The 144,179-nt window shown below is 39.0% G+C and overlaps 3 protein-coding genes across 3 annotated transcripts; 2 read left to right on the top strand and 1 right to left on the bottom strand.

Moving 5' to 3' along the window:
- Positions 1-29,418: 29,418 nt before the first annotated feature.
- On the top strand, positions 29,419-93,336 carry PPP3R1 (protein phosphatase 3 regulatory subunit B, alpha). The gene is made up of 6 exons (XM_086326293.1): positions 29,419-29,948; positions 67,438-67,477; positions 83,721-83,897; positions 84,960-85,019; positions 86,365-86,549; positions 91,199-93,336. Exons 1-6 carry the CDS (start codon positions 29,946-29,948, stop codon positions 91,244-91,246), a joined length of 513 nt encoding a protein of 170 aa, XP_086182419.1. The 5' UTR covers positions 29,419-29,945; the 3' UTR covers positions 91,247-93,336.
- Positions 93,337-98,416: 5,080 nt separating this feature from the next.
- Positions 98,417-107,870, bottom strand: PNO1 (partner of NOB1 homolog). Its single transcript, XM_086326291.1, has 7 exons — positions 107,542-107,870; positions 107,168-107,317; positions 104,919-105,002; positions 104,671-104,731; positions 104,314-104,431; positions 99,847-99,917; positions 98,417-98,956 (listed from the first exon to the last, which is right to left on the bottom strand). Exons 1-7 carry the CDS (start codon positions 107,746-107,748, stop codon positions 98,889-98,891), a joined length of 759 nt encoding a protein of 252 aa, XP_086182417.1. The 5' UTR covers positions 107,749-107,870; the 3' UTR covers positions 98,417-98,888.
- A 325-nt stretch (positions 107,871-108,195) lies between these two features.
- Positions 108,196-137,346, top strand: DNAAF10 (dynein axonemal assembly factor 10). Its single transcript, XM_086326290.1, has 8 exons — positions 108,196-108,452; positions 121,814-121,914; positions 124,282-124,412; positions 126,912-127,013; positions 129,150-129,265; positions 129,971-130,105; positions 133,262-133,359; positions 136,404-137,346. Exons 1-8 carry the CDS (start codon positions 108,270-108,272, stop codon positions 136,609-136,611), a joined length of 1,074 nt encoding a protein of 357 aa, XP_086182416.1. The 5' UTR covers positions 108,196-108,269; the 3' UTR covers positions 136,612-137,346.
- Positions 137,347-144,179: the final 6,833 nt, after the last annotated feature.

Consider the following 144,179-nt stretch of genomic DNA (forward strand, 5'->3'; position numbering starts at 1 on the left):
AAAATTCCAGAGGGCAGTCCACTGAACAGACTTCCAATGGGTGGCTATCAGGGCAGTCCTCTCCTCTTTCCTTCATTTATATAAATCCTTACGGAAAACTGACAAGTGAAATGTTTCTCATAAACCATCAGAGAAGAGTTCAATGTTTTTCACAGATGAGCTACTGATCCTCTATGTGTCTTCATCGAAGCTGGCATCCTGAGACTAAAGATCAGGCAAGCCAAGGAGGCTATCCCTGAGAAGGCAGAATCTAGCAAATATGGGTCAGAGAAGTACCTAAATCAGAAACTGGGTTAGTTCAACTGGGTTAGCTTCAGTGAATCTGAGGAAATCAGTCTGTAGAGCTGAGAAGAGTTTCACCAGAAGGAAAGTCACAGGAATGAGAAGTCAAGGTTAGTCTAGGCAAATCCATATGGCCGAGGTTGCAGGAACGGACTCTGGGAGAACTGGAGCTCTGCCCCCACTGAACATCTGCTGCTGAAAGACCCGCCTCCACACAGGTGCCTAATTCGTGTCCACTTCTTGTCTCTGCAAGGGGTTTGCAGTCTTGGCTTTTTGCTTTGGCCAAGGTGGTCCTTGGCAGTTCCGCATTGTCTAGAACCTGGGAATCTTTTTGGAGCTCATTTATCTCAGGAGGGAAATTGCCTGAGCAGACTTGAAGGCAGGGGTGGGAGCCACCTGCTGAAGACACCAGGGAGCATTTGGCAGGGTGGGTGGGGAAAGGAGATAGAACAGAGGGAGGGGGCTGGGAGCTCTCCCACTCTCTCCCTCCCGTCTGCATCTGGTGCCCCAGGAGTTGCTCTTGAGCAATGCCTCTCCAATGAGTTGGCGTGAACTTGTACTTGTTCCTCCCTGAGGGAATAAGGGAAGACAGGCTGAAAGCCGCTAAAATGCTTGGAGAACATCCAAAGGGAAGCTTTTCACAATTGCAACATATTAATGAAAACAGCTTGGGTCTGGCTAAATAGTGACTCTTGGAACAAAACAAACAGATGGGAGTTGACGACAATTGTTCTGAAAGAGAAACAGTCCAGCCCTTGTGCATAGAGCCTGATGCTTCTTGAGAGTCTTCAGGGAATTCACTGCACTGTGGCTTTCTCCAGCTTATACTAATATCCATTTATTCTCAGGAGTACCAACAACCACTGCATCAAGGGAACTCCTATGGGCATAAACACATTCTCCAATGTATGCTATCTCCAGGAACAAAGATTCTTTGCTGTTTCTTTTTTTCAGATTATTTGCTTTGCATTCTGGGGGTTGGCCTCTCATAGGTCGTCGGAATGATCTCAGATGCGTGTTAAAATGTAGATTCCTGAGCTCTACCTTTTCACACCTGCCAAATTAGGTGGACTCTCTGGGAGGAGATCCAGAGTATCTGCATGGTGTTTACCAAGAAGGAGGGGGTTGGGGCAGGATGGAGTGGGAGGTTGAGGTTAGCAGATGTAAGCTTTTGTATATAGAATGGATAAACAACAAGGTCCTACCACATAGTACAGAGGATTATATTCAGTATCCTATGATAAACCATAGTGGAAAAGAATATTTTAAAAAGAATGCATATATATATATATATATATATATATTATAAATGAATCACCTTGCTGTATAGCAAAGTGTACAGAAATTAAACAACATTGTAAGTCAACTATACTTCAGCTTTAAAAAAGCACCTTTGTGATCCTTATCTGAAAGTTTAGAAACCATTGCCCTAAGGTCTTTTGATGGTAGTCCTTCTCTTTAATGTACAATTCTTCTTTCAACAAACATTCATGTGCCAGCTACTCTGTAGGACAGAAAATGAAAAGAGTACTACAATAGATGTTCGAGTTGCTCATTGCCAGGTAATTACAATTAAAAATGCTATGCTAGAAAGTGATATAAAACACACAAGGAGAGAGGAAGAGCCTGCAAGAGTTGGAAGGCAGCTTCATAGATGGTATTTGAGCTGCATCTTGACCAATGAGAAGAAGCCCTTCAGGAGGATGAGAGAAAGCACATTTGAGGCATAGAGAAGGTATGACAGGGTATGGGCAGGTGAAGGCATATGATCCACTCTGTAAGAAGGGATTCTGGGCGGCTGGAACACAGGGGATAGTGGAGGAGGAGAGAGACCTAGACCTGACCACGAGGAGCTTTGCATAGACGCTGAGCAGCTTTGGCTTTCCTCTAAAGAAAATGGGAGCCGGGGGGATATTTGAAGCATAAAGTAACAGGATGGTATGTGTGGTATAGAGTGAGCTCCCTGTTTGGTGCAGGGAGAGGAGTAGAGAAGCATCCACATTGGGAGAGATGAGGAGGCCAAACTGAGACAATAGCATGTGGGGGCAGAGAGGTCTCTGAAGGAGGAGTTAAGGGTCGGTGAGAATACAGAGAGAGCTTAGACCACACGGTGGAGAGGCAGAGGGGCTGTAGCTCTACCTCTAAGGAAATGAGGGCCATATAGATTCGGCAGAAGAGATGTGAAAATGGCCAGCTGGAGTCTAGAACCTCATCCAAGGGAAGGCAGTTTCAATGCCCACATAACTCTTTCAGCCAACCTAACACTGGAGCTTGTGAGCAAATTGTCATGTCTGGGTCGTTTGGTGACAGTCTGCTGTGCTATGGAATAAGTTTAAAGGTATCTGTTAAGTCAAACAACAAGGTTCTACCATATAGCACAGGAAACTACATTCAATATCCTGAGCTAAAGCCTAATGGAAAAGAATGTATGTATATGTATGACTGAATCACTTTGCTGTACAGCAGAAATTAACACAGCATGGTAAATCAACTTACTCAATAAAAAGATATCTGGTAAGTGGTAAAATCACTCCATAATATTTAGTTTGATTTCATTTCTGTCTTTAAAAACTAAGGGCAGGTAGGTAGATTGGGAGAGAGAGAGAGAAACAAGGAGAAAGAGAGAGGTCAGAATTGGAGGAAATACATAGTAAAGACAAGTTACTATTAATAAGGATGAGCAGTGGGGTTGGGAGAGGGAGCAGAAGAACCCTTGACAATTTATTCTGAATTCTTGCACATTTTCAATTTGTTCTTAACCATGAGGTCTGTGGATGTAGGTTTTTGTCGCCTTTTTACAGCAACTTTTAGAAAGATGCTTACACATCTTCTTGGCTGCCACTAGGTGGCACTAGTGGCAGGACAGATTGGATGGCCTTGACGCTTCTTGAGCTCATCCATGACACCCGTTTGTGGATCCAACTTCTAATTTCAAAGAGTGAAACAAATTAAGGCACCAACTACTAGAGCTCAGGGCTGCAAGCCCTTAGGCTTCCTTTTTATTCCTTCTTTAGGTGTGAGAAGAGGATTTCCTATCTAATTGGTATCAAAATATTTTCAAATAAAAGAATGTTCTTTCCATATCAATCTAAGTGTACACAGTTTTGTTCACATACATTCATTTCCAGATCACCACTTTGCAATGATACCCCCAAGTCAAATCTTAATCAGCTGCATAAAAATAGTCGAACTCTTCTCTGTGATGCAACTGCATCACCTGAGGTTCCCTCATTCCAGACCCAGGCCTCTCTTTCCATCCACTTACCCTTAATTCTCGTGGACAGTCACATCTTCCATCGCCTCAGTTGATGTGGGCAGGAGACAGAAACGTTACACTTATCTTCTTTCTCCATCCCTCGATAATGCAGCATGTGCCATTTCATTTCTGGGAGATTTCCCTCTTTTCAGCAGGACTTCTTTCCTATCCTGAGTGGTCTGAACTAGCTAATGTGTTGTCCTTTGTTCTAAAGCAACGAAAAGTGAAAGTGTTAGTCGCTCAATCATGTCTGATTCCTTGCGACCCCCATCAGGCTCCTCTGTCCATGGAATTCTCCAGGCAAGAATACTGGAGTGGGTAGCCATTTCCTTCTCCAAGGCTTTTTCCTGACCCAGGGATGGAACTTGGATCACCTGCATTGCAGGCAGATTCTCTACCATCTGAGCTACCAGGGAAATATTGCATTCCAAAACCACCAGTCCTGCTAGATGGCATAGTCTAGCAGGACACAATGAAAATACTCATGTGCTCTCTTTGGGATACCAATGAGGCCAGCCTGGCACACAGAAACAACTCAGTCCCAAAGGGTGCAATGACAAGAGGTGTCTGCAGTGGCTCTGGCATGGCTAAGGCATGCTCCCCGTTGTAATCCCCACAGGATCTGGCATGATTCCTCATTGCCTTACCCCTAACCTCACCCCATCCCTCGAGCAGAGGCACCATGCTGAGTTTATCTCTGGATAAAACCCAAAAAGAAGGTCACCAAGGTTACAGAGTTGTACTTGACACTCCCTGTGTGGCTGTTTGAGCCACAGATAAATACCAGAAGGGAGAGTCAGGAACATTCCATGCAAAGGACACTGGATATTAAATGAATATTAGCCACGATCCAAATAATGGGCTTCCCAGATGGCACAGTGGTAAAGAATCCACCTACAGTGCAGGTTCTATCCCTGGGATGGGAAGATCCCCTGGAGGAGGAAATGGCAACCCACTCCAGTATTCTTGCCTGGAAAATCCCATGGACAGAGGAGCCAAGAGGGCCACAGTCCATCAGGTTGTAAACAGTCAGTCACAGCTGAGTATACACACATGCATGGTTTTCTTCTACTTTTCTTTTGAACTCTTGCTGTTTGCCAAACCTCATGCAAAGAAACGCAATGCCAAAGAACGTTCAAACTACCACACAACTGCATTCATCTCACACACTAGCAAAGTAAACTCAAAATACTCCAAGCCAAGTTTCAACAGTATGTGAACTGTGAACTTCCAGATGTTGAAGATGGATTTAGAAAAGGCAGAGGAACCAGAGATCAAATCGCCAACATGCGTTGGATCATTGAAAAAGCAAGAGAGTTCCAGAATAACATCTACTTCTGCGTTATTGACTACATCACAGCTTTTGACTGGGTAGATCACAACAAACTGTGGAAAATTCTTAAAGAGATGGGAATACCAGACCACCTGACCCACCTTCTGAAAAATCTGTATGCAGGTCAGGAAGCAACAGTTAGAACTGGACATGAAACAACAGAGTGGTTCCAAATCAGGACAGGAGTACATCAAGCCTGTATATTGTCATCCTGCATATTTAACTTATATGCAGAGTACATCATGTGAAATGCTGGGCCAGATGAAGCACAAGCTGAAATCACAATTGCTGGCAGAAATATCGATAATCTCAGATACGCAGATGACACCACCCTTATGGCAGAAAGTGAAGAAGAACTAAAGAGCCTGTTGATCAAAGTGAAAGAGGAGAGTGAAAAATTTGGCTTAAAACTCAACATTCAGAAAACTAAGATCATGGCATCTGGTCCCATCACTTCATGGCAAATAGACAGGGAAACAATGGAAACAGAGATAGACTTTGTTTTCTCGGGCTCCAAAATCACTGCAGATGGTGACTACGGCGATGAAATTAAAAGATGCTTGCTCCTTGGAAGAAAAGTTATGACCAACCTAGACAGCATATTAAAAAGCAGAGACATTACTTTGTGAATAAAGGTCTATCTAGTCAGAGCTATGGTTTTTCCAGTAGTCATGTATGGATGTGAGAGTTGGACGTGAGTGCAGAAGAATTGATGCTTTTGAACTGTGGTGTTGGAGAAGACTCTTGAGAGTCTCTTGGACTGCAGGGAGATCCAACCAGTCAATCCTAAAGGAAATCAGTCCTGAATATCCATTGGAAGGACTGATGCTGAAGCTGAAACTCCAAAACTTTGGCCACCTGATGTGAAGAACTGACTCATTTGAAAAGACCCTGATCCTGGGAAAGATTGAAGACGGGAGAAAAAGGGGATGACAGAGGATGAGATGGTTGGCTGGCATCACCGACTCTATGGACATGAGTTTGAGTAGGCTCCGCGAGTTGGTGATGGATAGGGAATGGACAGGGTGATGTCCTGGTGGTGATGGACAGGGATGGACAGGGATGCAGCCTGGCGTGCTGCAATCCATGAGGTTGCAAAGAGTCAGACACGATTGAGCGACTGAACTGAACAGAACTGATGCTAGGTATTTCATATATCTCGTCTCATTTGATTTCCTCAACCATCCTGTAAGTTAGCATTATTGCTCCATTTTACAGATACAGAAAGTTTCAAGTGACAAGCTCGGGTTTATCTATTTTTGAAGCTTGTCTTCTTAATCTTTATCCTGTTCTGAAGCTAGTGAAGGGCTCTTGTTGTTTAAAGATCTGTTTACACCACATTTGACAGACTACTGAGAACCCTTAGTCTTCCTCCTCCCAACCCTGTCCTCTCCAAGAGGGGAGGAAAGGTCAAGGCAGAAAGTGAATGTAAACATCCACATGCTTTGTAATGATATACACTTTTTATACTTTGTATACACTTTTTCATTACACATTTTTTAAAGATAAAGACTATGCTCTTCAGTTACTTCTTGTCTTTCCTTGGACCCTCCCAATATGCTCCACCCGCAACAATCTTTTTTTAAATACTGTGGTGCTTCAGGGACTGACTGGCCTCTTGTTCACATCTGGAGTCAGGAAGGTTAGGGATGGGATACAACCCAAGGCTTGTGATTTTCTGTAGGTCAAGATTATTTTTACCCTCTTTTTCCTCTGACCATGAATCCTTGAAAATGAAGTGTCATTTGGTTTCCAAACTGAAATATTTCATCCAATTTTTTAAAGATGAGCCTAATTTTATTACTTTAACAGAAACTTATCAAATGTGACTGGTTGAAAGAAGTAAACAAGAATAAATCTACCATTACCACCACAGTCTCTTCCTAGGAACTTAGAGATGGAGCTTGTTTTCATGATATAATTAGTCAGGGACTTCTGTGGCTTAATTTAAAAGCCTGGAGTGTAATCACCTTTCTGTCTTTTTTTTTTTTTTGAAAACAGTTTTCTTTGCTACCCCTGGATGAACCTGGCTCTGCTTTTCCAAATTCAATGATGTCAGGTCATCAGGGAGCAAATTTGAGATGGTACAATTCCCATCAGCTATTAGCTGGAGAGCGCTTTCCATCCCCAAGGTCTAAGCTCAGTTCTAAAGGGCATGTTTTCTTTTCAGCAAATGTGGTTATCCCTATTAACAGTAATGGGTGTTATATGTGAATGTGCAGAAGACTCTGTACCCCTAAGTTTTTCCCAAACGTGAATTTCATGAGGCCAAATTAAACACAGTTTGGCTCTTTGGCTCCGTCCTCCTCTGTGTTCAGATAAATGTTGATACTCAAATAAGACTCTCAGTGATGAAATGCCAACACATGTGGCTTCTGCATCTGTCATCTAGAGGATGTGCCTTTAAAAATGGATTCCTTTCTTTGTTTAATTCTTGGCCTGGTAAACCACTGTAACCCTGCGAGGGAGGCGAAGCGAGGAGATATTTCTAAACAGTCTTTTTCTGCCCCGACATCAAACAACTTGTGCCAGCACCTATTCTGAAATGTTTGCACCCTAGGCTACCTCCATTGATTCAATCAGTATCAGATACTCTGACATCATGAAGTGAAAAATTGGCATTCAAAACCAATACAATATTGTAAAGTTAAAAAACAAAATTAAATTAAATTAAAAAAAAAATCAACTGAAATACGAACAACAAACTGTTCAAGAGGAGACAGCCAGTTCTGGAGGACTGACTCCACTCTCTTAGAACTGTGCACCAATACCAAATAAGCCTAAATAAGAGGCAGCCTTGTTTGTGTAGTAGTTAATAAGCCCCAGAGGGGAAAGGGACAGCTCAATGAAACAACCTTGCCTACTTTTTTTCTTAGGTTCTTTACTCTGTTTCACCTAACTCATGATTTAGAAAGGTCTCTAAAATGTGGTGGTTATAAGAACATCAATGGGCCAAGGCTCTTAAAATATATGTTAACAACTTTGATCTTGTGGCCTATAAAGCTATGTATGGAAGCAATGGCATTTCACATGTATTTAAACTCAGTAATTTCTGCATGAGAAGGCCTTTACTGACATTTGTAAGCTCTTCGCCAGAAAAAGAGTGGGAAATAATAGGATTAATAGTGAGCATAAGACTTCTATTTCTTCTGAAATTATTTTGAAGGATGTAAACAACTCACCCCCTTCTTTGCTGGTGTTAACCTACAAAACACAAAAAGTCAACTTGTGGTTATTTTTTCATGACTCTTGGCCCCAATTCCTGGATCAGGAGATAATACAAAGCCGTTCAACTGGTTTTGCCTTGTTTGAGAAACTAAAATTAAAATCTCAGGAGTTATTTATTTTAACCCACAAATAGGAAAGAAAGTGGTCTGTCAGAAAAAGTCATAAAGACAATTTTCCAAATGTGTGGACCTTTTTAACTTTGTACCAATCTAAAAAAAAAAAATGAGTTTTTTTTAGAAAATATTTTTACTGTGTGTGTGTTTTATTTTTTTTTAAATGGGTCTCTCTAGTTGCAACTGGACCCTTTAGGTTTTAATTCTCATCTTTCAGCTACTGGCATGTCATAATCTAGTCTAGGGAATGACTGCCTAAATTACTACATCCATAAATATTCTAGTGGAAAACATTTGCAAGGCTTATTTTCAGAAGTACACTGAAGTACCTTGACATGGAATCCTAGCTCATAATACCAAACTCAATTCTATTTTTCTGTATAGTCAACAATTTCTAGGTGTTATTTTAAACATAGCAACTCTAAAAGTATGACAGAAAAGAGTTAAACAGATGCTACATAAACCAATCTCGCAGTTAATTATGGGGAAAAAAAAGATACCTAGTGATGGTGACTTCCAGTTTTCAATACCAACCAATACTGATGACCAAGCCACCTCTGGTATTTACTCTTGGCTAAGATAAGTGATATTTTTGAAAACAAAATTTGGACAAATGTATGTTTTTCTGACTCGTGACACATTCCATCTCTTTCTGTTTTTTTAAAGTCATAAATCAGACTCTAGTTGTCAGAGTTTTAGCTTTTGAAGAAGAAATAGAATGAGGTGTTTATTGATCAAAGCTAACTGAGTCGAAGCCATAATGGCTAATTTTGGATCCTTCTTAGAACTCTTCTAATCACAAATTGCTTGGTTAAACCACTAAATGTGCTTTGTTAACTGAAAGTCTGAATAAGCAGTTGTGTATATATTGTGTTATCAATTATAAAACCTTCTATTCTAGTCGAGCTTCCCTGGTGGCTCAGAGGATAAAGAATTTGCCTGCAGTGCAGGAGACCCAGGTTCAATCCCTGGGTTGGGAAGATTTCCTGGAGTAACCCACTCCAGTATTCTTGCCTAGAGAATCCCATGGACAAAGGAGCCCAGCAGGTTACAGTCTATAGGGTCGCAGAAGAGTCAGACGTGACTGAGTGACTTGACTTCACTTCTATACTAGTCACTGGTTGGTCACTGAGAGGGGTATCTGTATTTCAGTCAATAAACCTTTACTGAGTTCCCTATAAACACTCACAGAAGAAGAGATTATAAAATAATCTGCGAACTACCTTACAAATTACAATGTTGAGACAAAATAAAAGTAAAAACACAATAAACATGTAAATCCCTTATCTGCTTAAGGAGAAAAATCTTTTATCTTCCTTGTTCCTTTTGATCTTTATTTTTTTTAATTAAATTCCATTTTAAAACCATCTATAGGAATAATTTGAAATTTACTAAGTAAATTTAGATCTCAGACTTGGAAGTGTTAGTACAATCAAAACATGATTTGTGATTGCAGGTCCTGGAAATAGCTAACATCTTTGAGAGTCTCAGGAGGACACCCAAACCACTCTCCCTCAACTCTATCAACCTAAATAGAAGCAGAAATGTTTGCATATGTGACGAATGAGTCTCTTCTTAAGTTGTAGACACATAAGGCTCTGATTCCAACCTCCTGGGTTCCCTTTTCTGGCTGGGTAACCTTCCACATATCCCCAGGGTAAGTTGCTTGGTCTCATGGAATCTTCGTCTCCCTGCCTGTTAAAGGGGGAGGAAGGATGATAATGCTTTTACCACAGGGTGTTGGTAAAAATTAATTACTATTTATAATATACTCCATTAACGTCCTCAGGTAATTCATAACACAGAATTTATATGGCACTTGATCACTGCTTAAAGTTTTTAAAACTGTCCTTGGTTTTTCAACTCAAGCAAAAAATGTAACAAATCTTTATACTTCAAACAGTAGGATTAAGTGTAGGAACATTTGGCTTCCCTAGGAACAATTATTTTCCTGAGGTGAAAAATATTAGCATGCTACAAAAGCTTATTTCCTCTGCTTCAGACTATGAATAGAGTAGCTTTCATTTGTAGTTGATAAAAGCCGAAGGAAGAAGGTTTGTGTTTTTTTTTTTTTTTTTAAATAAAACCCACTTTAATAGCTGCCATCTTCGGGGATATTTTCAACTCCTCACTATTGAAAGGGAATTGGTTCATCTATTTCACAGTGATTTAATTTTAGCACTTAAAGGAAACCCAAGGGGTCATTTCCTGGTTGCTGTCTCCTGCCTGCAATAATGGTATTGAACACTTACCCTGCACCTGCCTGGGGCTTCCCTATAGCTCAGATGGTGAAGAATCCACCTGCAATGCAGGAGACCCCAGTTCAATCCCTGGGTGGGGAAGATCCTCTGGAGAAAAAAATGGGAACCCACTTCAGTATTCTTCTCCGGAGAATTCTATGGACAGAGGAGACTGGCAGGGTACAGTCCATGGGGTCGCAAAGAGTTGGACACAACTGAGAGACTAACACTACCCCTGCAAATCCACATTCTCATATCACAGATGAGGAAACTGAGGCTTGGTAAACTTAAATAACAAAGCAGAGATTGAAATTCATACCTCTGGACAGTCCATGCTCTTTCCACAACCCCAAACAGCTGCCTCCATGAGGTTACACCTAAAGCTCCATCCCCCAACCCATTCTGCACTACGTGCCTTTCCTCTCTTTTTCTCACCTCTCTCCAAACTTAAAAATTGAACTAAGATATTCTAACAGAACTTCAGTTCCATTCCTAGAGGGCTCAAGAGCATCCTCAAATCATTTGGTAAAAGTTATTTTGAAAGACAGGTAGTTTAAACTCACTTTTAAAAGACACCTTTATAAAGTTTTATGGAAGGGGGGAAAAGCTACCTTTATCTCTTCTTGAGAATTTACTTAGTTCACTCAGTAATTTTCTTATGCCAAATCAAAATGCATGTTATATTATCAAAGCTTTTAAACTTTCTACTGAAGCATAATATACATTTAGAAGTGAAGTACATTTAATTTCTGAAATGTTTAAAATCCATCCCATCTTCACCTTGTGAAGACAAGATGCCGTTTCACATCTCCGAGAAATGTACATAAGTAACAATGAACTCTAATAATGTATAAATTAGCTCATATTCCTAAGAGTGCTTTGAAAGGTTAAGCTCATTATTTAAATTATGGCATTACTGGTAAAGGATTATAATTATGATGATCATTTAAATGATAATATATTTTCTGATGCTTTTAGACAGCAGGTAAGACAAGATAAAGATAACAAAAAAAATTACAGATACCCTACACACTATCACTATCTTTAATGACTAACAATAAATACAGTGTATGAATATGTATGAAATCTACCTCCACAAAAATTGCCAATTATTGGAATGATAGGGCCGTAAAGTCCAGAAGTACCTAAGAATTTGAATAGCAATTGAACGAAGTCAATTTGAAGTAGATATTTATCTATATCCTTTCATTTTGATTCATATTCCTATTTAACATTCACTGATAATTAAATGGATGGAGATCCCTTATCAAACTCACATCAATCACTGTTCTAAGCTGGTAAATATCAGACTCCCGATTATGGAGGCTCAATGATGCTCCTGGGCTGGGAACATACATTCATTGAAATATTACCAATAAACAGAGGTCTTCTATAGGAGTTGATTGCACTCCTCTTATCTCTAGACAATGAATCAACTCAGCCCTGCCTTTAACTTAAATAGGAGGACATAGACACCAGATATCCTGCCCTATGCCAAGCTCAAATTAAACAAAAACAAAATAGCCATTCCCTCTACACCTTGAAAGATTGGCTTGGACTTGCTCCCATTCTCAGTGTCTGCTGTGGCAGGTGCAACAGCTGAGCAGCCCCCTGGGTACCAGTCTCAGCTGTACAGGTCCCTTCTGGTCCTGGGGCTCTGGCACGATTAGTAGAAACCCCCAGGAGATCCCCTGAAGGCCTGAATTCAGCTTTTGTCTGCCTGGTGAAAAAAACATAATTCTTCTCCAACAATTCCCCTAAGATTTCCCCCAGGGAGTAACATATGACACTGAATCGACTCAATTTGAAGGACAAGTTAGCTAGATGAGAAAGAAAACAATGTTCCATAAATTTAGTGGCTGAAACCTCAGAGTTTAACCTACTATCAGAAGTTGATTAATTATACTTATAGCACTAAATTCTGGCTACAGTATTTCAGGGAAAAAAAAATCATATTTTTAAAAAGTTTTAAATGTAAATGCAGGTATTTAAAAGAAAATAAATATTTTTATTTAAGAGCTTTGCTGAGAGTAGCTTATTTATAAAATGAATAGTCCACTATAATGACATTTAAATCATTTGATTTTCTAACTTCTCTTTAGAGTTGAAATTTTTACAGTTTCAGTTCTCCCCCAAATTTATTGAGATAGAAATAAATTTAAAGGTCTTCATTTTATAGACATTATATGGTCCCAGAACTTACAAAATAAAACAAATAACCAATTTAAAAAAGAAGTTGTAGGGTGAGGGGTAGAGAGAAATTAGAATTGATCCATTGGTCTCATAATACATTCTCCTGCTAAATCAGACAGGAATTCTAGGTCAGCAGATAAAAAGCTATTCCAATTTCCCTCATAAATGCTGGCTGTCACCTTAACAAATCCCATGGTGAGAAAGTGCTTTCAGGTATCCAAAATCAATGATAAAGAACAAGGAGTCATTATCTACATAGAAACACTGTACTTTTGGTACAATTAACTCAAAAAATAAAATTCACAAAGTAACTAAAAACAGGTAAATAGAAAGTCTGTATGAATCCATTTCAGACACGAAGTCTCTTGACTAATTCAAAAAGTACTGGTCTTCTCTGTCCTTCCAACATTTACTCGATCTCTTTGACTTACCTAGTTACATAACTGATTCTGTGACTTGTAAACAAACAGCCGCATTGCTTGACAATTCTGGATCTGTGGGTTTGTACTGCTGTTTCCCTGTGGAGGTTGAGAGCTGCATAATGATTTATTCTTCCCCACCCCTGCCTTCTTTTCCTATTTTGCTCCCCCTCCCTTTTTTTTTTTTGTCAAAGTAGGTTAAAAAAAAAATCTATGTGAACTGTGTGAGAACAAACCCTGGTGCTATAAGATTGAGGCCACCAATTTAAATACCCTAGGCACAAGAAATGCAAAATGTGAGGGTCTCATACTCAGATGAGCTTCCCAGAAGGAGACTACTAATAGTCTTTTTCAGCATCTCCTGGTCTCCAAACCATGTGCATTTGTATAAGGCAGCTTTGACTCCCCTAGTTTCCCACGCATGAAGCTCTCAGAGCTTCAAAGAGAGCTCTGCATGCAAGAGATACATGGGGGTGTAGTTCAGGAGGAGAATGTGGGTGAATTACCATTCGAATCTGTTCTTTAATTCCTGTGCTATGTTCCGGTGGTGTGCCCCAGTTATAACACTGCCTGCCAGCAAAGTAGAAGCTTTCTATTTTGGTAATTAGACTTAATCAATTACCTGGAATTAAAACACACCTAATTCCACCATAAAGAAGTGAAGTTTTAGATTGGTTCTTAGGATGTGGATTCAGTTTATTTATGATAGTGTAGATTAAATATAGTTTATACTACGGTATGCGTGCCAGGCACACACTGGTACTTTGTGTCACTGATGGAATCTTCAGGAAACATTTTCATTGCATAATAATCTAATGCAGATAAAATAAATGCAGAATAATTGAGAATTTTGTTTTTAAAAAATCTAGAAATTTATGCAGGTTGAAGTGAAGGAAGACAACAGAGCCTTTAACTACCTTAAGTGAGTACATGAAATTTTAACTAATTCTCCTTTTGTGTGTGCTATTTTCAGGAGACACAAAATATTTATTTCTAAATATTTTCAAACTGTTTTCTCTCCCATTTATCACTTGCTCTTCTAGTAATATGGGCATTGTAAATTATTTCTATGCCAAAGATTCTCTTGGGACATTAGAGTCTAATCCACTAGTAGACTTTCTTCCTTAAAAAAGCTTCAGGAAGTATTTTATTAGTTGAATCAGGGCAGAGATAAACATCTTTTGAAACTGCAAAAGCCTTCTTTGAATGCTGTCTTTGGAGGTTTAGTCTTTTTCTATGAATGTACTTAGTGACCAATGGATATTTGATGAGTTCTTCATTAATTTATTTTTAATTTTTAATTTTATACCATTTTCTAAAGGTTACCTTCCAACAGTGCTCTCTTTATAAGAAATGTACCTCTACCCTTTTTAAAAATCATTTTGTCATGGTAACTTTTTTTTTCTATCAGTATATTTTCAAGCTTTAGTTTTTAAATATATTTTCACGTGTGTATCCTGAGTAAGAATGCCTGGATTCTCTCTGACTTTAATTCATGTGATCCTGGTTGGAATGAAAGTGGCAGGTCTCAGTTTTGCAGCCACTGAAATGAGATTCTGAGGAGAAATAGTTTCTGAGCCCAAGAAATGAAGAGGAGCCTCTTTGTTTCTCTCGGAGGCTGCAGTTGGAGCTTGCTGGGTTTTGTTCTGGCAGGTTCACAAGGTCTGTTGGGAACAATGGAAGCATAGGCCTTTAGAACTGAAAGGAAAGACGAACAGTCCTCATCTAGTCTAAACTCTTCATGTTAGAGATGTGAAAATGCATCCTAGATAGGGATTGTGATGTTGAGAGACACGTTTTCTACTTTTCTTTTTCTGAAGCCATTTTAAAAATCCAATTCATGTGAACAATAATTATACCCTGCTAAGGTGTTCATTGGAAGGACTGATACTGAGGCTGAAACTCCAATACTTTGGCCACCTCATGTGAAGAGTTGACTCATTGGAAAAGACCCTGATGCTGGGAGGGATTGGGGGCAGGAGGAGAAGGGGATGACGGAGGATGAGATGGCTGGGTGGCATCACCGACTCGATGGACATGAGTTTGGGTGAACTACGGGAGTTGGTGATGGACAGGGAGGCCTGGCCTGCTGCGATTCATGGGGTCGCAAAGAGTCGGACACGAATGAGCGACTGAACTGAACTGAACTGAAAGCACATGGACCCCAAAATTTCTTGTGATTACTCCATCCACATGGTGGAGGAATTGGAGGGAAGGGGAATTTTGCTTTCGTGAAAAAATTAAGTAAATACCGAGCAAAATGGAGGTCAAAACTTAAGGACCTGGATCTTATGGACACCAACTTCCATATTAATCTGATCTAATAAATAGTGAATCACTGTCTTATTTACCTCACATAATCACAAACTCCGAGGATGAAATATAAAAAAATAAATCAGTACTATGGAGGACCGAAGCAAGTAAACCATGGCTGGGTCTAAAATGAAAACAAGATAGTTTAAAAATTCACTTTCTTTCTTCATATGTCTGCTTCCTGTGTATCTTAGAAACACATTTATTCACTTTATAAACAAGGTTGTAATTTTTTAAGCTTATATATGATTATCTAATAAGTAGAAACACTAATTGAGAAGACAAAGGAGGATTCTATCTCTGCCATTTCTACACAATAGCCTGAAGCATTCCAAATAAAAAAAAGTTATGAATGTTTCCAAATGTCTCCATGATTTGACTATTTTTACAAAGTCAGAGAAATTCAGTCATTGTCTTTTCCTTCATCTCAACTTCTGGGCTTGCTCTCTGACAGACTGGTGGCTCAAGTCATTGGTAGCTTTAGTATGGCCTCTGGGATCATTTTTTATGAATTGGGAATTGACTTTGTTTAAATATGGTTCTTAGGCCTATGGTTGGGGCCCTGGAACCAATGTTATCAGAGTTCTCCAAAGCCTAGTGTGTTACATGAATATAAAGAGTCGGTGAGGCAGACTTTACGGTTGCTGGAGTTGGGGGAAGAATGGGGGAAGAGACAGGGAGTTTGGGAGGGACATATACATATTGCTATATCCAAAATGGATAACCAACAAGGTCCTAATGCATAGCACAAGGAACTCTGCTCAATATTATATGGCAGCCTGGATGGGAGGGGAGTTTGGTGGAGGATGGAAACATGTTATATGTATGACCAGGTCCCTTTGCTGCCCACTTGAAACTACTGCATTGTTAACAGCTACATGTGAAAGTTGCTCTATTGTGTCTGACTCTTGGCGACCCCATGGACCACAGCCCACTGCAGCCCATTGTAGTCCACCATGCTCCTCTGTCTGTGGAATTCTCCAGGCTAGAATGCTGGAGTGGGTTGCCGTTCTCTTCTCCAGGAGATCTTCCCCACCCAAGGATCAAATCTGTCTCCCACTTTGCAAGCAGATTCTTTACTGCCTGAGCCATCAGGGAAGCCCGTTAACAAGCTTTACCCCAAAATACAATAAAAAGTTAAAAGAAAAGAGTTGGTGAGGGAAGTAGTTACAAAACAGCATGATTCTATTTTATATTTAATTTTTACAGTAGTATAGTTGATTTACAATGTGATATTTTCTACTGTACAGCAAAGCACATTTTATATATATATAGATATAGATATACGTATCTCACCACTAATTTTAGATTCTTTTCCCATATAGGTCATTACAGAGTACTGAGTAGAGTTCCCTGTGCTATATAGTAGGTCCTTATTAGTTACCTATATTATATAAAGTAGTGTGTGTGCATATATATATGTCAATCCTAATCTCCCAATTTAGCATGCCCTTTCCCCCCTGGTAACCATAAGTTGGTGGCTCAAATGGTAAAGAAGCTGCCTGCAATGCAGGAAACCCAGGTTCAATCCCTGTGTTGGGAAGATCCCTTGAAGAAGGGAAATTTGTTTTCTACATCTTTAACTCTATTTCTGTTTTGTAAATAAGTTCATTTGCACCATTTTTTTTAGATTCCACATACAAGCAATATCATATATGTTTTTCTCGAATTTCACTAGTATGACAGCTTCTAGGTCCATCAATGTTGCTGCAAACAGCATTATTTCATTCTTTTTCATGGCTGAGTAATATTCCATTCTTTTTCTTTCTCTCTCCCTCCCCCTCCCCCCACTCCATGTATGTGTGTATATAGGCTTCCCTGTTAGCTCAGTGGTAAAGAATCCACTACCAATGCAGGAGACACAGGTTTAGTTCCCATGTTGGGAAGAGTCCCTGTAAAATAGAGTTTCAACCCACTCCAGTATTCTTGCTGGAAAATGCCATGGTCAGAGGAAGCTGGTGGGCTACAGACCATGGGGTCACAAAGAGCTGGACACAACTGAGTGACTAACATACATGCACATAAATATGTATACGTGTGTATATATATATATATATATACATATATATATGTCACATCTTCTTTATTCATTGGTTGATGGATATTTAGGTTATCTCCATGTCTTGACTATTGTAAACAGTCCTGCAATGAACACTGCAGTGCATGTATCCTTTTGGATTATGGTTTTCTCCAGATATATGTCCAGGAGTGGGCTTGCTGTATCATATGGTAGTTCTATTCTCGTTTTTTCAGGAACCTCCATACTGTTTTCCATAGTGATTGTACCAATTTACATTTCCACCAACATTGGAGGGTTTTCTTTTCTTGACGACACCCTTTCTAGCATTTAGATCCTGTTTTAAAAAGAAAATCAAATATATAAAAATGATGCATGTGTGCATACACACACATACACAGTCACACAGGAATACACCATGGTTATACACCAAACAGCAGTATAACACAGTGGTGAAAAGCTTGAGTTTGGACTCACACAGATCTGAGTTCTACTTCCAGGCCCAGCACTTAATCTTTACTCTTCTTAGATGCCTGAAACAATTTTCAGTCAACTAAAAAGATTTAAAAATATATGAGTTTCAAAGTGCTTAAATTTGAATCTTTATGAATTGTTCATACCCATCCCCATGCTCTTCCAGTAATAATTCAGATCCCTCCTTGCTTCTCCAACAGCCAATACTGGAGCACTCTGTTGGGGTTCAAAGTTCTTAAACTAGTGTTTATAGTGCCTAATCCTTCCACCCACCACTGTGTAAACATCCTGCAGCCCTTGCCTATTTACTCTAGCACAAGAACACGTGCATTTCAACCACTGGTTGATTTGGTTCTGCTGAGCCCACTCTCTTGATCTCAACCCCCTAAGTTCTTTCTCTTAAACACACATATTTGGAGTACCAGGATCACTTTGTCTTCATCCTTCAAAGACCAGTCTTTTTCTCAAAGCATCTTCTAAATGCAAACAATGAATGTCAACATCTCCAGTGTCCAGGATTAACGAGGTTTTCTTCCACACTGAAAATATCCATTACTAATCAGATCTTGAACATGCACATATTTAGCTAACTTAAAATGACTACTACTATACAAAAAGTTTTCATTTCATCCTTTATCCTGTATCATTAAGAAGAGTTTCCTGTATTGCTGCAGAACTTAAAAAAGGTACAAATGAGAGATATAGTCACAGTTTAAAAGGACCATAGGGTTCCAGACTGCTGTGTTAGAAGAAAGCCTTTCTTTCACAGTGTCAAGATTGGTAGTGAATAGCAGATTAAAATATATCCTGGTAGGTTGTGCTTTTACTTTGCAGTTTATTCAACTGCATGACAGACAGAAGGAGGTTCTGTTCAGTCATAGCCAAGTATTTACCCAGCATTTAGACATTGCAATCAATTACTTTCTGTAACCTGCTTTCTGCAAATACACCATCCTTTGGCTCTTGGGTGGATACATTCTAATTGCTAATTTTAGTGTTTTATAGAATCCTATAAAAGGAAACAAGGGGCCCTAGGGACTGAGTGTGCGTTAGGCCAGAGTGTAAAATGAGGATATCAAAGCTCAGAGCTTGAGATTAGTGTAGGAGCAAGAAAAGAGGGGTGGTGATAGGAAAGAGCACAGTTAGAATGTGGATTTCTGGGTGGACCTGAGTGCAATTGTTGTGCTGGACCAGAGGCTCTACTGTTTCCTCATTGTGTCACTCTTCACTGTTCCCCATTGCTCTTTGCAGAGTCCTTTTGTTTCTAGGCAAACTGTATGTCTAAGGCTACTGATGCTGACACTGGAAAAGGATACAAGTCCTATTAATTGTAAATGCTTTGATAGTGAATGAGAGTCTTCGCTTAGAAGTAATTAATAATTATAGTGGTGCCTCCGAACTAATATGAGCAGCTATTTAAGAAAAACAATGGAAAAAGCTAGTTGAGACTACTAAACACAATCATCATTGACAAAATTTGTGTCTAAGGTAGAATGGGCCCTGAAACTCTATTGCTTCTGGGCAATGGTGCCAGGGTCCAGCCCTGGCTGATCCAGGGAGTTCTAAGTGGGGACGGCGTCGGCAGGGATCAGGATACAATAGCTTCAATTAGATATTAATTAAAGATGTAAAGAGTAATAGAATGAGGATAGCTCAGTAGGAAAATTCACTGGAAAAAAGAGGCTGGGTAGCTTGGTTTACGCAGGAGACCAATAAAACTTCAAGACAAGAAGTTTGCACCACTTACGTAGGCCGCAGGCGTCCTTCCGTTCTCCCGAAGGAGAGGAGACACTGAGGCCTCCCTGGTTGGATCCTAGAAGCCCAGGCATAATTAGTAAGGATGGCGGGTTCCGCACTCCAGATGGAGACTCAGCCAGAATTTGAGAGAGACATGGGGAGACCAGTCTTTCGAGGAAGTGATCCCAACTCTTTATTTTCCATGGTCTACTTTTATACACCGAGATATTATGCAAAAGTCACGCGGGGTCAGTAGTCCTGACTTTTATCAAAGTCAGGTGCTTCATACAAATGTATACAGAGGTCTTAGGGGTGTTACATCATCTTCTGGCCAGGGGGCCTGCTGACAATTTATGACCCTCTCCTTGTGACGGCGGTCAGTCAACCAGGACACTTATTTTTCCAGGGGTGATTATTCTTAAAACAGACGCCACCCAAATAGTTACATTCCTATAGGGTGAGGGTGTAGTGGGTTTTAGTTAAGGAAAGAATTTACTTAGCCTAAGGTCTAACGTGATTAATATCAAGGGTTAATACTTATTTCTTCTATATATTCATTAATGTGTATAAGGGCAGGGGATATGGAGACTTAGCAACAAACATTGGCTCAACAAATGAAAAACCCTTCATCAATACAATTTCTAATCAGCCCATTATACTTATACTAATAGTTTTCTAACTTTTCTAAGAAACCTGTTTTTAGAAGGTTTAAAGCATCTCGTGCCTCTCACAGTTGGGAGGCTGTGAGCAATCACATGTGGCCGGACAAGCCTGTCAGGCAGTCTAGAGAACCTTCAGAGGAGTTTGTAGGTTAAAACACTCGTCACGCCCAGGAGTTTTTATTAACTGGAGCTCTAAGTTAACTCCTTCTCCGAAAGAGGTGGTGGGGGACAGCCCCCTGTAAAGTCAGAGGTGTAGGTGAGAGCACAAAGTAGTAAAGTAGGCAGGCTCTGGTCATGGGGGTAGATGCTCGAGGATTTCCAGGGGGACTCCTGAGGCTCGATCCACCTTTGCGTATGTCAAGCCTCCTTCCTCGTGACCTTTGCCACGGGCGGAGTGCCTCACGCTGGCCCCTAACACAAAGGTTGTCTGCTTGTATGCTAACATTTCTCTTCCCTTTGATTCGTCACGCAGAGTGGTTAGTATTTTGTGATGACCTGAAGATGCTCTTTAGAATCACAGAAAACACAGAATTCACTGGATGAAACTTATTTACCAAACACTTCAGCCTTACTCAAAAAGTACAACTTTTAATGAAAACACTTTCTTAGAAATACAATTGACTGCCCCAATCTGACAAAATGCATAAAATGCATCTACACTGCAATTTCCTGCTGTGACCTTGAGAACTTTAGCACTGGTACAATTTGCTAATTTTATAGAACAAGTTCTATTTACAGTATTATAAATATTATGTATCTCATACATGTTTATAAATTCTTTTCAAAGGAGGAAATTACTTTTTAAAAAGCATACTTTATTTTAGTGATACAATCCTGACTATGCAGGCATGGTTCATTTACTGAATAGTTTTTTAAATATTATTAATTTACAATATTATATTGTATGTTTTATTTGCACAAGTATATTTCTTTAAAATATGCCTTTTGGTTACTCTTACATATTCTGGAAGAACAGCAGTATAGAGAATATGCTAGTGAAAAATTCAAATTTGGTTCCAACCAGTTTGCCCTGCAAAAACAAATTTCTATGATAATTTTAATCATTACAAGAAAAACTGGTATAACTAGTCAATTCTTTTTTTTTTTTTAAAGATATTTCTAATTTAAAATATTGCACAAGGAACTCATTCCAACAGAAAAACAGAATGAGAATTAACTACCCAGAATGGATCTTGGGCTTATGACTGTATTTAGTTATGATGTTACTTATTTGTTGAAGCAAATTGTTTTCATGTATTCATAGAATTGTAAATGTAGAGGAACTGTGTTGCAGTTACCTGTATGTACAAATAAAAGGCTGGTTTAATCTTCTGCCATTTATCTTACTTAGGATACCATGGAAAGAAAGAAAAATGTGATATAAATTTTTGTAAAATGTTTTGAGTAGTGTGTGTACTTGATAGAGAAAAAACATAAAGTAATGTGTATCTCACATATACATTTTATAACCATATACACATACATTTTATAACCATATACATTGTATAGGCTACGTGTGCAACTGATACATAAGACAAAATAATACAGTTGACCCTAGATCATTGACATTTTCAGAAGATATCTTCAGTTTTCAGCCTCTGAAGATTTCAGTTTTTGGTTGTTATATAGTTCATTATGTGTCTTTGATGCAACACTTTCATATGCTACTTTCCTCTTCATTGAAGAATATGATTGAGAGATAAGTTAAGGTCAAATAAAATTTTGAATGAATTGAATTTGCTATCCAATAGAAAACAGAGTAAGTAGCTACTGTCAAATCAGCATTAATTAACCTATTCTCTGTAAGTAAAGAGTGGTTGGTAATTTACTAGATAGTCTACCTTCCAATCTAACCATTGAATATATACTTTATAATGTTTTGCATGAGCGAGATAGATTAACTATATGAAAAAAGTTCTTAATTAACTAGAAAATATTTATATATTAAAGGTGTTAACTTTTAAATTATCATTCATATATTATTTCCCTCCCATATTCAGAATGGGAAAATAATCTTTAAAAATGCCACAAACCTAGTCAAAACATGATAAGGGGATTATATCCTTCATATACAAAAAGTTTTTATAAATCACTAAAAATGACCAACTTCCCCAAGAAAAGTGAGCAATCAACAGGTAAGTCACAGGAATATATTCTCAGCAGTTGAGTTAAAAGATCAAAATTTAAGAAAAATGTTCAATATTACTAGTAAACCAAGAAATACAAATTATGATGAGGTGCCAGTTTTTTTTTTTAATCTACATTTAAAAGAAATACCAATACACAGCTTATACTGCTGTTGAGAAATGTGCATTGCTGGTGGGAAATCTACAAAATTTCTTGAGAGTAATCAGAGTCTCTGTCTCTCTCTCTCTCTCTATATATATATAATATAAAGCCTTTAAAATGTTTATACCCTTTGGTTCTGAAACTCCACTACTATTAATGTATCCTAAAACAAAAATCAGAAATGTGCACAAAGATTTTACAAAAGTGTTTAATATATAATGTAATAGGAAAAACTGAAAACAACCAAAATAAAAATTAAGTTATAGGAGATTCTTAGTTAAATAAATCATGGCATACATTAACATTACTGAACACATATACATTGAAAATCATATTCTTGAAGAATATGTACAGATGGGAGAAACATTTCCAAAATATTAAGTAGAAAATTATAAGACAGTAGGTCCCAATTATACACATATATATATATTTTAATATATAATTATATATTTTATATTATATATACATAGAAAAAAGATTGGATACACATCCAAATATAAACAATGATTATCTCTTGCTGACATAATTACAGATAATTTTCCTGTTCTGTAATTTTCTGTATGTAAAACATTTTCCATAACCTTGTTACTGATCCAGTGGTTTTCCTCCAAGGGCCCTTTAGAATTAAGCCCTTCCATTTATGTCATTAAACGATTGCCCAGCGTCCAGAGTCAGACAAAAGAGAGAACAAGGCTCCCTCAAAAGTGAGACATTCAGAGTAGTTCCCTCTAGTGGAAACAATGGCATGAAGGACCGGTTACAAATGTCTAATACTGAGCTTCAGTGTTCCCCACTCTGCACACACCCATCCAGAAAATGCCAGGCTAAGCTAAGCACCAGTTTATGGCTTACCATATCATGAGGGTATGGCTTTCTCTTAACGCCACTGTAATGGCATTGCATTGCCTCTTCACTCCCTAGAGAAGTCAGGGGGACCTCTGAGATCTGCCATCTTATAAACAATTAATTCCTAGTACCTGCAGTTATAATCTACAAAATAATGTTCCCTTTTCTTGGGGTTAGTCTGATCCTGGTGTGCATACCTTTTCATATATCAGATGGGTTAAGTCAATGAATGGATATTTTATGCCAAATCAATCTTTTTTTTTTTGCTACTTTACTCATTGCCTTTCCTTTGGAAGCCAAGGTCTATCTTGAAAATTCCCTGAGAAAACCCCTGATGATTGAAAGAAGTGGATTCAGTTTGCTGCACGCTCAAACTCCTGATTCAGCACTAAGGAATGTTATTTTTAGATGGAATATAAAACTGAAACCCTGATCCCTTATTTATTAAAGATCTCTTAGGAATCTTTGTGAGATGACAGGCTTAATACTTTATCTCTTACACATTCTCTTTGCATTTTAAAACTTCTGTATAGTATCCTGAGTGCTACGTGAAATCTATATTAATGCTGTGGGTAAAATACAGAAACCAGATTATAGTAAAAAATAAAACTCTTTAGTGAAAACAAAGTATATTAACTATTAGTTCTATGCAGTTGCTAAAAATATTTTTATAAATTTAAATATTTTAGTGTTTGTTGCAATATAGTTAGATATTGAAAAAGCTATATTAAACATTTTAATAAAGAATACATGCATTTTAGTAAAAGTACTGACAATAAACTGTTTTTTTCAGTCTCTCTAATATATTCACACACACAGGCTTTTTCTTCCCCTGAGATTCGTCCATTCTTGTTTGTTCCAATATACATTTTGTTTTTTTTTAGTGTCTATTACTTGTTTGTTCAAATGCCAAGGGCATCTAAACTAGTTTCAATTAACTTGTTGTATTTGAAATTTGCTTACCCTCATAACAAATAAACATGTTAGTGGTTGGTGATGCATGTTCTCAGGTAAAGGACTTGTTCAATACAGAGCTGTTCAATAGTACTTTTGTGTTGGTCAATATGGTAGCCACAAGGTAGGTACAGCTATCAACCACTTGAAATGTAGCTAATGAGACAGAAGAACTGAATTTTAATTTTACTCAATTTTAATTAATTTAAATGTAAACAGCCACAAGTGGCTGAAGGCTACCAAACGACACAGCACAAACTTAGGTTTAAACAACTATCCAAAATTTATAAATGGAAAACTCATAATTCATAGAAGTGGACTGTAGTCAGAGGTAGGATTAGAACTAGGGTCTCACTCGAGTGTTACACACGGTCTCCTGTGAAGCACACGTGGATAATGTGAGTGTGTAAGTATATATGTGAGTCAACAAGTATGACAAACAAGTCTTCTCTAGTGTTATATCTGTTTTTCATTTAAATCATGTTTTCTGATACGCTTAGTATAAATACTGTTTAGATAAATGCTGTAAGGTAAATACTCTTGTAAACTAGTAAAATGCAAATACTATAACAGCTTTTCCTTGGTTCTCATTTTTATATGCAAGAGACCAAAGAAATGAGAATTCTAACTCAGAAAGACTATTTTAAGACACACTCTAGGACATCTCAGTGCATATATATGAATGTAAACCAGCAGCCTGTGCTGCTCCATCTGACTTGGCCCTCCTTGACAACACTGCTGGGCCACTCCTTTCTCCTGAAACCCCGACCCTTGGCTTCCTGAGCATCTGCGCTGGATCTCCTGCCCTTCTGTCTAGCTCGTTTTTGTTCCCGTCATTACTTTCTCTTTTAGCCACTTATTCTGCCCTTGGTCTGGCCCAGTTGCTTCTATGCTGATTTCTGACCTTTCTCTCATGGTTTCAAGTGTTATACTTATGCAGATAATTACTCAATTACAATGTACTTAATTAATGATAATGTACTTACCATATAGAAAAATAATCAGTTTAGAAATATAATAAAGCTCATCATGTAAAAGGTGTTAATACATTGCCTTCAAAAACACTGTGAATTTTTCCTTCAACACATGGAATTAGATGTGGATTTTAGTGGTTCAGGAGTAAATCTCAGGAAGTTCCTTCACCCCCCTTTCCTTTTTGGTCCTGTATATAATACAAAAATAATTTATATAGCCAATTTACTGAATAAGTTTTAGAAACTTTCCTAATTAAAGAATATTTCTAACCTGCGTTTCATCTGAAAAGTAAATTACAGATTTTATTTTGAACAGACTCAATATTATTAATTCTCTTACATTAATTCGAAAAGTTGTATACAATTCCATAGTTTTAAAAATAGTTATGTGTAGAATTAAAAAAAAAAACATCCACCCAGTACTTGGTACACATTTTTCCCAAATTCATTAATTCATAAAGCTATATATTTTAAGAGCATTGATTTCTATCATTGTGTTTTTAATAGCAAATACAGAGTTTCAGCTACATTATAATACAAGCAGGCTTTTGTAGGAAGGCCATTGTTTACAGAATTCTTTGTAAAATTGTTTCTATGGAGAAATGAGTTTCCAAGATAGAACTTGGAATCCTTGGTTCCTACCTTTGCTGCTTAGCAAGAAGGGAACTAGCCACTTCCCTGCCAACTCAGGTGCTAAGGAAGAGGCTAGCTCCCTCAACCACACCATGGAGCAGGGGGCTACCTGGCATCCCTGCTTTCTTCTTGGTATAAAAGGAGATTCTAGGAAGGAAAGCGATTTTTTTCCCCATGCAACCTCGATGCTCACAGCAAAGAGAATTTTATATGAAACTGGATGGCAGAAAGGTACAAAGTATTCTTAAATCTTGGCTTCTTGAGCTGGGACATATATGGTTTTATTTAGGAAGGGAGGTAGATGTTTCCTTTGTGTTAACAGATGTGTACTAAAAAGCAACAGATGTTATTTACAAGTTGTTTTGATTCTTTTTCAATTGGCATTTTCTTCCCATGTATGAGTATAAAGTTAAGTGAGTATAAAAGTTAAACCATTTAACTTTATGTTGACCACATTGTCATTCAAAATAATCATGAATGACAGTGCCTATTTGGGGGTAATACTGCACAGGAATGTCTTAAACAACTATAGAAACGGTAATTCAGCTCTTCCACCACTCTTATATATGATATAAGGAAATGACCACAATCAGACCTTTTTTATCAGGGAGATTTCTGTATATCACAGTGACCTTGATAAAATTACCTGTGACATAGCTAACTTCAGAAAGATAATTACAGAGACACTGAAGTCTAAAGCTGTTGTGCAGTCAAATATGACTGCAAACATTACTTTTTTTCTTAAAACCCCCCAAAAATTTTCTTCTTAGCTTTATGATGATCTTGGGGTCCTTTCTTTTTCTTGTGACTAAATAAGGGGACACTTGAAGATTTCAATTTCTTTTTTTGAGATGATTCCTACATCTCTCTCCCTTTCTACCCTGCAGTTCCAGCTTCTGATATCTCACCAGCAACTCAGAACTAGCATTTTAAAATCCAAACTCATCTCTTTCCACTCAGCAATCAAACTTCTCCAGACATCTCTGTTTCTCTCAATGGTATCACTATTTTCTGTCATCAAACTACAACTATAATGGTCATCTTTTATTTCCCTTCTTCTTATTCCCTACATTGGTTAAATTGCATAGTTAGTCCATTTTTACTCCCTGTTTTTCCTATTGATCCCTTCCTTTTCTCCACTATTGATACTTCTCATGACCTCATACTAGCTGTTACCATTCCTGTAACTGGTATCTCTGTCTTAAGTGTCTCTCCCTCCGACTTACCTCCATAATACTCCCCAACAATCATCTTTTACATGCTAAATTTTCTAGTATATAATAATCCACTTATTAGATATGTCCTTTGCCTTGTGTGTTTTTGGCAGGACCACTAGGTACCTGTTCCCTTAGTAAAAAATTAGAGAAGACAGAGAAGACTGATTACCATACTTTCTATTTTGACCTCGGGAAAAACCTGGATGATAAAGGTGCATTTTGGATTTACCTCTCTTAATGAATTCAGAATAATCTGTTTCAGAGTCAGAGATGCTACCAGTTTGTATATTATGCAGTATATACAAAACTGGGAGAATATAAGTGGTGAATTCCCGTAAATTTGCAGCATGCCAATAAACAAGTGAACTGGCCTTGTGTTTCTTGCTTTTGTTAGTCACAAAGGCTAGCCAATCTTTCACAGCTCTGAACTCTTAAATTCCTGATATAAGTTCACAATAGATATTTGTTGAATGATTATAGTCTGCATTGGTACAAATCATGACAAAATTATGGGTCACTTTGAACCTACTTCATTCCATATAGCTTAAATTCCTTCTCAGTATTTAATCCTCACTCAAAATGATAATTTCATTTTCACTAAATGTATCCGAAGGACACACAAATGCAGTTACAGTGATGATCTCTAAGAGGTGGAGTTGAGGGGGAGGAATTTTTAAAATACTGTTCTTTTAAAAAGTGAGCTTGTCTTAATTTTATGATGAAAAACTAATTAAAAATAATATACCTAGCAAACATAAATGACAATATACCTTAGGAATTTCCTTCTGTTTTGGAAAACATATTAGAATCTAAATAGCAACATATCTAAGTCAAGACTTAACAGATTAAACGGTGGAAGAAACAGGGTCATTTCTTGGCCTTTCTTCCATACATTCGCTATGTGATACAGCTTGTCATCAAAGTTACTTTTCCTTATTTACCCTGAAACGGAAACAAAGTAGTTTTTAAAGAAGAGGCGGGGACGAAGGGTGAGTTGCACATCTCTAGGGCACATCACTGAGTTTCTATTACAAATGATGAATGTTTATCACACAGAAAAATGATTAGCGCGTAAGAAGAAAACCCACGTAAGGAGCTTTAGCAGACTGCCTTTAAAAATACTATAACTTTTAATAAAATTACTGAAAAGAATTTGTTCATTAGGAGTTTCTGACCACTCAGTAAACATCTCTCTCTCTCTCTCTCTCTCTCACACACACACACACACATACACACACGAGATTATCAAGAGCTGAAAAGGAGTAACTGGTTAAAACTGTTGCAAAATGCTTCCATCATTATCCTTAATCACACCTCTCCTGGCAGCTCTTTTTCTTTATCCCTGAACATAATTTTCCTCCTTAGGCTAAGCCTAAGGCTTTTACCACGTCCTTTTTAGGCTTTTACCACGTCCCACTGTCGTCCCAATTTTCTGAGAACAGTAATTACCACCAAAGTGAATACAGCCCTACGAAAAGGACAAGTGCGCAATCGGTCTTTCAACGTTTCACCAAAACACTGCCGCGTCAAAAAGGTAGCCTGGCGGGTTTAAGGAAAAGCTGGGTGCGAAGGGCTTCGCGGCAGCCTCTCTATCGTCTGTTCTGTTGACTCTGCAAGCCTCCTCCTGTCTTCCCAACCCGGCTCCTGACTGCCAACCTATATAGGAATGTGGGCCTGCGGGCGCTGCACCTGGGTGACAAGTGTCTAGATGCGACATGCATTCTGTAGGGCATCCAAGCCATCACACTGATGCAAAGATACCTGTCTTCAGGCGCAAACTGATTCCCTCTAGCCCCAGGGCTGGGGTTGGCCTCTTTTTGGTGAAGAGTCTGGGTGTTCCGACTCAGATAAGGCCGCTCATCTGTTTCTCCTCTCCTACGAGTTTTCACTCCCGGGCCCAAGGCTCCCTCTGCCCAGGCTCACGCACCCCTCGCACTTCCTCCCTCACAGGGAACCCTCGTATTTCCTCGTTTCCCTCTCTCGGCTCAGCCTCCCCCTCTTCAACCCTCCACCCCGCCCGCCTCCAGCCACATGACAGGAAGGGCTCCACCACGCGACGTCACTGACGTCCGCGCCCCCGCCCCCGCGCTCCCCCCGCCCTGCACGCAGCGGCGGCCGGCGCGCTCCGCGCTCCCCAACCAGAGCTCGACAGAGCGCCGCGCGGCCGCCGCCGAGCGGGTGCGCGGGTTCCCGGATGTGCGGCGCTCGCGGAAGCCCCGCCCCCGCCGCCGGCTCCGCGCGCGCCCCCGCCCTCCGCCCCGCGCGCCGCTGCGCTCCGCTGCGCTCCGCTTTCCCCTCCCTCTCCTGCCCTCCCCCTTTTTCGTGCCTTGAGGTTGCGGGTCAGTGCGAGCCACTGCAGTGAGTCCGTCACGGCTCTGGTGCGGGCGCGAGCACGAGTGCGAGGCTGCAGCCCCCGAGCCGCTTGGCCCCCTTCTCCCCCGCCTCCCTCCCTGCTCTGTCTCCACTTCTCGCCGAGTCTCCTCCCGCGCTCTCCGTCTCTGAATCTCGACCTTAATTTCTCTTCTCCCCGCCAGCTCCCGCGTGTCCAGTCACCCCGGCCGGCGCGCTCCCCGCGGCGCCGCTTGCCCTCCCCCAGCCTGCACCCCCCCTTCCCCCGCGGGCGTCCCGAGGGCCGCAGCCGCCCCAGCCGAGCGTAGCTGGGCCGCCGCCGCCGCCGCCACTGCCGCCGCCGCTGCTTCCTGCGGGAGACCGTCAGAGCGCCGACACTCTTCTCTGTGCGAGCGAGCCGCCGACCGCCAAGCAAAATGGTGAGCTCTCGGCTTCCCCACGCACCATCGCTCCCCGCCCGCCGCTTCCAGGGGCAGGGGCGGGGGCGAGCCCCGACTCCCCCGGGCGGCTTCCCCCGGTGGAAAATTCGAGAGACCCGAGAAAGCCCCAGCGGCCCGGGGGCGACGGGCGGCAGATTGACAGCCCGGCGGGGCCCCCGCGCCCGCCCCCGGGCCTCCGCGGGGCGCCCCTCCGCCCCCTCCCCCCCTTGCCCCTGGGATTCCGCCGGGGCCTCGACCCCCAGCCACCCCGGCCGTCCGCCCGGGACTGTCCCCAGATCGGCCCGCTTTCCCTCTCTCCGGCTCCACGTGGAGCCCCCCTCTCAGCTTCAGACTCACTCTCAAGTTCGGGGAGATTTCGGAATCCTACGGCAATCATAGGTGGAGAATGGCTCTTTATATAAGACCCACTTTCTCTCCAGGGCCGCGCTCTCTCCCACTCCCACTCTATTTTGAAGCAGCGAGTCTTGGCAGGAATCTTGCCACTTACTTCCCCCCTCTCCCGTTAGTGTTTATTTCACTGCCGTTTGCAACCTTACGAGGCTTTTTTTTTTTTTCCTTCTTCGCTGCTGGTTTTTTCTCTGCAGTGGCGAACCGGAAAGGTCCAAGGTGTAGATTCATGAGCCCAGTGTAGCTCGGACTGTGATAAACGGGGATACTTGTTTTTAGTGCTTACTGACTGCCAAGGGTTTTTCGTTTTCTTTGTTACCTTCGTAAGTCTCTCCGGTGGTTGTTTTTGAATCATGGCGATTTAAATTTGTCTTTCCTTACCCTCACATTAATCCCTAGGTAGAACTCACTGCTGTAGTGTTTCCGACCGACGCTAGGGGTGTGTCTCCCGCCTATGTCACTGTAGCCAAGAAATCACCGACGCCCTTTTAGCCTGTTACCCTACCGGTTCTCTAGCTCCGGCTAGCCCGTGGAGTTTTCTCTTTGTAATCAAGAATTGCATGCAGAGTAGAAAAAGTTTGCAGTGCTTTTTCATCTAGATCAGATATCCGAACAGGTGATTTGGTCGTTAGGCTATTTCTAAAAGTTTTTGAACAGTTGTCCGAAGATTATTCCGACTGATTGCTAGGCGTTGAGTAATGTCTTGCAGCTTTTAATTGTATTGTATTTCACCTTGTATGTAGAATTTAAGTATTTCAAAATAGCGTGGTGGGTGAGTGAAGAGAGAAATTCTGTGGACTGCGTGCAACTCGAGATCAGTTTAGTGTGATTGTGGGGGGAGAAAGTGACCGTAGTCAAGTAAGTCAGCTTTTATTTAAAAAAATAGAACAAATGATTAAATGCACCTACTGTGTGTGTGTTCAGTCGTGTCGGACTCTGCGACCTCATGGATTATAGCCCACCAGGCTCCTCTGTTCATGGGATTTTTCAGGGCAAGGATACTGGAGTGGGGTTGCCATTCCCTTTGCCAGGAGAATCTTCCCAATCTAGGGATCGAACCCTCGTCTTCTGCATTGGCAGGCGGATTTTTTTTTTTTTTTTTAAACCACTGAGCCATCTGGGAAGCCCCAAGTGCACCTATTAGTGTCCTTAAAATTCAGATTAGGAGCAGACTTAAGAAATGATTAGTGATTTTGATATGTGGAGGAGGTTTTTCCTTGCCAACTTGGGAGGCAGCTTCGAGACGATTTTGGCCTTCAAAAGTCAAAACTTAGGTTTTTCCAGAGTGCTACAAAAACAAGTTATATCAGAGCCATTCATAGTACAGTCTCTCTCTCTTTTTTTTTTTTTTTTGGCATAATCTTTTGGAGTTATGAATTGTGTTTTAGTGCTTTAATACAGCTTCCTTATAGACGTATTTTACCCGAGGGTCCAGATCTTGAAGATCTTTGTCCAGTGTTTTTTTAACCTGGATTTATAAAGGATACGTTTTGAGGAACAAAGACCTAGTCTTGTTTATGTAGTGTATAGGAGAATGATCTGACTTCCAAATAGTTCTTTTCCCCTCTGTGGTGCATCCTCTCCCCTCTCCCCACCCCCACCCCCTTTTTTTTTTCTTGAACTACAGTCAGAATTTGGGAAATCCTCTTTTAGCTTTTAAATGTATGTTCTTGAAAGTTAGTGTTTCTTTATCTTTCAAAAATATTTTCAACTTCCCATAGGATATTTTTTTCTTCCAGGTCATTATTTCCCTCTTCTTTCCAGTTTCCTTTTTAGTATTTATTTTCTGGTTCGCTCTTGGCTCTTTTTTCTGCCGTCCTCTCAATACCATTTCAGGGCATAATTTGTCATGACAGTGGCGCCTCGACTTTGAAGACTGTGTTGGTCCTCTGAGTATAGCGCTGGTTCGAACGTGTCAAGCCTGTACCTCAATTGTGCCTTATGGAGTATTGATTAACAAATAAATAGGAGTTGGGAATGATCTGGTTCATTTTCTTGTTAATTGATCATGTAATTCTGAAAACTTTCACTGTCTTTGGAAAATCTTTGTAATTCCTCCTGCGTATCATGGACATCCTTAGATTTTTGTTAATAGATTTTAATTTGTGAGTTAGTGATTAATTCAAGTAAGGGGAAAGCACAGAGGCTTAGAGATTGAAATGAACCGATCAAGGCTCTTTTGACAGGTATTAATTTTAGTTGCTACCTTAAAAGTAGCCAACTTCTTTTTTGCCTGTTGTATCTTTCCCTCTCTTCATTATCTTTGTTTGAGTCTTAAAATGTTGAGCAAGTGGGCTGAAAATTATGCATGTCTCCCATATAAAATAGTGAGTACTGAGCTCCCAAGAATTTTTCTTGAATCATTAATGATCAGTTTTCTGTGATTACATAAATGAATGTTTGTTTATTGAAATAACTGAATGCCATCACAATTTTTTCTTTAGGTAGGTATGTATAGTTTTAGATAGAGTACTTCAGTGTTACTGACATGCTGAGGTAGATAGAATAAGAATAAAATAATGAAGTAGAATGCTTGTTTGAGTGAGTGAAAGTTGCTCAGTCGCGTCCGACTCTGCTTGTTTAGATGGGTGTAATTGAAAACAGTCTCTGAATATGTTTTGAAGGAGTAAACTTTGTAAGGGCACTAGTTAACTTTTCATTTATCAGAGGTGGTTTTTACTATGTTCTTAGAGTAATTCAGAAATATGACCAGGTTTTTGGTTGGGATAGGTAATACAGATTTAGTTTTGGATACATATATGAACATACTGTATAAATAATTAGCTATTCTTTTCAATTTTGTTTCTTAGGGCAACCTTAAATTTCATAAGTGACCTTTTATATTTTTGTGTTTTCTAAACTTTTTATTAAAATTATCTCCACTATCTGTGATGAGAGCCCGAAGCATATTTATTGCTGTCTGCAATACCTGCAGTTGGGGTTGTACACAGGATATTTTAGTTTGGATTCTCTGACCAAGAAAGGCGACTTTAAAAAAAAAAAAAAAGGCAAGCAACCTGCCTTATGACCAGCAGAATTAAAATTGAAAACAATCATAAAGAGAAAATTTCTCCACTTACTGTGTCCCATAGTTGTTTAAAAAAATAAAAAGGTTCAGAGTACAAGGTAAAGAAGCTGACTAAGGGTCAGTCAGCAATAAGAGGGACAGATAAGTGTGGGAGGATCAGGCATCTGTCATAGGTAGTCAGGCAAGCAAAAAGTACAGAGCAGTGTAAGAAGTCAGCTTGGGCCAGGAGGATTAAGCGACTCAGACTGTGGGCTCAGAGTCTGGGCAGTCAGCAGGGATTCATCACATCAACAAATGCTTGTAGATTTCATCTGCTCTTCACTGGTTACTGTGCTAGGTTGTAGAGAATATTAAAATGATTAAGGCAGGTTTCCTTCTTTCGTTTAAATGGAGAATGGAAGACAACTGCCAATAGGTATGGGGAAAAAATTAGCATTCATTACCATATGAATAATGTACGCAAGGCTGGATACAAATAAAGGAAAGAGCAAGATCAGTTTCTGTGGGATTAGGGAACATTTTATGAAGGAGATGACAGTTGGGCTGGGTCTAAAAAGATTATTCGGGTTGCAGTAGGCAGAGATGGATGCAGCTGGGGAAAGACTTTAAATTCTGGAGTGAGGAAGAGACTGCATATATTTGGAGCACTGACACTCAAGATGTGATTCCTGTATTAGCTGTGTCAGCATCATCTGGAAAGTTGTTAGGTCCCACGCTGAACCAGCTGAATCGCGAACTCCGGGGTGGGGCCAAGCAGTCTAGATTTATATTGCCTTCTGGGTAATTCTGATCTATGCTAAATTTTGAGAGCCACCATTTAGAGAATGGTTCAGTGGTAAAGAATCTGCCTGCTAATGCAGGAGATAAGGGTTCAATCCCTGGGTTGAGAAGATCCCCTGGAGAAGGAATTGGCAACCCACTCCAGTATTCTTGCCTGGGAAATCTCATGGACAGAGGAGCCTGGTGGGCTATAGTCCATGGGGTCACAGAAGAGTTGAACATGACTTAACAACAATTTAGAGAGCAGTGTTGTTGTTCAGTCTCTCAGTTGTGTCTGACTCTTTGCCACCCCATGGACTTTAGCATGCCAGGCCTCTTTGTCCCTCACCATCTCCAGGAGTTCACCCAAGTTCATGCCCATTGAATCCATGATGCCATACAATCATCTCATCCTCTGTCATGCCCTGCTCCTGCCTTCAACCTTTCCCAGCATCAGGGTCTTATCCAGTGAGTCGGCTCTTGGCATCAAGTAGCCAAAGTATTGGAGCTTCAGCTTCAGCATCAGTCCTTCCAATGAAGGACTGGAGCCTGAAGTCAAGTGGGCCTTATGAAGCACTACTACCAATAATGCTAGTGGAAGTGATGGAATTCTAGCTGAGCTATTTAAAATATTAAAGATGATGGTGTTAAAAGTGCTGCACTCTATATCTCAGCAAATTTGGAAAACCCGCCAGTGGCCACAGGACTGGAAAAAGTCAGTTTTCATCCCAGTTCTAAAGAAGAGCAGTGCTAAAGAATGTTCAGACTACCAGACAATTGCGCTCACTTCCCATGCTGGTAAGGTTATGTTCAAAATCCTTCAAGTTAGGCCTCAGCAGTACTTGAATCAAGAACTTCCAGATGTGCAAGCTGGGTTTAGAAAAGGCAGAGGAATCAGAGAACAACTTGGAATGTATTTATTTGACTTTTAGCTGAGTATCTGTTAATATTCCTAACATTGACTATATAAACAGAAGGCATAATTGTAGTTTCGGGAACTTGATCAACTGGGTGAACAAGCCAAGACTAAACACGGGAAGAGGTGTAATCCAAACTATTGGGGATTGAGTGGAGAGATAAATGTCACTCAAAGAAAGCTTCCTAAAAGAGATGGTGCCTGAGCTGAGTCTTAAGAATGAACATTTAGCCAGTGGAAAAGGCACTCTAGGTAGAAAGCTTTACGGTTAAAGACACTGAGGTATGAATATCCAGGCCTGAAGTTCAGCATGGCTGGTAGGTAAGGGGTTGGTTAGGGTGGCATGGAGAGAGAGGGTGGTCAGGTAGCTGGAGGCAGGATTATAGAAAGGTTTGCTTAACACATGCAGGAGTTAAGTTTTTTTTTTTTTTTCTTAAAGCCTGTGGAAGCTATTGTTTTTAAGTAGGAGAATAACATTGTATCATTCGTGTTTTTAGAAAGATGAATCTGATGGTCTGGGGGTAAAATAGGAAAGATGAAAGTAGACATGGTGACCAGTTAAAAAGTTACTGCAGTCACGTGAGAAATAAGGACCTCAAAGAATGTAGTAACAGTGCAGATGGAGGGACGAGACCAGGTGTGAGACACGTTTAGAGGGTAGAAGGTATGACTTGGTGTCTTAGTTTCTGGGGAAGGACAGGGGTGAATCCTGCTGGGGCTTCTGGCTTGGGTGACTGGATAGATAATAGTGCCAGCCGCTGTGTGGTGTTTATCAAGCCTCTGTGTACTTGATTAAGATTTGTTTCTAAGGATATACTAGAATGCTATTGCATACTAAAGAAACTTCCAATTTGCTATAATGACCATTGTTTCATCTCTAGTCTTCTCTTATCGTTTGGTAAATAATGCTTAGAATGCTGTGTTGCAGGATTCTAAGTTCAGTAGAATAGAGTGCTGTGAAATATTAACAGTACCTGCTGCATAGATACCATGGCCTAGGAGATAGCAGAATGAACTTGACAGCCTGGAGGCAGAAAGAGGTAGCATATGTGTGAGCAGTGATTCTCAAAATAAGGATCCTGAACTAGCAGCGTGGACATCATCTGGGACCTTGTTAGAAATGTGCATTCTCTGTCTAGGAGAAACAGAAGGAGATTGGGAGGAATGATGATGATTTCTACTTTGGACACAGTGAATTTAAAGTAGTCATGGGTCACCTGGGTGGATATGGCTAACAGATAATTGGTTATATTGGGATGTAGAAGAGAATTGGGCTTTTATTAAAGATTTGAGTGTTGTTTGTATTTGTTTTAGGTAGCAGTTGAAGTCATGAAACTGAATGATAGCCTATAGATCTTTTTGTTTGTTTAGTCGCTAAGTTGCGTCTGACTCTTTATGACCCCATGAACTGCAGCCCGCCAGACTCCTCTGTCCATGGGATTTCCCGTGCAAGAATACTGGAGTGGATTCCCATTTTCTTCTCCAGGGGCTCTTCCCGACCCAGGGATTGAACCTGGATCTCCCACATTGGCAGGCAGATTTTTCACCGCTGAGCCACCAGGGCAGCCTAATCCTACAGAGAAAGCATATAATAAATGATGAGGGCAGACCCTAAAGAACCCCGCATTTAATAGCAGGTGAACCTGTGAATGTTGTCTGAGAATAAATAAGCCAGAGAGATAGCTGGAGAATGAGAGTATTGATGTCACATTTGAAGGAGTCAGCAGTGTGTAGATTTTGCAGAGATCAGGAAAGAGGAGAACTGAGAAGGGTCTTCTGGAGGGAGCCGGCAAGTTCTGGTGACTTTGGCAATAGTACTAGAGAAGAACAACATTTTGTACTGGTGGCAGGGAAAACGAGGATGCTGTGAGTTGAGGAATAAATGAGATTGAAAATAGACTTACTTAATGCTTGATTTATGGAGAAATGATGAAAGTTAGAAAATTTAGGTTTGAGGAAGAATTTATTTTTAGGATTAAGGGAATGAACCAGGAAAGAAGGAGCAGTTAAAGATTCAAAGGGAAAAGTTGGAATTCTTAATATTTTGAGGGCCCCAGGGAGGTAGGAGGGAATATAAGTCTCCTTAGACAGTAAGAGAGATTTTTCTCATCCATTAACATGGGAGAGAGGGAGCTAAAAATGAAAACTATTATAGAAGTTATAATCTTTAAGACAGTAAGTTCTGTTAAGCCCAGGTAATGAAAATAAGATTGCAAAGGAATGTAAACTGAGAATGCAGAGGCCTTGTCTTTGTCTTTTCATTGTTAATAGTCCAAATGCTTGATATATGATAGAGATTAAGTAGTGTTTGAAGAAGGAATATGTGGATGAATAAGTGGAATAAAGGAGTAAATCCTGATGACAGAGTTGAGGCAGTGAGTGTCAGTTCACTTTTTGAGCCATTAATGGAAAATGGACAAAGAAAGGTTACCTTGAGTGATTTAGAGTTGGGGTAATACTTGATAGTTCCTTCGAGTTAAAAGAAAGCCAGGAGAGGGAACTGTGAGAAAAAGGATGATTAATGGAATGAGAGCCAACCAGTCCACCCTAAAGGAGATCAGTCCTGGGTGTTCATTGGAAGGACTGATGTTGAAGCTGAAACTCCAGTACTTTGGCCACCTGATGTGAAGAGCTGACTCATTGGAAAAGACCCTGATGCTGGGAAAGATTGAGGGCAGGAGGAGAAGGGGACGACAGAGGATGAGATGGTTGGATGGCATCACTGACTCAATGGACATGAGTTTGGGTGAACTCCAGGAGCTGGTGATGGACAGGGAGGCCTGGCATGCTGCGGTTCATGGGGTTGCAAAGAGCTGGACACGACTGAGTGACTGAACTGAACTGAATGGAATGAGCCCAAAAAGTGGTAGGAAAAAAAGATGGATAAAAGGAAAAGAGGGACATGGAAAGAGAGGGAAAGAAAAGAAGATGAGGCGAGTATGTCATGACGACAGGTATGTTTTAATAATGGAGTTCAAACCAGGTGACCCCCAAATCATCTCACCAACTGGAGATAGTATGAGGCAAGATCTTCTGCTGAAGTTGAGACTGATGCTGAGGTGAATTGCGTGGATTGAGGATGAGGAGTAGGGACACAATTATAATTTCGATTTTGAAAGATTTGATAGGTGGTTAACAGGGTATTAGGTAAATATTAAATAATAGATGGATCCAAGATCTAGAAAGTTCATGTAGGAAACAGGGGCTTTATTGTCAGTTTTTGTGTTAGTAACTTCTAATCAAATTACCTGGTTCTAAGAGGAACTATTTTCTGATTTTAGATTTTGTGATAAGGGGAACATCTAGTTGTAGATTATAGTCTTAAGACATTTTTAAAGTTCTAAACACACTATTAATACATTTACTTAAAACATAAAACCATACTGAAAGTTATGAAGTGGAAAATAAATCTTTCCTGGTCATTCCTTCTTCTTGTGTTGATCATTGTTAAGTTTCTTGTATATTCTTAGAAGGTGTTTGTGTGTGTATGTCCCTTTCTTAAAGCTATGCCAGTGTGTGGATTTATTAATTTTTTTTTGTAATTTAGCTCTTATTAAGGTGAGACTTAAAGAGATTTTTAATGATGCCATGCTCTAGTTTACTCATTATAATCAGTTTTATTCCAAGGTTTTTAGTGATATTTGAGATGTAAACATTGAGCCAAAACAATTCAGCATACTTTAAGTTAGGTAGCAATTTCATAATGGTTGAGATTGGTACTTCAGCATGAACTATGACAGTATTCTTATAAAAATTACTCTTAGGGAAAATAATATTTCACTAGAACATTTTTTGTATTTATTTTTCCCACTTAGCATCTTATTAAGTGTTAACAACATCGATAGCCATTTTCTAAATTAAAAAGAGAAAATGATCTTCAAAGTGTAGTGGAGAAAGCTTTCATTTTATTTCAGGCTTGCCAAGTTAAATGTCTTTCTCTTTTACCCTTCCAAATAAACTGTTTATTTAGCAGTCCATCTTCACTCTCTCCCTTTCTGAGTTTTCTCCTTAGAGTCCCAAACCTCCTTTGTGGTCTTGGGTTGACAGTAATTATAGCTAATGTATGGGCTTCCCTGGTGACTCAGACGGTAAAGAATCCGCCTGCGGTGTGGGAGACCTGGGTTCAGTCCCTTGGTTGGGAAGATCCCCTGGAGGAGGGCATGGTAACCCACCCCAGTATTCTTGCCTGGAGAATCCACGCGAACTGAGGAGCCTGGTGGTCTGCAGTCCATGGGATGGCAAAGAGTTGGACATGACCCAGCGACTAAACACACAGCACAAAGTTAATGTATATATAGATCTGGTGCAGGAATAAAAATTTGAAATGCAATGTGACTAATGTTTCTGGATTTGTCTTTGGTTTTTATAGTCGTGTACTGTAAAAAATGTTTAAAACTTAAGACGATTTCTATAGGAAATCCTTTAAAATTTAGCACAGGTACAACAAGTCATAGGTTCTTACAGGTTACTTTCTCAGAGTTCTGTTCTGTTAGTTAAAGCTCTTTCTTACCAGTATTGACAGCAGGGTCATGTGGTAGCCCCACTGCCATCCTAGAAGCATTTCTGTAAAGAAGATAGCACTTTGACTTGTATTCCAGGAGCGTTATTAAGCTCATCTGTGCGCTGGCCAGGTCTCTTGACTTTTGTGAACAATTACAGAGAATTGTTTTTTAACTTGTGTGTTTTTACTTGTATTTTAGAATTAGGTATGCAGTTTTAAACCTAGGGATGAGAGTGTGAAGCACAACTACCTACAAAAAGAGTGCAACCTTTACCATTGGCATTATTAGAGCTGTCTGTTAGCACTTTTATGAACTTTTCCTTACTGTCTATAGTTTTCAGGGTGAGTTTTCGTTCATATCCTCCTGCGTGCAGCACCACATGCATCCTGTGTTACAGGCAGGCAGTATGCTGCAGCCTGTACTGTTATTTGCTTATAACACAATTTTTAATAAAAACTAGAATGTCAGGTAAAACCAATGCTAATAGGTAATAAGGGAAACCTGTGGTTTAATGTGTGTTTATGTTGCATCTATTTTCCTAACAAATAGAATTTCATGAATTATAAACTAGCTCTTAATAATCTTTCTCAAATAGTGAATTTATGAATGTACAGGTATACTTCAGGTCTGCCTTCAGTATCTAGCTGTCACTCTTGACCATCATTCTTTTGACTTACTTTATTTGCTCATTTTCTTGTTTTTTCAGTCTACTGCAGTCTAGATCTGTGATGTCCAGTTCAGTAGCTGCTAGCTACATGTGGCTATTTAAAAAATTTTTAATGAAATAAAATTGTAAATTCAGTTCTTTTGTCATAATGTCTCTAAGTGCCCAGTGGCTGCTTGTAGCTTGTGGTTACAGTATTGGTGCAGATATTGGTGCAGATTTTCATCATTGCATAAATGCCTATTCGATAGTGCTGGTCTAGAATGATTATGCATCTACATGTCACTGAAAATTACTATGTTGCCAGTAATCTTCTAATTATCTACATGAGATTGGGGGTTGAAAAGATTTGACTGTGGACTCTGGTTCTGCCATTTTCTAGCTAAGTTGTTAAGTTGCTCAGTCGTGTCCGACTCTTTGCGACCCCATGGACTGCAGCGTGCCAGGCTTCTGTGTCCTTCACCATCTCCTGGAGCTTGCTCAAACTGATGTCTGTTGAGTTGGTGATGCCATCCAACCATCTTGTCCTCTGTTGCCCTCTTCTGCCTCAGTCTTTCACAGCATCCGGGTCTTTTCTAGTGAGTTGGATCTTGATAGCAGGTGGCCAAAGTATTGCATCAGGTGGCCACATTCTAGTTGAGAATTCTAGTTGTTTGACGTTGAACAAATGCCATAAACTCTGTAGGCCTTGTTTAGTATGTGTGTAAAGTGGGAATAAACACCTGAGAGACAGGTGACCCTAGAGAGTCTGGAAATCACTGCCAGCCTAGGCTCCTACATACTATAGGAATTCAGTAAATACTTGTTGAGTGAGTAAATTGAGTGAGTTCATGAATTCTTTATTTATTCTCAGAGTTTCACCATCTTCTATGTACTGATGATTCATATTTTTGGCCCACATTATTCTCTTCTTCTCTAGTCCATAATTGCTTACTGGATGTATACTAAATGAGGATGTCTGTAAAACACCTTAAACTCAACGTAACTAAAACCCCATTCATTATATTATCTTCATATTTATGCTTCATTATTCCTTAATTTTTCTTAATGGAAACAGTATCTGTCCATTTGCTCCTTTCTGGAAACCTGGTATACCTTTTATTCAGCTGGTAAAGAATCTGCCTGCAATGCAGGGGACCCTGGTTCAATTCCTGGGTCTGGAAAATCCCCTGGAAAAGGGATAGGCTAGCCATTCCCATGTTCTTGGGCTTCCCTGGTGGCTCATATGGTAAAGAATCCATCTTTGGTACAGGAGGCCTGGGTTCGATCCCTAGGTTGAGAAGATCCCCACCCACTCCAGTATTGTGGCCTGGAGAATTCCATGTACAGAGGAGCCTTGCAGGTTGTACAGTCTGTGGGGTCGCAGAGAGTAGGACACGACTGAGCGACTTTCATTTTCACTTTTCACTGCTACCTAAGTCTTAAGCAGTCATCTGTTACGGTCTGTACTAAGAAAGCGTGACACAGGAACATCACCTGATGTGGTTTGGGGATGGGCAACTCAGTCACTCACTCGAGGGACTTCTGGGGCATTCCAGACTGGCTCACGTACTATCCATAAAAAGGAAAATGGACTGTTTTCCCAGCATGTTAATGCTTCCTGCCATCAGTAGTGGCCCCTGAATCTAAAATACAGTTAACATAGCTGAAAGCAGCATTGTGCTAAGCAAAGAGTTCTGTATACTCTGTCCATACACTGCATTCTTCCTCTGGACTGATACTTGCAGTTTATCTGTGTTGGAAGATTTTATTGCACATTTCCTTTCCCTCAGTTTTTTTTTTTTTTTTTTTTAGTTCTACCAATTTTTTGCTATCAACCTAACTCCCTCCACCCTCATGCACACGCTGCTCAGTCATGTAACCCCCATGGACCACCAGCCTGGCCGACTCCTCTGTCTGTGGACTTTGCCAGGCAGGAATACTGGAGTGGGGTTGCTGTTTTCTTCTCCATGCCCCAGTTTTTTGTGCATTGTTTTTTCTTTGTTTCTGTAACTTAGCTTCAGATACCTTTTACACTTTTTTCTATTACAGTTGACCCTTGAACAACATGGATTTGAACTTGGTATGTCTATTTACACGCAAATTTTTTTCAATAAATACAGTACTGCAAGAGCGGGGGTCGGTTGAATAGCATCTGCAGAGGGCTGAACTCCGGAACTTGAGCATATGCAGGTTTTGGTGTCTGGCAGGTTCTGGAAGCACTCCTGTACTTTGAGCCTACTTTTAGTGCCATGCTTGTTAGTTATTTAGCACATCTTTAACTGTGTTAATTTTTTTATTAGGATTCTTGTTGGTTTTGTTAGTAGTCTGGTTAGAGTTGCCCCGATTTTGAGTGTCTTGCTTCCAGCTGTTTTCCTTAAGCCATGTTATTTTTAAACTGTGATTGATTGTATCTTTGTTTTAAGGTGTAGTTTTTAGACCATGAAGATTTTTCAGGAACATAAGTATCATGTTATAGTAAATGTATCCTGTCATTTAGATCCCAAAATATCTTCTGAATCAACCTTATCCCTATGCTTCTGGCATCATTGCAGTTCCATTTATTTCTTACCTGGACTATTTCTGTAGCCTGTTTGATGCTTTCTTTGCTCTTTTTGCGTCTAGGTTCTTCATTCTGTCTTCCATACTACCACTGGAGTTTGTCTTCTGAAAAAGACATCTAGTGTTACTACCTTATTTAAAAGTCAGTGCCACGTCTTCCAGAATTCAACATTTAAACTCTTTTGCGTGGCACTTATGTTCTGATCCTTGTTTCTAGCCAGGCTTATGCTGTAACCAAGTCAAACTTCTTGGTTCTTAAATGCCTCATTTTTCACCTGTTGGTGCCTTTGTATATACATTTATTCCATCTGCGGTGTCCTTTCATTTGCTTTCTCTGGCAAACTTCAGGATCCTATTCCAGTTGCATTTCCCAACTCCTCAAGGTAATTAATGGCCGTTTGTAAGTAACTTTCATTATACTACATCCCATATTTCATTGTGTTTCATTGCCTCACTCTTAAGTGCTGTGAAATCTCTAGGGCGGGGGGGATGCATTTTTATTCATCTCTGTTTAGCCAGTTGCCTTTGTGGTATGCTCCTGGAATATAAATGCTAATGCTGGGTGGGCAGGTAGGTACTTGGGAAGCCAGCAGACGTGCAACTGAATGAGTTACATCTATCTTGGGCCATGGGGGGGGTCTTGGAAAGTCCTGTGAATAAACAGTTAGAAAACACAAGGGGTTAGGCACAGTTGGAAAGCTACCAAAGTGGAAACTGCTGTTGATTCTAAAAGTTACAGGATTATTTTATTCTTTAAGGTTCTTTTTACATATCTGAGTAAAGTGTCAGTTACATGTCATTTGTTAAACAGTAAGAATATTCTTTCACAAATAAATAACATTCAAAATTTATAAATAATGTTTAGTTTTGTTGACCTAAACTGATTTACCTTAACATTTTCTAGAACAACTGGTAAAGAGGAACTGCGACTCTTAGGTCTTTAATTTCTTAATTTAGCAAACATCTATCTTCACCTACTACATATGTTGAAATGTCAAGTATAGTGGTAGGTGCAGAGATGACAGGAAAAAAATATATAGCCCCAAAGACTTTACAGCATAAATTGACCCAGGCGTGTAGAGGGAAGATTTTAATACAGTGTAAGTACTTCAGTAGAGCCATTAGAAAGTGCTGGACTTCTCTAGTCGCTCTGCTTGCCCAGTTTAAACAACATATAGCAGCTCTTTGGACATTCTAAAAATTCATTTTAGTCACATTACTCATCTAATAGAGTTGTATCATGTCAAGTAATTATTTAAGTGCTGAAAGAATACTGTAATCATTTTGTTGTTGACTGTATTGCTTTTTTTTTGTACGTATAGTTGATTTACAGCGTTGTACCCCTCTGTGCTGTGTGGCACAGGGACTCAGTTATACTCACAGACATTCTTTACTTTGTCCATTATGGTTTATCAGTTATGTTGTTTTTAGTGTATTTTATTTGATACTATGAGACATACTGTGATGTGGTATGTCGGCTGTAGAATTGGAAGACCTATACTGGAGAAATATACATCTGTAAAGTGGCCTCAGGATTGCTTGATTTAGAGTTCTGGTGGGTATTGGGTAAGGAAGTCACCTAGGATGCTTGATACAGTGCAAAGTACTGTTCACAGCTTTAAAAATCAAACTTCTGAAAACTAGTATGTAACATTCTAGGGAGGTCTAGATTTCATAATTTAGTTCAGTCGCTCAGTCGTGTCCGACTCTTTGCGACCCCATGAACCACAGCACGCCAGGCCTCCCTGTCCATCACCACCAGCGCCCAGAGTCCACTCAAACCCGTGTGCATTGAGTCGGTGATGCCATCCAACCATCTCATCCTCTGTCGGCCCCTTCTCCTCCTGCCCTCAATCTTTGCCAGCATCAGGGTGTTTTCAAATGAGTCAGCTCTTCGCATCAGGTGGCCAAAGTACTGGAGTTTCAGCTTTAGCATCAGTCCTACCAATGAACACCCAGGACTGATCTCCTTTAAGATGGACTGGTTGGATCTCCTTACAGTCCAAGGGACTCTCAAGAGTCTTCTCCAACACCACAGTTCAAAAGCATCAATTCTTCTGCGCTCACATCCAACTCTCACATCCATACATGACCACTGGAAAAACCATAGCCTTGACTAGATGGACCTTTGTTGACAAAGTAATGTCTCTGCTTTTTAATATGCTGTTTAGGTTGCTCATAACTTTCCTTCCAAGGAGTAAGTGTCTTTTAATTTCATGGCTACAGTCACCATCTGCAGTGATTTTGGAGCCCAGAAAAATAAAGTCTGACACTGTTTCCACTGTTTCCCCATCTATTTGCCATGAAGTGATGAGACCAGATGTCATGATCTTAGTTTTCTGAATGTTGAGCTTTAAGCCGACTTTTTCACTCTCCTCTTTCACTTTCATCAAGAGGCTTTTTAGTTCCTCTTCACTTTCTGCCATAAGGGTGGTGTCATCTGCATATCTGAGGTTATTGATATTTCTCCTGGCAATCTTGATTCCAGCTTGTGCTTCCTCCAGCCCAGCATTTCTCATGATGTACTCTGCATAGAAGTTAAATAAGCAGGGTGACAATGTATAGCCTTGATGTACTCCTTTTCCTATTTGGAACCAGTCTGTTGTTCCATGTCCAGTTCTAACTGTTGCTTCCTGACCTGCATATAGGTTTCTCAAGAGGCAGGTCAGGTGGTCTGGTATTCCATCTCTTTCAGAATTTTCCACAGTTTATTGTGATCCACACAAAGGCTTTGGCATAATTAATAAAGCAGAAATAGATGTTTTTCTGGAACTCTCTTGCTTTTTCAATGATCCATGCAAAGAAATAGAGGAAAAAAACAGAATGGGAAATACTAGAGATCTCATCAAGAATATCAGAGATACCAAGGGAACATTTCATGCAAAGATGGGCTCAATAAAGGACAGAGATGGTAGGGACCCAACAGAAGCAGAAGATATTAAGAAGAGGTGACAAGAATACACAGAAGAACTATGCAAAAAAGATCTTCACGACGCAGATAATCACGATGGTGTGATCACTCACCTAGAGCCAGACATCCTGGAATGTGAAGTCAGGTGGGCCTTAGAAAGCATCACTACGAACAAAGCTAGTGGAGGTGATGGAATTCCAGTTGAGCTATCTCAAATCTTGGAAGATGATGCTGTGTAAGTGTTGCACTCAATATGCCAGCAAACTAGGAAATTAGCAGTTGCCACCGGACTGGAAAAGGTCAGTTTTCATTCCAATCCCAAAGAAAGGCAATGCCAAAGAATGCTCAAACTACCACACAGTTGCATTCATCTCACACACTAGTTAAAGTAATGCTCAAAAGTCTCCAAGCCAGGCTTCAGCAATATGTGAACTGTGAACTTCCAGATGTTCAAGCTGGTTTTAGAAAAGGCAGAGGAACCAGAGATTTCATAATTACTTCATCCTTATTTTTGTAATAGCTCTGTCCAGTTAATTTGCTTATGGACAAAGTAGAAAATGTATCAGAATGTTTTGAAATACAAGTAACAAGACCCTCCCAACTAATAAGGAATGTTTTATTTCACAGAATAAGAAGCCCAGAGTCAGAGTTACAGAGTAGTTCAACAGTCTTCATCAGTTTCACCAGAGACATAGGTCCAGTGTACTTTAAAGCTCTGCATGTCAGGAGAGGGCTGTCATAATTTTAGATACTGCTATCTGACTGAAGAAGAGCAGGTAACACTTCAAGTGTCTTTCTATTAGGGAGGAAAAACTTGCACGTTTCACAGCAGGGTTCTTTCTTAGGTCTCCTTGTGTTTTTCATGTTTCTTACATACCAGAAAAAGACCAGATTCCTTACTCAGGCAGCTGAGTTTTTACTAGCTGGCTAGATTACTTTACATGACCAGGGGATAGGCCTTATAGTCTTAAAAACAACCTCATCAATATTTTATTTGCTACTCTGAACAGAAGTCACAGATTTTTGATGGGAATTTTGGTAGTGAGAATTATACCTGGCTTCTGATAGTATACTGTATCTTTTCCCTCACCGATATATAACTGTCACCCAGTATTGTCAGCCTCTTAACATAAATATTTTCTGTACCTAGTTTTCCATAACCAAAACCATAGACCCCATATTTCTACCTAGAATTTATAACAAGTTCTTGTAACTAAACAATAAAAAAACAGCCTAACTAAAAAATGGGCAAAGGATCTGAATTGAAATTTTTCCAGAGAATATAAACAGATGTCCCATAAGCACATGAAAAGATGTGCAACATCATTAGTCATTCAGTTCAGTTCAGTTGCTCAGTCATGTCCGACTCTTTGCAACCCCATGAATCACAGCACGCCAGGCCTCCCTGTCCATCACCAACTCCCAGAGTTCACTCAGACTCACGTCCATCGAGTCAGTGATGCCATCCAGCCATTTCACCCTCTGTCGTCCCCTTCTCCTCCTGCCCTCAATCCCTCCTAGCATCAGAGTCTTTTCCAATGAGTCAACTCTTCGCATGAGGTGGCCAAAGTACTGGAGTTTCAGCTTTAGCATCATTCCTTCCAAAGAAATCCCAGGGCTGATCTCCTTCAGAATGGACTGGTTGGATCTCCTTGCAGTCCAAGGGACTCTCAAGAGTCTTCTCCAACACCACAGTTCAAAAGCATCAATTATTCAGCGCTCAGCTTTCTTCACAGTCAAACTCTCACATCCATACATGACCCCTGGAAAAACCATAGCCTTGACTAGACGGACCTTTGTTGGCAAAGTAATGTCTCTGCTTTTCAATATGCTGTCTAGGTTGGTCATAACTTTTCTTCCACGGAGTAAGCGTCTTTTAATTAGGGCAATGCAAATCAAAACCACAGAGAGATACCACTTAACACCCCACTAGCATGGCTATAATAAAAAAGACCAGGTGTGTGTTGAAGATGTGGAGAAATTGGAACCCTCATAACATTGCTGGTGGGGTTATAAATGTTGTACCTGCCCTAGAAAATAGTTCTTCAGAGTGTTTAACATAGGGTTACGTGTGTGTGTGTGTGTGCGCGCGCGCACACGCACATGAGTGTCAATGTGAGTAGCTCAGTTGTGTCTGACTCTTTGCGACTCCATGGACTGTAGCTTACCAGACTGTTCTGTGCATGGAAGTCTCCAAGCAAGAATACTGGAGTGGGTAGCCATTCCTTTCTCCGGAGAGCAACTGTAAGACTTGGTAATTCCATTCCTAAGTATATACTCATAAGACATTAAATGAAAAACATTTACTAAAGTTTGTAACAGCCTTATTTATAGTAACCCCCCAAATGGGAATAATCTGCATGTCCATTAACTGAAGAATGGATAAATAAATAAAATCTGGTATATACATACAACAAAGCATTATTTGTCAGTAAAAAGAAATTTTTTCTTAACCATGAATGAATCTAGAAAATATCTGCTAAGTGGAAAAAAAAAAAATTACAAAGGAATACTTATTCTATGATTCTACTGATACGTATTCTGGATACAGAATAGGCAAGTATGTAGAAACAGAAAGTTATACATTAGTGGTTGTTTATGGCTGGGGTGAAGCTGGGAGATGGGAGGACTACCAGTGGATATAGACTTTCTTTTTAGGGTGATGAAAATGCTCCAAAGTTAATTGTGGTAATGTCTACACTGCTGTCATTGTGCTAAAAACCACTGAATTAATTATATGCTTTAGTTGAATTATGTGATTTGTTAATTTTATCTCAATAAAGCTATTGTTAAAAAGAAATCCTTGGGACTTCCTCAGTTGCCCAGTGGTTAAGACTTTGTGCTCCCAACACAGAGGTCACAGGTTCAGTTCCTGGTCAGGAAACTGAGATCCTACATGCCACAAGGTGCGACCAAAAAAACCCCAAATGTCCAACCAGCCAAACAAAAAACCTTCACAAAACTTTAATAATCAAAACAATGTGATGATGGCATAAAGCCAGACACAGATCAGTGGAACATAATAATGAGCCCAGAAATAAACCTATGCATCTTTGGTGAGTTAATTTATGATAGAAAAGCCAAGAATATAAAACTGGGGAAAGGATAGACTCTTCAGTGGTGCTGGGAAAACTGAACACTGTTTTACACCATACACAAAAATTGACTCAGTTGTTTAAAGACTTGAACATAAGGCCTGAAACCATAACACTTCTAGAAGAAAACACAGGGAATAAGCTCCTTGACATGCATCTTGGCTTTGATTTTTTTGGATATGACACTGGAAGCAAAGGCAACAAAAATAAACAAGTTGGGACTGCTAAAAAGCTTCTGCATAGCAAAGGAAACCATCAGCAAAATGAAAAAGAGACGTACCAAACAGAAGAAAATATTTTCAAATTATGTATCTTGAGTTAATATCCAAAATATATAAAGAACTCATATAGCTCAATTGAATAAAAACAGTCTGACTGAAAATTCGACAGAGAATCTAAACAAACATTTCTCCAAAGGAGACATACAGATGGCCAGCAGGTACATGGAAAGATGTTCATCACTGATCATCAGGGAAACACATATCAAAGTGACGAGATACGGTTCTCACACCTGTTAGAATGACTAATATATGTGTATATGTATGTATATATATACACACATATATATAAACATAAACGAGACAACAGATGTTGACAGAGATACAGAGAAAAAGGAATCCTTGTGCACTGTTTGGAGGAATGTAAATTGGTATAGCCACTTTGGAAAAAAGTATGGCGGTTCCTTAAAAAATTAAAAATAAAACTAACTATATGATCCAGCAATCCCACTTTGGGTTATTTATTCAAAAGAAATGAAAAAAGCTTTCTCAGAAAGATACATACATCCCCATCCATTGCAGCATTTACAGTAGTTAAGTCATGCAGCAGCCTAAGTGTCCATGGATGGATGGATGGTTAAGAGAAATTGTGGTATATATATTTGCATATATGATGTAATATTAGCCATAAAAAAGAAGAATGTCTTGCCATTTGCAGCAGTATGGGCAGACTTTGAGGGCATTTTGCTAATTGAAATAAGTCAGAGCAAAACAAATTCCCTATGATCTCACTTACATGTAGAAGCCTAGAAACAGAAACAAAACCCCAAAGCCAAGCTTACACATAACAGATTAACAGTTAGTGTTTGTCAGAGGCAAGGGATGGTAGGTGGGGGAAATGGGTAAAGGTGTCAAAAGCTATAAACTTCCAGTTATAAAAGAAATTAGTCATGGAAATGTACAGCGTGGTGACTGTAGTTAATACTGTGTTGTGTATTTGAAAGTTGTTAGAGTAGCTCTTAGAAATTCCCATTATGGCATTTTTCACAGACCTAGAACAAAAAATTCACAGTTCTTATGGAAATTCAAAAGACCCTGAATAGTCAAAGCAGTCTTGAGAAAGAAGAATGGAACTGGAGTAATCAATTTTCCTGACTTCAGACTATACTAAAATGTCATCAAGACAGTATGGTAGTGGCACAAAAACAGAAATATAAACCAATGGAACAAGATAGAAAGCCCAGAGCTAAACCCATACACCCATGGGTACCTTCTGTTTGACAAAAGTGGCAAGAATATACAATGGGGAAAAGATAGTCTCTTCAGTAAGTGGTTCTGGGAAAACTGGACAGCTACATGTAAAAGAATGAAATCAGAACACTCCTTAACACCATACACAAAGATAAAATGGATTAAAGACCTAAATATAAGACCAGAAACTATAAAATTCTTGGAGGAAAACATAGGCAGAACACTGCATGACATGAATCACAGCAAGATCCTCTTTGACCCACCTCTTAGAGTAATGGAAATAATGACCAAAATAAACAAGTGGGACCTAATTAAGCTTTTGCACAGCAAAGGAAACTATAAACGAGGTGAAAAGACAATGCTCAGAATGGGAAAAAATAATAGCAAATAGAATGACTGTCGAAGGATTAATATCCAAAATTCACAAGCAGCTCATGCAACTCAATACCAGAAAAACAAACAACCGAATCAGAAAATGGACAGAAGACCTATACAAACATCTCTCCAAAGATACGGATGACTAATACACACATGGGAAGATGCTCAACATCACTCACTATTAGAGAAATGCAAATCACAACTACAATGAGATATCCCCTCACACACATCAAAAAATCCACAAGCAATAGATGCTGGGGAGGGTGTGTGGAGAAAAGAGAGCCCTTGTGCACTGTTGGTGGAAATGTAAATTGGTAACAGTCGCTATGGAAGACAGTGTGGAGAGAGATTCCTTAAAAAAGTAGGAGTAAATCTCATATGACCCAGCAATCCCACTACTAGGCATATACCCTGAAAGAAAGAAAAGTGAAAGTGAAGTTGCTCAGTTATGTCCGACTTTTTGCAACCCCATGGACTGTAGCCTACGAGGTTCCTCTGTCCATGGGATTTTCCAGGCAAGAGTACAGGAATAGGTTGCCATTTTCTTCTCCAGGGTATCTTCCCAACCAAGGTCTCCTCATTGCAGGCAGATGCTTTACCATCTGAGCTACCAAGGAAACCCTATACCCTGAAGGAAACCATAATTGAAAAAGACACATGTACTCCAGTTTTCATTGCAGCACTATTTACAGTAGCTAGGACATGGAAGCAACTTAGATATCCATTGAAAGATGAATGGACAAAGAAGCTGTGGTACATATATACAATGGAATATTTCTCAGTCATAAAAAGGAACAATTTGAGTCAGTTTTAATGAGGTAGAGGAACCTAGAGCCTATTTTACAGAGTGAAGTAAGTCAGAAAGAGCAAAATATATATTAACATATGTATATGGCATCTAGAAAGATGGTACTGATGAGCCTATTTGCTGGGGAGCAGTGGAGATGCAAACATAGAAAACAAAGTGGGACTTGGAGAGGTGAGGAAGGAGTGGAATGAATGGAGATAGTAGCATGGCAACATGCACCATATATAAAATAGATAGCCAGTGGGAATTTGCTACATGACTTAGCTCAAACCAGTGCTCTATGAAAACTTACAGGGAGGTGGGAGGGAGGTTGAAGAGGTAGGGGACATATGTATTCCTATGGTGATCCATGTGGATGTATGGCAGAAACCAACACAATATTGTAGAATAATTATCCTTCAATTAAAAATAAGTAAGTTCCCATTATAAGAAAAAGAATTGTTAACTATTTAAGGTGTTGAATGTTGACTTATTGTAATTATTTTGCAGTATATACAAATATTGAATCATTGTGTTATACATCTGAAACTAATCCAATGTTGTGTGTAAATTGTATCTGAATTTAAAAAAATACCTGAGGTAGTAGACTTGATCTGGCTGCTTTACAGATTATTACTTCTGATTTCTCCTGCAAAATCATTTCCTTCTATCTGACTGAACCTTCCTTTATTTCTTCTCATTGTTGTCATCTAACATTTTTCTGGATAAAACACTTTTCATTCAGAATTTAAGTACCTGTGTCCTATTGCCTCTCTAGGTTCCACTGTTGTGTTTTCTCCATTTTCACCCTTGCTTTAGCGTTCCTTGGCCTTCTCCATAATCACCATACATTCTGTCTACTAGAGCTATATCTTGTAGCCACTGTATCCTGTGGTCTCTTATCATAGTCCGTAACTCTTCCACCACTGGGACTTTATTTCCTCTGTTTAGAGATTATTTTCTCAATTATAATTATTGAACATGCTGTGACTTTAGAATTTTCTGTTTTGTTTTGGGATTGTGTATTTTTTAAAGTAAAATATAGTACCAAATTAGTACTGTTCCCTGCAAGAATTTGTTGGACGATTTGCATTTATTTTATGCTTTCCATTCCTTTACTCCTCCTCTCAGCTGTCTCCACCTATATCACACCCTCTCATTGTCCTGTTTCTGCGATTGTTGCCATTGTGTTAGATATAGGAGCAACATATTTTAAATTGCTTTGTTAGTATGAGTTGTTAGCGACAAGCCTCTTTGAACTTAAGTGTTCTAAGATGTGATGAAAATGGTTTCCTGGCTTCTTTCTCTTGTATAATGCAGAAAGGGTGTGGCTTTATGATATATTGGTAAGAATACTATAGAAATTATATTAGATTGGGTTCGAATTTGATCTCCACTACCACCAGCTGTGTGACCTTGTGCAAACTGGTTAACCTTGACACTTCATCTACCCAGAAGTTTGTTTGGAAGATAAATGAGATAAGGTACGTGAAGTTGCTAATGGAGTACACAGCACATAGTATTTCTTCTTATTTTTTTGTATTCCACAAAGTTAACTATTCTTTTTCCGTCCCTGTTTATATTCACAAAACTAACTTAAAGATTATGTTCTAGATCCATCAGTTTTTGCCTTAAAAAAAGTCCATTAGAACTTGACAAAGTAACAACATTTATTGTACTGCAGTCTTTTCTTTTCCCCATGGAAAGGCATTTTATTTTAAATATAGCAGTGTGTACATGTCAATCCCTATTGCGTGTTTAGTTTGAAATAAAGTAATTACTGAAATTTAGATGGGTACATTTAAAGTATCTGAAGGATTTTAGAACTTTTATATATATTGTCTTAATTTGAAGAAAAATCTTAATTTTATTGTTAGAATAAAAGCAGATGAAAATGCCACCCATTAAGATAATTTTAGTGAGAGTTTTTTAGGGGTAGTGTTCGTAATTACTCTTTGTGTAGCAGTCTGCATAACTTAAAACTTATTGATCAAATTAAAGTTATATCTTATTTTTAATAGTACAAGTTTTGAAGTCTGAACTTACCCCTGCCATGGAAATAATTGTTATTTGTCCCCTTTGTGACTCTTAACTCCCTCTTACTTGAAATTTTTCCTTGTACAATTTTTAGAACCGTATTAAAATATGATCCATAATAGAGTGAAAATACTATATATGTTCTGTTATGGTCTAAGAAAACATCATGGAATAATATAGATTATGATAAAGCCATGATGGAATATTAAATTATTTGAATAGGACCATATTCTACCGACTCTTTCCCTGTTTTTAATAATTTCTGTTCTTAGTGAATTTCTCATCTAATTATTTAAGTGTTAATATTTTGCTATTTTTTATTTTGTTTTCCTTTTTTAATGAACTCCCCTTTGAGTGGTGAAGGTTACTATCTGTATGCTGATAATGTCCAAGATCATATGTCTAGTTATGATCTTTCCTCTGAGTGCAGGTTCTGTACTTGGTGGATATATCTACCTTCATGTCCATAGCCCCCCTGCAGTTTCAAACTGTGTGTTTAGGGGACTTGAGAACCTGCAGTGTTTATGCTTTGATCATGCCTCGCATATTGTATTGCACACGGATGGGCGTTTTTCCCTCTCCTCGCTCATGGGTCTGTTAAAGGGTATAAATAGGAGGCTCTTTATGTGCGGAAAAATACTTCAGAATGTTAATAAAGCAATATAAACAGTTACAAATTCATATAGCAAAGTTATACTTAGATTCAGACAGCTCAGTGAAAAAGTAATCGAGTGTGTTATGAATTAGTCATAGTGTAAAATGAGATGAATAAGCTAGGCTGCTTTAAAATTAAGAACTTTTCTTCATGAAGTGTTACCATTAACCATTCTCCACTAAAAGGATCTTGGGCTCCTTGGAGAGCTGATTTCAGGACTGGGGCAGGCAAAGTGCAGTGTATGCTTGCAGCGTCTTGTGCCCGAAGGTAAGGAAGGCTCATAAAATGATGGGAATGTATTAAAAGAACACAGGATCTAGCCTACAGGGGAAGGTTCCCACAGGTCACATGTGGGACAATTTAAACATCGCGTTAGATATGATGACAGAAGATTATAACCCATTGAAATAAACCCATTAAGTCCATGCTGAAATATGTAAGTACATGTGGACATTGAGGAAAAAGAAATCTTTCCTACAGGAGGAAGCCAAGTAAGAAATGTTGAAGGATTGATGAAATTAGAAAAATACCATATGGCAATTGTGTCAGTTACCTATTACTTCAGAACAAATTACCCAACAGTATAGTAGCCTAAAATAACATATTATTTTACAGTTTCTCTGGATTTAGCTGTGTTTTCTACTTGATGGAAACTGCAAAGACTGACATGAAGGTGTTAGTCTGTGGGTTGTGGTCTCATCTGAATGCTTGATTGGGGAAGAATCTGACTTCCACAGTGTTGTTGGCAACATTTAGTTCTTTGTGGGCTGTTGACTAGAGGTCTCCTTGCTATGTGAGCTTCATTAAAGCGTGCAAAATGAGGTTATAGAAGGAGACTTGTTGGCAAGGTGGAAGTCACAGTCTTTTGTAACCTAATCACAAAAGTGGTATCCCCTTAATATTGTCATACTTGGTTGGTTAAAGGCAAGTCACGCAAGGCAAGGGGATTATATAAGTCACACAAGGCAAGGGAATATCAGGAGGTGGAAATCAGCTTGGAGGCTGGCTAACTCAGCAGCCATCATGATATAATTGACTCAGACTAGAATCATCAGTTGATGTTAAAATGAGTGGATGAAAAATTGAGGAGTAACTTGGATATTTACATAGACCAAAAAATATCTTCCCACAAGATGCTTATTAAGTGCAAAGGGAAAAATGTAACTTTATGAAGGAGAAATCTGTCAAAGTGATCAATCAAAGTGAAAGTCGCTCAGTCATGTCCGACTCTTTGCTACCCCATGGACTATACAGTCCATGGAATTCTCCAGGCCAGAATACTGGAGTGGGTGGCCTATCCCTTCTCTGGAGGATCTTCCTGACCCAGGAATCAAACTGGGGTTTCTTGCATTGCAGGCATTTCTTCATCAACTGAGCTATCAGGAAAGCCCCTAAGTGATCAGAGTTATCAGTAATGAGAAAAACCAACATTATCTTTTCCCCACTATCTGGCACGAACATGTTACCACCTCTTTGGTATTTTACTCAAATCAAATCATGAGGAAGCATTAGGTAAACTCTTTGAAGGAGAGTCTACAGAATAACTGGCGAGTATTCTTTATAAATATCAAAGTTACGAAATACATAAACAGACTGAAGAATTGTTCCAGTTAAAGTACTCTTAATTAAGAGCGACATGACTATTAACCACAATACATGATCCAAGATTTTTTTTTTCCCCATAAAGAATGCTATTGGGACACATTTATGTATTGTAGAATAATATAGACTATTATTGTGGAACCATAATAGAATATTAGAAAAAGTAGAACAGATGCATCGTCTACTGGCTTTGTTGCTATGTTAGATTTTCTTTTTCACTGGTGAATCTCTCTTCAAATGCTGCTTTTCTCAATTGGCAAAATTTAAATAAGATCTTTGGATCATCAGTTTTTTAGAGTGGTTCATGATAACTGGGAAATCTCCAAGACCCTTTCAGGGGGTCCACGAGCAAAAGCTGTTTTCATTATAACACAGAAATAATATTTGTTTTATTCACTCTGTTTACATTTGCACTGATGGTGCAAAAGCAGTGACTGGTAAAACTGCTGATACCTTAGCATGAATGAAAACAATGACACTGTACTGTATCAGTAAGTCATTATATTCACTGCCATGCAGTTGCAGTTTAAAAAAACACCAGTTTCTCTCAATATCATTGGTAAAGCAGTAAAAAGTATTAATTTTATTAAATCTAACCAAGAAGAAGCAAATGGCAGTTTTAGAACTGAAATACAATTGATACAGTAATGTAGTGGGTAAAATCAACAGAAGAGAACAGAGGAGTCAATAAACTGGCAGAGGAAAAGAAATTACCTAGTCTGGACAACAGAAAGAAAACATAATGATGAAAATAATCCACAGAGTTTCAGGAAACTGTGGGACTATAAAAAAGATTTAACACTTGTGTCATTGGATTCCTAGGAGAGGAAGAAAAAAGGCTCCCTCCTCAAGAACCGAAGAAAGAGAAAAATCTATTTCCTTACTAAAGGAAGGAAATAAAAACAGAAATCAGGGTAATTGAAAACAGAGGGACAGTAAAGGAAATCAGTGAAAGAAAGAGCTGGTTCTTCAAAAAGATTACTAAACAAACTTCTAGCCACACTGAGAGAAATTAAAGAAGAAGCAAAGTGTCAGTATCAGGAATAAAACATAATAGTATTATCATAGACCCCGAATATGTGAACAAGATAATAAATATTATGAACAGCTCTGCACACCTAAATTTGACAACTTTGACGTATGGACCAGTTTCTTGAAAAATGCAAACCACCACATTTCACCCAGTATGAAATAGATAGTTTAAATAGTCCTATTGTCTTGATACCAAAAAAAGAAGGTACAAAGAAGAAAACTATAGGTCAGTATTCCCATATCAGTGTAGGTACAAAAATCCTTAGCAAAATGTAAGCAAATAGAATTAAACATTAGATAAAAAAAATTTTTTTAATGTCATAACTGTGTATGGCTCATTGCATGGATGCAGCAGGCCTGCTTCACTATTTGAAAATCAACTAACATTAAATAGTGTCAGTCACTCAGTCGTGTCTGACTCTTTGTGACCCCGTGGACTGTAGCCAACCAGGCTCCTCTGTCCATGGATTCTCCAGTCAAGAATACTGGAGTGGGTTGTCATTTCCTTCTCCAGAGGATCTTCCTGACCCAGGGATCAAACCAGGGTCTCCTGCATTGCAGGCAGATTCTTTACCATCTATAGGGAAATCCCCCAGTTAGGTAGTATAGTAATATCAAATCTTGTTTAATAATGTAAATGTCTGTTATATTTATCCCATTCTAAATAACCATCCAGAGATTTATTCATTTGAGGTTGCTGTTCTTCAGTTGCTCGGTTGTGTCTGACTCTTTGCGACCCTGTGGAGTGCAGCATGCCAGGCTTCCCTGTCCTTCACCATCTCCTGGGGTTTGTGCAAACTCATGTCCATGAGTCTGTGATGCCGTCCAGTCATCTCATCCTGTCATCCCCTTCTCTTGCCTTCAGTCTTTCTCAGCATCAGGGTCTTTTCTAATGAATCGACTCTTTGCATCAGGTGGCCAAAGTATTGGAGCTTCAGCTTCAGCATCAGTCCTTCCAATGAATATTCAGGGTTGGTTTCCTTTAGGAGTGACTGGTTTGATCTCCTTGCTGTCCAAGGGACTCTCAAAGAGTCTTCTCCAGTACCACAGTTCGAAGGCATCAGTTCGTCAGGACTCAGCCTTTTTCATTGTCCAGCTCTCACATCTGTTCATGACTACTGGAAAAACCTTAGCTTTAACTATACAGACATTTGTAGGCAAAGTAATGTCTCTGCTTTTTAATATACTGTCTAGGTGTGTCATTGCTTTTCTTCCAGTGAGCAAACGTTTTTAATATCCTGGCTGCAGTCACCATCCACAGAGATTTTGAAGCCCAAGAAAATAGTCTGTCATGATTTCCATTGTTTTCCCATCTATTTGCCATGAATTGGGACTGGGACTGGATGCCATGATCTTCATTTTTTTCAGCCAGCTTTTTCATTCTCTTCTTCACTCCCTTTGAAAAGAAAAAAAATTTTTTAGTATTAATATAATCTACCATATTAACATTCTGAAGAACAAAAATCACATGATCATATCAGTTGATGAAGAAAATGCATTTGATAAAATTCGAGACCCATTCATAATTTTTTAAAAAGTATTTATTAATTTATTTGGCTGCCTCAGGTCTTAAACTTGAGACTCTTGGGATGTTTGTTGCATCATGCAGAATCTTTTGTTGCTGGCCATGGACTCTCCAGTTGTGTCACGTGGGCTCTCTAGTTGTGTCACACGGGCTCAGTAGTTGTGTTGTGTGGGCTCAGTTGCCCTGTGGCATGTGGGATCTTAGTTCCCCGACCAGGGATCAAACCCATGTCACCTGCATTTGCAAGGTGGTTTGTTAACCCACTAGGGAAGTCCCACTCATTCATAATTTGAAGGAAAAAAAAAAGAAGCAAAACTTCAGAAAAATATACTTTGGGGAAACAACTCAGTTGGATAAGGAACATTTATGAAGACCTACTTTATCCTTTTCAAAAAAAGGGAACATTTCATGCAAAGATGGGCTTGATAAAGGACAGAGATGGTATGGACCTAACAGAAGCAGAAGACATTAAGAGGAGGTGGCAAGAATACACAGAAGAACTGTACAAAAAAGATCTTCACAACCCAGATAATCACGATGGTGTGATCACTCACCTAGAGCCAGACATCCTGGAATGTGAAGTCAGGTGGGCCTTAGAAAGCATCACTACGAACAAAGCTAATGGAGGTGATGGAATTCCAGTTCAGGTATTTCAAATCCTAAAAGCTGATGCTGTGAAAGTGCTGCACTCAATATGCCAGCAAATTTGGAAAACTCAGCAGTGGCCACAGGACTGGAAAAGGTCAGTTTTCATTCCAATCTCAAAGAAAGGCAATGCCAAAGAATGCTCAAACTACTGCACAATTGCACTCATCTCACATGCTAGTAAAGTAATGCTCAAAATTCTCCAAGCAGAGGAACCAGAGATCAAATTGCCAACATCCGCTGGATCATGGAAAAAGCAAAGAGAGTTCCAGAAAAACATCTATTTCTGCTTTATTGATTATGCCAAAGCCTTTGACTGTGTGGATCACAATAAACTGTGGAAAATTCTGAAAGAGATGGGAATACCAGACCACCTGACCTGCCTCTTGAGAAACCTATATGCAGGTCAGGAAGCAACAGTTAGAACTGGACATGGAACAACAGACTGGTTCCAGATAGGAAAAGGAGTACGTCAAGGCTGTATATTGTCACCCTGCTTATTTAACTTCTATACAGAGTACATCATGAGAAACACTGGGCTGGAAGAAGCACAAGCTGGAGTCAAGATTGCTGGGAGAAATATCAGTAACCTCAGATGTGCAGATGACACCACCTTTATGGCAGAAAGTGAAGAACTAAAGAGCCTCTTGATGAAAGTGAAAGAGGAGAGTGAAAAAGTTGGCTTAAAGCTCAACATTCAGAAAACGAAGATCATGGCATCTGGTCCCATCATTTCATGGGAAATACATAGGGAAACAGTGGAAAGTGTCAGACTTTATTTTTTTGGGCTCCAAAATCACTGCAGATGGTGATTACAGCCGTGAAATTAAAAGATGCTTACTCCTTGGAAGGAAAGTTATAACCAACCTAGATAGCATATTCAAAAGCAGAGACATTACTTTGCCAACAAATGTTGTCTGGTCAAGGCTATGGTTTTTCCAGTAGTCATGTATGGATGTGAGAGATGGACTGTGAGGAAAGCTGAGCGCGGAAGAATTTATGCTTTTGAACTGTGGTGTTGGAGAAGACTCTTGCGAGTCCCTTGGACTGCAAGGAGGTCCAACCAGTCCATCCTAAAGGAGACCAGTCCTGGGTGTTCATTGGAAGGACTGATGCCGAGGCTGGAACTCCAATACTTTGGCCACCTGATGTGAAGAGTTGACTCATTGGAAAAGACCCTGATGCTGGGAGGGATTGGGGGCAGAAGGAGAAGGGGATGACAGAGGATGAGATGGCTGAATGGCATCACCAACTCGATGGATGTGAGTTTGGGTGAACTCCGGGAGTTGGTGATGGACAGGGAGGCCTGGTGTGCTGCGATTCAAGGGGTCGCAAAGAGTCGGACACGACTGAGTGACTGAACTGAACTGAATTTTATCCTTAATTCAATATTGGGAGAATCAAATTCTTAAAAGTTTAGTTATTAAAAAAAGTTTAGAGTTCTACTTTCCTTGATGCATACATTTCATACTGGCTATCTTTTAAGCATTTATATGTTCTTCAGATAAACAAGCATGTACTCTTAATACTGAAATAATATTTATAGTTCACAAGGAGAACCTGTAACCAAATAAGACAATGTTGTCATGACCTAAAGTCTACTAGATAAAGATGAATGTCTAAATATTCTGACAGCATGCCCTTTGAAAATATTCTAAACTTTATGTATCTATAAAATTTATTTTTGTTCTCTCACATCTTGACACTTTAAGATCAAAGTAACTCTAAACAAAATGAGATAAAAGAGATCCAAAAATATTTGCATTTCTTTGCCAGAAAATTTCTTTAGAAAATATTCTAGTGTTCTTACTGATTTTTATGTATACCAAAATTGTAATCATAATCATTTTTTTTTAATGCTGAGTAGCATAGATTTAAGGGGAAAGTTAGAATCCGTCCAAGTGTCTATATCTGTTGAAAAACAAATTTGTTAACTTCTCACAAATCAGTTTTTTTCTAGGATAAAGTCAGACCATTTTAATAACTTCTAAAATATGCTCCTCATTCTCAGAAGTATGACAGGTATTAAACCTTTTTTATAATCCCTCAGTTTATAATTCCCCAAGGACTCTGTGGATTTTTTTCAGTTTGTTTTCTTCCTGTTGTTCAGACTGGATAATTTCTTTTCCTCTGTCTACCAGTTTACTGATTCTTGTCTCTGTCTGCTCTATTCTGTTGAGTTTACTCACTGTATTACTGTATCAGTTATTGTTTTTCAGTTCTAAAGTTGCTATTTGGTGGTTCTTTGTATCTTTTATTTCTTTATTGAGGTTTTCTCTTTTATGTTTCATGTATCAGTTGCTTTCCTTGAAGGGACAGGCTCACTGTTCAACACACTGATGCTTAAAAGTCCACCTAAACCAAATTCCTTAAGCTATGTAGATTTTTATATGTACCTATAAAACTCTTCCTTCAATAAAGTTAGGATAATGTTAAACCTGGCAAGGGATATAAGAACATAGTAATTGTTGTCTTCACGGACTTTAAAATCTGAAAGTGAATCTGAAAGTGAAGTGAAAGTGAAAGTTGCTCAGTCGTTTCCGACTCTTTGTGACCCCGTGGACTGCAGCATGCTGGGCTTCCCTGTTCTTCACCAACTCCTGGAGCTTGCTCAAACTCATGCCCATTGACTTGGTGATGCCATCCAACCATCTTGTCCTCTGCTGCCCTTTTCTCCTTTTGCCGTCAATCTTTCCCAGCATCAGGGTTTTTTCCAAAGTCAGTTCTTCGCATCAGGTGGCCAAAGTATTGAAGTTTCAGCTTTAGTATCGGTCCTTCCAATGAATATTCAGGACTGATTTCCTTGAGGATTGACTGGTTTGATCTTTTGGCAGTCCATGGGACTCTCAAGAGTCTTCTCCAGCACCACAGTTCAAATATTGTTAAGGAGTTTTGTATCCATGGACATGAAATACTGGAGAATAGTTTTTTTGTTTTTTTTTTTTGTAATGTAGTTGTCTGCTTTTCCTGTCAAGGCAGTGCTGGCCCCATAAAATGAGTTAGGAACTATTTCTTCTGCTTTCTAAATGAATTTGTATGTTTTTGGACTTTGAACGTATGATAGAATTGACCAGTGAAGGCATCAGGTCTTTAGTTTTTTTGTTAAAGGTATTTTTTTTCCCCCTCAAATTCAATTTAATAACAATAGATCTGTTCAACTTACCTCTTTTTTTCTCTTGAATCAGTTTTGGTAGATTCAGTTTTTCAAGAAACTTGTCCATTTCAGCTGAGTTAAACATTTTATTTTCATATCTTTTTTTAATATACACTTATTTTTCTTTTAATGTGTATAGGATCTGTAGTGATTTGCTTGGGGTGTTATTTATTGACCTTTTCCAAAAAATAAAGTTTTGATTTTACTGATTTTTGTTTCTGTTTGTCTACTTCCTAGTTCATTAATTTCTGTTTTTAGTTTTCTCTTTCTCCCCTTGCCTTGGGTTTAATTTATTCTTTTTCTGGCTTTTAAAGGTGGGAACAAATTTTGCATTTTAGACTTCTCTTCTAGTAGTACTTTCCTCAAAAGACTACTTAACCTGTAGCCTTTAAATTCTGATCAGTTCAGCTTTCACTCTGTTCAAAATATTTTTATTTCTCTCATCATTTCTTCTGTGACTTTTGGGTTATTTAGAATTTTGTTGTTTATTTTCAGATATTTGAATGTTTCCAGATACCTTTGTTTAATTCCATTGTAATGAGAAAATATATTCTGTATGATTTCAGTCCTCTATTAAGACCTTTTTTTTTTTTTTTTTTTTGAGACTCAGAATAATGTCTATCTTCATGAATGTTCATGTGCACTAGAATAGAGTATTTTGTTGTTTTAGGACATCTTGGTTGATACTGTGTTATTCTGATCTTCCATAATTGTGTTTACTTTATCCTTTGGTCTGCTTGTGTTCTGTCAGTTACAGTGAGAGAAATGTTAAAATCTGCAAATATGATTGTCTGTTTCCTTTCGGTTCTCTGTGTTTCACACATTTAATTTTGAAGCTGTTATTAAGCATACAGTTGGCTCTTAAACATGTGTTTGAACTGTGTGAGTCTACTAATACAGGGATTTTTTTTTTTTTTTTTTCCAACAAATATTGTAGTACTCCATGATCAAAGTGAATCCATGGATTAGGGTATCTATGCAAGTCCTGGAACCAATCCCCTGTGATTACTGTGGGATCAGTACATAGGAAAAGGTTCTGGGACCCAGTTACAATGAGTTTTTCCCTACACAACTACAAAATTCTTGGATACCAGGTGTCCTACAATTCAACTCAATTCATCTAGAGATAGCATGAGATTCCACAGGTTAAGGGCTCAGACCTACAAGATTGCCTCCACTCCTCCCCCACCCTCCCGTTAGATGGGAATTCCAAGTCCAGGTTGTTCCTTGAGGTTCTGACCAACCAGTTATAGATTGGAGGTTCCAACAACCCCTGCCTTGAGTTTGGTTAGTTTACTAGTGCATCTCAGAACTCAAAACATTTTACTTACTAGACCACTGGCTAATTATAGAAGGCTGTAACTCAGGAACAGCCAGATGGAAGAGGGACATGGGAAGGCGTGTGGAGCTTCCATGCTGTTCCAGGTGCTTCCAAACCCAGAAGGGGTCTCCAGCCCCTATTTTTGTTATTTTTTCTGGAAGCTTCATTATATAGAAGCCTTATATAGAAGCATTATTTGGCATGATTGTTAAACCACTCACCAGTGGTGGTTGAGTTCAGTCTCCAGCCCAGATTAAATCATCAGCCGTTGGTGAGTGGGTTTTTTTTTAATGGGTAATTCTGGCTGTGCTGGGTCTTCACTGCTTTGTGCGAGTTTTCTCTAGTTAGGGCGAGCAGGGGCTACTCTTTGCTGTGGTGTGCCAGCTTCCCATCGGGGTGGTTTCTCTTATTTCAGAGCATGGGCTTTAGGATGTGCGGGCTTCAGTAGCTGTGGCGCATGGGCTCAGTTGCCCTGCAGCATATGGAATCTTCCCAGACCAGGGATTGAACCCATGTCCCCTGCGTTGGCAGGCAGATTCTTACCCACTGCACCACCAGGGAAGTCCCTGGTGAGTGGTTTAACCCCCAGCCCATTTCTATTCCCCAGAGGCTGGAGGGTGGGGCTGAAAGGTCCAGTCTCTAATCACATGATTGGTTCCCCTGGCCACCAGCCCCTGTCCTTGGTCCTTTCCCATAGTCATGTCATTAATATAGCAAAAGAAATCTCGATAGCTCTCCTCACTTAAAACATTCTAAGGAGTTCTTATGCTAGAAATGAATGAGGACCAAGGATATTTCTCATTACATATCACAGTATATTTAAGATTGTTACATCTTTCTAAATGAATTGACTTTTTTAAGGTTATGAAATAATTCTCTTTATCACTGGTTATATTTCTTGTTCTGAACTCTACATTGTCCATTATTGCTAGCCACTGTATCTTTCTTTTGATTATTGCTTTTATGGTATATCTCTTTCTTTCAACCTATCTGAAAAGTAGGCTTCTTGTATATAGTTGTATATTCTTTTAATTGGAGTTATTAGGCCATTTATATTAAACATAATATAATTCTCAGAATGCTTGAATTTAAATCTAATTTGTTAGTTACTATTTTTTTCTCATTTGATTTTTGATCCTTGCTTCCTGTTTATCTACCTTTTTTTGGATTGTTTTTATGATTCCATTTTATTTTTTTTTTATTATAAAGTATTGCTCTAGGGTTTACAATATGCATCTTCATCATGCTCTACCTTCAAATAATGTAATGTTTCCCTTGTAGTATAAGATCTTGACAAATATATTAATTTTTTACATTTTTCTTGGTTACACGTCTTATTTCTACACGTTATATACTCTATAGTACATTGTTATGTTTGTGTTAAATAGTGAAAGTTACATTTGAAAGACATTTAAAAATGAGGAAAATGTATATTTTTCTTAATTTTTGGGTATCTTGGAAAGACATTTTACCTTAGTATTAAATATTTAGGGAGGGTGGGATGATTTGGGAGAATGGCATTGAAACATGTATAATATCATATATGAAACAAGTCGCCAGTCCAGGTTTGATGCACGATACCGGATGCTTGGAGCTGGTGCACTGGGACGACCTAGAGGGATGGTATGAGGAGGGAGGAGGGAGGAGGGTTCAGGATGGGGAACACATGTATACCTGTGGCGGATTCATTTTGATATATGGCAAAACCAATACAATATTGTAAAGTTAAAAAATAAAATCTTAAAAAAATATTTGGAAGATACCTTTCTGGGTATAAAATTAGACAGGTTAAGGTTGAAGTAAGTTTAGGAGAGAGGTGAAGCATTCATTGTTGATGGAAAAGCCCTGAGAAACCCAGCCAGATTGATCCTTGGGTCTTGTGATTGCTTAGAAGGAAGTGATACAGGCAGAGAGGATGGATGGTACCATTTATAAAGAAGTGATAATACTGTGAAGGTCAGTGGGCTGGAGAAACAAGGACCTGGTTTCTAAGTCCTCCCTGAGACTACTACATAACCCTTTTGCCTTCACTTATGAAACAATTACATTTTAACATTTAAACAACATTTTAAAAAGTTACATCATTTTAAAAACACCTCACAGTGACAGTGTAAGGATCACTATACTTTTTTGGCACCCCACTCCAGTACTCTTGCCTGGAAAATCCCATGGATGGAGGGCCTGGTGGGCTGTAGTCCATGGGGTCGCTAAGAGTCGGACACGATTGAGCGACTTCACTTTGACTTTTCACTTTCATGCATTGGAGAAGGAAATGGCAACCCACTCCAGTGTTCTTGCCTGGAGAATCCCAGGGACGGTGGAGCCTCGTGGGCTGCCGTCTATGGGGTCGCACAGAGTCAGACATGACTGAAGCGACTTAGCAGCAGCAGCATACTTTTTTGAGATCCTCATAAGAAACATACTTAATTGTAAGGTAGAGTGGAATTTTTAAATATGTGAGACAGAGATAAGAATCATGGTAAGAATCTTAAGGTTAATTGAATAAAATGCAAAATAAATAGAACTCTTCTCTCTGCTCATTAATAATGTCATTTTTTTAATCAATGTTTGCTACTTCTGTCTCTGTTTTGATATATATTTGATGTTTAAATTGACCTAAAATTAGACTAACCAGTTAAATAAGCTTCTATAATTTTCAAGGAAAAGATTGTTGGCAAGATAAGAATTACAGATGCTAATTTACTGATAAACTTTGCTTAGACCTTATGTTTACTCAGAATACTTTCAGACCTTACGTTTACTCAGAATACTTTGAAGAGTTTAAAAGCTAGTTTGCAAGATTAAAATGATATTTCTCATTTCAGACTGTATTCAGTAACTTCTTGGAATACTTTGGTATATTCAAATATTTAAGTGTTAATCCTGTTGTACACTGCCTGCTAGACAGGGTCACAATTAGATAGCTGGAATATAGGATGCAAGGTATACTCAGTTTTATTGCTGAACTTTAAAAATTCAATTTGTATTACTTTTAAGTTCTGTTGACTTTTTCAAAAATTTTCTTAATCATTTTTACTTCACGTGAGCCTGTTACACTTGGAATTTTTACCGTTTTAGATTCAGAGCTACTCCAGGTGGCGCTAGTGATAAAGAACCCTGCCAGTGCAGGGGGCATAAGAGATGTGGGTTCGATACCTGGGTCAGGAAGATCCCCTGGAGTAGCAAATGGCAACCCACTCCAGTGTTCTTGCCTGGGGAATCCCATGGACAAGAGGACCCAGGAGGGCTACAGTCCACAGGGTCACAAAGAGTTGGACATGACTGAAGCAACTTAGCACTCGTGCACACACATACCTGGTTCTATTATTAATCAAATGGCCTGATTTTCACCAACTTACTTGACCTCTGTGTACCAAGTCATCAAGAATTGTTAAATGTAGGCCTTGGATCAGGTCTGTAGTTTTTCTTCAGCACTTTTTTCCTTAAATAAAATTTTAAGTTAGGAATCCAGGTAAATTGTATTAACTTAGAGTTTATCCATGAGATAAGACTTCTCCTGAAAAAAAAAAACTGGAGCTCAAGTGGCTGGCTGTCTTACACTGGACCTACCTTCCTATTATTTTTCCTATTTTAGTTGCATAGCATATAGAAAATTCAGTTTCAATGCAGGTATAAAAGGTAACAGATTTTTCTTAGCAACTTTGAAGTCTCAGTAAACTCTTCAATTAAAGAGAGATGGCAGAAGAAGCTTTATTCTGAACTCTACCCAAAAATGAGTTCATCCAGCAAGACAAGTTAGAGCATTGACAGTCTGTAAAAATTTGATATACAGTATGTTTAGGGTGTTAAAAATATGTAAAATAAATTTTAATCAAATGTTTTTATGTCTTAAGTGACAGAGCTACAGCTCAGGCCTGTTTGATGCAAGAGCCCTTTCATCATATTGTATAATTTTTTAAAATAAAAAAAATATTTATAGTCTAGCCACATTTGTTTATGGCTATTGCTCAATGTTTCATGACTCAAAATACTCAAGTTCAATCTTCTAAATACATTTGTGCCAATTTTGTGACTAACTATTATTATTTCTTTTCTCCAGGGAAATGAGGCAAGTTATCCTTTGGAAATGTGCTCACACTGTAAGTGAAATATTCTTATCAAGAATTTCTTTTATTTTCACATCTTTGTATATGTACGTATATAAATCGTAAACCTCTTTGTATTTGTATGGCAAAGTTGGTTCTTAGCCATTTTAAATGGTTAATGAATTTGACTTAGAGTCTTTCTGGGTTACCAGAATAGTGAAAGATATTTTTTTTATAGATCTCTTTACTATTAGTGTCTGCACTGTGTTGTAATTACAAATTGACCCTCAAATTTCAGTGGCTTAACCCAATAGAAGTTTTCAGATTAAAAAAGCTTCAAGTAAACAATTTATTTAGCCTGTGGCTATGTAAAATCAATGCTTATTGGAGGCACAACTCTGGTAGACTAAGCAGCTATTGCATAAGACCTTTCTGGGGAGAATGAGGAGTATAAGAAGTGTGAGTGGGCTGGTTATTTCTGACTATACTGGAGAATATAAAGAACATGGTGGTCTTACAAATTCTTGATTCAAGGATCAGAGGACCAGGGAGCTTAAATAAAAATCACAAGGTCTCTTGCGTGGAAGTACGATGATTAGGGAAGAAGGGAGATCATGGGAATTGGAATGGGGACCCTTGGTAAATTTAGATACAATCCTGAGGTTCCAGAATTCCCAAACTCTTCTGAACCTTCCTTGCCTTTTCTGCCATCCCTGTGTGATGAAGTTGGTCATACCTTGTTTGGAGTCAACTTACTTTGCAATGAGGTTTGTCTTATTAAAACTATTTTCCCATTGTTCATCATTTCTTCAGTCTCCTTTCTTTTCTCAAAACAGTTGTCAGTCCATGGGGTTGCAAAGACTTGGACACGACTGAGCGACTGACACTTCTTTTCACTTTTCCTTATCATCAGCACCTTTGCTTTCTTTTGCTTTCTGGTTAAATGCTCTTACATCACCTCTTTTCTTGACTGACTTCATTGTCTTTCAGATCTCAGCATAAATGTCCCCTCTTTGGAGATATTTTCTCTTTTTCTACTCTCTTCAGTCTCTCTAACAAGGATAGTACCCTGTTTATTTTCTTTATAGCAGTTACCATAAGCTTAAATTACTTGTTTATTAATACATTGTACTCCATTTTATTTTCTATTTTGTAACTTCTACAATTAAAAAAAATTTTTTGTGGTGACACTCTGACCAATTACCCATAATTTGGCCATCTCTACTGCTATTTACATTTTATTTCACTGTTTGCTCCCCAGCTTTCCCTTATGAAGTTCTTACATAACTTTGATCATACATAGCTGTATATTTCTCTCTTAAACATGAAGGTAAAATGTTGTATCCAGTGTATTGTTAGAATAGACCAAAACCACAACTAATCATGACTGTCTAGACCAGAGGTTGGTAAACTACTACTTACCAACAGTTCTGTTGATAAAGTTTTATTGGAACACTGCCATGCCCATTCGTTCACATATTGTCTATGGCTATTTTTGTCTGACCTGTGAAATGTGGTCAAGGTAGAGTAACTTAACAGACTAGTGCTCCAAGTGTTACCTCGATCTATAATTCTTGTCCATGCCATAGTTAATATGTCAGTTATATAGTTTCTTTAGAAATCTGCTCAAAATTGTACCTTGCCACTTCCTGTTCAGCTTGAGCCTATGGTGTAGTCATTCCTCCTGTTGCTAGTGGGCTAAGAATGGGTTATAGAAGCCTGCAATTAATTAGGATTCAGGCTGCAAATAGAGTTGGGGGTGGCTGTGGGGAGTACGACTCTGAAAGGTATGAGGGAGGTTAGTTTTTGTTTCTTGATCAGGGAGCAGAGGTTGTCCTAAGGGGACAGGACATCCCGGGTTCTAACCTTCTGCTCTCTCTGTAAATCTGGGACTGAGGGTCATTTACCTGATTGCGGAGAAAAACGTACCAGGGCAAAACGCAAGATGGTGTTCCCTTTAGTGTATCCAAGATGTTGAAAGCCAAGTTTTTTTTAAAATAGTATTTGAAATAGATTTCATACACTGTTAAAGTTGTTTCTTTCAGTTTTATCCTCAGAACTAAGTCTTCTTTCTTCTGACTTCATCTGTGCTCTGAGGAGGCTTGAACCTTGTCACTAAAGATCTGTACTTGTCAATGATTGTTCAACTAGATGAGTCTGTCTGAATTCTTCTGTCATCCAGTAAAAATGTAGTCTTCCTCGAACTTCCTAGTTGGTTCACTAGAATATAATATATTTTATACATGATTTGGATGAATTTGAATTTATCCACATTAAAACCACAACTTTTCCCCCACCCACACACTGTAGTAAGTCTTTTTTTGCTCATTTTCAAAACTTTATTAATGAGAGAGCTTAGTGTTATTTGTAAACAGCTCTTACCATGTATAGTGTTAACACCAATCCTTGAGACACTTGACTTTACACTCTTCCCTGTTCAGCTTGTGCCTTTTTTTCCCTTTTAAAACCTAGCTCAGGTCTGTGTTCTCTGGGAGACCTTCCGTAGTCCTCTCACGTCATCAGTAGTTACTGTCTCTTTTGCTCTTTTAGTATTTAAATTGTACTGCAAAAGGTAGTAAGATTCTAAATTATATACTGTAAAGTACTGTTTATAATCTTGTGTGTGACACAAGATAAGTACCCACAGAGTGCTTACAGTCTAGCAACTAGGAGAAAGAGAAATGCATTTTTTTCCCCAGTGGAAATAAACCATTATGAGCAATAAAAGCAAAGGCTCCAAGAGGGGAAATTACCATTGATTAAGAAAATTAAGAAAAGCTTCATGTAAAGGGTAATGTTTGAAATTGTTTTTTGAAATATGCATAAGATTTGAATGCTGATTAATTGTTATATCTGTCTGGTCATTTGCCTCTTTCAGTCTGTAAATTCCGTCCAGATCTTTGACATTTTATCTAACCCCATGCATTATTCTTTCTAGCACCCTACTTTTAATCAGTGACTTAATGCTAATGCGTTAAGAAATGCTTAAGAAAACTTGAGGCCATTTCAAAGTGTTAACCTCATTACCTCCTCACTCCATCACCCCGCTGCCTGCCACACACAGAAACTTTCCCATTCTCTTAGTCAGACTTAATAGCTCTTTGCTTTCAATGTCAAAGTTTGGGTTATCTCCCTTATTCAAGGTCAGCCTCTGCACTTGTGCTTTTGGTCTCATTCCCCTCACCTCTCGGACCTTATTTTTTTAGTTTTCTTTCCATTTTTACCTATGTCTGCAGCTTCATTTTTCATCAGTTTACATAGTCAGCTCCCCTTTGATCCTGTTCCTGCATGTATCTCCCAGTTTTTCTCCCTTCTCTGTCATATTTGAGCTTTGCAAGAGTATATACAGTGATATCCATTTCCTTATTTCTGTTAATTCCTTTGCTTGCTCAGATCTGGCTTTCATCTCCTACTTTTATTGAAACTGTTACTATTAAGGTCACCTTCATTTTATTGACACAGTGCCCCATTGCTAAATCCGATGGAGTAAAAAAAACCTGTAAAATCATTTGTGGTATTTGAGGAAATTTGAACACTGATTATTTACTGTCAGGGAAGTAATTAGTAATAATTACTGTTTTAGTTAGAAGAATATTTTAGAGATAGATGGTAAATACTGAACAGACATGGACATGGTACTACTATGTCTGGGATTTGCTCTAAAATACTTGAAGTGGATTATAAGTAAGATTTTTAATGTGTTAATGATTGAAACTGGGTGATGGGTATGTGGGATTCATTATGAGTCTCTCAATCTTTATATTTGTCTAAAGTTCCCTTTATATGTATTTTTTTAATAAGTGAAAAAAAGTGGAAAATAACTGAGTAATATCAAGGAGAAATTATTATTTAAGTATAGATAAGTATGGCCTGCAACACAACTAGCTTTAATAATAATAAGAGGTGGTTAAGCTCATTTTCACCACTGAAAGAATTGAGGTGTTAACAATAGAAGCGGAAGTGTGATGCCTGGCAAAGAGCAGATGCTGAATAAGTATCTGTTGACTGAATAAGCTAGTAGGAGCTCAGTGCTGGGTTGTATAGACAGCTAGTTGGATAATTTTAAAGGCTGTATCTTTTGAAAAACCCAGTAGTTAACCAGTCACTCCATTTGTTTTCATAAATAATGACAAATACTTACATGGCATTTAACACATACCAGGCACTGATCTAAGCACATCACATAAATTTACTTTGTAACCTTCACAATAGTCTCATGAAAGAAGTGTTGTTACTTTTCTCATTGTATAGATGAAAAAACAGAGACATCAGTAATTGACCTAAGATCACGCAGCAGCAGGTAAAGTAACAAAGCTGTGATTTATATCAAGCAGTCATGTTCCAGAGTTGTATCTTTAATCAATACTGTACAGCCTCTCTTATAGTAACTCTTACCAGATTAATGTTGTTTGTCTACATGAATGATTTTATGGAAAAATCGGACTTGTCTAAGATATATTTAGGTATTCTGATTTTGTGTGTCTCTTAATGTCTCTTAATTCAGTATTTGATTTTTGTTGAATTAAATTATTCTTGGCCATTGTGACTTTGTTCTTTCTGTTGGCTAACCTGTCTGGAGAAGGAAATGTATACTCTGTTGGGGTGATTTGGTCAAAGACCGTGGTTGTAACTTGGCATGATAACTTGGAAAAATGGCTGAGTACAAGATCCTAGATTAGATAGTTTAGCAGAGGGCTCGATTGGAGCACAGGTGGAAGTGAGTGGAAAGTCAGATTCAACTAATTTTTTTTTACTGTTGATAAAACCAGTATAACTCTGAATAATTTTAATAAAATTGGTAAATGTAAGGCCTGTTTTGTAGATTGAATGCAGTTGAAAGACTAAAAAAGTCTTTTATCTGAAGAGATTTCTCAGTTTTCTTTTGTTAGACGGTGACCCAAGAGGAGCTTGGCAGGCTCTGAAGGAACATTTCCCTTTGCATAATGAACTATCTGTAGAAACCTTGAAGACACCTTTAGCCACTAGGACACTGCTCTCGTTTTAAGTCAACAGTCTCATATTTAAGTGGTTTTGTTTCTGGTTTGAATATTTCTGCTCACAGTCAGATTGTCTCAGGGAGGTTTACATGTTCATATTCTTTACTTAGACTTGGATGTTTCTTTGTTTTGAAAACAAAACTTTTTCACAGAAAAAGTTAATCTAAAGTTAATTTGATTTCCTCTTTCACTTCTGCATTCCTTTATGTTTCCTTTCTTATATGGACTAGTCTAACTCACTATAATTTTTCAGTGTTGTGTATTCTATATCTTCTTTTTTTTTCTTTTTCTTTTTATTGTTTTTTTTGGTTTTTTATTTTTTATTTATTTATTTTTTTCTTATTTTATTTAGTGTTGTGTATTCTAAAGAGTAATATCTGGTTTACTCCCAAATCATTCATCAAGACTCCATCAGCCATGATTATCAGTTGCTTAGCGATCCTGAATTCTACTATATTTCACTTAGTCCACTGAGAATTGCTTACATTCTCTTTGTTTCAGTAAAGTTTTATTGCTGAGTAATAAAGTATAGTGCACGAACTTGAACACCTAGGCTTGAATTTGCTACCTTGTTTTGTAGTTACAGTACCTTAAAAAAAAAAGAAAATCCCTGGATGATCTGCTATATTCTAAATATTTCGGATTTTTATGTGAATAGTCTTAAGAAGAATGAAGTGCTACCTCTGTCTTCTTTATCTGTACTGTCAGATTTTGGCATCGTGGTAGCACTTGCACATTTTTAGTTTTTGCAGGGAAAGTCGATGGCATGTAGTAATTTGAGAGTCTACCACAAATTTGAATCGTTTTGTAGCTGGTATGTAGAAGACAGTTGCATCAGCTGGTGAGAAAACCTATCTAGGCATTTAGCAAAACTGTAAATTCTTGGATCTTTCTCAGAATATTAGAGCAAAAGATATGGAAAAATATGCAAGGAACTTGGGGAACAATACAGAATGTAATAGCATCTGCCTAAAAGACATCTCAAAAGATGTAGTAGATAAAACAGAAGCAAAAATAACCAGTGCATTAGTAGGAGAAAATTTTCTTCATCTGGAAAATCATATCTTCTGATTGGAAAAGCATTCTCATAGTTGGGAAGTTTAGATTAAAAGAGGTCTATATTTGGTGTTAACCTCTTTTGTAATTTTAGAAGTCCAAAAGCAAAAAAGAAAACCCTAGAAGCTGCTCGACAGGGAAAAGTTTGGCCTCAAAAAAATGAGAGTCTGCTGGCATTGGAATTCTTAGCAGCAGCAATAGGTATTAGAAAACAATAGGGCAGTTAATTCAAAGTTCTGAGTTCCTAAATCCAGAATTTGATATAAATCAAATGATTACTCAGGTGAGAGATCAAACTAAAGACATTTCCAGAAATTTAAGGACTTGGCAAAATTTACCTTTCATGAGTTCTTAAATATGCACCCAGAAAAGTGAAATAGAAGTTAGAGAAAAAAGGAAGAAACAAGATCCAAGAAACTAAATCTCTTAAGACACCAGTGAAAATCCCAGGATAACAGCTCTGCCAGGGGGCCTGGAAAGCAGGTGGTTCAAATTAGAGCAAGAAGCCAGAACTGTCTGTGGAAGACATCATCAAGAAAAAAGTAAAAGCCATTACATAAATTGTATGCTGGAATTTCTTAGTGTTAACATAAAAAGCAAGTCAATAAGAAAAAAAAAAGCAGAGACTGTGGTTGCAGTATGCAGTATTACATTTTTGGTAATAAACCAGATTGAGCTCTGGAGCAGCCACAAATAAGTCTTTTGACTGATTGGTCCTGAAAGTAAAAGAAGACTTTTGAATATGCTTGATTTTGTGAAAATACTGTATTTTGGCGGGAGTTGGTGGTGGGGAGTGATACAGTGCTAAAGAAAAGGACAGCTAGCATATTCAAGCACAACATATCATAGAAATAGATAAAAGGAAAGCTTGGAGAATGTGGTATAATGAATTAGGGTTGGATTTGATTTACAAAACAATGGAAATCATTGAGAGCCACATCTTTTGAATAAGGTATGTTACTGACATACACAGTATACTTAGGTTAAAAGAAAAAAGAATATGACTTTTAAAAAATTAATTATTTTTAATTGGAGGATAATTACCTTATAGTGTTGTGTTGGTTTCTGCCATACATCAACATGAAACAGCCATAGGTATATATATGTCTTCTTCCCTCTTGAACCTCCCTCCTAAGAGTACGACTTATAAGCCAAGTTATTGATAACTTAGAAAACTTGAAGATGTGTTATCTGACCTTATAATATATGCTTTTTCATTAACTTATTGCATATTTTTATTTGAACCACAGTGTAAATAAACAAAAGGAGGAAAAACAATAGCAATACAAACACCTTCAGCAGGAAAACCAGTTGGAGAACATCTTAGAAATATGTTTTTTGGTTTTTATCTACCTGCAGTGTGGAAATACTGTCATTATTCCCTTTTCTCCACACTTGGCCCAAGAGTTTGACAGGTTGAGTTGAGGAACAGCAATATTTAGTATCTCTTAGCCCAATATTCCGTGTTAACTCTTCTGGTGGAACTAACAAGGAAAAGAAATTATAAAGTATTTCAAGAAATCCCTTTATCCAGCTTTTACCATCAAGCTTTTCAGATTAAGCAGTTTTACTTAACTCTCTGGGTCTTTTTTTCTCATCTGGAGTTTTTCATTTCCAAGGTTTCTTCCAGCTTTTTGCATTACATGGCTTTTCTATGACAGATTTTCTTCTGAAACTCAGTAAGCTCTGAAAATTCTAAGAATGTTTTTTTGGATTAAGTGTGTAGCTTCTTTTGTGACATCTTTGGATAGTATTCATTTGCCTTGTGAATTTTGATGTGGTGGATCATTTTTGACTGTGTCCTTATGTAAAGTAGAAGTTAGTGTTACATAGTGTTCACATTTTGAAGGAGCGTTCTAGAAGAAAGAAAGGAAACAGTTTCCAGTATTAGTAATGAAAAGGCCGAAGTCACTTACAGTCCCTATACATGTTAAGAGAATAACAAGGCAACTTTATAAACAGTCTTATTCCAGTAAGTTCTACACCTTGGATGAAAAAGACAAATTCCTTGAAAAACAAATACAGGCAGACCTCTTTTTATTGTATTTCACTTTAGCATGCTTGCAGTATTGCATACGTTTTCATTATTATTGTTATATTTGTTATGGGGATTGTGATCAGTGATCTTTGATGTTTCTGTTATGACCTGCCAAAGGCTCAGATAATAGCACTTCTTAGCAATAAACTATTTGTAGGTTTTTTTTTTACATAATGCTATTGCATACTTAATAGAATACAGAATAGAGTAAACATATTGATAACTTTTATATATGCATTGCAAAACCAAAAAATCATGTGACTTGCTCTTTTTGCAATAGTCTAGAACCAAATCTGTGATATCTTGAAGATATACCTGTTCCTAAAACTGACCCAAAAGGGAATAGAAAATCTTAATAGCATTATATCTATTAATGAAATTGAATTTTTTCTCACAAGGAAATCTCCAGGGCCAAGATGGCTTTACTGGTAAATTCTACCAAACATTTAATGGGCGGGGGAAGGGGGGAGCGAAAGTCATAATCTAGAATCCTTCAGAAAATAGAAGCTAGCATTACACCAATAGCAATACCAAAGATGAAGCACAAGCTGGAATCAAGATTGCCAGGAGAAATATCAATAACCTCAGATATGCAGATGACACCACCCTTATGGCAGCAAGTGAAGAACTGAAGAGCCTCTTGATGAAAGTGAAAGTGGAGAGTGAAAAAGTTGGCTTAAAGTTCAACATTCAGAAAACTAAGATCATGGCATCCAGTCCCATCACTTCATGGCAGATAGATGGGAAAACAGTGGAAACAGTGACTGACTTTATTTTTGGGGGCTCCAGAATCACTTCAGATGGTGATTGTAGCCATGAAATTAAAAGACGCTTTACTCCTTGGAAGGAAAGTTATGACCAACCTAGATAGCATATTCAAAAGCAGAGACATTACTTTGCCAACAAAGGTCTGTCTGTTCAAGGATATGGTTTTTCCATTGGTCATGTGTGGATGTGAGAGTTGGACTATAAAGAAAGCTGAGCGCCACAGAATTGATGGCTTTGAACTGTGGTGTTGGAGAAGACTCTTGAGAGTCCCTTGGACTGCAAGGAGATCCAACCAGTCCATCCTAAAGGAGATCAGTCCTGGGTGTTCATTGGAAGGACTGATGCTAAAGCTGAAACTCCAGTACGTTGGCCACCTGATGCGAAGAGCTGCCTCATTTGAAAAAAGACCCTGATGTTGGGAAAGATTGAAGGCAAGAGAAGAAGAGGATGACAGAAGTTGAGATGCTTAGATGGCATCACCGACTCAATGGACATGAGTTTGGGTAAACTCTGGGAGTTGGTGATGGACAGGGAGGCCTGGCGTGCTGCGGTTCAAGGGGTCACAAAGAGTCAGACACCACTGAGCAACTGAACTGAACTGAATACCAAAGATGCTATAGAAAACTATAGACCTGTATTCACCATGAACATAGATGCAAAAATCCTTAAACATTTTTAAGTCACATAAATGTGTAAAAAGGACAGTAAAGCATGATCAAGTGGAGTTTATCCCAGGAGTATGATTTTAACTTAAGAAAATCAATGTGATTCACTATATTGACATAATAAGAGGAAAAAAATCTCAGTAGGTGTAGCAGAGTATTTGTTTGAAGAGTTCAGTACCCATTAATGGTAAATACTTTCGGTAAATTAAGAGCAGAAAGGAATTTTCTCAACCTGATAAAGGGCACCTACAAAAAAAAACCTACAGCTAACGTCATACTTATTTAATGATAAAAGATTGAATGCTTTCCATGTAAGATTGGGGGAAAAAAGCAGATTTTCACTCTAATTGTAGACAAACTTGTACTAGAAGTTCTAGCCAGTACATTAAGTCCAGAAGAAGAAATAAAATATGTAAGTGAAAGTCGCTCAGTCATTTTGGACTCTTTATGACCCTATGGGCTATACAGTGCATAGAATTCTCCAGGCCAGAATGCTGTAGTGGCTAGCCTTTCCTTTCTCCAGGGGATCTTTCCAACCCAAGGATCAAGCCTCGGTCTTATGCATTGCAGGCAGATTCTTTACCAGCAGAGCCACAAGGGAAACCCGAAATAAAATGTATTCAGATTGAAAAGGCAGGAGTAAAATTGTCTTTATTCTAGGATGACATGGTTGTGTTTGTAGTAAATCCTGTTACCAGAAATAAGAAGTGAGTTTAGCAAGATTGTAGGCTACAAGGACAGTATACAAAAACCAGTGGAATTTCTATATAATAGCAGTGAGCAATTGAAAAAAATGAAATTAATAAGAATACTATTTATAGTAGAATAAAAACATTGGGATATGCAAGTATAAATTTAATCAACTAGATGTTAAGATCTGTACATTGAACTATGAAACATCACTGAGAGGAAACTTACAAATACCTAAATAAATGGAAGGAGGTACCATATTCCTAGATTGGAAGACTTTGATACTCTCAAGGTATTGGTTTGACTCAGATTGATCTGTAGAGTTAAGACAATCTCAATCAAATTTTCAGCAGGGTTTTAATAAAAACTACCAAATAATTATTAATTCTATATAGAAAAATCACAGGTCTTAGAAGAGCCAGCACAGTTTTGGAAAGGGACAAGAAAGTGTGAGGACAGTGTCCCCTGATTTAGAGACTTACTATGAAACATAAAACTATGGTGTTGACATAAGATAGATAAGCAAATCTAGAGGGTATAAACCCCTGTATGTTTTTATTCACTTGATTTTTTAAAACATTTTTTAATTGGATATTTTACATGTAACATTTTGTGAATTTAAGGTACAATTTGTTGATTTGTATAGTTAATTGGTTTTTGACAAAAACATTGAAGATACCATTGTAAGGGGAGCCTTTTAAACAAATAGCTGGAATGAAAGTTTACCCTTAACTTATATACAGAAAACATTTAGTCATAAATTTAAACCATAAAAGCTACAACTATGGAACTTCCAGAAGAAAACATCAGCCAAAATCTTATTATAGGCAGAGATTTTTAGTTGATCTGCGAAATGTGAATCATTAAAGAAAAAAATGGGTCTCATCAAAATTGAAAGTTTTTACTCTTTAAAGGCAGTTTACAAGCGGCATATAAAGCTGCCTTTTTAAAAAGTAAAAGAAGATACTTGAAATACCTCTACCTGACAAAGGACTTGTACCATCAGTCTAAAAAGAGAATCACACAACTTTTAAAAGACAACCAGACAGTGAAGAATCCTCCTGCGATGCAGGAGACCCGGGTTCAGTCCCTGGGTTGGGAAGATCCCCTGGAAAAGGGAATGGCTACCCACTCCAGTATTCTTGCCTGGAGCATTCCATGGATGGAGGCCTGGGAGGCTCATGGGGTTGCAGAGTCAGACATGACTGAGCAACTAACATTTTCCCTTTCACATTTAAAGAGATAAAGGATTTGAAGTCACGTAACAAATGAAGATATATGAGTTGCTAATAATCACATGAAAAAAGATCCTCAAGATGATTAATCCTCAGAGAAACTGAGGTTAAAACTATAATCACATACTGCTGCCATCCACCAGAATGGCTCAGCTTAAAAAGACTCAAAATACTATGATCTGGCAAGGAGGTAGAGAGAGCCCTTGGAATTCTCAGGTAGTGCTGATGGGAGTGTCAAATGGCACACCCACTTTGGAAAACTTCTTAACAGTTTCTAAAAGTCAGACATGTGCTTACCCTATGATCCAGCAATTCCAGGAAAACATTTGTTTACACAAAGATTAAGTATATTCTTAGAAGCTTTATTCCTAATAGTTTCAGATAGGAAATAATAGGAATGTCTATTAAAGATGAACACTTAAACTGGGAAGTATTCATACAATGGAATATATATACTACTCTGCCGTAAAAAAGAAGAAACTACTGACATATGAACCAACCTGATTAATGTCAGAAACTTGATGAGAAAAAGAAGACGTCAAAAACTTAATGAGAAAAAGAAGAGTACATACGTCTGATTACATTTACATGAAATTCTAGACAGAATTTAGTTACAGAAAGCAAATCAGTGGTTGCCTGGAGTTGTGGTGGGGAGCTAAGTGGGGTGTGTTTGTGATTGATTGAAAGGGACCCAAGGAAACATTTGGAAGATAGACATGTGCTTTTCGTCTCGATTGCAGCACTACTTCCATAGGTGTATCAGTTCAGTTCAGTTCAGTCGCTCATTCGTGTCCGAATCTTTGCGACCCCATGAATTGCAGCATGCCAGACCTCCCTGTCCATCACCAACTCCCGGAGTTCACCCAGACTCACGTCCATCGAGTCGGTGATGCCATCCAGCCATCTCATCCTCTGTCGTCCCCTTCTTCTCCTGCCCTCAGTCCCTCCCAGCATCAGGGTCTTTTCCGGTGAGTCAACTCTTCACATGAGGTGGCCAGAGTATTAGAGTTTCAGCCTCAGCATCATTCCTTCCAATGAGCACCCAGGACTGGTCTCCTTTAGGATGGACTGGTTGGATCTCCTTGCAGTCCAAGGGACTCTCAAGAGTCTTCTCCAACACCACAGTTCAAAAGCATCAATTCTTCGGTGCTCAGCATTCTTCACAGTGCAAATCTCACATCCTTACATGACCACTGGAAAAACCATAGCCTTGACTAGACGGACCTTTGTTGGCAAAGTAATGTCACTGCTTTTGAATATGCTATCTAGGTTGGTCATAACTTTGCTTCCAAGGAGTAAGCGTCTTAATTTCATGGTTGGAATCACCATCTGCAGTGATTCCCAGAGTTGGTTTAAAATTTCTTTTTAGCATTTTATTTACAACTTGATAATCCTTTTGTTGGTGCTGATGTCTTGTTTTTGTATATTTGATAATTAATATTTTAAAGTCGGCTTCCCTCATAGCTCAGTCGGTAAAGAATCTGCCTGCAATGCAGGGAACCCAGGTTTGAAAGTATGTAATAATTTAATCTAGAAACATCAAAAGCACATATTTCATGTTGCTTTAGAAAATTGTGATATACCCCCTAAAATCTAAATATTTTAAAAGTGGTTGAAAGTTTTTCACTTGTAAGAAAAAGACACAGTACAAATGTCCATATTTCATAATACACCTTTTTGATTCTCTTTCAGTATTAATAGGGAGTTTTCTTTGTTTTGTTTCATTGTCAAACTGTTCTGTGCAGAACATAAATATTAGACTGTTAGTCTATAGAGAAGGTCATTATAAAATTAGGTGTGTATTTTGAAGCTGCTTCAGTTCAGTTCATTACAGTCGCTCAGTTGTATCCGACTCTTTGTGACCCGGTGGACTGCAGCACACCAGGCTTCCCTGTCCATCACCAATTCCCAGAGCTTACTCAAACTCATGTCCATTGAGTCAGTGATGCCATCTAACCATCTCATCCTCTGTTGTCCCCTTCTCTTCCCACCTTCAATCTTTCTCAGCATCAGGGTCTTTTCAAATAAGTCAGTACCTAGCATCAGGTAGCCAAAATATCGGAGTTGCACCTTCATCATCAGTCCTTCCAATGAATTTTCAGGACTGATTTCCTTTAGGATGGACTGGTTGAATCTCCTTGCAGTCCAAGGGACTCTGAAGAGTCTTTTCCAACACAACAGTTCGAAAACATCAATTCTTCAATGCTCAGCTTTCTTTATAGTCCATGGAGCTGCTTATGAAGGTTTTTATCTGTAATGTTCTCTTCTGCGCCCCCTGGTGGTTTTGATTTCTTATTTGGGATAACATTGGAAATACAGTCATTACTCTTATAGACTGAATTTTACAGAAGACTTTAAAACTTTTAAACTAGTCTTTATGTTGAAAACCTACCCAATAGCTTCTATTGACAATACTGTAAGGCTTTAATCATATGGTAGTCTTTTTTTGACAGTTAACAACCTAGTTAATAACGAGGGAACAAATTATTAAGCAATACCACAGAAATAAAATTTTACAAACAAGACCTACCTAAGATGGTGCTAAATTTAGATCAGAGTTTGAGGAGAAAATAGGATATTTGAATAGTCTCGAGTACTCCTCCCACTATTTTTCGATGCAAAGGGAAAAATAGTAGATTTATAGTGGAGAAATCTGACAGAAACCCCTCTGGCCACCCTTGACAATGATGAAGTCAGAAGGGCACATTATTTCTACTGTATTCTTGCCCCAAATGCATTCTAATCATGAAAAAAAAAAAACCCAGCAATTCATGCTGGAGGACATTTTACAAAATACTGGATCAAAAGTTTCAAAGTTATGAAAGACAAGATAAAAATTGAGTTGTCACAAATTGGAGGAGACTTAAGGAAAAATTACCAAGAAGTTGCAAAAATAATAGAAGTCTCAGTTATCACACACCCAGCTGCTTCTGATGTTAACATTTCACAGACTTGAAATGCAATTATTGTTATCAAAATCGAGAAATTAATCATTGTTACAACATTGTAAGCTCTATATTTTAGTGGGAAAAAAAGGGGACTTTGAAAAATTTTTTCTTTTCCAAGATTCTGTTCAGGATACCACGTCACATTTGGTTGTTTCTTTGAAAATAACTATTATTGTTCGAAGGATTTGATAGACTTGCTTTGTTTTTAAGTCATTAACAAACCAATAGGTAATAAATTATTTATAAAGTGGCTGTTAGAATTTTTTGAAGGACTAGTTTTTTGTTCATTACTATTATACAAATTTTGAGAATTGGCTAAAATTTGAGGAAAGTTTGTTTTTCTACCATTCTGCTTATTTCTTTTCCTTTACATTCTGAGAAACCTCAAAACCACCTAACAGTGAAGTAGCAGCTTAGTGTGTGCGCGCGCGCGCGCCTGTGTGTGTGTGTGTTTAGTAATAACAGTGCTTGAAGGCCTACATCTCTTTGCTACTGTTGGGAATCTCTTATATTCTTCTTTCTAAATGAGAAAAATATATATATATATAATAAATTGTTGGTATTTCTTTATCTGAGACAATGATGAATAGATAAGCAACCTTCTATGTATTAATATTATATATTCTTTAGTGTTATTATGTCCAATTAGAAATACTCATTTAAACTTAGAGTAGCATCATGAGATCTCTGAAAGCAACTTCTTAATTATTTTATGTGTTAATACTAATAAGATTCTTGAAATAACTTCTTTAAATAAGTAACCATCTAGATTGCACATTTATTCCTGAGTATATTCAAGGGTGCATTGATCTGGGTAAGGTCTCAATAATTTAATTTGGTTCCTTTCTGTGTTAACATTCCATAGTAGTAGCTGTATTTTAGAAACTCAGACTAAAAGATCTGTTTTTAATATCTTAATTTTTAGAGGCATACATATTTATGATTATAAGATTATCTGTTATAATACTTTGTATAGTATAGTTTAAATTAAATATGTAGGAACTTTGAACTACTAGAAAAGATAGTTCCTCCCAGAGGTATCCTTACAAAAAGTGGAAAAATAGCATGAGTCTCAACTTGGCAAAACATGAAAAACAGTATCTCTGAGTCACAAGATGAGTCAAAAGGGTGAGGTTTGTTTGCTTTTCCTTGTTCATCTGTTTTAAAGGGAGTGTGATTCCAAGTAGCTGAAAAAAATCTTCGATGAAAGATGGTGCCAAAAGTTGGAATTCTTTATATTTAGAAGTACATATCTGAAACATTCAGTGGTGTTGCCAGGATGGATTTGATCTGTGCCTAACTGTTAGGAGATTGGTAATAACTGTAAATGAAAAGTAACCTTTAAAAATATTTAACTTTTATTAATTTTTTTCTTAAAATTTAATTAAAAATTTAAAAGTGCTGGGTTTTATTTGTTCATACTTGCGAAGAATGATCTTTAGACGAATATTCAAGAAGCTGGCAGCATTGGAGGGAGACTTTGAATATTGAACTGTATTCAAACCTTGTTCAGATTTTGAACCATGAACTGTTAGAAATAAACTAAATTAAAATTTGAAAAGAGAAATGAAAATCAGAGTGCCTGGTGTACATAGCAGAGATTGATTTAGTCCACCTGATATGAACCACCTGACTTTCATGATCAGCTTAGCATTGTCAATCCTGTAATATCTTGGTACTCAGCATACAGTTGGTTGTATGTTATGGCGGGTGCAGACAAGCAAAGAGGTAACGAAAAAAATTTCATGATATATTTTCTTTGTTATAAGAAGTTAGTCCATAGTATGTTCAACTCTAAATTAAATTGAAAATTAAACTATTGGATAACTGCTGAATTTTTTCTTGTAGTTATCATACAATCATTTGGTAAATCGTGCTGCTCCTTTTTGTTTGTTTTTAGTTGATGCAGATGAAATTAAAAGGCTAGGAAAGAGATTTAAGAAGCTCGATTTGGACAATTCTGGTTCTTTGAGTGTGGAAGAGTTCATGTCTCTACCTGAGTTACAACAGAATCCCTTAGTACAGCGAGTAATAGATATATTCGACACAGATGGGAATGGAGAAGTAGACTTTAAAGGTAAGAAAGTACTTTTAGTTAAACTGCAAGTTAGATAATCTATGAATAGTCTTACATTTCTATGTACAAAAATGTCTGGAAAGTTGATTTTTTCTTGAATGTCCTTGAGTACTGGTTTTCTTATAATAGTAGATTGTTAAAACTTAAAAGTCTGTGATATATGAACTTTAATAAACTAATAAGACCTTGTACTTTTTGGGACATAAATGATCGAAGTGTTCTTTTAGGTAATCTAAAAAATGGGATTTAGTATTTCTTTTGTTGTTAGAAAATTTTAGAGAAACTTAAAATATTAGAAGCCACATTTTTAAAAAACTGTTTTTTAAAAGAATGAGACTTTAACAATAAGTCAGCAATAAAAAAAAAAGCTGAAGTCAGAAGGATATGCGTATTATCATAGAAGGGATTAATTTAGTTAATCTAGATTTTACAAAGACAGTAGTGCTTTTGCTAATGTCAGCCATTTGATTCTACACTTTAAATAAACCTTTCATTTCATCAGGAAGTCAACAGTTTTTGTTATTTTCATTTGAAGAAGTGAATTGTCCAAGTGAAGGGGGTCTAAACTGGTTGTGATTTAGTGTTCAGCAGCAGTGAAGAAAAATGACCATTTGTTACGAAACTTCAAACAGTTTATGTAAATGATTATGAATTTTGGAACGAGAAACCTCCCAATTTTTTCTGCTAAACGATTTAAATATTTTTAAGCCCTCTTATATAGTCATATTCTAAGAATATAGAGTTAAATAGCTTAAAGAATATGTTTTTTGAGTGTTATTCTCTGTAGCAACTAATTAATAATAATAATAATAAATAAATCAACTTGTTGAAGTTGATTTGATTTGAGAGAGTTCCAGGTTCAAATTATATGTAGAAACTTGTTTGTTGAAGGTTCAAATTTGTCTCTTTCAGTTGTAAATGCCACTAGTAATATTTTCTTTTGGAACAGGAAAATATTCTATTATGAGCATGTAGGGTTTGTGTCCATGAGCGTGTGTATATTGTTCTTCTTGGTAAAAAATTGAAACTTCTGATTTGTAAATGTTTTTTATTCTTATTCAGAGTTCATTGAGGGAGTCTCTCAGTTCAGTGTCAAAGGAGATAAGGAACAGAAGTTGAGGTGTAAGTATTTTTCTTCACTGAGTTCATTCTTCCTCTTAGACCATTACCCCATACTACATTATAACCTCCTTTTAAAATATTCTAAAAAGGAATCTTTTATTCTAGATCCTTAGTAGACGTAACAGAAATTTTACATTCTGGAGAAAATCCTTTTTGGACATTTGCAATTTGTATTTTTTAATGATGTGTCATTGTTGCTTATAAGTTAGGTGTACAATACACAAAATTGATTCACAGTTTTTAAGGATTATATTCCATTTGTGGTTAAGTAATATAAAATATTGGCATGAAAGTGAGAAGAAATGCTTTAATATGATTAGCTTCACTTCGTTTACACTTGTATTCAGAATTATTTAGCCAGAAGTTTACTATTTTGGTTTATGTAGGCTTGCCTCTCTTTCAGGGAACATCTGGTATCTTTTTAAAATATTCGGCTCTTAACTGGAGAGACATTATGTTCAATAACAGTCCTCTGAGGCACAAGCTATATGCTAACTTCCTTTGCAAATGAATTCTTGATATAAATGAGAATAGTATTAATAGTAGTAACAGTTGCTGTCTTTGACTGTGTATTATCTCACTCAGTACTGTAAAGCAGCAGTCCCCAACCTTTTCAGCACCAGGAACCAGTTTTGTCAAAGACAATTCTTCTATGGACTGGGGGTAGGGAGTGGTCTGGGATGATTCAGTTGCATTACATTTATTGGGCACTTTATTATTATTACATCAGCTCTACCTCAGATCATCAGGCATTAGATCCTGGAGGCTGGGGACCCCTGCTGTAAAGAACCTGGGAGGTTAGGACTGTTATTAGCCCCAATTTTATATGTGCAGAAACCGAAGCTTAGGAAAGAGTAAATGACTTAAACTCTAGGCTATATTAATTGTCCCAGGCAGTCTTAACTCCATAGACCATATACTTGCAACCACAACCACCTGCTGCTGCTGCTTAATCACTTCAGTCATGTCCGACTCTGTGTGACCCCATAGACGGCAGGCCACCAGGCTGCCCCGTCCCTGGGATTCTCCAGGCAAGAACACGAGTGGGTTGCCATTTCCTTCTCCAATGCGTGAAAGTGAAGTCGCTCAGTCGTGTCCGACTCTTATCAACCCCATGGAGTGCAGCCTACCAGGCTCCTCCGTCCATGGGATTTTCCAGGCAAGAGTACTGGAGTGGGGTGCCGTTGCCTTCTCCCAGTTTCACCTAAAAGCAACATCTCTATGTAGGAAGGAGCTGTCCTCATAGTAGAATTCTAAATGCTGGGCAACTTACTATCTTCTCTTTCTTTGACAGTGTTCGTGATTACCATGCAATTGCCATTGATTTTTCCTTACTCTTTTTTAGTTGCTTTCCGTATCTATGACATGGATAAAGACGGCTATATTTCCAATGGGGAACTCTTCCAGGTGCTAAAGATGATGGTGGGGAACAATCTGAAAGATACACAGTTACAGCAAATTGTAGACAAAACCATAATAAATGCAGATAAGGATGGGGATGGAAGAATATCCTTTGAAGAATTCTGTGCTGTAAGTACAAAAAAGCTAGTTCTTCATTAGTTACGTTTCATAAAAACATTTTTAATATCACTTAGTAGAGAATTCCTTATAGTTATATTTTGCCCTAGAAATTTGTTTGATTTTGCCCAATAGCCCCAGGTGTTCTTTGTTGTAACTGTTACTAATTACTAATTATTCTCAAGAACTAATACTCTCAGTGATTGTCTGATAAAATGCCACAACAATGGTATTAGTCACTTTTACTTATTATTGGTAGCCTCCCAAGTGAACAGCTAGGTTATTTGAAAATACTTCTGTAGGAAATAAGAGTTCATGAATTTCAGCTAGGAATTCAGAGGCTTGGTCACAAGTATGACAGAAATGGAGTCCCTATCTGTCAAACTCAACAGCGAGGCAGTGTAAAGAGGTGATTTGTTTTCCCCTCTCCTGTTTTTCTAAGCTACTATGGGTAGCTTTTGTGATCTGGGGCAAGGGCTCCACAGAGGCATAGCCTGCAGTTGTGAGAAGTCCTGGAGGACTTGCTGTTGGTGGGAACTGGGGCACTGGCTTAGCTTCCTGTTTATTGCTTCTCTTCTGTGGCTGCTGCCCCTAAAACAGAGATAGTAACTTTCTGATGTGTCATAAGCAGTTTTAACGGTAAATTGAAGATGCTGGACAATCCAAAGGAAATGCAAAGAAAATAAAACATTGTGAAAATTTTCAGTCATCACTGGATGCTTCTATAGAAGGTTTTCTTCCTCTTCGTTTTTTACTTAGAGGACACCAGCGAAAACAGATTAGCTTGTCATATGTTACATAAGGACTTAAGTAGCTACTTTGGCTTTTAAGTAGAAGTTCACATTATACTTCAAGGATCTTTTTTCATCTCAAGGGAATGAGATCTTTGCATTTTGTTTCAAAAAAGTAGGGTGGTGCTCTAGTTAAAGAACAGGCTAGTTCTCCTTGGAAGAGAGTTAGAGAGGCTGAACTCCTGGGATGGGAACCAGTGCCGGGGGTGCTGCTGCAGGTGCGTCCTCTCCCTCTGCCACGCCTCCTCCACTGTTGCCAGACGACTCCCGTGGGCAGGCATCGGAGTGTGCGTGACATGAGACTAGCCTGGTAATGGCATCATAGATAGCAGCCAGTTTTCAAAAGTAGGGAAAAAAGAAAAAAATTCCAAGACTTGAGGGAACAAAACAAAAATGAGGAACTTGGCTGGAGTGACGTGAAGGGATGTGTATAAGTGAAGACTATTTGCATTTAGTAAATATAAACTGTAACTTAAAATTACATGTAAATCACTTTACTAGTGGAAGGAAATACATCCCCTAGGTATAAAAATTATGCTTTGTACGCTGAAGGCTTAAGCTGAGCTTTGAGTTTATTTTTCAGCCTTTGTGATAAATTGCCCTTACTTGTATTTTTGTAGGGCATAGTTCAGGAATGAATGAAAATGTTTGTATATTAAGCCAACTTTTGGTAACATTTATCAGGCTCATATCTTGGGCTTTATTGAGTTCTCTTTATTCTGTTTTCTTAAGCTGTAACAGAGAGAAGAGAGAGTTATCTCAAAAGATCACACACTACGTATCTGTTCTAATATTTTCAGAACACTTAACTGTACGCAAATCTTATAAATGATCAGTGACAGGATTAATGTTGATGGATTGAACGCATGTATTTACTTTTGTATCCTTTGAAAACTTCACTGAAATTAAATGGGTTAAAAAGAAAAGGTTATAAACCCACAAGGACCAGAGAATAGCGGAGAGGATGGTCACTCAGTTTGGTAATTTATAAAGTTGAGTGGCTAGCAGACAGGAGTGAAAATTCTAAGCTGTCAACTAGGAAAGCGGAGAAGCAGCTTGGTTTATAATGTGGAACTCCTGAAAGGCTCAGAAAGTGGGGACATGACTGAAAGTGGGTGTGAAGCGGGGCTAACAGGAGAATGGCTTAAGTCTGTCTAAGAAGCACGTGGAACACAAGATCTCCTTCCTGACTCTCTTCAGTCTCTCCTGCATTGTAGTGGAGATTGGCAAGAGTGAAATAGGGCTCGGGGTGTGTGTGTGTGTGTGTGTGGCGGGGGGCAGGGGGTGGAATTAAGTGAAGAACAGCGTATTTGCATTTTGACACCTCCAGCCTTCTTCTCTTACTTGATTCCCTGGCAGCTACACTTGTACCCTCTAGGCAAGAGGTGGGAAAGCCCTGTTTGGGAAAGCTGACCTTTAGACATGGTGTTTACCCAGTTGTTCAAAGCGCAGCGCACAGTCAACAGCCCTGCCCTGTGCATGGAGGCTCTGGGGCGGCACTTTCCACATGAGGAGAGAGCCTAGGATCACCAGACATTCAAGGAAAACCTCTGATACAGATTACAGAGATGAACTCAAACCTGAAAAAGAAGCATGCTGAAGCAGGCTATGCAAGGGCAATAAACACTTTAAAAGTAGAACAGATATCTGTCATTATTACCCTCAGGGATATAATGTATTAGATCTTTGAAACAAAAATTAGACAATGTATAAAAGAGCTCTAGGAAATTTAAATGTTGGGATTCATCTTAGGAGGTCTAACATCCAAATGTTAGATCCCAGAAAGAAATTGGAGGGAAGGAAATCATCAAAAATGAATCAGAAAATTATCTCAGAATCAAAAGTAATGAGTTTCCTTGACTGAAAGGAAACTGGGTACCAAGTACCCAGCATAGTATATAAAAATAATCTGGGCCTTGGTACATTGTCATGAAATTTTAAAACAAAAAGATGGTTTACAGGCTTCCAAAGAGCTAAGGTAGAGGCATAGGGGAAGGGCTTCATACAGAGTCAAGAATCGTAATGGTGACAAATTTCTCACTTAGCAACTTGGAAAATAGAAGACAAAACAAGAATTCTCAGTAAACTCAAACTGGATGATAGAATCAGACGTTTTCAGGTTTGCAAGTCCTCCTCCCTTTTTGGGAAAGTACTAGAAAATGTGCTCCCACTATGAAAAGGTTATAAATCAAAAAAAGAAGTCAGTGTGAGATATAGGAAGCTCAGAGGGTCAGGCGGGAGAGAAAGCCATCTCTAGGAGGATCCATGGATGCCAAACCTGGATGGGAGTAAGTCCAAAAACTCTGGGAGTGATTTGAAAATAATAAAATCGATAGCTTGATACAATACATCTGAGTGCCTTTAGAGCAAAGTTTAGTGTTGAATTAATGATAAATGCATAGAACACCCAGTGAAGAAAAAGATCAGTTATTAACTGTAGCAAAGCAAATATGCAGGGAAGCAAAAGTAATCATAGTACACAGTTCTCTTCTGCTGTAAGTAGTATTTTATGTAGTCATAAATAAAAGGCTGAATTTCTGTCTAATAAAAAAAAATGCAGCTCTTTGAAGCATAGGAGAGGTGGGAAGTGTGTGGGGTAGGAGATGATGTAGGATAGGAGATGAAGGAAAGAGGTGTGTGTGTGTGGAAGTGAAAGCTGCATCTCCTGTGATGGGAAGTTGATGGATAATATCTAAAACTTGAAATCTAAGAAGAAGCAATGTAGGAATGTTATTTGGAGTCTTCTAGGCAAATACTGAACATCAGCTGAAAATTCTAAATGATTGCTGCTAAGTAAAAAATGAAATTTGAGGACAGGATAGCAAATGGCTGTTTTCATTGACAGGAGTTGTAGAACTAGCTGGCTGTTTAAGCTTTATTTTTCAAATAAAAATTAAAAAGTTCAAAAATAGTAGCAGATGCAACTACGTACAACATGGATGAATCTCACAAACATAATGTTGAGTGAAACAAGACAGACATGAAAGATTTCATTTGTAAAGTGTGTAAAAACAGATCAAACTAATCCGTGGTGTTAAGTCGTAGTGACTAGTTCTGTGTAGGTGTGGCTTGGGAGGAGGGAGGTAGTGGTGGGAGGGGGGTCGCAGAAGAGCCGTGGTGATGCCCTGGGTGCTGGTTACTTGGGTCATCACTCTGAAAATTGACCAAGCTGTTAACCTTTATGGTTTGCTTATTTTATGTAGGTTTTGCGTAATAAAAGTTATCCCCAAATAATGCTACAGGTAATCTCACTTCGACATTGCCATGTTTCACAGAGGTGTCTGTAACAACTCTACATGTAGTTGACCCCATGGAAGAGCAATGTGCAGAAAATTTTATTCATTACTTTTTGATACATTCTAGAATAGAGTGACAGTGAAGCCCGTATTTGATTTTTGATAGTTTTTATAGTAACACCTAGTTAACATTTGATACTAAATTACTGAAGTCTATGTCAAAATGCAAAGGAAAGAGTGGGCCAAATCCTACCGGTAGCCTATTTTTTATATTTTTGAGCTAAAAAAGTTTTTTTACACTTGAAAGTGTTGTTTAAAAAAAAAAAAAAAGGAAGAAGGAAATTTAATAGAAACTATACATGGCCTACAAAGCTTAAAATACTTCCTGCCTAGTCCTTTACGGAAAAATATGCCATCTCTTGTGTTAGAGCGCAAGAAAATGCTTGTTATCCTGGGAGCAAGAAGCCCTGAAAATTCTAACAAAAGGCAGTGCAAGTTTTAAAAAAAGAAGAGCAGCTTCTGGAAATGGCTAAAGTAGTGTGCTTTTTTAAACTGCAGTTTCGGTAGGGTGGTTAGACTGGTGCAACGGAGTCCCTCAAACCTGGTCAAGTGTGGTCTGTTCTGTCTGTTTCAGGTTGTAGGCGGCCTAGATATCCACAAAAAGATGGTGGTAGACGTGTGACTCTTGTGTAAAGAGTACCACCCAACACTTTTGCTTTCTTCTCCATCTCTGAAGATCTGCTCAAGACGTCCAGCAATGCTCTCTGTGTATTTAAATGGAAGTATTTTTCTCTGTGAAGCCACATTTTCCAACATGAGCCTCATGAAGCCCAACTAAGTGTTATTGAACTCTTATTCTCTCAATAACTCAGTGTAGCACTTTAAAGCTGAAGGACAGCAGCATGAAAAGAGCATATCAATGTGGCGAAGAAAGGGAAGGGGTTGGCTTTTTAATTTATTTTTCTTCATCTTTTATAACAAGAAAGTATCTATATATACATATGTAAATATTTATATATAGATATATGTAGCTTTCTATATGTGTAGTAGGTTGGCTTTAATTTAATATACTTGATTCAGAAACAAAAATGATAAAGAGTACAAAAGTGCCAAGCAGAACATTCAACATCCTTACTTTTATTTCACACAGTTTTATATATAGATCGAAGATTGTACAGTTTGAGCCGGGTGTTAGGCCAGCTGTTTTCCTTTGCCTGCTCTTTCTCCTTTGAGAGATTGACAAAGCATTTGTTAACATCTTATTATTTACCTTGATTACATTTTTGTAACAAAGGAGTTTGTAACTTAATTTATACCTATGATATATTTCCAGGGACTGTGTCTCATTGCTGAGCAGCTTTGATGACGTCTCTGCTTGAGGAGAAAGTAGAGTCGAGCGCTGCTGCCATGAGCTCATTCTTGTGTTCATGCAGTCACTGCACAGAGCTTACGCCTCCTGCTGTTACTTCATCACTAGGAGCCATTGCGTCCATTAGGTGTCCCTGAGTCAGTGTCAGTTCGTCGTGATTTTTATTCGTAAAGGACAGAAGCTATGTGAGGCAATCCTGATTTGATCTCAGACATGACTTAATGAAGAGTTCCGGAAATAATCATGTAATAGCTCAGGATATCCGTTTATGTTTCATTACATGGATGGTAAATTGTCATTAAACTTACCTTTAAACCATAAATTTTCCCTTCTCTGTTTCAGAAGACTTGCAGCTAATCTAAAAACCGGTGATGGTTAATGTGCATGTGTGTATCTATACACCCACATATACTTACATATGACTTACCTGGGAGAAACCTTATTAAACTGTTTGCCACAGAAGAGCAAAATTATATCCAAATTTATACCTCTTAAATTTCTTTACCACAAGGCATAGAGAGTGCATGATGGTGTTCTTCCTTTGCCCGAAGATGTCTCGGGTAACTTAATACTTTGTGTGATTTAAAAGTAGTGTACCACGCTCCGCCAATTGATGTTATTATCCCTTCCCTTTTCTGCAAAGGTACTATTGGCTGGAAGAAAACATTCTGGTTAGCTTTGTAGGACTGTAGTCTTTCCCTATAATAGATTTTGTAGAAAATTGGTTTTATACTCTGAGTGGGGAAGGGCAGGTTGAATCAAGGTTGAAAGCATCTTAATTTTGGGCACGCCCGCCTGCCACCGCTGTTCCTTCAACTGAGTGCTGCACGCCATGGGCTCTGTCTGTGAGAGAAATCCCGGTGCTTGGTGTCCTTGCATGACATGGAGTTTTGCATGTAGATCAATTTAAAATGTACCTCTTGTTTACATAATTTGCATAATTTTAAAACATAATGTTGCCAAACTTTGGAAATGTTAACGTTCAAACTGAAAATCTCCACCTGTAACTTTCTCCCTCTGGATGAGTGCGTGGCTCACAACCCCAGCCAGTGGCTTGATCTGTTCCAGTGTCAACCGCCATGTGCTCTGCTTCAAGAGGGGAGCTCGTCTTTTGTGAATTTTTTGTACATAAGTATTTGTTACAGATATTTTAGCAAATGCTTTCTATTTCTCTTGCTTGTGCATATCTTGGCTGGCGTTACAGAAAAAATAGTGCAAACATTATTTCCTTACTGGGGAATGAGGGTTTTTTCTTTTTTTTTTTTTAGTGTGTGTGGGTGGGTGGGGCGGGGGGATGGTTTATGTTGAATGTTTAGTTTTTCTTCTGCATGAAACATCATGTTGTGAGATCTTTAGGAAACTTCATACTGTATGAATAAGGAAATAAAATATTTGAAACTTGATTGAGTGTATCTGCAGTGGTCTTTAGGCTTCCCAGCCATTGTGTGTGTGCACGTGTGCTGTTATATCTGACTCTTCTGCTACCCCGTGGACTGTTTGGCCACCCAGCTTCTCTGTCCATGGAATTTTCCAGGCAGGAATACTGGAGTGGGTTGCCATTTCATCCTCCAGGGGGATCTTCCTCACCCAGGGATCAAACCTGCATCTCTTGCGTCTCCCGCATTGGCAGGTGGATTCTTCACCGCTAGCACCACTGGATAGTCTTTCTTCATTCTTTTAGATTGTTTAAAAACTGTGGTAGGTTGATGTTTGATCTTATGACTATAAACCATAAGTAAGTCTGCCTTGTCACTGGGTGAAAACACAGGTCAGTATGACCTGGAGAACCCAGTCTGTGACCCTGCCTCTCCTTCCAGCCTCCCTGCTTCCTCTGTAGGCCTTTGCACCCTCTTTCCTGACAAGGAATGCTTCTGAGGGGTTCGGCCATGTTGTGGTTCAACAGGAACTCTCCTGGCCACCATTTAAATACACTAATAACATCGGATTCTCCTTTTACCCCAGTCTTCTTCCATAACATTTAACCTCCTCTTATCTGATTCATTTTGTATTTATTTTTCCTGGTTATTCAAATAACATGAATGAAAGCTCCCTAAGGGCAGGCATCTCTGTCCCTTGTTCACTGATAGGCCTGGTTGTCTAGATTCTGCCTAGCTCTTAGTGTTTACTCAATAAATACTTAAAGTAGGAAACACCTTGTTTCTACAGGTTGTGATATTAAGTTTCTATTCAGTACTTTTGTTACTGTTCATAAGCATTAGTATTGGGACTTTTATTCATTCAACAATTTTGTAGGGTTCCTACGCCATGCCTGCACCATAATGAGGACTTGAGAGTCTTGCGACAGGTAAATGATGTACCTGGCCCAGATGAAATACAGGCTGTTTTATGTTTGGTGTTTTATACCCAGAACACCTATATTGTCAGGCATGCACTAGTTATGAGATACTAAACACTGGGTTCTCTGACTCTTCATGGGTTAGTTAAGCTTAAATCAATAGGTAACATTTCAGCTCTAGGTCTCCCTTTCTTTCCTTAGTTCTGATGGTTTTAAGAGTAGAAAAGATGACTTAAAGTCAAACAGCAGTCCACAGAATGGGAGAAAATACTTGTAAATCACATATCAGCTAAGAGATTGTTAGCTGGACTGTGCAAAGAGTCCTCAGAAACAAAGAACCTGATTAGAAGATGGGCAAATTACTTGGATACTTCTCCAGAGGAGGTAACATAAATAGCCAGTGCCAGAAGAAAAGATGTTTAGTATCACTAGTCATTATGAAAATACAAGTAAAAACAAGATGCTACTTCATTAGAATTTCCATTAGCAAAATAAAGGTAAGGATATGGAGTAGCTGGAATGCTTGTGCATTGCTGGTGTGGATATCAAATGGTGAAGTCACTGAGGAAAACGGTATAATGGTTCAAAAACATCAAACAATTAACCGTGTATGTTTAGTCACTCAGTCATGCCTGACCTTGTGACCCCATGGACTGTAGCTTGCCAGGTTCCTCTGTCCAGGCAAGAATACTGGAGTGGTTTGCCATTCTCTTCTCCAGGGGATCTTCTCAACCCAGGGATTGAACCTGGTATGACCTAGCAGTACAACTTCTAGATACTTACGCAAGAAGTTCTAGGGACCTGCAGAGGTATTTGTGCACCCACATTCATAGCAGCATTAGTCACAATAGCCAAAACTTGAAAGCAACCAAAACATCAATGATGGATTGATAAGAAAAATGTGGGATATTATTCACTTACAAAGGGAAGGAAATTTTGACACATACTATGTAACATGGATGAACTTTGAAGACATGCTAAGATAAAAGAGCCAGTTCCCAAAGAACAAATACTATATTCAATTTATGCAAGTTCCTGGAGTCATCAAATTCATGAAGACAGAAGGTACTAGGGTGGTTGCCAAGGGCTGGGAGGAGGTGAAAATAGCGAGTTGAGTGTTGAATGGGTACAGTGTTAGATGGGGAAGATAAATGTTCTGGAAATGAAAGGTGGTTGATGGTTGGAGGAGAATGAACTTAAATGTCACTGAGCTGTACAAATGGTTAAATGATGAATCATGTATAATTTACCACGGTTTAAAATTTAGGGTAGACAAGATGGTAGAAAAAGAATCTCGGTTTTTGTCCAGGACTTAGGAGGAAATGGTGTTCAAGCTCATCATATATGTCTTGAAACAATTCTTAGTCTTCAGAGATTGCCATATGCCCAAAAATCTCTCATTACATTAGCTCACATTTTAAGCTAAGGTCCATTGCCACTTCAACCTTTCACTAACCCTGTTGGTTTAGTCATTTAAGCTGTGTCCGAGTCTTGTGACCCCATGAACTGTTTCCCTTTCCATGGGATTTCCCAGGCAGAATACTAGAGTGGTTGCTATTTCCTTCTCCGGGGGATCTTCCTGACCCAGGGATCGAACCCACATCTGCATTGCAAGCAGATTATTTCCTGTTGAGCTACCAGGGAAGCCCTTGGGCATCATAAATCTGACAGCTAAGCGGATCAAAATAGTCAATCCTTGCTCTCCCAAACCTCCTCAAGATTATTGGTGTCCCTGAATAATAAGTTTCTTTCACCAAATTAAGTCACTGACATTTGTAGAATATAAGCATTTTACAAGTTATAGGATGGTTATGTTCATCATCACTGTATACTCAATATTACCTAACATTAAGCATGCTGTCCCATGGCTCTGTAATCAGGAGTTATGTCTCTTCCCCAGGGCTCAGTGAACATAGCTTTCTCATGTAAATAGGATGAGAACTGGAGTCCAAATCTTCTGGAACAATAGGAGGAAACACCAAGGTCTCTTCCCTTATCAGCCACTAAGAAAATACTCCTAGCCAGTGCAGCAGTAAATATGTTAATAAACTGTTACATGATGTTATCACAAGTTGTACTACATACTGAGCATTGAAAGATCAGAGGCTTTAGGGTGGGAGGCAGACACTAATAGCAGGATAGCATGATAGATGCCATAGAAATATGGATCAGCATGGCTAAGGTTTTCAGTATTAGTTTCCAGGCCTTAGAGAATTTCAAGAAATCAACTACCAGATCAACTGCCACTGTCGTGTAGTCAAATTGATTACATTTCTTTACTGTTCCATTCTAAGAATGGATAAGGTGGTGGTGGTGGTGCAGAGGTAAAAAATCCGCCTGCCAGTGCATGAGACGTGGATTGGGAAGAGGCCTCGGCAGAAAGTGAAGAACTAAAGAGCCTCTTGACGAAAGTGAAAGAGGAGGGTGAAAAAGTTGGCTTAAAGCTCAACATTCAGAAAACTAAGATCATGGCATCCGGTCCCATCACTTAATGGCAAATAGATGAAGAAATAGTGGAAACAGTGTCAGACTTTATTTTTCTGGGCTCCAAAATCACTGCAGATGGTGATTGCAGCCATGAAATTAAGACGCTTACTCCTTGGAAGGAAAGTTATGACCAAGCTAGACAGCATGTTAAAAAGCAGAGACATTACTTTGCCAACAAAGGTCCGCCTAGTCAAGGCTATGGTTTGTCCAGTGGTCATGTATGGATGTGAGAGTTGGACTATAAAGAAAGCTGAGTGCCGAAGAATCGATGCTTTTGAACTGTGGTGTTGGAGAAGACTCTTGGAAGTCCCTTGGACTGCAAGGAGATCCAACCAGTCCATCCTAAAGGAGATCAGTCCTTGGTGTTCATTGCAAGGACTGATGTTGAAGCTGAAACTCCAACACTTTGGCCACCTGATGCGAAGAGCTGACTCATTTGGGAAGACCCTGAGGCTGCAAAAGATTAAGGGCAGGAGGAGAAGGGGACAACAGAGGATGAGATGGTTGGATGGCATCACTGACTCGATGGACATGGGTTTGGGTGGACTCTGGGAGTTGGTGATGGACAGGGAGGCCTGGCGTGCCTGTGGTTCATGGGGTCGCCAAGAGTTGGACACAACTGAGCGACTGAACTGAACTGAATTTGGAGTAGGAAATAGCAACCTGCACCAGCATTCTTGCCTGGAAAATTCCATGGACAGAGGAATCTGGTGGGCTATAGTCCATGGGGTCACAGAGTCCAACACAACTTTGAGCACACACGCCTGTAACATTTTGTTTCTCTTTAAAGTCCCAAGAAGTACGAATTCCCTATTGAGTGGGGATGCTTGATCAGGGAGAGGCTCAACAGTATCCCAGATTTTAGCAACTGCCAGAGAAATACATTGCTCTCTTACTGATAATTCTAACTATGTAAGAAACTTTCAAGAGGAAATACAAATAATACCAAAAGATAACTTCAGTTTAGCAGAGCACCTGTGTTTTCCCAGTCAAAAGTATGCTTTTTAAAAAAAATTAAACATACAATGTTTATGGTTACCGAGCAATAGTTCATTTCAGTCCAAGCGCTCTGAAAACTGTGGACCCATACCTCAGAAAAGTACACCCTCAGTGGTCAGAGTTTTGTATCTGATTTCTTAGACAAGGCACAGGGAGTAGGCAAGTACCTGCTGAAGCCTGTGCAGACCAACAAAGTGCCAACAAATTCCAACTTTACGAAAAGATAGGAGTAAAATGGTATCATACACATACTCTCTCCATGCTGCTGTGCTGCCAAAGGATTAAAAAAAAATACTGCTGGGACATTTCCAGCCATTTCCCACTGGATTTCCACTGTAATACTAAGTATGTCTAATACCAATGCAGTGTACAGGCTAGTTCGGGACAGTGGCATATGTAACACATAGAACTCTTAATAGCAATACTTAATACTTGTTCTAGTTCTTACATGTACTTTCTAATTAAAGTTCAAAGTTTTGGTCAAGGGTTGTGGAGATAATATACAAAAGAATAGTATCATCACAGTCACAATTTAATGAAGTGAGTTCCTTTCATTAAAAAAATGCGTAATATGAATCAAAGAACATGTAGGCTTGTTAAAACAATCTATTACATTTGCAGAATATAATAGTTTTCTTAGGGGTAAAAATTCTTTTATTACATTTCACCTTACTACTTAGAAGAAATATACCCAATACTGGTAAGGTCTGACTGTTTTTATTGAACACTTATTTTTAAAAACTGCAAAAATAGGTGCAAAGATTAGTCTTTCTTATTTCACAGAGTATATTCGAACTGCTGTTTATGACCTGGGTCTAAAATATTCACACACCACTCACTATTAAGGGTCATAATTCAGACAGATTTTCTGAGATAATTCTTTTAATTACAATTGACAGAGAAGAAATGTTTATAAATTTAGAAAACAAATTTATAAATAAAAAACTCAGAAAATAAAGAACTGTTGCTTAAAATAAGAGGGTTCCCCCCAAATAAGAGGATTTGAACTATGCAAACCTGCTACATGTGATTTAAAATGGAAACAATGATAAATTATACTTAATGTGCTAGTAATAATAAATGGTTCCCATGACTGAAAAGTTCTTCATACAGTGTCCGGTGACCACGTGTAGAAGTAAAGTCTTTTTCTCTATAGAGGTCAAAGATTAAAAGTCAGAATCGGTCTGCCGCTCTGCTAGCCACAGCTCGAATATTGCCATAAACCTTTGATGGAGGATTTCCTGCAGGAGAAAATAAAAACACTTATCTTCACAAATATATGTATAGATGCTAGACAGACAATAGCCTGCAACACTGCCTAGGACTTTTTCCCACTGGATCCTCCTTAAATCAACAAAAGAGCCATAAAGAAAACCATATAATCTCCCAATACTTTAAAATCCTAAGTGCCAAAGACACCAGGTTGTCAAAGTATTTCGAAAAGCAGCTGGTCCAGTCAGACCTGGGCATGCGTACTAAGTCACTTCAGTTGTATCTGCCTCTGTGACTCCATGGACTGTAGCCCACCAGGCTCCTCTGTCCATGAGATTCTCCAGGCTAGGATACTGGAGTGGGCTACCATGCCCTCCTCCAGGGGATCCTCCAAACACAGGGACTGAACCTGCATCTCTCATATCTCTTGCACTGGAAGGCGGGTTCTTTACCACTAGCTCCACCTGGGAAGCCCCAGCCTTGGACACCACAGCGAATTCCATGTTTTCCCAACAAGCGCTATAGCCTGCATCTCTGACCACAGGTGACAGTACTTTATGGTCTGAAGATGGGACCAAGTGGGTAATTAAAACGGCTGATGCTAATCAGCAGCTCCCTTTTGGCTGAACCTAAAACACTGCCCCCTGCCCCCCACTCTGGAAGGAGTCCCAGTGCGTCTCCTCAGGGGGACACAGCCATGATGTAAGCAACATGATCCAATAAGCCCTTTCTCTTGGGCTCACAGATGGAATCCAAGCGAAAATATTCCAGCTTCCTCTCTGGGCCAACACTTGCCAACCCCAAGAGTTTCTGCCTGCTACCTTTATCAACTGGGCCCTAAAGTGATATGCAATGTGATCTGAGTTCCTAAATTCTCTATTCCTTTAGAGAAAACAGCAGAGGAAGAGACTGTGGTTACCCAGAATGAGGTTGCAAATGGCAGTTCTTGCCATCTTGATATTTTGAAAAGAACCAAGGATGTGAACTTTCCTGCAAGAGATACAGTGAGACAAGTTAGCCACAAAAAGCATTTACTTAACTAAGTCCCATGATCCAGAAATTCTGGAAAGATGACAGACGGATTCCTACATAAAGGTGGTGGTGATGGCCCAACACTGTAAATATACTACCATCCACTCTGAAAGGAAGGGTTTTTGGTAAGTGAATTAAAACCTAAGTTCTTCAAGATTCTTGGTGAATAATGGCTTCCCTCCATTCAGTACTCTGCATACGCTAGGGCTTTATATACATGTTCTTATCATTTAATCCTCACACAAGCTTTATTAGAAGTTATTCCCACATTACAGATGAGAAAGAAGTTTGGGAGAAATCAAAACACCGGGCCAAGATGACACACTGGCAGAACTGAGATTAGATGCAAATTAGATGCATTAACTATACTTAGTTAAAATAATTTGGATTTCAAATGCAAATATTTCTAAAAATGATCTAAATTTCTTCATCACTGAGGATTATCCAGACCCTTTTTACCGTGCATTCCTTGCTGAATGGCTCCAATTAGACTGATATTATAGCATTTTACTTTTTTGAGCTCACCTTCCAAAATATCAGTAAACTTAGGAAACTGAAGCCAAAATCTACAGGGGAAGAACCCTTTCCCAAAGCAGAACCCTCTTCACACCACAGGCTCAGACATTTCTGAAACGAGTAAAACTGAGGCTAAAAACAAGAGAACAAGTTAAAGTCAGTTCAAGATGATCCCCAGGTTTTCTTCCCCACTCTAGGCAACAGGCAACCATCCAACTACCCTTTCTTTTACTCCAGTAAAATTAAGGTGGTAAGCTGCTCACTGGAGAAGGTGAGAGACTTGGGGTCTCGACCAGGGGCACCAGGCACAGCAAAAGTAGGAAGACCATGACCAGAACGGAGGCAATGTCATGTGAATGTCCGCACAGAGAAAGACAACTGGCTTTCAGACGTTTGTCAGCAGAAGGACTGGAGAATACGTCTCAGGGGAAGCTGGCCTCAATGGGAAAGACTAAAGATACTGACGTCAGGGCTTCCCAAAGGAACAGCCTGGCAATCACCCAAGTGAAGCCCAACAGTCCACCAGTCTCCCCCACCCCCACCTGCAAGTGCCCCGAGCCCAGGGTTTCTAGTCTACTCTTTATGGTCCCACTTTTACACAGGACGCTCTCACTATAAGGGATCAGAACCCGAGGAAAGCATCTAATACAAAAGAGTAGGCGGCGTGACCAGCAGGCGAAGAAAGCGGTACAGAAACTTCTGCAGGGAGAAAAGCAAAACAAAACTAGTGAGATGAGAAAAGCAGTTTTCACTCACTCATGAATCAAGGACAGGGTATTAAGAAAACTGAATAAAGATTAGAAGATGAAGTTACTGGAAGCAGCTCTGAATGAAAATCATTTACAAGAGTGGAAGACATCTTGAAAACCAGGTCTCACCAATGTCCTTCCTATGCTAAGCCAGCTCCAGGACCATCTGTGCCACCAAAACAAAGCGGGACAAAGCTTCCAAGAACCGAGGGGCTCAAACACCGAAGGCCACAAAGGGCAATGGTGAAAGCCAGGACGGCAGCTGGGGGCCAGGGAGAAGGGGACAGTGCTTTGGGAACAGAAACCTCCAGCAGAGACTTATAAAATGTCTCATATGTCTGAGCCCACCAAGAGGAGACACAGGTATAGCTTTCTAGTCACTGCAACACTGACGAAGCAGAGAGACACATTCAGAATTATTTCTTCATGTGACAACAAAGGTGCAAAGGACAGATAAACACAGGATACTATCTGGTTCAGCTGTTAATACTCCAGCACCAATTTCACACTCAGACAATACTGAGCGTGAACTGAACAAAACCCACAGAGTACAGGGCAAGGCAAGCAAACTGGCCTGCTAAAAGGCTGGCAGGGTGGAGATGGAGGTGGGGATGAAAAAGCACAAGTCTTCCTCTTTCACAGGAGAAAATCAACAGTGAATCTGAGGGGAAAAAATGAAGCTGGTATATAGAGATATTTGGAAATAGAGATAAATAATGTTTAAAGCTTAGCTAGAAAATCTCAGTTTGAAGACTTGAAATTCCCTCCCTCAGAGGAGGTGGAAATGGAAGTAGACAGTGGCAGTTTAAGTATGTGTATATGTAACTTTGATAAAACTGTAAAAGTCAGGCACGAAAGATGAGGAAATAGAGAAGCAAAAGCACATACAGGGTGAGTAGTTTAGCTACTAAAACAACCAAAGCTTCAGGGCAGTAGTTGGAATGGGATGTATGTAGGTCTCCAGACATAGGCAGCATTCTTTCCCATTCGATATACTGAATGTATCTGGAACAAATGGATGTTAGTTTTATATCGTGTTCACATTCTACTCTGCCAGGTTTTCAGCAACTCATCAAAAAGAACATTTACGGGTGCATAGCAGTCCATCTTATGGCTATGTCATAATTAACATGAGTTGCTGCACACATGGATTTCCAACTAGCCTACCTACAGTAAAAAGTGCAGGACAGTGTATCTCTTTGCTGGTACTTGGCACTGGAAAAAACCTACTGCTAACCACCAACAAACTGGAGAAACTTGAAACCACATGCTATCTAAAAGAAGTCATGCACTCAAGACTACATACTGTGTATTTTTACCTATGTGAATTTTAAGAAAAGGCAAAACCCTAGTGACAGAAAGATGAGTGACTGCCTGGCAATCAGGAAGGGCCGCAAAGACGCACAGGGAACTTTTGGGGTGACACAGCTGAGTGTGGAGGGGTCACAGGACTAGAGAGACTATTTGCCAGGATCTCACTGAATTACATGCCTAAAACAGGTGACTTTAACTGAATGAAAATCATACTGTAATACAGCTATTTAAAAAATGAATTTGACAAGGAGATTTTAACCCAAGCCTTAGAAATAATACTTGGTGGTGGTTTAGTCTCTAAGTTGTGTCTTACTCTTGCGACCCCATGGACTAGCCTGCCAGGCTCCTGTCCATGGGATTCTCCGGGCGAGAATACTGGAGTGGGTTGCCATTTCCTTTTCCAGGGCATCTTCCCGGCCCAGGAAGCAAACCCAGGTCTCCTGCATTGCAGGCAAATTCTTTACCATCTAAGTTACGAGGGCAGCTTTTATAAATTATAAACTTAATATAATGTCCTAACAATAATTAGAATTACAGCAAATCAGTTACATTTTAAAACTTCTAAATTAAAAAACTATTAGGACTGTATATGATATTTCAAAGTATGGGAAATTTCTAGTTCAAGAGAGCTTTTCCCATGACTCTGGAGCCCCATCTCCAGGCTCAAGTCATGAAAGGTCAACGCTGTAACACACTTACCTTTAGGTAAACAGGGCCACCAATGCAGCGTTAACAGTTTTCCACTTAAGTATAAAAAACAGTCTAAAATTTAGATTTGAAAATAATAGTGAGCCCCTCAGCTCAGAGCAAAGATGAGATGACTTTAAATAAAATTATTTCTGGATTTAGTAGCAGGCAGATCCCTCCTCCTCAGTCAACTGCTTCGTTTCCCAACTTCTCGGCACTGTATAATCTCTGCGCCATCTGCCAGTAATCCCAAGCTGGTAACGGAGCGGCTTCACCCGCAGGCAGAGAAGGGTAATCCTAGCTTGACTTCCTGCACCCTTATTTTAAGCCCATATCATCTTATTGATGTTCATATATAACTGCTCTGTAGTTTTCCCAACAACGTGCAACACTCATCTTCCCTTTATGAAAGGCCTTTATATGTTCGTGCATGCACATGTGTATATATACGTTTGTTTTTATTTTTTTATTGAAGGATAATTGCTTTACAGAATTTTGTTGTTTTCTGTCAAACCTCAACATCAATCAGCCATAGGTATACATATATCCCCTCCTTTTTGAACCTCCCTCTCATCACCCTCCCCATCCCACCCCTCTAGGTTGATACAGAGCCCCTGTTAGAGTCTCCTGAGCCATACAGCAAATTGGCTATCTATTTTACATATGGTAATGTAAGTTTCTATGTTACTCTTTCCATACATCTCACCTTGTCCTCCCCTCTCCCATGTCCATAAGACTATTCTCTTTTTGAAGCAAAGACTCATGATGGCATTGAACACATGTACTTCTTGCTCTCCTCTACGGATTTAATACGCTCCCGTGATACTATTTAAATATTCCCCTGTCATGTAATTTAACAGTGATTCTCAACATTTCCTTCATTGCAAATTGAGAAAAAAGCTATAACATCTAAAGATTTTTCTCAACTAAATCTGCTCTCAGAGTAGGTAACTGTTCAGCCAAAAGCATATCCTCACAAGGATTTAGGGGTTAACGTCATGCATAAATACAATCTTAATCACTTCTTGAAACCAGCAAAAGACCAAATGTAAATTATGACAATAGTTTTCTCAAGATCACATACTTACACGTCAGCTAAAACTATCCGCGTCCGGGTCACGTTCTCAATGGTGAATTTGGTCTTTCCTCCTTTGCCAGCAATTCTGCCTATTGCCCTGGACAGGTGGTCTCCCTTTAAAGGTTTAACTAAATGAGAAAAGCAAGACCTCAGGAAGGAAGCCATTGCAGCATTACCCACTTCCACAGATGTTTAATCATTAGCCAAATTTCCCTCCTAAAAGACACAAAACATGCATTTTTTAAAAAGCTGCTAAGAATACAGCTCAACTGATGCTACCGGAAAGCTGAGAGTCATGCAGAATACAAAGTCAGCAGTACAAAAGTACCATCCAGGAGTTCATACAAAAAGACCACCATACACTCACCATCTGTAATTTCAAAAGACTCTAGAAAGAGGTCATCCAGTCTAATAAGGGCAAGTGCGTCCTACAATACAGAAATACATACTATGAGGTGCTTCCATTCAAGTACCTGTGTGAGTGCGTGAGTGTTACGCTAACTCATAAATTGTAAAACTAGAACACTCAAAACACAAAAAAATGCCCAAATCTATCAAAACATTCATGTGGAGTGTTTTCTGAGCCCCCATTTCAGCTATCATGAAATCACTCACCTCCACCTGAAACCCAAGAATGAAGGCTTTCACAAAATCAGCTGCTTTTGTCAGGGCGCTAACATCTTTAGTTTCTTTACAAGTCTGTTTAAAAAAAAAAAAAGGTGGGGTAAGAGGCACAAATTATAGCTGGAAATGAAAACGGCAACATTCTAGCAAACTACTAGGACTGACCTTACCCATTATTGCAATTTCCTTCACCATCACCCTTCCCAATATATTCTCTGTGACCCAGTTTTTGGTGAGCTAAGTACTGTGTTTAGTTTTCAAAACAAAACTTGGCTAGCTCCAGGGCTGGGCAGTTCCCCCCAAACACTGTCAAAAGACCGACTGCACTCCATGGCTGATCTGACTCTGGAGCTACTGGCGAGATCCCTCCACTCACTCCCACTCTGAAGGACCTCCGTCCTCAGTTCATTCCCATCCAAGCTGGTCCTCTTCAGTGCCATCTCCCTGGGAGTCCAGGTCTCACCTCCCAACTTCAACCACCATTCCTGTGCTGATGTTTCTTTCCCAAAGCAACAACTCTAGTACTAACTACCAAGAATGGCTTAAGCAATGATCCTGCCCTCAAAGATTTTATTCGATAATCACAGAAATAGGCGCTCTTCATGAAATGCCAACCCCTATAAATGACATGACACTGCAAAGGTGCTTGACACACTATAGCTCTGATCTTCATGTCAACCTAAATTTAAGCAAGATAAGTACTTTTACATTAGAGGAAACTCAAGTACCAAAATGAAAATGTAAAATCTGAACACGGATCTGATTCCAAAACCATGAGTTCTGCTCTCCCACACAGACTCACAGTTGAGCTGAGGAGACTGTGTGCGTATTTGACAACTTTGAAACCTTGCAGGGTTGTGTAAAAGCACATTTAAAACTATAGATTCCAGGCCCAATTCCATATGTGACCTCAGGCAAGTCTCATGAATGCTCTAAGCCTTAAGTTTTCTTATCTGTAAAATAAATTGGAACAGAAGAGCCTGAGAGGTCCCTACTAGCCCTGATGACTTTGCCCAAGATACTCCTTGGCCAGTTTCCTCACATCTATTAGATGGGGTATGTTATCTGCCTCACAGGGCTGTTCTCAAGACCAAAATGATGTAATGCCTGCCAAAGCACCACTATGTGGCACACACTGGCACAGAGCAGTATCAACAAATGTCAGAGGAGTCCAAACTGATGGTGCTGTAATACATAATCAAGAGATTCTGACAACTTCTTTATTAAGCCTTTTATCAATCAGCAAAACATAAGTTTAAGCCCTGAAGACTAGACTGAAAAAATGGACTGACAGTAAAGGAGAAAGAACTTGAGCTAGACTCTAAAAGATGATGAAACTGAAGTAGGAAGGAAAAGGAAGTAGGGAGAAAGCCTTCACAGAGCAAATCCATCCATTAAGGAGGGACAAGGAAAATGTTCAAAGCAATGGTAAGAGGACTTGAGAATGAGACTCCTAATTCAAAGGCAAATTCAAATACTTTTATCTTTCAGAGATACTGAAGATATCAAGATATCAATAAAAGCAGTGTGGTCTGGGAAAATTAATCTGGCTCTGGCAAAAAGGATGGAGAAGCGAAATGAGATTTAAAGAGAATAAAAAAAGCAAACTTATAAGCAGACAAGAAGTTCTGGCAGAAAACCAAAAAAACCTAAATGAAACTGAGAACAAAGAGAAATTCTGTCAAGTTCTGTATTTTAAACTCTGCCAACTATTTAAAACAGTGCCCCTCTGCTTTGCTCCATTATTCTAATCCCTCAACAGAAATAAGTCTTATAACAGCCCTGATAATGATAATTAATTTTGGTCACTGATTCTGATGCAAAATTGGAACCCACAGGAAAAAACCCCAAAGTCTATTAATTTTAATTGTCCACCTCCTAGACTGACATCATGCAATGAATAAACAAATATTTTTACATAATTTACACTTACTCTCAAAACTTGTTTTTTCCTAAAAAGTAACACTAAAATATAGTACCTGTACTGCAGCAAGTACTTCGGCTGCTCATTTACATACATCTGTTTACGATAACCTCTTTATTAACCCTTTAATCAATCAACACAGAACACTATTAAAAATGTGCTGAGACGCAGCTGGTATTTTAGTATAATTTCAGGTCAAACTGGAAGAAACTCATTCAACAAGGTAAGTCCCACTAAGAATTCCTAGAAAGTCTATTCTTTCTTCCTAGGACAGAAAAACCCCAGCATATTTTAAAGTGATTAATAGTCTCCTTACTCTGATTTCAACATTTCTCGATTTCAAGTTAAAGCGTATCTGAAGTCCCAAATGCTCCACAATAGGAGTAAATATCTTCAGCCAGTTCTCTTTTAGTGGCGTGTATCTGTTAGCTGGGACTGGAATTTTCCTGGTTTCTTCTTTCCCACTCTATGACAAAAGAAAACACAACTCAGCAGTTGTCTAAAGGAATGAGGGTGAAGTTGTAAAACAACTGATCCTCAAAAAGCGTCCTTTAATTGGACAGATTAAACACCAGGAGAGTCGCCGCTCTGAGCTTCACTCCAGAAAAAGCGTCAACATCACCCAGAGGCCACCGGCCCGACCCGTCTCTGGCCCCAGCCCCGTTCCTGTTCCTCGGTCCCAGCCAGTACCAGGAACCCGTCCCCGGAGAGGGGCGGGAAGACGGGCCTCTTAGCGGGTCGGGCTTCCTCGGTGTCCATGCAGGTCGCGTCGCCTCCCTCCTCCTGCGTGGACGGCTGCTCGGCCTGCCGTTTCTTCGCCCGCCGGCCACCTTTGCGGGTGACCTGACTGAAGCCGTCCTCGGCCAACGGGCTCTGTGCCTCCATCACACTTTCCATTCTCCAGAACCTCCAGCCCCAACTCAACTTCCAGCTCCAACACGTGCGAAGCTATACCACGCAGGGGCGCCTCGCAGGCCCCAACCTCCGCCAACCAGCCCCAGGGCTCCGCCCTCTTTCCTAAGACGTCCCAAGCAGGGGACCTAAAGCGGGAGTTTGTGCGTGTTTGTTGTGAGGGGGAAGGGCTGTCCTAAAATATGCCTGATTCTTAGGTTCGCCTTCTGCCCCCACCTCTCGCAGTCAGCACGCTTTATAACACATAATCTGTATCTGTACGAAAGGCAATAGGTAAATCCATAAAGAAGTTTGTGTTGTTGGGGAAGGAAACTCTTGTATGCCTGCACTAGAGCATCCGGCATTATCTGAGAAACCTAAAACTACTTGTTAGGGTTCTAGGGGCGCCTACGGCAAGCGGGAGGGACAAACTAGCCATAACGTTTGGACTCTGGTTTCCAGGTTAGTTTCGTCAGGGTTAGTCGGCTGTGTCCCGCTTGGCGGAGGCGAAATCTCTCGGCCGGACCATGTCGGCCTTCGAGAAGCCTCAGATCATCTCCCATATCCAGAAGAGCCTCAATTACACGGTGTTTGACTGTAAGTGGATGCCCTGCAGCGCCAAATTTGTGACCATGGGCAACTTCGCACGGGGCACCGGCGTCATTCAGCTGTACGAGATCCAGCAAGGGGACCTAAAGCTGCTGCGGGAGGTGGGTGCCGGCTCGAGACCTCCCAGTTCCAAGATCTGGGACTGCTGCTGGAGGGGAGTGCGGATCTTGGGGGCGGGAGTTGTGCGTTCCTTTTTGCCAGAGCCTTTGTCCAGCGTCCCCTCAAAGCGCTGCTGAAGCTGCGCGGGAATAGCGAGATTGACCGCAGATTGAGGAATAATTCGGACGTAAAACGCCTTGGTTCGAGACCTGAATTCTCATCGGGCTAATTCATTCGTGCTTTGCTGGTCCCTTCCTCCAGCCATCTCCACCCCTCTCCCAGTCCAGTGCGAGGTCCCTGGAGGTGACGTTATGACTTCACATTTAAATTCGAGGCGTTTCTGTGCAGTGCGCGTGTGTTTGTGGAGAGTCTTTTATTTTTTTATTTTTGAATTTTATTTTTAATATAAATTTATTTATTTTAATTGGAGGCTAATTACTTTACAGTATTGTATTGGTTTTGCCATACATCAACATGAATCCGCCACGGGTGTATACGTGTTCCCCATCCTGAACCCCTCTCGCACCTCCCTCCCCGTACCATCCCTCTGGGTCATCCCAGTGCACCAGCCCCAGCATCCTGTATCATGCATCGAACCTGGACTGGCGATTCGTTTCATATCTGATATTATACATGTTTCAGTGCCATTCTCCCAAATCATCCCACCCTCTCCCTCTCCCACAGAGTCCAAAAGACTGTTCTATACGTCTGTGTCTATTTTACTGTCTCGCATACAGGGTTATCGTTACCATCTTTCTAAATTCCATATATATGCGTTAGTATACTGTATTGGTGTTTTCTTTCTGGCTTACTTCACTCTGTATAATAGGCTCCAGTTTCATCCACCTCATCAGAACTGATTCAAATGTATTCTTTTTAATGGCTGAGTAATACTCCATTGTGTATATGTACCACAGCTTTCTTATCCATTCGTCTGCTGGTGGACATCTAGGTTACTTCCATGTCCTGTCTATTATAATCAGTGCTTCCTGCTGGTGGACATCTAGGTTACTTCCATGTCCTGTCTATTATAATCAGTGCTTCGATGAACATTGGGGTACACGTGTCTCTTTCAATTCTGGTTTTCCTTGGTGCATATGCCCAGCAGTGGGATTGCTGGGTCACTTTCACTTTTCACTTTCACGCATTGGAGAAGGAAATGGCAACCCACTCCAGTGTTCTTGCCTGGAGAATCCCAGGGACGGGGGAGCCTGGTGGGCTGCCGTCTATGGGGTCGCACAGAGTCGGACATGGCTGAAGCAACTTAGCAGCAGCAGCAAGGCAGTTCTATTTCCAGTTTTTTAAGGAGTCTCCACACTGTTCTCCATAGTGGCTGTACTAGTTCGCATTCCCACCAACAGTGTAAGAGGGTTCCCTTTTCTCCACACCCTCTCCAGCATTTATTGCTGGTAGACTTTTGGATCGCAGCCATTCTGACTGGCATGAAATGGTACCTCATTGTGGTTTTGATTTGCATTTCTCTGATACTGAGTGATGCTGAGCATCTTTTCATGTGTTTGTTAGCCATCTGTATGTCTTTTTTGGAGAAATGTCTGTTGAGTTCTTTGGCCCATTTTTTGATTGGGTCGTTTATTTTTCTGGAATTGAGCTGCAAGAGTTGCTTGTATATTTTTGAGACTAGTTCTTTGTCTGTGGAGAGTCTTTTAATAGGTACAAGATAGTAAAGTACTTGGTCATACAAGCAGAGCCAAAGCAGGCACTAGGATGCCTGCTATGTAATTGGAGGAGACAATCCAAAACAATTATTCTTTCAACAAGTGTCAATTGATTGCCTGGTATTCTCCGGCTAGTAAATGACAGACAATGTCCCTGATTATTATGGAGTTTTTTTCCTAGTGGGAGAGAGAATCAATTAAATAATCAAACTAACAATACATAAAACACAAACTGAGTTGAATTCTCTAATGTAAAGGCACATGGTTCTATGAGAGTAAAAACAAAACCAGAAAACCAGATTTGCATTGAGTAAAAGCTGCTGCTGCTGCTAAGTTGCTTCAGTCGTGTCCGACTCTGTGCGACCCCGTAGACAGCAGCCTATCAGGCTCCTCCGACCTTGGGATTCTCCAGGCAAGAATGCTGGAGTAGGTTGCCATTTCCTTCTCCAATTCGTGAAAGTGAAAAGTGAAAGTGAAGTCACTTAGTCGTGTCGGACTCTTAGCGACCCCATGGACTGCAGCCCACCAGGCTCCTCCGTCCATGGGAGTTTCCAGGCAAGAGTACTGGAGTGGGGTGCCATTGCCTTCTCCAGAGTAAAAGCTAACTAGGTCAAATTAGGAGTTGAGGTTTACAAGAGGAAACAGCTCAGCAATGAGCGAGAGAGATTATCTCCTTTTGGAACAAAACAGCAGAGAGGAGGCCTTGCAAATGCTGTAGATCATTTAAAAGATTTATGCCTGTTTTTGTAAGAAAAATGGGGCATCAGTGAAGGGCTTTAAGCAGCTTGTGGCAAGGTTAGGTTTACGAGTTTTGTAAAGATCACACTAATGGAAGACTTGGAGAATAATGACGTTAACGTTTTTATGTCTGTTTACCAGTTTTTAAATGCCTTTATTTGGTTGCCTAGAAAAAAAATCAGTTATATTCAGATGTTAGCATTGTCATAGACTACAGGGAAGTTTGTAACTCCAGGGACCAAGAACTATGGAGAGAATCTGCTTGGAGGAGTTAGGGCCTCAACTGATAGGCAAAGGATGCATACACTTTCTCTAGAAAAGCTTAGATTAGAAAGTATGTAAGGCCTCATCCCGTTTTAAATTCTATGAATGCTACTTTTCTTGTTCAGATTGTCTTTGCTAGCCAGGCACTCTGCTCCTAAACACGGCATGTTCTTTCCTACCTTTCCTTACGTTTTTCATCACTTAGCCCCCAGTCACCTGTTGCTATTCTAAGATCCAGTTCAGATTATTTGACTGTTGACATCTCATTCCTGATCCCCACATAAAGTAACTTTTCTTTATTGCTTTCCTGTGGTACATAAGTACCATTATTATCTGTGCTAGAAATATATCCTTCTGTCCCATGTATCTCTAATTAGATTGTAAACTCCCAGAGAGTAAGGACAGTTCTTTCTTTAGTGTGGTGTAAAAGGAGCAGCCACTCAATCAATGACTTGTTAAAAGAATGAGTGAATTTATGTCTGTAAAAGGATATAACTTGGAACATTTAAATATTGATTTATTAATCACTAATTGATTGAGGCCAGGAGTTTGAACACGTAGGAAACATTGAAACTGGAGAAAGAATATGGTGAACTATTGGGAATAAATGCTAGTCAAAACTCAACCAGAGTTGAGTTTTGTGACATATTTTTAATAGGGCTTTATGACTTGTGTACATTTCATGAATACACTTGTTCTATAAAGAGAAATCGTGTTCTTTGTCTCTTCTAGAGTTCTGGAAGATTCTAGCAGCATTTTTCTTGGAATAATTTTGCTTTTTAACTAAAGTAATGTGTGTTCATGATAGAATATACCAAAAATATAGATAGGGAAAAGAAGTAAATTGATGTCACCCACTTTTTATATTTTCACCTGTATCCTTTGAGTCTTCTCTTTTTCTACCATAAATTTTCCATTGAGAACCTGTCATTTCAAGGTACTATGATAAAGAAGGACCAGAAATACTTGAAAGATGAGTCCTTCCTCCTAAACAGCCTACTGCCTAAAGTGAGGGTAAAACAAATGCACAGATTTGAGAGCTTACATTGTGTTTGGCTGTGATGATGCCGTGGAAAAGAATATAGGCTAAGAACAGTCCCAGTGATTCTCAGCTCTTACTGTGCACCAGGAGCATCTGAATGTGCATCGTTACTGTTGTGTTGTGTGTTCTTGGGTGTACGTGTTGTAAAATATTCATGCCTTGGTTCCACCCCTGGAAACTGATGCACTTGGACTCTTTCTTGCCTCTAGACTAGTTTGAGTCCCAGACATTAGTATTTTTTAAACTTCCAACAGATGATTCTAATGAGTAGTAGGGTTGTCTGTCTTCATTGTTCAGTCACTAAGTTGTGTCTTATTCTTTTGCAAATCCATGAACTGCAGCCTGCCAGGCTCCTTCTGTCCATGGGGTTTCCCAGGCAAGAATACTGGAGTGGATTGCCATTTCCTCCTCCAGGGGGTCGTCCTCACCCAGGGATCAAACCCAAGCCTCCTGCATTGGCAGGCGGGTTCTTTACCATGGAGCCACATAGGTACCTTTGGAGCTTCCCAAATGCATTTTCCTTTCTTTTCCCTCTTTTTCCCTCTTCTAGAGCTAAGTTAGTTTCTAGCTATCATTGTGCTAGTTGAATTATTGGTTAAAAAATTAGGAAACATAAAATATTAGGAAACTTGATTTTATCCTTGTAGAACTACCTCAAGCCTTGTGCTCGAGTCCTTGGGTGCAGGATAAAAAGGAAGGAAGAAAATGGGTCTTTGTTGGTGCCTCCTTATTACTAATCAGATAGATAGGGAATGAAGGCAGGGTCTTCGTATACAATTGAGTAGTTTGTTAAACTGCACACAGGTATCTGGCCAAGGGTTCAAGTGAAGGCTGAAATCCATCTCTCTCCAGCTTTTCCCCTCCTGTGCGAAACTTCCATCAGCCTGTAGAGGGCGCCTTCCACAGTCCCACCCCCACACTACCCCCACACCACACCCCCACCCCCACCCCCACACCCCCACTGCCCCAACCACCACCACTTGGCCCAAAGGACTAGGGGTGGCCCTGAAAAGTGCCACATTTGGGGATGTTTACACTTTAAAAATTAGTAATAATCTAATAAAGTTCTGCTTTTTTAGCCCCTGTGCCACTGAATTTACTGCTTGTTAACATTTGGTTGACTAAACCTTTTAATGTTAATTAAGTAGTGCCAGGATGTGGAGGAGGAAATACTGACAAGCTGTACTAGACCCACCCACAGATAGAATAAAAATAGCTCTGCTGGAATTATCGATCATGGCTTCCTTAATCACCTTAACTTAGAGCAAAGAGAACCAACAACTGGGGGTCAAATATGTCTGTCATCCACGGTCATTTTCAGTATCATAGCAAAAGTTAATATATTCTAATTTACTTTGTGGAACACATTTTGCAAAATAGATCTCCATTTTTTTTTTAAACCAGTTTTCTAGCAGGAAAACTTAAGTGTCCTCTGAATTCTTTACATCTTTTCCAAAGGTAAAACATTTAACAGGGACAAGGAGGGGTCCCTTTTATGAACTATTAAAAAGAAAAATTAACTTTACTCCAATGTCCTTTCTTAATTTAGCTAATGTTATCATTTCCATGAATGTCTAAGGAAAAAGCAAACACTTCTGCTTTTTTAAGTCCACTTGCCAACCTAGCTCAGCCTTTCTGAGCAAAGCACAGCCCTCCCTGCTGTGCAGATAACAAGATGTTTACACATTTGAGTTTATTTTTCAATATGGTTCTGTATTTTGAGTTTAATTTGATTCTTTATCTTTAATTTGATTCTTTAAACATCATTTGCAACGGACCACTAGTTAAATCTTTTTGATAGAAGAATATATGGCTATCCTTTGATAAAAGGACACAAGAATAAAAAAATAACAGGAAGCATAAATATCATGTTTACATTTTATGAAGACATAAAATGAAGGTAAAAACCAAAGGACACAAATCTGAAAGTAGGTTTAAGTCAGGCCTTACTTACCTCACCAGTCTAGTTAAGGATTGGAGCATTTCTTTGGGACTTCTAAGAGCTCGGGTTTATAGAATGGGGGCTACATAGGAAATGTTTATTTAACTGATTTACATATAGTCCTGGAGACAGCCTAGTGTCGTAGAAAGAGCTTGGAATCTACCTGACTGTAGGATCCTTGGGCGAGTCTCCTCATCTTTTGAACCTGCTTGTCATCTGGAAAGGGGTGTCCCAAACACTTAATTTGCAGTGGCGTGTGTTAGAAAGAGAAGGGATGGACTAGCACAGAAGGACATCTAGAACAGTATCTGATACATTGGTGTTCCATATATGGATGCTGTTTTTATTATTGCATATAAAATGACACTGAAAACTATGGTCTGTCAGGTGAAAATAAGACAGGAGAAAAGGGAACATGACCTCCAGCAGTGGTTTCCCTCTATCCAGCACTGGGACTGAGAAGTTAATCCATGTTCATTTATACTTTCATTTAACAAATGTTGAGGAGAAGGCAGTGGCACCCCACTCCAGTACTCTTGCCTGGAAAATCCCATGGACGGAGGAGCGTGGAAGGCTGCAGTCCATGAGGTTGCTAAGAGTCGGGCAGGACAGAGCGACTTCACTTTCACTTTTCACTTTCATGCATTGGAGAAGGAAATGGCAGCCCACTCCAGTGTTCATGCCTGGAGAATCCCAGGGACAGGGGAGCCTGGTGGGCTGCCGTCTTTAGGGTCGCACAGAGTCGGACGAGACTGAAGCGACTTAGCAGCAGCAGAGCACCAATTAGGTGTTGAACAAGTTGTTGAGGGCCCCATTCCTGTGGTATTCATTCTAGGAAGGGAGGAAATAGATAATTGAGTGAATAAAAGAGTTTTGTTGATAAGTGAAATAAGATTAAACAGGGCAAGTGATTGGGATTTGGGGGTTTCACTTAAGATTAGAGGGGTGGGGAGGCTCTCTTAGAGGCATTGACATTTAAGCTGAAATCTAAGCTGAAATCGTTGGTAGAAATCATGATGACAGGAGGGAAGACCAGTCCAGGCAGTGGGAACAGCAAATGCAAATACCCTGAGGCAGCGTGACTGGTGAAGAACAAAAATGCAGCCGCGGGTGTGGCTGGAGTGTGAAAGGAGAGAAGCAGGAAATGAGGTCAGAGAGACCTGCAAGGTCAGCCTTCGAAGGGCTTTGTACATTTATATACCACAGGCCTTGGTGCTACTCCTGTGGGTCTGTGCCTCTAAATGTAGATACATTTTTATCTCATTCCATTCATTATTTGCAATAAACCCCTCTTTTAGAATTCATGTGATGATACACATTAAATTATCTAGTATAGGCCCCACCATGTACTAATATTAGAGTAGTTCTCAGGTTGTTTTCTCCTAAGGTAGGGATTCTCAGATGTGTTCAGGTGTCAGTACATCTGGCCATTGTGGTGTGGTTTTTAGAACAACATGAAATATTGTTATAATCAGTTCCACCTCTGCACAAGGATACATATTCTCAGTAGAAAAAAATACATATACTCTGAGTATATATATTATATATATTTTGATATTTGCATCACAAGAAGTAACCATACATAAAAATTTTAATCCTCATTTCCAGGTTTTCTTATTGGTGTTTATTAGCTGGTATTTCCTAACAGACAAACTAAAAAAATTATTGAAGAAAACTTAAACCTGAGAAAAAAATATCCATTAGCTCTGTGTGTGTGTGTGTGTATCTGTGTATCTGTGAATTTATGTTGGTACTGGAAGATCAGTGGTTGCAGTTTTCTGTCTTCTCTATTCCACAGGGTCTAAAGGCAAAAGTTAGGTAAAGCCATAACAGAGGAAAACTTTGGCTTCCCAATTTTTTATTAGTAGCAGTAAACACTTAGAACTGTGTGCTTCCTACAGGGACTGAAAAGTAGGGGTCAACTTTTTTCTCTTTCATGACCTAGGAGGAAGAGAGACTCCATCAGAGACTCCTGGGGAAAGCAGTAGAATTATGGGAAGCAGAATCTCTAGCTAGTGGAAGAGAAGACAATGGGTGACCAGTCTTCCCAAGGCTATTTGGGGAAGAATTTTCCCAGAGAGTTATATCAATATACGGTGCAAGCCCTCCTCTAGTTCTTAATACCCAAGTCCCTGGAAGCATATTCCTGTCCCTCAGGGCCCACCTGTTTCTTACCTGAGAGGCCTGTTCACATCCTCTGCCTTAGACTGAGGGAGTCATTAGCAGTGACCTGGAGCTGGGGGAGAGCCAGGCCCTGTGTGAGACAAGTGGGAGGAAAGAGAGGGGAGCTGTTTCTTCAGTTGGTCCAAGTTGGAAGTCTGAATTAGTTTAGCTATAGAAATTGTGTTCTAATAGTGTGACTAGGTGATTAGCTACAATGATTAATTAGTTAATTGAGTGATTAGCTATATCAGTATTAACATATTGTTTCAGGTATTTTATTTGGGGGAAGGGAACGGTGGGGAAAGTTATGACTAACCTATATAGCATATTCAAAAGCAGAGACATTACTTTGCCAACAACGGTCCGTCTATTCAAGGCTATGGTTTTTCCTGTGGTCATGTATGGATGTGAGAGTTGGACTGTGAAGAAAGCTGAGTGCCAAAGAATTGATGCTTTTGAACTGTAGTGTTGGAGAAGACTCTTGAGAGGTCCCTTGGACTGCAAGGAGATCCAACCAGTCCATTCTAAAGGAGATCAGTCCTGGGTGTTCTTCGGAAGGACTGATGCTAAAGCTGAAACTCCAGTACTTTGGCCACCTCATGCAAAGAGTTGACTCATTGGAAAAGACTCTGATGCTGCGAGGGATTGGGGGCAGGAGGAGAAGGGGATGACAGAGGATGAGATGATTGGATGGCATCACCGACCCAATGGACATGAGTTTGGGTGAACCCCGGGAGTTGGTGATGGACAGGGAGGCCTGGTGTGCTGCGATTCATGGGGTCGCAAAGAGTCAGACACGACTGAGCGACTGAACTGACTGACTGAACCTATGGTGGGGAGGATGTAAATGATTTGGAATTGGAAACTGCTTTATTAAATTGACGAAACTTTGATCCTCCATGGTGTCCCATTGTAAGATACGTTTTCCATAAAATTGGAAAAATAGCTGAAATAGATAAATATCAGTTTTCTGATGTCAAATGTAACTGATGCTATCTCAGATCACCAGTGTATTAAAAAGGAGAAAAAATTAACATTCTGTGTTCTATTCTCATCAATATAATCTTTTACCACCATGTTACTGTAGGTGTCTGATTAAACAAAATTTAATCAAAAGGTCCTGGACAGTTCCAAAGAGTCCCAGCTTTATTTTAGGCCAGGCTACCTAGTAACCGCTAGTTCATCCAGATCCCAAGCAGAAAGCTCAGCAGGCTGGGAGTTTCTAAAGCCCCGGAGCATGATGATTTCTTTTGAATCATGAAAGAGAAGTTCAGTTATAGTTTGTGTTAAGTGAATTTTTATTTTCTTCTTTGAAAATTGCTACATATATCCTATGTGGAAATACCCAACCAGACATTGAAAGTGGTAGGAAAATTGTTTTCACAAAATATATGAAACAGGCCAACCCTAGTGGTAGGGTTGAAGATTGGCCCAGCAACTCAAAGATTACAGGGAAAGTGCCCTAGAAACTGTGGAACTCTGTAGAGAGAAAAAAAATTCATCCAGATATATCTCTAAGTGAAAAAAATCAAGTCAATGGATAATATATTGATATTATGATGCTCTCTGTATTAAACCAAATCTATATGTAGCAAAGGGTCTAAGAGAATGGGGATTACTTCTGGGGAGTGTCAAAGGGAAACTTACTTTTCACCCTTCAGGTCTTTGGTTTTGTTTGCATCTTTATAGGGAACATGTACTATTTTTGTTAAGAATAAAAGAAAAAAAAAGGGAACTTCCCTGGCAGTCCCATGGTTAAGACTCCACCTTCCAATGCAGCGGGTGTGTGTTTGATCCCTGGTCTGGGAACTGGGATGCCACATGCTGCAGGGAATGGCCAAAAATTAAAAATGAATAAGTAAACATAACATTGTAAATCAGCTGCAGTAAAAATTCAAAAAAGAAACAAGTTAAAGATTGCAAGAGACTAAATAAGAGCAATAGTTTTGCCCTGTTGAGCTGACAGTAAATGGAAGGTGCTATTCTGCAGCTAGAGTGTGATGTGTGGATGTGTGTATATATGTGAGTGTACTCACTCAGTCGTGTTCAACTGTGTGTGACTCCATAGAACCTCACTTCCATGTCCTCTAGAGTTTCCAGGGGCCAAGGCAGCTAGACATGTAGACTCCACGATGGACTTCAGTGACATGCACAGGTGGAGTTTGCATGTGGCTGTTTTACTGATGTAACTGCAATTGACCTTTGTATAGCATGGATTTGAACTGCATGGGTCACTTATACCCAGGTATTTTTCAAGAGTTAATAGTACATTACTACATGGGCCATGGTTGGTTGAATCCACGGATGCAGAGGAATCTTGGATATAGAGAGCTGACCATAAGTTACATGTGGGTTAACTCCTGTGCTGTTCAAGGATCAACTGTTATATATAGACTTAGAACAATAGTCTTTTATTTTTATTTACATTTATTTATTTGGCCAAGTGGCTGTGGAATTTTAGTTCCCTAAGCAGGGATTGAACCCAGGCTTTTAGCAGTGAAAGCTCAAGAGTCCTAATCACTGGACTTCCATGGAATTCCCAACAGTCTTTTAAATTAAAGAAATATCAAAACATGGGCTAATCCATGCTAACAGCTGTGCCTTTGGTGCACACAGGTATCCACATCTGTTTGCACTAAAACGGTCTCAGAGAGAATCAGACATAACCATTCTCAGTTTATAGGATTCTGCAGGGAAAACTATACAAGACACATAAGTTTTTTTTTTCTTCCTGTTGTCACCTGGAAGAGTAATATCTTCATTGTATCCTTTTATTTGAGGCTCTTAAAGAAGAATACCACATTAAAAGCTGAAATCTCATATTTGCAAACCAGTGGAGATATTAGCGGTATCAGCATTTTAATGTCTTATTAGCGAGATGAGAAGAAAGGCAAAACTCATTCATTTGACATACAAGCATACCTCCTTTTATTGTGCTTCTCTGTATTGAATTCTCAGAGACTGAACCTTTTACAAATTGAAGGATTTTGGTAACCCTGTGCTGACCAAGTCTATCAGCACCGTTTTTCCACCAGCACTTGCTCGCTTTGTGTCTCTGTATCATGTTTTGGTAATTCTTGTAATATGTTTGTTTTGGTCATTTCTGGTCAGTGACCTTTGGTGATGATGTTGTAATTGTTTTGGGATGCCGTCAACCACACCCTGACAAGACTGCAAACTTAATTGGTAAATGTTGTATGTGTTCTGACTGCTTCACTTGCTGACTTTTCTCCAGCCCTCTTCCTCTCCTCAGGGCTCCCTATTGAAATTAGCCCTACAGTGGCCTCTAAGGAAGAGTCACAGGTCTCTCACTTTAAATAAAAAAACCAAGAATGTTTACATTTAGTGAGGAAGGCATGTTGAAAGCCTAGATGGGCCAAAAGTTAGGCATCTTGCATCAAATAGTAGCCAAGGTGTGAATGTTTTTGTTCTAGCCAAGGTGTGAATGTTCTAATCCAGAGCAAAGGCCCTAACTCTCTTCAGTTCTTTGAAGGCTGAGAGAGGCGAGGAAGCAGCAGAAGAAAAGTTGGAAGCTAGCAGAAGTTGGTTGGTTTGTATGGTTTAAGGAAAGAAGCCGTCTCTTTAACATAAAACTAAAGAAGTAGCAGGTGCTGATAGAAGATGCTGTAGCAGGTGCTGCAGAAGCTGCAGCAAGTTATGCAGACCTACTAAGATAATTCAGGAAGGAGGCTACACTGCGCAACAGATTTTTGGTGTAGATGAAACAGCCTTCTATTGGAAGAAGATGCCATTTAGGACTTGCATAGCGAGAGAGGAGAAGCCAATGCCTCAAGTCAAAGGACAGGCTGACTTTCTTGTTAGGGGCTAATACAGCTGGTGACTTTAATTTTAAACCAGTGCTCATTGACCATTCTGAAAATCCTAGTTCCTTTAAGAGTTATTCTAAGTATTCTGGCTGTGTTCTATACATGGGACAATACAGCTTTGATAACAGCACATCTGTTTTACAACAAACTGTTGAATATTTTAGGCCCACTGTTGAGAGCTACTACTCAGGAAAAAAAAGGCCTTTCAAAATATTGCTGCTCACTGACAATATACCTGCTCACCCAAGAGCTCTGATGAAGATATACCCATAAGATTCACATTGATTTCATGCTTGCTAGCACAGCATCCATTCTGCAGCCCATGGATCAAGGAGTAATGTCAACTTTCAAGTCTTGTTATTTAAGAAATACATTTCTTAAGGCTACAGCTACCAAAGAAAGTGATTCCTCTGATGGATCTGGCCAAAGTAAACTGAAAACTTTTTGGAAAGGATTCACCATTCTAGATGCCATTAAAAATGTTGGTGATTCATGGAAGGAGATCAAAATATCAACATGAATAGGAGTTTGGAAGAAGTTGATCCAGACCTCATGGATGACCTGAGGGGTTCAGGACTTCAGTGGAGGAAGTAACTGAAGTTGTGGTGGACACAGCAAGAAAACTAGAATTAGAAGTTGAGCCTGAAGATGTGATTGAATTGCTGCAGTCTCATTAGAAAACAATAATGGATAAGGAGTTTCTTTTCATGGATGATCAAAGGAGTTAGCAATTTTTTGGCAATAATACATTTTTTAATTAAAGTGTGTACATTGTCTTTTAGACATAATGATTTGCATACTTAATAGGCTACAGGACAGTATAAACATAACTTTTACATTCATTGAGAAACAGAAATTCATCTGACTCAGTTTATTGCAAATATTTGCTTTATTTTGGTCGTCTAGAACCAGACTTCCAAAATCTCCCAAGAGCTGCCTGTACTTTTCAGTTCAGTCCAGCTCTGTTACTCAGTCATGTCCGACTCTTTGCAACCCCATGGACTGCAGCTCACCAGGCTTCCCTGTCCATCAGCAACTTCTGGAGTTCGCTCAAACTCCTGTCCATCGAGTCAGTGATGCCATCCAACCATCTCATCCTCTGTTGTCCCCTTCTCCTCCTGACTTCAATCTTTCCCAGCATCAGGATCTTTTCCAGTGAGTCAGTTCTTCACATCAGGTAGCCAGAGTACTGGAGCTTCAGCTTCAGCATCAGTCCTTCCAATGAATATTCAAGACTAATTTCCTTTAGGATAGACTGGCTGGATCTCCTTGCAGTCCAAGGGACTCTCAAGAGTCTTCTCCAACACCGCAGTTCAATTTGGCATTCAGCTTTCTTTATAGTCTAGTTCTCACATCCATACATGACTACTGGAAAAACAATATCTTTGACTAGACGGACCTTTGTTGGCAAAGTAAAGTCTCTGCTTTTTAATATGCTGTCTAGGTTGGTCATAGCTTTTCTTCCAAGGAGCAAGCGTCTTTTAATTTCATGGCTGCATTACAGGCGGATTCTTTATCAGCTAAGCCACCAGGGAAGCCCGCCTGTACTTTTAGACTATACAAAAATTACTGAAGGAAAAGCATGATAATTTTTTATCAGAAAACATTTTAATTGCTTTTTAAAATTGTGTGCCTTATTTAATTCCCATAATAGAGCCATAAATAGGTGCTTATCTAAATAACGTATCCTCTCTCCCTCCCTTCTATTAAGATTGAAAAGGCCAAACCCATTAAATGTGGAACATTTGGCGCAGCATCTTTACAGCAGAGATATCTGGCCACTGGAGATTTTGCTGGAAACCTTCATATATGGTAAGATTATTTCATCAGTGTGAAGACATAAGCAGTTTCTTTGATAGTTGTGTTACGCTTCCACTGAAAGAATTCTAAGATGTTTTTTGTTAAATTTTAACTATTTATAAGAATATTGCAATTACCTTTTAATATATACTTTTAGATTTCATGTTTCAAATCTATTTCAAAATACTAACATTTTTCTTTAGCTTTTTCAAATAATATTAATATTTGTTTCCACACATGCTGTTTAGTGCTAGCATTTAACACCTATATTTGTAATAAAGGGCTATTCCCTCATATAATGAAGGATACATTATATAAGAATGCTCATGTATAACACTGAAAAATCAGATGTTGTTTACATTTTAAGAAGATATTTGGCATTACACAATAATATATTTTTGTATGTTTTAATTTGTTTAACATAGAACTCCCAGTTCATTAAACTCTTTTCTTTTTATGCTTTAACTTACATCTGAGCACAACTTTTTAGGAACACATCTCTTGAGTAAATCAAGACAAACCTGTTTTGAATAAGCAAAATCTCAGTAGTACCAAATGCTTTTAATTTTCATGTTTTACCTAGAGTTATTTCCTCATATTTAGAATTGAATGAATCAAAATTCCTCTGTAAAAACTTTTTAAGACTATCTCTTAATCATGTAAAGTATACAATAATGTTCTAGAGGACCTGTCTTCCCTACCTTGTGATCTTTTTTGATTCTAATTTAGAATCTGCTATTTTGTAACTGAGTTACTTTGGCATATTTATTTGTCTTAGAATCATAATATAGTATAGAATGAAGCTGTTTTAATTCCATTTGCTTTAATTTCTTAATAATTAGCAGGCTTCCCAGGTGGAGCAGTGGTAAAGAATCTGCTTGCCAGTGCAGGAGATGCAAGAGATGCAGGTTCGATCCCTGGGTCGAGAAGATCCCCTAGAGTAGGAAATGGCAACCCCCTCCAGTTTTCTTGCCTAGAAAATTCCACGGACAGAGGAGCCTGGCCGGCTACAGTCCACAGGGTTGCAAAGAGTCGAACACGACTGAGCGATTGAGCACACATGCAATTAAGTTGGTGTTTACTAGAATGCAGAATGCATTAATTTTTACCTGCTGTGTCATGTACTTACAAAGAACTTAGAGAGAGACCAGTGTGAGTGTTATTTTTTTAAATAGATACATTTCAGCACAAAAGTGTGCAACAAATATAACAGTTGACTATCTTCCTAACGGAGCTTCCTAGTATAGGTATTACTGCTTTATTTTCATTGGTAAGTCATAATTTCATGTTAAAAGCACTGATGTTTCAAAGTCTATGTAAAGAGTAAACCAGTTCTTTTAAACAGAAGCTCAGTCCTCTTTAGTCTCTTGACGCTTTCACAATTAACGCCACAGATAAACATCACCTCTGAACCAGGTGAATGTCTCAAATTTTATTTGCAAGATTTTACTGATAAATCTAGGCCTAGTAGTAAGTTGAGCTTACATGTCATGAAGAACTAAGTTCATTAAAGAGAAAAAGTATAAGTATTGTTGAAAACTGACTTGCTGAAAAGAAATGTGGGTAGAGGCTCCAATACAAAAGCAGAAGGAGGGGTGTGGAATGGAGAGAGACAAGAGAAAGGTGTATTAGCATAACCTATTTGAGCCACTCAGCAGCCATAGATTCAGACACATAAAAGTAGGTGCTTTCCAGTACTCCCTTCACTTAACTAACCTAGAATTAGAGACTTCAGCTAGTTTGCCTGTAATATTTATTGTGATCAGCATGACGACAAACTGAACAATGTAACTAGATGAAAATCAGTGTGGAACTCAGAAAGTAATAAGGAAGAAATGTATACAAAGCAAATGCTACTCATGTTTTATCTCTCAAAAGATCTCAAGATCAAACTACCAAGGCCCACTTTGGAAACATTCTAAATCACTTTGAATTTACTCTATTTAAAGCAGTATTATCAGCCTTGGTGTACTAGAGAGTCAACAGTTTTGGGGCCCCACCCCAGAGATACTTGTGCATTATGTCTGGGGAAGAGCCTGTGAATCTGTATTTTTTTAAGAAACATTCCTGGTGGATTCATGTGCACAGGTCCTGGATCAGTCGTCTTTGAGGATCATTGAGTAAAATGGGCTCAGGAGTTAGAATTCCAAGTTGAATGATGACAGCTCTCACAGAGGCCTTGAAAGAAGCCTTGAAAGAAGTGTGGAGGAAAATTTGGAAGTAAATGTATAAATTACCTTAATTGAAAATTACCTTAATTGAAAAACCCTTATTTGTTAATCAAAAATCTCAATATGGCCTGCATTCTTAGATTTGAGTAGTGAACTAAACATTTGGGGTGTGTGTAAGTAAGAAGCTGTGTTCTGTTCCAAATTCCAGGAATTTGGAAGCTCCAGAGGTCCCAGTGTATTCTGTAAAGGGCCATAAAGAAATTATAAATACTATAGATGGTGTTGGTGGACTTGGAATCGGGGAAGGGGCACCTGAAATTGTGACTGGTAGCCGAGATGGTAAGTCAGAATATTCTGTGTACATTATTATTATTTTTTTTTTAGTTAAGTCTCTGTGCAACAATATACGTGGAAGTCTTCCTCAATCTTTGACCCTCTAAATCTAACTCTATTTTTTTTGATGGGCAAGTTTGATTGTATATCCCTCAATTGTTTCAGGCTTTGGGGAGATTTTGAGATAGAGGCATAGCACTTACTATTTTAGTCTTGAGCTAGTTCAGCTATTAACAACCATAGTTTCCTCTGAACCTTGAGGATTTAAAAGTCTCTAGAAATTTTTGAGGTAGCTGACGATATACTGTGGGTGGCAGCTTTTCATTTTCTTTTTTTAAAAAGCAGAATTAGTACTTGTGAAAATTGTCATATTGACAGCTGGTTGAACACTGCAGTCTGTGGTCTTTCCGCTGAGCTTTGCAGGAAGCTTCCGGAGCTCCAACTCTGCTTTTCCCCCGCAGTGACTAACAAGCAACAGGCCTTTTGGGGTCCTGAGCTGTTGTGAATATAACAGAGTCAGAATTTTTGTTGCTGCAGAAGGGGGACCTAAGTGATTGGTATCTTTATTGGTTTGGCTAGGTTTTTTTAATGCTCAAGACCATGAAGAAATTGTTTTCACAGAAAAGTGGAATTTAATTTTCTAACAGTTTCTTAAGAGCAGCTGTGTTTTCGAAGTCAAATATTTTTTCCAATCATAGAAGCAGTATGGAATATAGAAGGAAAAGTTACAGTCTACCACACTAGCATAAATATCAGGTTGGTTTTCCTTTTCAGTCTAAGATACAATTTATTAATTAACACTGTTTTATCAGGGTTAATATGGTTTAGTTTTGTTCTTTTTTAGTCTGTTTGTTCTTTTGGCTTCACCAGGGCATGCGGACTAGAAATTGAACCTGTGCCTTTAGTAGTGGAAGTAAGGGAGTGCTAACTACCGGACCGCCAGGGAATTCCCAGTTTTTTTTTTTTTTTTTTTTTTTATATTTAATGTTTTGTCATATGATATTGCTGTTTTGGTGTGGTCTTCATAAGTATCTTTTTGATGCTTTATAATATTCCATCCTATGAATGTATCACAGTTCCTTAGCGATGCCCCTGTTAATGAGCATTCGATTTGCATTAAGGTTTTATTTGTTGTTTTGGGAGACTGACAATGAAATGAGTATCATCATGAATGTAACTCTTGGAATAATCATATTTTATCATTTAAGAAACTTGTCAAACTTCCCAAAGTACCTATTTACCATTATCAGCTATGGTAGATGAGGTAGATTGCCAGTCAACCCACCAGCATTGATTCCTTTCTCCCCCTAATTTTAGAGGTAAAAATGCTATCCTGTCCTGACTTGCATTAACGTCTCTCTGTATTTGTTTTTTTAGTTAATTTTGCTTTGCAGATTATCTATTTATATTCTTTGTTCATTTAACTATTACAAGCTTAATGTTACCAATTTTTATGAGTTCTGTCATGTATAACATGCATGCTCAGGCATGTCCGACTCTTTGTGATCCCCATGGATTGTGGCCCACCCAGACTCCTCAGTCCATGAGATTTTTCAGGCAAGCATGCTGGAGTGGGTTACCATTTCCTATTCCAGGGGATCTTCCCAACCCAGGTGTCTCCTGCACTGGCAGGCAGATTCTTTACCACTGAGCCACTAGGGAAGTGCATAGAGAAATTATAATAACTTACACATTTATAGGAAATTTATTTTTCCTTGAAGTAACCTTTATAATGACCAACTTTATCCTTGGCCATAAGTCTACTGAAATATCTCCCCTTTTCCTGCATTTATTATCCTTTTCAAGGATTTTTTTAACCCTTTTTCTGTTCTCACTTGGGTACTTGCCTTTTAACCGTTTTATTACATGTCTTTGTGTTTCTCAAAATCAGTGACACTAGTTAGTTTTCCCATAACTTGCATTAAAATGAGGGAGTTAAAATTAAATTGAGAAGAATTATTGGTTACTTTTATTAACTTCTTCCTTCTTTACTGTCATGGGGAAATTAAACTGAATTGTATATGAAATGGTATTCTAAAGCTTCATATAAGAAATCATAGGTGTAAAAATTAGTTTATTTATATGTATAAGAAAAATGCCAATGATATATGGGTACTAAGGAGAAAACATTAAAATGACACTTGCTTTATTCTAAATAAATAGTACATTTGTTTTAGGCTTAAATCAAGAAAGTAAGGCATGGTTTAAATTACATAACATTGTGTTTACCTTATCAGTCATACCTTGTTGATGACTTAAGAACAGTTGTTAGCTTTGTTGTGTATCTACTAGTTGGAAATCAAGTCAGACGGTATAACATGTGGGTTATATCTCTTATATTAAGTACAACTTGCCCAATAATAAGTCAGAAAAACGTGACTATTCTTCAGATACTGTAACATCTATAATATCTCCATGTACATAGGAAGCCATGTGAAGAGAATGCAGAAAGAAATGCCATCATTCACTATTGAATTTTGCCAACTCCTTTTTTTTTTCTGTCAGGAACCGTAAAGGTGTGGGACCCAAGGCAGAAAGATGATCCTGTTGCTAATATGGAACCCATGCAGGGGGAAAACAAGAGAGACTGTTGGACTGTGGCATTTGGTAAATTACCGAAGGACTCTTACACCTGAAATACCAGATTATAAAAAGTACAGTGCTTTAGGAAAGTCCTGATAGTCGGTTTAGAATCTCTTGTGTACATTATTCTGGCAGTTTATCGAGGCAAATAGACATGGTGATTGGGCCTGGGTTTGAATTCTCACTGTGCTACTTACTGGCTTTGTGACCTGGGGCAAGTTATCAGGCTTCTCTGATTTTTCACTTGCTTCATTTATAAAAAGGAAGTCATAATAGAATTTACTTAATAGTATTGTTATGAGGATTCAGAGTTAATACAGGTAAAATGCTTAGAACTGTGCTTAGATATCAAGTGTTCAAAAATATGGACTATTATTATTTATTTCTGTTTAAGTTGGTAATATTGACCTAGTTGAGAGCCAAATGCCGTTAGTGAAATTAAGTAGAGCCTTAGATGGTAACCTAACCAATCTTACATTATGCTCTACACAGTGTGTTTATTTTCTAAAAATAGTTACACTGTTACAAAATTATATCTTACAAATTTTATAACCATGTTCCTCTATCAATATACTTTTAAAACTAAATTACCACTGAAATTGGGAGATTTCTATGTGTATATATTATAATTAGTATTTGTGTGTGTATAAGTAATGATATAAACCAAAAACATGCACACTTGGGAAGAAATTTCAGAATTAATGTTTAGAATCATCATGTAAAATTTATGTAATAATTAAAAAATAATTAACTTTGGGTCCATTAAAGGCTTTTTAATCATTGTTCTAAGGGATGTAAGTACAGTTTTAAATATAGGACATTAAATTTAAAGAAAGGACATTTATCCGAAGCAGACTCTTATTTTAACTTAAAGAACCTGGTAACTTTAATAAAAAGCGCTGCAAGTATGAAAAGTGATACATTAATTGTATCACTCGTACAAGGTCAGAGGGATAAAAGGTCACAGAGGCATGGATCAATACAGAAGGAATCCCAAGGGAGGCAAAAGAACATATTGCCCTCAGTCCAAGGACATGTAGGATTTGAAACACTGAAACTGGGAGATTTCAAGCACTGGAAGAAGAGTATGTAGAAGGAATGGAGGTAGGAATAGCCTTAAAGATGGCACGTGGCCACAGCCAGAGGTGTGTAGATGGTCTGGAGGTAGCGGTAAACCTTTGAAGGCTTCTGCAAGGATGAGATAGGGTCAGAGCTTTAGCTTTACACTGTGGTCGTGTAGGCAGGAGGAGTGGCAGAGGAAATGTGAGTTCTGAAGCTCTTTGCAGTATTCCAGGAAATATGTAGGTTTAAGAAGCAGTGAGAATGGAACAGAGGAGTAAATTCAGAAATAATGTGGCAAAATAAATACAGTTTGGCAGTTTTTTGGGAGATGAGGAACAAGGGAAAGGATTATGTCCAAAGTGACTGAATTTTGAGGTTGACTATGAAGTGAATGATGTATATTGAAGAAGTTCCACAGAGTATATGATAGTTTTTAAAGGAAGACGATGCCATCAGTTTTAGACATCAGGAGTTTCAGCTGCTGTCATGTCATCTCGGTGAACCCTCCAGTGGAAATGCAGGGCTAGAGTTCATAAAAAAAGGGAATAATCCAAAAATTCCTGGATCTGAGCAAGGTGAATTCAACTGCAGGTTGTAGATTGACTTCAACTGTGAGCATCTGATAACACCAGAACAACATTTTGCAAAATAAATAAGTTTAGTTTCCATTTGCATTCCAAGAAAGCATTGGAAGTATAACTGTATTTATTCTACCAAACTCTGCTATGCTTAAATCGTTAGTCTTTGCAAACAGAGTATAGAAAGAATATTTGTTTTCAATTTAAAATCCAGTAAACACTTTCATATATCTCTTGAGCACAGAATCTCAATAAAGAGCTTTTTTGGTAAACAATATCAGATACTAAATTAATAATCTTGGTGTCCTGTAGGATTAGTAAAATGAGATTCTATCCAATGTGACTTCTTCACCTGATTTGGTACAAGTTACCTGTGTAGTTTTGTAAGATTATTGTTTTGTTTGTGTTTTATTGGAGTATAGTTGATTTACAATGTTATGTTTCAGATGTCCATAAGTTTTTTAAGCAGCCTTCAAATCAGCATTTAAAAAGATCTGAAATATCATGTCCTGATTTCCAGGCAATGCTTATAATCAAGAGGAACGTGTTGTGTGTGCTGGCTATGACAACGGAGACATCAAGCTGTTTGATCTCAGAAATATGTCCTTACGGTGGGAGACAAATATAAAAAATGGGGTAATGTGCATTTACATTCTTTGCAGTTTCTCTGAATATCTTTTCCATGTACCTCTGAACTACAAAAGGAAAGCACCCCTAATAACTCGTCTCAGTAAAACCCCTTTATGGATGGATGGTTCTTAACCTTTAGGGTCTGTGAAGTCCTTTGAGGATCTGATTAAAAATCAGGGACGCTCTCTTCAGAAGGAGAACACTCACCCAGGTGTGGTGTGACAGTGCCTAGTGGGTCACCGCCCCTGTAGCCCATCTCTAGACGCCTGTGGGCTATGCAGTGTGATGTTAAAGTGAGCTGGTACCAGGCCCTTTTCTGGTAATATCAGGAAGCCCGAGACTGTAATTGACTCCCAGGTACTTGTAGGTTTTTGGTTCCCGGGTTGTACATCTTCAGTGAAGAATGTGGTTCTTTCCTGTTTCCTCTAGTCAGCCTTGACTTAACTTTATAAAATCATTATGTAATAATGGTAAAATGTTAAATTATGGCTTTCCAAATGTACCTCAGTGCCTTTGATGATTTTGGGACCTTACTAACCGAGAAGAAAATTTTCTAGTTACAAGTATTTGGTATACAGATTCAAAAGATAAAATGATTTTTTTTAAGTGCTTTCACATGAGCCAGTAATGTTAAAGTTGTTTTACTTGGTTTGAAAGAAACTCTTGGATATAATCATTGGAGCATCACTCATAAATATTCTCTATTTTCAGGTGTGTAGCTTGGAGTTTGACAGAAAAGACATAAGTATGAATAAGTTAGTAGCTACATCTCTGGAAGGAAAGTTTCATGTTTTTGACATGAGAACACAGCATCCAACCAAAGGTTTTGCTTCTGTTTCAGAAAAGGTAAAGATGAGGGAAATAAATACCTTTCTATGAAGAGGAGTGTTCATATTAATAGCTTGCTTTAGACTAATAAATAGAATGAGTCACCAAGTTCCTTCCAGGTTTTTTGCATGAAGGGAGCTATTTTTAATATATTCTTGTAGGATCTTGATAAGTTATTCTGTGCAAAGAATACTTTCCTAAAGTTTGTCAGTTTCATATTTCTTGATTATATTAATAATAAAGGCCTTCGTTGGTAATGACTCTTATTTTGTAGTTTAAGAGCAATCACAAGAAAACTAGCTGGTTTAAGAAATTAGTCAACAATAAATGGGAAGGAAATCCAAGAAAGAGAGTATGTATGTATATGTGTGGCTGATTCACTTTGTACAGCAGAAACTAACACAACATTGTAAAGCAACTATCAGATTTTTTTTTTTTTAATTAAGAAGAAAAAGGATTTGGTTAACAAAACATAGTCTTGTGTTTCCTAATAAATATACTTGTGTTATTACCCAATTATATACTTTTGGGTATATGCGAGTATCCCAACCCAGGGATCAAACCCAGTCTCTTGCATTACAGGCAGATTGTTTACCATCTGAGCCACCATGGAAGCCCTATATATACCTTAACATAATACTAATTATATACTTTTCAAAAATGTACCCATATATATGCATGTGTGCTCAGTCATGTCCAACTCTTTGCGACCCTACAGACTGTAGCCCACCAGGCTCCTCCAGGGGATCTTCCCAACCCAGAGGTCAAACCCGCGTCTCCTGCATTACGGGTGGATTCTTTACCGCTGAGCCACCAGAGAAGCCTCATATGTATACTTTGCCTTGTTCCAAATAGTATTTGAGGGAACTTAGAGGGAAACATTTGGTATTACAACATTAGAAAAATTGTTGAAGAAAGCAGCACAAGTGGAAAGCACTGGTTTAAAAAAATGAAATTGCCATCTGGAGTAAGGGGTTGGCATAAAGTTCCTGCTGAAACATCCTGTCATTTGCCAGAGATGAGTTGGAAATGTGACTCTGAGCTTCCTCGAGTATAAAAGAAAAGAAAAATCAGTCTCAGATTTGTAGTTTCCATAATATTAAATTATGTAAGTTGCTCAGGAAATAAAAATTCACTGCCTTTCTCCTTTTCCCTCTATCATGGAGTCAGTAGTACTTCTTAGACCTTCATATTTTGTTTTAATATTATTGAACTAATTATTATTGCATACAAATTACTGTTACTGCTCAATGAACTGTAATCTTAAGGTAACTAGCTAGCCACTGTAATTTTGTTTTGCCTTTGTCATTCTAGGATATATTAAGTATCTATTGCAACATAAGTGAAGTAAAAGTCGCTCAGTCCTGTCCGACTCTTTGCGACCCTGTGGACTATACAGTCCATGGAATTCTCTAGGCCAGAATACTGGAGTGGTAGCCTTTCCCTTCTCCAGGGGATCTTCCCCACACAGGGATCGAACCCAGGTCTCCCTCATTGCAGGTGGTTTCTTTACCAGCTGAGCCACAAGGGAAGTCCATATGCAACATAAGGCACTTACTAAATTGTCCCCAGTACAGTCCTTAACACATTTCTCCTTAACTGGAAAGTACAATGTGTCTCCAAAAAAAATTTTTTTTGTTACATTTAGTTAATCCAGTAATTGCTAAATCTGTCAAATAAAAGACTGGTGTATTTTAGTCATTTCCCCTCTTACTTTTTGCTTTTTATCAGCTTCCAGGAGAAAAATAGAAGTTTAAGCTACAAAACAAATTAAGGTTTAACAGCTTGAACCTAGTCAACTTGAGGACTCTCACATACTTAAAGTGTGTATTTTGAGATATGTGTTTTTCTCTGCTGATGGTAATTCTCTTAAAAGGCTATTAAAATCATATGTCAAGACTGATCAACTGAAATGCACATGTCTTATGTGTGGCTTAAATCAAGTTAGCTGGTCTCACTACTGCTATGAAGCACAAGTCTTTTCTCCCTCCCCCATCCTCCTGTCTCCCCCTCCACCCTCCCTCTCTGAAGTTCCCCACAGTGAATATAGCACCATAAGGATTGATTTACAAGCTGTTAACATTCATCCAGTTGCTATTTCTATCTTTAATATCAGTGATAAAGGACCGGGCTTGTTATAACCATAAACACCGTCTGTAAGTCCTCCTGACCCTTGTTTTGAAGACTAGACAAGTCCAGTGGTGTAAATTACAGATAAGACTTGGAGCTTTACATTAAACTCTTGGTACTTTCCACTCAGTTTTGTTGTGAACATAAAACTGCTCTAAAAAAGTAAAGTTGTTAAAAAGAAGTTCAGTCCATCCTTTTTTCCCCTTAGAAAATATTTTTCTTTTTTTGTATTTTGAGGTTTTTTCCTCCATAGAGTGAGCTAAAGATATTTAAATGTATAAGATCTATTTGCATAATTTATATGATACTGTGAAGCTAAATGTTAAGACTTTTAATCTGATATATATTTAAGTCCAGTAGAACTCTGCTTTATAAAACAAGAAAAATGATTCTTTTCCTAATTTCTGATGGGTCCTTATAAATCTCTGTAGCCATTATAAAGAGAAGTGCCAGGGGACTTGGTACTTTCACTGCCCAGGGCCCAAGTTCAATCCCTGGTTGGGGAACTAAGATCCCACAAGCCATGTAGTATAGCCAAAAAATTTTTTTAATTTACAAATAAGAAAGTTTAAAAAGAGAGACATGCCAGAAAGTAATTACTTTTATAACAGTAATTGAAATGATCGAAGTTACTGAAATTGTCATTGATAGAGGTAAAAATTGTGTTTTTACAGGTTTCTCTTCTAGGACAGTCTTTTTTTCTAATTTATTTTATTGAAGTAGAGTTGACTTACAATGTTGTATAAACTTCTGCTCTACAGCACAGTGCCTCAGTTATATGCATATATCCATTCCTTTTCATGTTCTTTTCCAATATGGTTTGTCACAGGATATTGAATTTAGTTGCCTGTGCTAGAGTAGGACATACATTGTTGTTTATCCATTCTGTATATAAGAGTTTGCATCTGCTAATCCCAAACTACCAGTCCTTTCCAACCCCACCCCTCCTCTCCCTTGGCAACCGGAAGTCTGTTCTCTATGTAGGGTAGTCTTTCTTTATCCTAAAAACTTATACACCGCTTGTGTGCCTCTTGTTCTGTTCAGGCTCATAAATCTACTGTGTGGCAGGTCCGACACCTGCCACAGAACCGAGAGGTCTTCCTCACAGCAGGAGGCGCCGGCAGCCTGCACCTCTGGAAGTAGTAAGTCTCTCCCAGTGCACGGTGCTCCGTTTTAGGTTACTTGTGGGCGTAAAGTAGGATTCGATTAAACTCTCTGTTTTTCCTCCTTTGACTTAGTTAATTTTGATATGATTTTAAATGTCATGGTATTACATAAGAACTAATTTCTAAGCATTTTTTTTACTAATATACTTATTTATATTTTATAAATATCAATATAAACCTTTAACACAACAAATATTTTTTTAGTGGTATGTTCCATACATTAGAGTAGCTCATGAACACTTCATTTCATAAATTTGAAATCGTGGTTTTTGCTAGTTTGTTTGTTTTTTTTAGTAGGAAGACTTTGACGGAAGGTTTTTGTGAAATATTCTTCGGTCATCAGAACAGTACCTCTGGAAGAAAGGAAAGGGGCTGAAATTCTTAGTTTTAGAGCCTGATAATTGACTTGCCCAAGTTCAGGTGACGTCACTATGATAGGACAGAAACAGAGCTTGAAGACGCTGACCAACCTCCAGGAAGAACCTTGTCGTTGTGTTTGCACGTCTGCTCTTACTATATATTTGCCTTTCCAAGTGGGCTTTCCCCTTTCCTGTAGATTCTTCTTTTCCACGTGGAGAAGACCCTTTAACATTTCTTTTAGGGTAGGTTTAGTATTGTTGAGTTCTTTTAGTTTCTGCTTGTCTAAGAAGTTGTTTTATGTCTCCTATTCTAAATGATAATCTTTCCAGGCAAAACATCCTGGGTTGCAGATTTTCCCCTTCAGCACTCTGAGTATTGTGCTACTCCCTTCCGGCCTGCTAAGTTTCTGCAGAAAAATGAGCTGATAGCCTTCTTGAGATTCCTTTGTATGTGACTTTCTGTTTTTCTCATACTCCCTTTAAAATATTTGTATACTTAATGTCATCCCAGAGATCTCTTAAACTGTTTTCATTTTTTTTAATTTATTTTTCTTTTTGTTTCTCTGGTTGGGTGATTTTCATCATCCTGTTTTCCAGGTCATTTATATATTCTTCTGTATCACTGTCTGTTATTTGTTCCTTTTAGTATTTTTTTTTCACCTATTGAGTTCTTAATGGTCTTTATGTATTTTCTAGTTCTTTGTTAAAATTTTCACTGTGTACATCTGGATTTTCCCCTAATTCAGTTAACATTTTTCTTACCAGTGCTTTAAATTCTTTATCTGGTAAATTGTTTATTTCTGTTTCATTATTCTTTTTCGGAGATTTTCTCTGGCTCTTTCAATTGAGTGCAGTTCTGTTTTGCTGAACTTTTTCTGCCTCTGTACCTATGTAAGTCTTAAAGGGGGTTCTTAGGTGGGAGACTGCGTGTGCCCACTACCTTTGGTGAGAGAGCGGGATCTGATGTGGACACAAGTTGCATCTCTCCTCCGGGTAGCTGGCAGCCATCACTCTGGTAGGGGGTGTGGCTGGAGATGGAGGGGCTCGAGCTGGAGCCAGGGATGTGGTGGGACCTCCCCTCTGTTCAGTGGCCATTATTGCCCTATTAGGGTAGGGGTCTGATCCCAGGTTGCTGAACAGAAGCCAGGGAGGTGGGCCCAGGCTACAGCCTTCTTGTGAGTCCCAGTGGCCCTGCAAGCAGCCAAGGGGACTTGTCTCCCCAACATAGGACCTGGAGGCACCCACTCTAGCTCTCATCACCTACTTCCCAGGGTGGGAGTCTGCCTGTGTATCTTCCCTTTTCCTCTGAGTCCCTTCCCAGGGGCCCAGGTCCTGACCTGATCACTTTTCTTTTCTTCCCTTCCCAATTCCGTGTGTTTCTCCTCATAGCCGTGGTTGTACAGAAATCCTTGTGCCAGTTTCCAGTTAGTTTTCAGTGAGAATTTTCCTGTTCTTGATGTGTTTGTGGGGAGAGGTGAGTTCTACATCCTATTCTCAGCCATCTTGATCAGTTTCCACTCTAAAACTTGAATAGGTGTTATGGGGGATTTAGGGGGAAAAAAAAGATCTTTATTATCTTTTAAATACTAAACAACTGCAGCCTTTGCCAAGAGACATGGAAAATGTTCTGTAATCTGTCTATTCATCTGAATGTTGTATTCTTTTTAAAAATCAAAAGGAGGTGTAGGGTCTGAGAGAAAGAAAGGATAGGCAGTTATCTGCTTATCATTTCTTTGTTTCTGTTCTGCTTCTGAGTTGCTTCTTTTGAAATAAAGGTAATCATAGTTGATACCTAACAGGCTTTAAAAGACCTTTGGAGGAATACCCCTGTGTTTCACTAGGAACACATCTCCATGGGGGACAGGTGTTTCACTTTTCACTTTCTCAAATCTAGACCAAATCGTATTTATGAGTGTTAACCTTCAGTTCTTTTTATGTTATAATTTTATATTCTTAGCTGATAGAAGATCAAACATTCTAGAATTCACTGTTTCCTTTTTTGAGGCAATGATGTCTAGGTCTAAAATCTCCTCCCAATAGTACTTTCCCTTAGAAATGGTACATATAAGGTCCTTCAGCTTTGAGGAGCTCTGGGCTTAGAAACCAGCATCAGTTTCCCTTTCTGGAAGTGTTAAGATGAGATTCTGCAAATGTTACTTGTAAGGCAAAGGTTACTTGTAGCATCTAACAATCCACATCTAGAGGAGAATTATAGTAAAAAATGATGAAGAGCACCAGGTCAATTTATTAAAGATGCTAGATCAATCTAGAACTTTCATAGTAAAATAAAAAATACTCACGCTGAACAGAAATGATGTTTCAACGTTTTTAGTAGAAATAATGGCTTTTTATGAGATTTGTGGGGTTTGAGCTTGAGGTTGAAATACTGTCTCCTTATTGCAATACAACTCAACGTTAGAAAGATGCCTTGTGTTAGTCAGACCATCGTGTCTGACTATTTGCAACCCCATGGACAATAGACCGCCAGGCTCCCCCTGTCCATGGAATTCTCCAGACAAGAATGTATTCACTTCCTTCTCCAAGAAAGATGCCTTAATATTTATCAGTTCTAGTAGTCAAGTGAGAAATAAAAATAGCTGTTGGAGCACATGTGTAAGAATAAAATGACAAATACTAAGGTTTATCTCCTCTTACTTTTAGCGAATACCCGATTCAGCGATCAAAGAAAGATTCCGAGGGTGTAGAGATGGGAGTTGCGGGCTCCGTCAGCCTTCTGCAGAATGTTACGTTGTCTACTCAGCCCGTTTCAAGTTTGGACTGGAGTCCGGATAAGAGGGGTCTGTGCATCTGTAGTTCATTTGACCAGATGGTGAGAGTACTGATCGTTACGAAACTCCACAAAATTTGATCTTTGGACTTGAAACCCTCCAAAGCAAATACTCAGAGAATGTAGAATACGTTCTGGGATCCTCTGACCCTCACTGAACAAAGTGCGATTTGACTGATGAGAAAAGGCCTCAGACGCAAACCTCTGGGCCAGCCTCTATCTGGCTATGAAAGGTCACACGGCCTGACCAGCGTCCTGACTGGGTGGTGGTTTGCTCTTGCACATGGGGCACCAAGGTCTCCAGAGCCAATCCTGTTCCTCTCCCTCCATTTCTAATAAAAGTTGAAACTTTTCTATAATTAATTATTTTAAATTTGTTCTATGTCCTCAGAGTTTCATATTCTGTAATTACACTTGTATTACATTTTAGTCTTTACAGGTTTGCAGTAGTGATTTAATTTGTTTTAAAATAGTTTACCTTGGTAAGACTATTGTGAATTAACCTTCATAAATAAATATACTTTGAGATATTTCAGTGTCAATAAATCTCCAAAAAGAACATTACTCTATAAAATACCAAAGTGACATGGTCATCAGTTTTCAGCGATTTAACTCAGAATGAAATGCTGTGATTGAGACTTTTGAAAAGACTTTTCTTTTTTTAAATTTTTTTAATCTTATAAAACAAGTTGAATACTGGAGACTTTTCAGCTGCTGACTGTGATGATGTTGAGATGTGTAAGACTGTGGGGCTTTTGTAGTCTTGTTTTTTGTCAAACTTTTTAATGTATTTTGTGAATAAATTTTGTTTCTGAAGTCTGTAGAAGTTTTGATTCTTTTAACAGGAATAATAAAACCAACATCATCCTTTCTTTTGTTTTATAAATGCTTATTAATAAGTATCTCTTAAGTCACTTTGTTTCTCCAATGCCCATGTCTGCAACTAAGCTCAGAGACATTAAATTCATCACCCTTTCAGTAACCACTCCCCCTCCTTCAAGAGACAGAACCACCTAAAACACTCATAAAATTCTTGTGATTTCAGGGGTTCTTAGAAAGTCACTTGTTTGAATAATATTAACTTCAGAAAATTAAACTTAAAAAAATTCCCTAAATGTTTATAGAACCAAGCTACGGACATAATTATTAAAGTAAAAATTAAATTGAACTTTAAAAAAGCCTATCTTTGATGTGTTTTGTTTTTGTTTTTAATTTTCAAAGAAAAATGAAAAATTTTGAAATTTCTTAGAACACTTATGTTTGGTGGTATAATTAGATTTAAGTTAAGAATGATAAAACATTTTTAAAAATGTTCTTTATTCACTTTTGACGATGCTGGGTCTTTATTGCTCACGGGCTTTTCTCTAGTGGCAAGCGAGGGCTACTCTGTAGTTGCAGTGTGCGGGCTTCTCATTGCGGTGGCTTCTCTTGTTGCAGAGTATGGGTCTAGGGCACGTGGGCTTCAGTAGTTCTGGTTCCTGGGCTCTAGAGCACAGGCTAAATAGTTGTGGCTCATGGGCTTGGTTGCTCCACGCCGTGTGGGATTTTCCTGGACCAGCGATCAAACCCATGTCTCCTGCATTGGCAGATGGAGTCCTTACTACTGAGCCACCAAGGATGCCCTAAAATGTCCTTGATTGTAAGATTATCTTATACCACTGAGAAAGAAAAATGTTGCCAATGAAACTGATACAATGCATTCTTATCACTTAGCATTTCATATTCATTGAATGCTTTTTCAAACTTATTTAGATATAGTTTTTTTCATTATATGTCACTCTTGTATGTCCTTTAAAAGGAAAATATATTCAAAATAAATTTGGTGTGATGTTCCTCAGATTTCTTCCTATTCAGAGTCTGATCCTTTGAGGCACTTTTTGAATTGAGTCACTACTATTCTTTTTCTCCTTACAATATTGTCCTTTGTAAGGATACCATCATGAACATCGATGATGATGCAACGTTTCTTTAAAACATGCTCCCTATTGTCTTGAAGGTTTTCCTTCAGTTAACTGACACTTATCCTACAAGTTTTGGTGTACACGTGCAGGCCGTGACAACTGTACCATTGCTGCCTGGCTTACTGCTGTGTAACAAACTACTGCTAACCTTAGTATCTTAAACAGCAACATCATTTACTGTGTTTAAGGTCTGTTGTTTGGGCAGGGCTTAGCAGGGAGGTTCATCTGTGCTCCACACAGAGTCCGTCAGGCAGTCTTGCTCAAAGCTGGAGGACCTGCTTCCAAGGCAGCACTCAGATGGCTTGCAAGGTGGTGCTGCTGTCCCCTGGGACTTCAGCTAGGCCTGAGAACCAGGGGCCTCTCCCTATGGCATGGGCTTCCTCAGAGCATGGTGGCTGGTTTCCAAGAATGAGCATCCCCAAAGAGAAGGCCAGGTAGAAGCATTAACATTTTTAATGGCCTACCTTCATAATTCACTCAGCATCACTTTTACCTCACTATTATATCAGCTATGGCAGTCATACCCACTCCCTCCAACCATCCCACCAATGCATGGGGAGGGGACATACTTTCCACTTTCTGATGGGAGCTTGGCTAGGTTCTGGAAGAACATGTGAGAGACTGAAATATCATGTTCATTTTTGGAAATACAATCTGGCACAGTGATTAAAAGAGGCATCCCAATTTCAAAGATGGAAGAATGGAGGGTGGGGATGATGTGCTTGTTAAAAGTGATGAAACACATTACTTGTTATGTGGGTGCCCCATCCCACTCATCTGTCTACACCCCTCCTTGCCCCTGATCTATCACAGACATTGCTAATCAATCATGGTACTTGTTTTCCCTTGAGCTTCATGAGCTTTATCACACTCTATTAGTAGCCATTCCCTACTGTTGGCAGGTGAGCCCAAACTTATTTACTATCCTGTGTCTAGAGAGTGTTGCCCCATGCAGCCAGCCAGCCTCCTGGACCAGGGTCATTAGCTTAGTGTGGACCCCACCTTGATCCTCAGCTTTGTCAGTATCCCCATCTGAAATGATGCTCTCCTGCACTAGACAGGAGAAACTGACCATGCAGAAACCAGGATGGCCCTTCCCTTAGGATACAGTGAGGGTTGAGTCTCAGGTACCACAATGCTTAAGATTGCCAATTGGTGCACCTTCCTCTTTTTGTGTCAACTTCTCTGAGGTGCTGTGTTGTTCTGGAGGCTTCCTGTGAGTGTGGAATTAGAGACAGACATTCTTGAAAGCATTTAGAAAGCTTTCATCCAGGCCTTGTTCAATCACTCAGTTGTGTCTGAATTTTTGTGACCCCCTGGATTGCAGCATACTAGGCTTCCCTGTCCACTATCTCCCGAAGTTAGCTCATTGAGTTGGTGATGCCATCCAACCATCTTGTCCTCTGTCATGCGCTTCTCCTCTTGCCTTCAGTCTTTCCCAATATCAGAGTCTTTTCCCAACGAATTGGCTCTTCACATCAGGCAGGTGGCCAAAGTATTGGAGCTTCAGCATCAATCCTTCGAAAGAATATTCAGAGTTGATTTCCTTTAGGATTGACTGATTTGACCTCCTTGCAGTCCAAGGGACTCTTGAGTCTTCTCCAGCACCACAGTTCAAAAGCATAAATTCTTGGCCTCAGTGAAGCCTAAAATAATCAGAGCATCACAGAGCAGCGAGTCCCTTGAATACTGGGCACATTTTTACTGCCAGTTCCTCTCTGCTTTTGTGTTAACATATGGCTCTTTGCTAGGTGTGGTGGTAAATTGTGGACTGTTTTGATAAGGGATCCAGGAATAGTTCTCATCGTGGGGTCTAGGCCTTTCCAGCAAGGGCTGCTTCATAAGATGTTTTCCTTTTGGTCACCAGATGGTCCCCTGAAGTAGGTGACGCCCGTAGGCTTTGCATTGTACAAAACTGGCTTGTGCAACTTGAGTAGAATATCACCATCTGCATCAGATGCTATGTCTAATTTGGAAAATAAATTGGCCATTGGCTTTTAGTTATGTTTCTAAAAAGGATCGGCTTTGCCCAGAAAGCCCCCGTCGCTGAAGGCCTTGCTACCGTCATCGTGTTGTGTAGCCACCCTCCTTACTCTGGATGAGATTAGGTTGCCAGGCTTCTCTTTCCACGGAACTCTTCCTTAGAGCTGGGCTCTACCCTGCAGGCCTTATAGGCTATATAATAAGTCCCTAGAAGGTCCTGATGCTGCTCCTGAGAGAACCTGGGGCATCGGGCACATGCTGCTCTCAGATCCGTTGGGACCTGCTGACAGCAGTCCTGTCCCTCATCCATCCAGGTGAGGACTCAGGGCTGCCAGAAAATGTCCCCTACCCCTTGGCCCCACACCCTGAATGCTGCCTGGAGTGTTGAGAAGTCCTTTGGCCTGTGGACTCCCCACTCTATCTTCCCTATGGGACTGGGCGGACAAGGGGTGGTGTGAAAACTCTTTTTTCTAGAATCTGTGACACTGTGTAGGGATCTAGAGAAGCCTGCCTCTGCTCAACCTTGAACCAGAAAAGTGGTGGGGTTTTTTTTTCTGCACCACACAGGTTTCAGGATCTTCGTTCCCTGACCAGGGATTGAACCTGTGCAACGCCAGTGAAAGCACCAAGTCCTAATCGCTGGACCACCTGGGAACTCCCACCAAAGAGTTCTTTATCAGAACAGCACAGAGGGAGCAGATGCAGGTTAGCCTCACAATCCCATGGCCATCAACACAGTGTCCACGGGTTTTGTATGTTTTGCATCAAACTTCAGGTTTGAAGGGAGGAATAGGATTTTGACTTTGTGTTCTTGCATCACAAAGGGAAATTCAAGATAAACATAACCTCTGCTCCCAGGAGGGAAAGCATACATGTCAGAAGCGGCTATGGCTCTGATCAAATACTGCTGCATTTATACAATAGTGCTGGAGCAATTTTCCTGAAGGATTTTTTTTAACAATTGAACTTTGCTTATGGTGTCTTGATCCAACTCTATCCTTAAGGATAATACCAGATCACCCAGTGCTGTCCTTCATACAGCATTCAATTAAATGTTGATTGTTGATTAAAAAAAAAAAAATGAAACAATGACAAAATGAGTAAAAATTCCACCTTATTACTTCTCATCTGTTTTTTCAAGATACCTCTATTGATACACAGATTCAGCTGCAGGTAACTGAGAACACAAAATATTTGTATTTTTCTTTTTTATAGCAATCCAGGGAGGTAATCCAGGCTGCTATGATGGCTCATAATAATGAGAGACCTGGCTCGCTCTCTTTTGTTTCTCCACCTTCCGCATGATCCATCTTTCTCCACAACACCCAATGTGGCTGCTCCAGCTCCAACCATCACATCCATATTTTAGCCATCAGGAAAGTAATGCCCTGCCACTTTATAAAGAACACCACTTTTGCTTTCATTCCACTGAAAGGGGATCTTTATAGGCCATAGTTTGGTCATAACTAAAAGTAAGTCTGAGCAACATAGACTTTATTCTGTGCAGTGATATACTCAGCTGACAGCTGGCAGCTTTGGTACAAAGGACGACAGGGAAATGAGTATCAGAAGACATACGTGGATCTGCCACATAGTCAAGCGTAAACTCCCCCTGGCTAAGTTTTCCCATGAGGTGAAAACTATGGAGTGATCAATTCATGTGCTGCTGTCGGCCAGATCTGGGACCTGGAACCAATAGGACCATTGATTTGTCCTTCAGCTGGTATAGACAAGACATAGTAGAATCACTTGGTTTCCTGGCATGTTTAATCACTTTTATAATATTTCAATACATTCAGTGGAAATCTAGTCCATTACAAAAATTTCAAAGGAAAATTTTCCCTAAAACAAAACAAAAACACCTCTAATTTTCTATCCTAAATTTCTTGGGAACTTATTTTTACTCAGTAATTGCAGGCAGATTCTTTACTGTCTGAGCCAGCAGGGAAGCCCTTACTCAATGATAATTGACTATAAATCCTAAGCACTATTTCCATCCAGAGCCAGTCCAAAGACATGATCAGTAGAACATGAATGAATTATTTTACTTCATGCATTTCTAGGGTTTCCCTGCTGGCTCAGCGATAAAGAAACCACCTGCAATGCAGGAGACACATGTTCAATCCCTGGGTTGGGAAGATCCCCTTGAGGAGGAAATGGCACCCCACTCCAGTATTCTTGCCTGAAAAGTCCCCTGAACGGAAGAGCCTGGCGGGCTACAGTCCAAAGGGTCACAAAGAATCAGACACGACTGAGTGACAGCCTGAGTAAGAGAGAATGCACTTCTATAAGCTCATGAAAGAAACTTGAAGGGAAAACAGTGTGTATTGGTACCTGCTTAAAATCACATTTGTTGATGATGTCGGTAGACAAATTTTGTATTTATATAGGAAACATTGTTTCTGTCAGTGTACACAAAATGATTTCAATCCTTTTTCTGCAGGAGAACAGCTAAGAGGTTTCTGGCAAACACTTAGGGCTTTCGGTTGTGCCAAGGCACCATCAGATCCGCCTCTTCACAACTGTAAATTAATTGTCCCCCCACCCCCACCCCCAGTCCCGGGAAGGAGGCAGTTTTGCCCAAAACTGTGCATTCCCAATCGCGGGTTTTGCTGTTCACTACCCTGTGGTGCGCTGCCCCCTTGTGGTAAAATGTTAGTATTACAGACCTTTCATCACAGAAAATGGATTTCACCTTCAAAGGCAACTGACAAGCCTTCTCTACAATTCACAGTAGGCACACGCATTACATTGGACCTTGAGAAAGACATTATCTTACAGAATTTTTTTTTGACCTAACTTTATTTTCTTTTTAAAATTAATTTTTATTGGAGTATGATTGCTTTGTTGTTGTTGTTGTTTTTGTTTAGTTGCTAAGTCGTGTCCCACTCTTTGTGACCTCATGAACTGCAGCACGCTAGGCTTCCCTGTCTTTCACTATCTCCCAGAGTTTGCTCAAACTCATGTCCATTGAGTCATTAATGCCATCCAACCATCTCATCCTCTGTTACCCCTTCTCCTCCTGCCCTCAATCTTTCCCAGAATCAGGGTCTTTTCCAATGAGTCAGCTCTTTGCATCAGGTGGCCAAAGTATTGGAGCTTCAGCATCAGCATCAGTCCTTCCAGTGAATATTCAGACTTGGTTTCCTTTAGGACTGACTGGTTCATCTCTTTGCTGTCCAAGGGACTCTCAAGAGTCTTCTCCAGCACCACAATTCAAAAGCATCCATTCTTCGAAGCTCAGCCTTCTTTATGGTCCAGCTCTCACATCCGTACATGACTACTGGAAAAAAATAGCTTTGACTATACAGAACTTTGTCGGCAAATGTTAGTTTCTGCTGTATAACACTTAAGGAAATTTATCCCCAAAATGTGTGTTTATTAAAATACAAAACAAAACACTTTATCTATAACACTGCAGAGCACGGCTATGTTTATTATGCTTATTAAGCAGTAGATTTATTAGTCAAAAGTTGTCTAATTAGCTTTATTACATGCGTCAACTTTACATTTAGCACACCATGAATGCTGACTTCCGAGAAGAAATATCTGGCTTTTTATAAAGTGTGGGAATCGTCTTGTAGAGTAAATAAATAATATGTGCTTCCCCTGCCCACCACTAGTTCATTCTGTAAGTGCTGATTGTAATGTGAAGCATTTCTTAAGTAAGGACTTCTTTATGTCATTACTTTACTTCCTGCAAAT

The sequence above is a fragment of the Bos grunniens genome, chromosome 11, assembly GCF_055505025.1.
Source record: "Bos grunniens cultivar Pamir isolate PY7600 chromosome 11, Bosgru_T2T1.0, whole genome shotgun sequence".
In the NCBI taxonomy this organism is placed as follows: Eukaryota; Metazoa; Chordata; class Mammalia; order Artiodactyla; family Bovidae; genus Bos; species Bos grunniens.

Coding starts and splice junctions, on each gene's coding strand:
- PNO1 (XM_086326291.1), bottom strand. CDS start 107,748: ATGGAAAGTGTGATGGAGGCACAGAGCCCGTTGGCCGAGGACGGCTTC. Junction 105,003..107,167: donor CGAGAAATGTTGAAATCAGA/GTAAGGAGACTA, acceptor TTTTTTAAACAG/ACTTGTAAAGAAACTAAAGA. Junction 104,432..104,670: donor GTCTTTTGAAATTACAGATG/GTGAGTGTATGG, acceptor TTTCTCATTTAG/TTAAACCTTTAAAGGGAGAC.
- PPP3R1 (XM_086326293.1), top strand. Junction 67,478..83,720: donor TTTGGAAATGTGCTCACACT/GTAAGTGAAATA, acceptor GTTTGTTTTTAG/TTGATGCAGATGAAATTAAA. Junction 86,550..91,198: donor CCTTTGAAGAATTCTGTGCT/GTAAGTACAAAA, acceptor TGTCTGTTTCAG/GTTGTAGGCGGCCTAGATAT.
- DNAAF10 (XM_086326290.1), top strand. CDS start 108,270: ATGTCGGCCTTCGAGAAGCCTCAGATCATCTCCCATATCCAGAAGAGC. Junction 127,014..129,149: donor CTGTTGGACTGTGGCATTTG/GTAAATTACCGA, acceptor CCTGATTTCCAG/GCAATGCTTATAATCAAGAG. Junction 130,106..133,261: donor TTGCTTCTGTTTCAGAAAAG/GTAAAGATGAGG, acceptor TGTTCTGTTCAG/GCTCATAAATCTACTGTGTG.